Raw genomic sequence first — 120061 nt, 5'->3', positions numbered from 1 at the left:
TCTTCAGATCCTCTGGTACTCGTTCCGAGAGTACTCAGCTGAATCAATACTGCTCAAAGCTTTCTCATGTTCCCCCTCACATCAGTGCTACTGTTGGGAGTCCGGGGCAGACCATTTTAGGTGTTTTCTAGATGATTATTTAAATCATAAAAGCCACCACTTCTTCTTTGATAATTGCAATGCTAAATCACCCTTGACCTACAGGCCTCCCGCATCACACACATTCACATCCAAAACTGTGAGTTGTTAACCTGCATACTGAGCCGGTGTGTGAGCAGACAGAGAAATCCTAATAGCCACAGCAGGGGCTCTTCTCTCTCCGGTAGTCATGGTGATTGAACACATTTCTCCACACATCAAGAGAGGCGGCCTGTCTGTGCTGCACCACACAGGCCTTTATTAGGCCCAGACCCTTGGACTGGAAGGAAGGAAGCACCAAGTGGAGGATCACACCCATTTCATTGTGACTCTACAATTTTATGACAGTCAGGAGGCCGTCCACCACAAATTAGTTCTTTTTCGGGAAGACTCTCTGCTCTTGTCTCGGTTAAACCGATAAAATGGCACGCTCAAATCTCAACAAAGCGGCACATCATCTGATTATTGTGCGGATTTGAAGGCTAATTTGCATAACTGGTGGGAATGATGCTCTCAGAAGTATAGCACCTAGATTTATTCAGTATTCAGTCTAATTTCTAACATCCATACGAGAGCAACAGCCTTGGCTTGATTTCCTTTAAGCTTCTAATCTCTTTTTCCTCTTAATTTAGCTGCAGCTTCAATCACAGCTCTTTCACAAATCTAACCGCGTGGGAGTTTATGTGTGTGACTGCTATCATGTGAAAACCTTATAATTCCATAGTCTGTGAAAGTCATATATTCATTTTAATTCAAGGGTCATGCGGTTGTCAATGGGATTTAAGATTTTGGCACCACTTACTGATAAGGCAACCCTAGCAACAATTCCATTAATTTTTTACTTTTAATTCAGTTATAAGCCGTTAATAAGGACGTACTTGGCTGGAGTTTATTTTTCAATGGACCCGCCTCTGAAACACTTCATAGGATCCATTTCACTGTGTGTGCTGTGTGCTCTGCGTGTGCGACCATTAAATTGGGTTTCATCCCTCTATAATTATTAACCACAAATGAACATTGATAACCTGAGACTTCAAGCCTCACTAGAAAGTGGAAGAAGTCACCACCCACTACCTTTTAAATGCTAAACAACACATAATGTTTAAATTAAAGAAGCCACAAGCATTTGTGCATGCTTTCATATTCTCTAAACAGATTCTGCATATGAAAATTGCACAGGCGATGGTTGTATGCAGGGAAATAGTTTGTGTGAGGAGAAAAAGAGGCAGAACACATAGGCCGACTGTTATCAATGAGCATCGCATGGATAAAGGAAGTCTTGGCCTGGATATCCGCTGGCTCCACCACAACCTGAAAAACATTGCCCCTTGCACCCAGAGGCTTATTGTCATTTTAGGATGAGTTCCAGGATTAATGGATTACTAACATTTGTGATGCATGTATTACCTAAAAAACAAAAACAAACAAGTCAACGGAAATGTTCACAACCTGGCAATACAGAAGTTGTTCTCGATTTAAAACTAATATAAAGCTTTAAATGGTAATTGGAAAATGGACTGTATTTATAAAGTGCTTTAACCAGTCTTTGAAACCCCTCAAAGCAGTTTCACATTCTACAAGTTATCATTCACACTTCATTCAAACACTGCTGGCCAGGAGATATATAGGCAAGGTCTCGAACCCACAACCTTCTGATCAAAAGACGGCCACACTACCCCACAGTCGCCCAAATCAAGACTATGTTACTGTTGAATTAATAAAACATTATTGTTCCTAAAATAAAAAACATTGCATTCATTGTATTCCATCCTATCTTAACTCAAAACACTACACCATAGCTTATGGTGGCCAATATTGTCTACTATAATGTTAGCAAACTAGATCTTGTTGTGTTTGATCATGTTGAGTCAGATCGCTTGTCTATGACTCCTTTCACAAGTGTTTACCCAACATTTAAGCATGTCGCCAATAAACATTTAAATATGTGTTTTCATCTATTTGAAAGCTCTTTACGTTTACATTCATATGTGTGTGATCCAGACTCTAGTCAGCCCTGGACTTAACACAAATGGAAAGTGTCCGATGTGCTACTGTTGATTACCATGACAACGTATTAAGCTGAGGCTTAAAACCATGGCTGTCCCATACTGTGCCTAGTAAGAGTGACATCTCCAACTGCTCCAGTAATGAGCTGTCTAACATGCTGTCATCCTCCACAGATGGAGCACATCCTGTACAGTAGGACACATTTCAGATAATTAGTCAGGCAGACATTTGAAAGGAATATTTTCACATTTTAGGAAATATGTGTATTACCTTTATTTCTTTTTAGAGTTAGACAAGGAGATTGAGAATATTGTCGAATAGGTGAGTGGTAACACTTTTCTCATCTCAAGGCCTTTGCCTTTGCACAGTCTTCAAAGAGTTCAGAGCAGTCATTGTAGTGTGTAATCCATCCTCTGGGTCTGAAAGACTGAGGCTAATGTAGAAATGCTTAAATCTGAAATCTCTGATATGTGCAGTATTGAGCTACTCCACCAGTTGCTAGAAGAAGTCTGATTGTATAGAAGTATATGAGAAAAAAGGATCCTACTTATTACATGATTTGGTACTTCACTACACATTCTCCCAATTAGTTTATGGTCTTATTAGCTTGTTTCAAGTGTGCTCAAATTCAAAATGATGTTCATTTAGTAAATGATGGTCCCATTTAGGGTAAACAGACTTTAAAGCGACATTATGCTCTATGGCGGGTTAATCTTTTTAATGACAATTGACAAGTCAATGCTGTATTGTGCACTCACGTAATACATTTAATTTGTCACAACAAATAGAAGAAGAAAATCTATCGGCCTCTGTGTTCAAGGTTTCAGTGCATAATGAGTTTTTCGTAGAGAGTATGCAAAAATCTTAAGTCTCAGCAAAAAAGTAAATGAATGTAGTTTCCAAAATGTCAAACTATTCCTTTAATATTTAGCAGTCAAACCTTTATCTGCAAGCTAGAGTTACGTGCACATGGCCACCATTAAAGGCCCAGTGCTTTGTAATTTGGAAATCCAGATATCAATTGTTTTTCTGAAACAGAACACTGGGGTGTATTATCAATACCAATCACAAACAAATCGTTTTTTGTTAGTTTTTCTTTGTCCTCAAACGTAAGTAGCTATAAAATCAGGGTAATCATGAGACACACACAGGTTCTGTTTACTTGATGGGTCAGAACATCTTCACATAGCTGTTATTTGGTAACTGTTCTCATGCAGCTAATTGCCACCACAGTGTAAGCACCTTATCTCACATCATCAACAGTATGGCACAATCCCCGGCAACCCCGGACCACCTCCACTAACCCGCGTACAACTCTGCCATCATGGATGCCTCCTGTCGGGTTTCATTCTTGCTCGATGCCAGGAACAAATTCTGCGTCTCAATTAATCACTGAGTTTCTAATGGAATGCTTCCCTTCAGGATGAGGCCCATCACAGAGGGGGCTGCCGTCAGTGCTGTCTGTGAAGCTGCTCTGATTGCCTTAATACACACCCAGCTTTGGAGTCACTGCAGATGTCTGCTAATTGTGGTGATTATGGTGAACGGAGGGGGGTAGGAATATGTAATGAATTTCCCATTGCTTTCAAGCCTCACATCCTTTGGTTATGTGCATCTGCTACACAAGCGGAGCATCCGCAGGGTTTGGAGACGGACAAAAGTGAAATGGGGGATTGGGCATGGGCTTTTGGACGGGCAGCTATTCTAGCGGCAAGTGCAGCCAGATTGGGACCATTTATTCTTTTACTTTCATTGCTGCTACAATGCTGGTTTTAATTCCTCTGCACTTCTGCTCTATGCTCTTGTTCCGTCACCTCTTTTCTCCTCTTCTATACAAATCTATGAGTGGGTGGACGACTCTAACAACCTTAAGCACCGTTCCCAAGGGCCAAAATGAGATCCAGTTTACACTTAACAAGTCAAATTGAGCCTATTTAGTCTAAATAGCCCAGAATAGCAGATGTGTATAGGGATGCTGAAAACCATTGAATTACAGGGGGAAACGCTAGCCTAACTCTGACCTGAGGTAACAGAAACTGTCTAAGGATAGAGGGTGTCGTATTGTCATACTGATATTCTGAACAATCTGTGCTGTTGTATTTGCTGTAAAGTGTCTCTACTGTAGGCTATTTTTATTATATGTACAGCACTTTGGCTCGACCAAAAATCGTTTATAAATGTGTTATATAAATAAAACTGGATTTGATTTGATTTGAAAAACGTTTTTCCCATTGCCTTAAAACACTTTTTTTTTGTTCAATTTTCTCTAAAACATCGGATTAAATATAACAATCTGTGTGTTTTTTGGGGGTTTAGAATGTTCTGCTTTTGGTTACCTCCGGTTACAGTCTTTATGATAAACTATGCTGACCAGCTGCTGGCTATAGCATTACATTTAATGAGAGAGTACATTTTCTTATCTTACTCTCAGCAAGAGATCAAATAAACATGTATCCAAAAATGTGAAATAACTACCTTAAGGATTTCAATTTAGATTATGAGTATGGAATATTAAATAAATACTGCACATAATGCCTTTAATAATTTTAAGCAGATTGTGAATTGGAGCGATGGATCCGAAAAGATGTTGAGCACCTTCCAGGAGCCGCTAAACATGTATCCCATTAGTATCCAATATAAAGCACTGCTACTCCTGACTCCAGAGGCAGAAATAAACAAAATATTAAATCTGTTACACATTCCTCGTGTCAGAAACACTGTTTCAATTTTTTTTTTTACCGGTTAAATAAAACTGGTGGTTGTGCATATTTAAAAGTCAAATGTAAATTGCTTGTGCAGCTTAACAACCTATTAAACTGAGAGGATTATACACGCAACCTGAATTTCTGCACATTTTTCTCTTCATGATTATCATGCCACTCTTGGACATGCTACTCTGGACGTTGAACCGTAACAAATCATATTCATACATTTAGCATATTAATGAAGTTAAATATCAGACACTTTCTCTCCTCTGTGCAAATGCAAACATGCCTGATTTATTGTGTGTGTGCTTTTGCAAGGCAAGAGTTAGCTAATTCCTTTGGGGCGAGTGCCCTTCCTGTCACACTGATCAAAGACTTTCTCTTGATATGAGCATAAACTGCTCCATGCCCCATCACCATCAATGTCTGTGCATGCGTGTAAGCTTGTGCGTGTGTGTTTGTGCGAGTGTATGTCTATGTGTGTGTGAGGTTGTGTGCATATCCATCCCCCATCACCAGAGGCTGTATTATGCATTGTTGTTGGCATGGCCTACATGCTCATCCAAGCATGTTCCAGTGTGGTACAGTACACACGTCTTCCCATCCCCACCGTACTCCCCTGTCCTGTCCGCAGGCCCGCTTCATTTACCTTTGCTCCTGAATTAATGCTAGTTAACTGTCACATTAACTCAGATCTGTTGGCCCGCTTTGTCAACAACATTATACTAGCCTCAGCGGGTGATAGCCAGGGTTATCTTTGCTTTGCTACACAGCACACGCATGAGCTGAGTTCGCCTCAATATATGTAGTCTACCTAAAGCTGCAACCATCCATAACATTATCGGAATAAAAAGCACAGTTGTGTAACATTTTAAAGCTACATGCTGCTTTGTATTTTCAGCAGAGAATGCAGGAAATGACCACAGTCATAAGAATAGAAATATGAATGCTTAAAAATATGTAGTGGTTAGTGTGCGACAAAAAAAGGACCTTTACAAAGTTTGTTGGTCAGTCGTGGCTTCAGTGCAGCTGTTTCATTCAGTGTTTCAATAGAGGCCAAACGCTGGGCGTGGACCCTCGATGAGTGCACGGCCTTGTATCTGTGTATGTCTTCACATGTACATGTGTGTGGAGCATATATTTGCCTTCCAGAAGCGAGTGTGTTAAATTCTCTTAGCATGTGTGACGAATCAAGTGGCTGGGAAAAGAGCGGCGCATTTCATGGCCTCTTTCGGCCTCTCACAAACTGAATTCTAAAGAGGCTATCGATCTGTCAAGGTCTCAATCCGAATGCCCCAATATCTAACTATCTTATCTCTATGGCTTTTCATGTCCTTCTTTGCATCTGCCGCTGTGTCTGTCTTTCTTCTTTTTTCCTTGCTCTTTTCTTTGAATAGATATCATGCAGAATGTGGCAGAGAGATGCAGCAAGAGTGTGAGACAGATAAAAAAGAGAGAGCATCCCCCACTCATACGTCTTTCATCCTAATCCGTAGTCTCTGTCCAAGAAAGGGCCTCCTTTTCACTTGTCTGCCCTAAAGCCTCTTATATGTGACCCCTCTGTGTCTCCCGCAGGCCTCTCTCCCACGGCCAGGAACAACACGCACATAGACACACACATCTGTGCATTTTTGTTTCAAAGTAATAAACCAAGTAAAGTTACATGTGTTTGGTTTATATTGAAACGACGCAATGTTGCCACAAAAAAACAAGCAGTGGTCAGAATGCATTTGCTCCAAACACCATTACCCAAGCTGTCCAAAGTCACCATTTGCCAAACTGACAGAGCCTCTTATGTTTTGCCCGAAGGTGAAGACAAATTTAGCGCCAGGCTGACTAACACAGCTGCTGGGAGAGCGTGTTTCTCGTTAAAGGAACTGACCTCAATAAAGATGGACGTTTGGCAGTGCGTTATGTAACTGACTGAGGATGATCCTGAGGCTGTGTGAATGTGTGTGTTGGTTTTTTGTGCCCCAATGCTTTCATGTTAGGGCCAGATTATGTGTGCATCTGCTCGCATGTGTGTGTAAGGGGAGTATAACGAGGCATACATATGAATGTATGAGCGTATCATGGCTGGTTAGGGATGTAGAAGAGTTTCTGGGGTTGAGAAATACATATTTTCCTTGCACCCTTTGCTTAATTTAAAAAAGCTGCAACTACCTTCTCAACAATTCTTTATAAATAATACTAAACAGTATACATTAAGTACAAACGAAATATCTAACGAAGCCAATGTAAAGATTAGAATTAAATAAAAAATTACCAAGAACATGGGAAAAGTCCCAGCCATACTCTTAGTGGAAGTTATAGGATCATATGGGCCTGCAAGATACTTAACATTTTAAATAAAAGGAACAAATGCAAATTAAATCAAAACATGTTGCAACTCATGTTCACGGTAGGTCGTAAGTCTGATTGATTATAGTATAGGGATGGTTTTCGGCTACATGTCTTATCCAAGTGAAATAGATTTGTTACGCCCTGTGGCCAACACATCCTTTATCAAATATTATCTTCACGGCCTTAGATGTTCTCTTCTGTCTCTTTCTGACGCCACAGGCATCTGCAAAAACTGGTGCCACATACAAACATGTTTTAATTTGGTAACCCAGTTGTAAACAACACTGACTGACCTTATTGCGCACAACCTTAACTTAAACGTGAGGATAGACAGAACCAAATTCTACAAAAACAATTTGCCGTAGAGCACTCACAACAACGGGAGGGGGGACAAAACCCTTTGCTTAAATATTTATCCACAATCCATCATGTTAAAGTAAGAGCTTGTTGAGTGCGAGTGTAAGACTGTGACCTGATCCTGTGACCCGTGGCAGAGCAGCGACCACCACAATGTGCAACATGCAAAATCAGTGATATATTAAGTTAATACCTGCTGACCAATAAATCAACATTTATATAATAGATGTGTTTTTACTTTTCTTCTTCGGCTTCTGCAGCCGTAGCACAGCCCACCAACGAGGCGCACGCGCTGTTTTCCCTTGCAGCAAAAGGAAACATGAGTCAGGACAGGGTTAATGAATGTCACAGAGCAGTGACAACATATGTGGTGACACTCCTCATCCTCTCAGCATGGTACAATCTCCGCAGTTAGGGTATCATTCTGAGAGAAAAAAAAACATCCTTCATAACCATGCTTCAGAACATCTTAAAACAAATTCATAAAAAATTCAAAAGGATGTACATTTGAAATGCAGATTTGGAAAATGATTTAGATTCTTAAAATGCCTTCTAACACCAGTCCTGGTCACAAATGCAGTCCCAAATCACAGTAACTCTAACGGCCCGTACACACTACAGGCGTCAAAAAAGGCTTCCAACGCTTCGCCCATTCATTTGAATGGGGTGACGTAGGATATTTTCAAAATTCGCCGAACTGCATTGTGGGTAGCATGGCAAGGCGTTGCAAGCCTCGCGAGCGTCTATCGGCGTCAAAAGTTCAACAATGTTCAACTTTTGAGGCTCGAGGCTAACCCTTGATGTAAAGAATGGAACCCCCTGCTCTCCCAGAAAAAAAAAGCCAAACTACTGTCCTCATAGCAAGAACCTTTTCTGACCCCATATAAATTTAACACAGTCCCTTATAGCTATACTGTTAGCTATAGGGTTGAAAGAAACAACAAAGCTGTGGTCTTGGTGGCATGTGCAATATAGCTCAACTGGAAGCTGCTTTATTCTGGAAAGATGCATACATACTGTACATATATACTAGTGCCACAATAAACATAGAAACCACACTTCCTATGGAGTTACAGTAACCCCTCAGAAGTGGTCGTACAGTAAACATATCACGCTGTACTCAGCCCTATAGAGAGGCTCTCTGTCTGCACTGCAGTGAGAGGTTTGATGCTGGCTTGCACTCTGCCTGGTGTGACCCCACCCCTGGTAAATACAGGGTTGGAGGTTTCCTCCGTGGATAAAAATACACTTGCCTCTCAGCAGAGGGGGAAGAAAAGTCAGACTTTTCTCTCCTGTGGCAATTGTGCACAAGTAACTAAAAGACTTCTACACACAAGTACCTTTTTTGTTGTAGATTTTCAGAGTTGTGACAAATCAGGGAATTAAAAAAGTTGACTGAGTGTCACAAATTACATTTTGTAGAGGTGAGCAGAAATGCTGGTGATTGTCTGTGATAGGATTTTTAAAGGTTGGTTCAACTTTGTCTTGTGCTTTTTTCTGTTATGTTTTGACTTCTTCCTGCTTTTGTCTTTTGTCCTTCATGAGCTCCCTTACTTACAAGCTGTGACGTCATCATTATGTAAACATGTTTCATGCTTGCAGAGGCATGTAACTGACACAAGTACGGTCTCTGACCACCTTTTTACAGAAAGTTTGTCAAGACTCACCAACAGCGTCTATCTCAAATGTGCACTAAGGGCTTCCTGTTTGGAGAAAATAGTTTTCTACTGGTTGAACTGAACAGGAAAAGGGATTCTGAGTTACTTCCTTGTTTGAACTAGAAACAAACTCTATTCAAACTCCATTGACTCCAGACCGGTGAGTAATGCATCAAGTGTATGATTCATAAGAGCCATTTTGATCCTGGTGGTTCTGTTAAATGTCACTTGCGGTGCTTATAAAAACAAATAAATTACTTTTCTGTTGACATTTAGTCAGAACAACATCCCAACATGTTGTGATCATAATTGCATACGTTCTGAAGTTTGTTGATTTGATCTCTTTACAGAAACAAGAACGTCAATGAAATCTCCTCAGAAACTCAAGTTTTTGAAGAAAATAATACGAATATATTGAAAAATAACATGAGATCCTGTCAGCTTCTGTCATAGAATGAAGATATTGCAGCACGTCATACCTGAAAATGAGTCACGTGGAACAAGAAAGTCAGGGTACAGGACTGAGAGACGTCTTCGACATAGTGATCAAAGCACCGCCGAATCGACTGCTAAGTCTGACATTCCAGTTGGGTGAGTCTCCGCAAGATCATATCATACATTCCCTATGTCTGATCGTTCTCCAGAAAGAGGAGCGGGCCCTGAACAAACTCCAGATGCTGAAAAACAACTTCCTTGCTCAACTTCTGGCTGAAAAGTGGCAGATGAGTGCAGGCAAATTAGAAGATTTTGCCACTCGTTGTGGTCATTCGCAAGAGTTTACAGGAGAATCTTTGGCACTGTTGGCTCGTATTTTCAAGGTTTTATCAGAACAGAGGCTTTGTGATACAAGTCTGAGAAATCTGGCGTATAAGAGAGCCCTTTCAAGTGACAATCAGGAAACAAGCAACTGTGAGTACCTGGAGTACGACAAGTTTAGGGAGGAAGCTAAAGTTGTCTGTGGGCCTCAGTTTGCAGAGTGGTTGAGCTCTTCGAAGAAACCGATGTCTGACCAGGATCCCCATGGCCCCCCGGATAAAGAAAGTACAACTTTAAAAGTAGACCTGTCTCAAGATCAGTGCGAGAGAGCTTACAGTCTGCCTAGTCCACTGCAGGCGACCTCTTCAATGCCCTCATATCCCACTCATCTGGAGATAAGTTTACCCCCAACAGCCTCATACAACAGCGTTACCCCAGAAACATCAGGTGCTTCCGAAATAAACACCCCTGCCCTCGTTGTTGGTGAATCTCAAACCTCTCAGCCTGAATCCAGTGAACCTCCGATGTTTGGTGCGAAGAAACCCTTAAAGATGGAGGGAGCCGCAGAGGGCGGTGAGTTGGACAGTCTTATCACTCGCAAAGAGACTCTTCACCAAACCTCCAAACCAACCACTGAACCAACCTTTGCATTACCCACCGCAACCAGTCATTCCAAGATGCCTGCTCCAAAGGAAGTGCATGAAAGTGAAGGTGCAGAGTTGGAGGAAGAGCCAATTTTTTACGCTTTTGTTATCTTCCACGCAGCTGAAGATGCAGATGTGGCTGAAAGCATGAAGGAAAGGCTGGAAGAGGTCATTCATATTGAGGGTGCAACTTTTTCTGAGGGCTTTGCTGTTCCAGGGAGGAGCACTCTGAGGAGTGTGGAAGATGCTATCAACAACTCGGCCTACATTGTTCTGCTGCTTACCCGCAACTTTGACCGCATGCAAATGATGGAGGCAGACTCTGCTCTTGTTAACTCCATATATAAGACACACAAATATGGCACAGTTATTCCTCTCCTGCCAAGGGAGAACAGCCTGCCTAAAGATAGCTTCCCTATGGTTTTGAAGACAATAAATACACTCGACGAGAATAGGAACTTTGAAAGGAAAGTACGAAGGGTATTTTCTCCAACGCAAATTAAAAAACAGAGGGCAATCTGGAATACAGAGCAGAAAGTGAAAATGCAGATGCAGAGACAGGAGACTCTGAAGAATTTAAATAGGTACCAAAAGCAATTAATTCGTGAGTGTACAAAAGCAGAGCTGCTGCAGAAAGATAACCTGAGGCTTTTATTGGAACAGCAACTTCACCTCGGCACCAGAGGGCCACCAGAACAGCCACACATCCACATTAATAACGCTAAGTACATAATGATTGGTAATGACTCTCGAATGAACGTTGGTTCGGATGGACATGCAGACACAGATGATTCAATTAACAGAGATGAAGACTGCTCCTAATATTAAGATGTGTTAATGCCAGGGTCTAAATGTCACTGTGTGCCGTGCTGTGTACATGTGAAACAGGTCAAAGTCTCCACTCAATTTGAATCCTGGTTTTCTAATAATCTTTGGAGGAAAGAGACGTTTTCTGGGGTCAATATATTTTGAGAAACTGAGAAAACCTATGGTCTGAACCCTAACATATCAGAGCTGTAAAATGTAAACCTGTTGGTGAAAGACAATTCTATTCAGTGACATCTTAATGATTTCAGGAGAGCTGTAAAGAGATCAGATCATGAATAAAGCATCAGAGGAATATTTAGCAGAGGACTGCCATCTACTGACCGAAATGTGATGTACAATTCCTGATCCCAGCAGCTGTATGATCCTACTGAAGACACCAGGGAGCAGCGTTGTCCTGCGCTCTCTGTTGCCCTTCACAAGATCTCTGAAGTGCAGGGTCAACCAAATGCATCACTGTTTTGATATCTGAAAGCTAAAACAGATTCAATAAAATCTTAAATTTTAATATTTTCCAACATGTGTTTTTTTTTACGTGTATGTGCATATTTTAATCATTGTGTAAGGTACAGTTTTATATTATATTAACTGTAAAACTAAAACGTTTTTGGTGATCCGATCAAGTTGTAAAAACTTTAAACGATAATTATGATAATTTCTATCCTTTAACCTCGAAGTTTATTTAGATTTTTTTTAATTCTTCCGAATAAATTTACTAGTTAAGAAATATTTTTCCATTTCATGAGTTTAATTAAAAAAAATTGTTTTTAAAGAGACACACTTTTTTCCAACGATAGGGGCATCCTATTTGTTTGCTTATGTCAGCAGGCTTGCTATTGTTATTCAGTTTGAACACATATCTAAGTGCAGGACTTTTCAGCTTGCGCATATTGCCCTTACACAGGATTGACTCTGAGTGGGGTTGATTTTTTTTTTCTCCTGCCCATATCTGTGCATTGCACTGACATATTTAAAAAATATAAAAAACTGATCTTGCCTGTTTCATTTTTGTAACCCCTCTAAATCTAAATATTGTAACTTTGCACTGTACTGAAGCAAAAACAAGAACACGAAACGTTGACGGTTTGCAGAGACCCATGAGGTGGAATATGAACTTAAAACTCCCACTGAAGTGTCTAAATTCTTACCGAATACAAATTATGTGTCTACCAGAAATATTTGTTTTCAAAATCACCATTTGTTCCCATTTCTTGACATCTTCAGGATCTTAACATAATCTGTGTATACCAATCAGCAATATTACAATTATAAGTCCCTAGCTTTGGTTCACATTTAGTTGCAGAAAATCAAAAAATTTAAATATCATGATAAAAGATCAATTACCAAATAAATAGGTCAAATTCGTTGTTTATGACATTTCAAACAACAGAAAACAAAAATAGTTGACTGATATGCAAATTGTGTAGTGCGCCTTGTAGTATTAACCATACATTTAAAAGTGTATAAATAAGTATTTCAGATGTAATATAAAATAAAGAACACACAGCATCCTAAATGTAAATTATGTGTCTGCAAATCAGCCAATCGTTTTTAACTGGAGGGTAACATTTTGTAAATACTTAAAAAGGTTGTTCCTTTCTTTTTAAAACAATATCTGGGAATTAGCATAGAGGGAATTATTCATACAATCCCATGCTGGATGCTGCTCCAGTCCCCTCGGTTTGTGTTAACATGGTGGTGACTTCTGACTGTCAGGACGGAGTAGACTGGGTGGGTGGATCGCGCATGCGCAGTGAGCTCTATCCTCCTATCAGTGCCGCAGGAAAAGCGCAGAGAAGACGCCGCGGAAAAAGATAGGAAGGAGGGAGAGGGGAAAACAGTTAGAAAAGAGAATAAATAACAACATGGAGACAAACAGCGTGGTTAGTTCCTGTGTGAAACTGTCCGCTGGTGTTGGGCTGTAGCTCTCCTCCTTTGACGCACAGCTGCTCCGTTATGTCGGACAATCTGAGGAGAAAAACGTCAGGGAATAGGGGAAATCTTCAGAAATCCTGCTGCTAAACTGCGCCGTGCTGTCTAAACATCTTCTAAACTGGGGATGGTGCTGCTGTAAACCAGGAGCACCCCAAAACTCGTCGTGATCTCCAACCCAGGCCACGCTCAAAGTTTTTTTTTCTTCCATTTTTGTCAGCTGAAGGGGACATTTTGCTGCATTGAATTCCTCTGGACGGGATGTCATCCGCAGTCAGGACGAATTCCTCTGGCTGACTGATCCTACAGTGTAGCAGGGCTCCAGAGAGAGAGAAGATGGGAGATGCGACAGATGACAGAGGGATGAGGAGGACCTTCATCGTCCCTGCCATCAAGAGCTTCGATCACTACGACTTCACCAGGGCCAAGATCTCCTGCAGCCTGACGTGGCTGGTGGCCAAGGCGTTCGGCTCGGGTAGGTGGCGCCTCTTAATCGTTGTCATCTCGGGATTAAATGAGTGGAACACATTGTGGAGATAATCATCTATATGTGTTATAATGTGGACTGATGTCGTGTTGGACCAGGGGGAATATTTAGTATACAGCAGCTTGTAATCAGACACTCACTGTCAGACAAACCCAATTACACTTCTTGATGTTTCCTCCTTGTTATTATAAATAGAAACACTTGCCATATCTGTATATCCTGTGAAATAGCAGCAATTGAAGAAAATGGTCACTAAAAAAAGAATAATAATACATTTTATTTGGAGGAGCCTTTCATAACACCCAAGGACAATTCATAACATATTTAAAAACAAGGTGTCCTCTTTATCCTTGTAGTGACATACTTCAAACTTAAGTAAAAGTATTTTAGGCCTTTTACATGCATTTCTGCATTTTTCTTTCCATGTATCTACCTGGGGGTGAGAGGTCATATCACTGCTCATGTCACAGTGACATTGATCTAACCTGTTGCTTGAATTATGCTAAGTATCCCCACCATAAGTGAGAGTAAAGCTATTATATAACACTCTTACTAAAGAGATGTACTGTTTGATGATCTGTGTCGTAGCTTCACTCAAAGATGTCTTACAATTTAATTAATTTTAAGGAAAGCAAGTTTCCAAACAAAAGGCACAAACATCCATTCACTACTATAATTTGCAGCCGGAAAAAAACATTACCTTATGACATATGAAAGAAATGGTGAATGGTGTTCAGAAATACAAATACACATTATGTCAACTGGTGTAAATGCTTTGTCATTCTACAGACAGATTAAACCGACTGGCTCTGGGTGTATATCTAATGGCTTCAGGAATAAAAACAAACTTGTTTTTTTTACTTGCAGCTAAATCGTAATCAAGATGTTGATGAATGCTTTTTTAGAACCCTCAGTGATGCATTAGATATGTTTATTTTTACTAACCAACAGTCCAAAACTCAGACATTTGGTTTACTATCACATTCGACGAAAAGCAACAAGAGAATCAGGAGATGGGAATAATCATATGTTCTACAAACTTTTCTAAAGTGGTTTATCTTGTGCATTTTGCCACATCAGAATATAGTCAATAATCTTCATCACATGTTCCTAATGTTGTATCTCAAATGTTGTGGCTGGCTAAACATTTAAAACTCAAATCTTCACTATTGAGAAGCTCAAATAAGGACATTTTCTGTATTTTGGCTTGGAAAATTAATTGATTATCATCTTAATGGATTTTTTAAAAGGTTGCCAAACAGTTAAGTGTGGGTGAACCAATTGAGTAATTGTTTCATCTCTACTAAAGTCCCTTGTCTGCACAGTATAATAGCCAGTTATATGGATATGTGTGTCAGTAACTATTCTTCATATATGTATCCGATCTCTGGTTTGTATCTGTCCTCAGTGTACTTTAGCGGTCTGTCCTCATAAAGACTCCAGCCTGCTCTCAGCCCAGAGGTTTATTCCTGCTAATGAATGCTTTAAACAGCTGCTCCTCCATGTACAGCCCTGTGAGTCTCTAAGTGGCCACCACACGGACAGACAAACCTAGAAACCACACAGACAAACCTAGAAAGAGAGAGATCAAAAGACAGACCGCTGAATCACACCCATTGATCCAACAGTGAGCGCCAAATAGAGCTGCACATGACTCACAGAGAGCATGACATGTTGGAGGGACATACAGGACAGCAACATGATGTAGTTCAACAAGACCTGCAAACTGCTGCCGCCTTTTATTCTCATCCCAGTAGTGACACAGTTTCAGCTCCCAGAACTGTGGCCCAATTCATAACCAGTCCTCACGGCCTTGTTTGGCCTAGTTTGGACAGATGAGCGATGATTTGAATTTGGTGGAGCTCGGATGTAACAACTTTCAGAGAGATGGATTGTATAAGCCCAGTTGTACTTACCACAGATGCACAGTGTGCAGTAGGAAATACTAATATGGAACCTTATATATCAAAATGGTTTACAGTAGAAGGGCAGAGAAGACACTATATAAAAACAAGCAACACAGTTAAATGTACAACCCCAGAGTAAAAGGTTTGGAATCAAAAGAAGGACAAAGAAAACAGATGGCTTTTAAGATGCTTTGTAAAGATGTAGTCTGATAGTGGTGAGTGCTTGGTGTGTAATGAATGTCAAAGCTTTACTGACTCCACATTTTTGTCTTGATGTGTCTTATGCTGGCATCAGAATCAAAGGGCTTCTCAGATTTTAACAACGGTGCTTAATGGCTGGCCTCATGTAATCAAGTCATGTTAAAGTTCACACCAAACATGTTTTAAAACTACTCTGCTTTAAGTTTTGTGTGCCAGATTTTCCATAACAATTAAAATGTAGGTGTTCAACACTGTTAGAATTACATCTACTCGCTTTCTCTTATCGAATCAAATCTAAAATCTATGAATATGCAATATTCAGTTCAGAAGTTAAACTAAAGGACAAAAGATGCCTCTAAGCCAGAGGTCTTCAACTAAAATTCAACGAGGTCCAGTTAGAGAAAATCTCCCCATGCAAAGGTCCGGAACATCAAAATGTCTAAGTTGCTTCATGAATTAGTGTGATATATATTGAAGTGACCTGTAGCTTTATCAACGTCTGTATGTAATCAACAACTGACTGCCAATCAAATAAAGAAAGTACAATTAAAAAAACAACAATATTTATTGTCAATTAACATTACTTAAATACTGTGGATATGTGTAATGTTTAAATATTGAAGTTAAAAGTATCAATCTGGTACACTTTGAGAGCAACATTGAGAGATCTATGGATACATCTCTCAACACCCATATGAAACAGAACTGTAGCATATTTTCCTTTTTGGATATTTTACAAATCACTCCCCTTTTAAACTCTATTCTTGTTATTTTTAACAGCTTTTTTGTTGCTGTCATATAGTATTTTATACCTGTTTTTCATTTAGTCTCATTAATAACTATATTGATCATATCAAGGTGTGCCTTAACCTCACTGAGCTGAGGTTATTTGAGCCTCTCAGGAGAGAGCTCTCTTCCACCTGGTTGTAGAAAAGCTCTTTAAATTCGTTAGCATAGCTAGCTAACCAGATGCTAATAACAACAGATCGCCACTGTGCTTACAACTAAAGACACAGCCACGCAAAAACTGCTGTATGTGTACGGCTCCTTATGGGAGCTCTGCGTATGGGTATTGCAATATTTTAAGGGCTGGAGCGGCGTTCCCATAGACATATAAAGAGTAGACGCCGCATCGACCGCTGCTGCCTATTGGCGCTGACGAGCCGTGGGGCCGCCATCTTGGACCGGTCACCCGCTCCACTCAGTGTAATCTGTCTGGCAGGCGCAATGAAGTGTCAGCGCATTTTATAAATCATAACTCGCTGAATACAAAACTGATTTTCACGGGGGGGGGGGGGTTCTGCAAACGTCATATATGTAGGCATGATACCGGACACATGATTCGGCGTATTTTAATATTCATAGTAGGCTTAACAGCAATAGAATATTCTGGTATTTGATAGCCTATGTTATGTATGATAGGTATTTTGCAAAAGACACACGATATATAATATATACACACACACACATAAAAAAACACTAATGGTCTATATATGATAGAGAAGCATATTGTGTAGGCCTATACTCAGCTATTTTAATAAGTTGAAAAATGAAGAAACAATAATACATTATACATAGACAGAAGTTATATATCAGTAAAAATGAATATCTATGTCATAAAAAATGAAAATGTACTTCTACATCTATATAAAAAATGTAAATGTTCAAGTTAAACACAAGAACATGACACCACCCCGCCCAAACCATATTTACACAAAGTTGCTCATGACACCCGAATGCCCCGTGCATGCGGCTCCTCCAAAGCATGACTGAGAACCTCTCTCATATCTTTGTCTTTGGGAAACCATCAAAATAAAAACGGGAGATTTGAGAGTCAACACAAAAACATTTTAAGAAGGAGGTCAAGCTTATTTTCTTCCTTCTCCTTCCTAGATAGATTAGATTAGATTTTAGATTTAGATTAGGACCCTTTGTGTTTCAGGTGACAAAGACTTCGTCAGGTAATATGCAATGGGAGCCTTCCAATGTCCGTGTAGGCCAACCACCATGAACACAAGAGCCTCAGTAGCAGCATCGGTCTCATTGTTTCCATCACCCATGTCTACAAAAGCAGACATTGACTGGTTATGTGGATTATATTGCACATGTTTTCTGATGGCCATGTCATCCAACATGAGTGAAACACATCCATATTTAGCCTGGTCGTCCTGGCATCTTCTCTCCAGCATATCCAGCATCATCTTGTTCAGGTCAGGCTTGCCATCCACCGAACACAGCCACCTGTAAAAAAATTGAGAAGTAGCTATTTAACGTACTTGCAACCGTAATTTCCAAAAATGAAATTGAACAACATTAAGACTACCTTTTTGTTGTAGTCTCTCTGAGGTATTTGTATGCCTTTGGACCATGTAGATGGAGTGTGAGGGCACATTCTCTGTGGTCCTTTGAGTACTCATGGCCCTGCTTTGCCTTCAAGTCTATTTGAAGATCTGAAATTGTATGAGAAAAAATTAATAAGTCCCCTTCATATAATAACAAAGGAGTTTAATAAAGAGTGTAAGAGTAAGATGTACATGAATTTCAAAGTGCTAATTTCATCTTACCTGAGTAGAAATCAAGCCTCTTTGAGTTCTTCATTAATGAGGTTCTTTTCCCTCAAATCCCCCAAAAGAGTCCTCACTGTGGTCTCTGCCCTCTTTTCTCTAGCCATGGCATTCTTCCTCTCTCGCTCTCCACTCTCCACTCTTGCTAAAGCTTCATTGAGTCTGGCCTTAAGAGCAGTAGGAGAAGCAGGCAAGACATAGCTATGATCCTAGTAGAAAGAGGGATGAACATGGTTTGAGTGATGTTTCACTTCACACACATCACTTTGACACAACTAGAGTATGGCCCACATTCTTTCTTATAGTCATCACCTGTCAAAGCCACTGCCAGCATCGTGTGTGTGTGTGTGTGTGTGTGTGTGTGTGTGTGTGTGTGTGTGTGTGTGTGTGTGTGTGTGTGTGTGTGTGTGTGTGTGTGTGTGTGTGTGTGTGTGTGTGCCAGGAATGCATGTTCAACATGTCTTCAATTGTGTGTGTGTGTGTGTTTATTTGTGAGTGTGTTTAATATGAGTGGCAGCAAACAAGAGAGATTTTACTTTGTCTAGGACCATTATGATATGATGTTGAAAATAGAAATACTCACATCATTAGGCTGAGGTTGTGAGTGTGAGGTTGAAGCTTCTGGGTCGTCCTGAGGGGCCACAGACAGGCTCTCTTCAGCTTTTCTGGAAGTAGACGTAGTCCTGCCCTTTTCTGGCTAAAATGAAAAAGCAGAATATCGCAGAATATCACACACACACACACACACACACACACACACACACACACACACACACACACACACACACACACACACACACACACACACACACACACGAAGATGGAGGGAATAACACCATCTCTGAGTCGGACAATCTGTCCTGTCCTGTCAAACTCGTCCTGCTTAAAATGCTCACTGCAAATCACGGATGACTCGCTTGCAGTGAACCCTTCCCTCCTCAAAGCAACTTCCCACTTCTTTCTCATATCTTTGTCTTTGGGAAACCTTCAAAATAAAAACGGGAGATTTGAGAGTCAACACAACAACATTTTAAGAAGGAGGTCAAGTTTATTTTCTTCCTTCTTCTTCCTAGATAGATTAGATTAGATTTTACTGTATTCATCCCACAACGGGGACATTCACTTGTTACAGCAGCGATTTATAAAGTCTCAGTTGGCCATGAACATAATGTTTGCTGGCTACGATTTCGCTGGCGGACATCAATACAGTACAATAATATTCTATTTACAAAATACCACCAATTATAATGTTGAATCTTACTTGTGAAAAGTAATCCCCCGACCCCTGTTCGCAATCGTCCGCCGATTTGCACAGCAATATGCTGCACAGTGCTCAGGCATCTTGAAACCTCTGCTGTCTATGGGTAGAATGTCTGTAGGATGACCGGTCCAAGATGGCGGCCGTATTTCTTGCGCCCCAGCAGCCAATGCGGCGTCTACTCTTTATATGTCTATGGGCGTTCCGGTGCTCAGCACTCCTTTCAGACGAGACATATACCACGTGAAGACACGTTACGCTCGTGTTGTGTTCATGAACCTGTCCGTGGCCAGGAAAAACAGGTACTCGCTTGTTTAATTATTTTTGCGGTCTAGATTTCTTCTTCTTTTTTGAAGTTGTCCGTCTGTCGGACTGACTCCCTCCCCCCCACCCCCAAAACGAAAACTCTTCGGTTCTCCACGAATTACACAAGTCACCCAAATCAGCGTTAAAAAAGCGGGAGGCGCCGAAAAATCCCCTATTAATGTATTGATTATAGCTCCGGGTCCGTATATGTCGGCGTCTGGGTCCGCATCCGGACCGCCTGTTGCCGACCCCTGCTCTAAGCCATTCTCTGTTTGTTTATGTGTGTGTGTGTGTGTGTGTGTGTGTGTGTGTGTGTGTGTGTGTGTGTGTGTGTGTGTGTGTGTGTGTGTGTGTGTGTGTGTGTGTGTGTGTGTGTGTGTGTGTGTGTGTGTGTGTGTGTGTGTTGGAGGTTTAACGTTGTATATTGTATCACGACTGGCCTCCAAACAATCACATGTTAAAGGTCCCATGACATGCTTTTCTGGTTATTACCCGTCCCCTTGTGTGTTATGTAGCTTTTTATGCATGTAAACGGTCTGCAGAGTCACAAACCCTCAAAGTACACCCTGTAGCGAGTAAAACTCTAACAGAAAATACCTGTCTGTGTGGCGACGTAACCATGCCCAAATGGACCCCTAGTTTCCACCGGGTCCGTCTGCGGCGCGTTGCGGCTGCGCCGCGGCGTCCACAAGGATCGCGGCCACTCTAGTCAATGGGTGCTATTCCACCAGACGCGCCGCGTTACGGCTCAGAAGCGTCCCAGAAGCGTCTCGCCGCTGGGCTCCGCTCGAAATAGGATTGAAGTCTATTTTTCAATGCGACGCAGCCGTAAGGTAATGTCAGGCAGGAAGTGGAACAGTGACAGCATCCGGCCCACCCCACAAATAAACTAATTTGCAGACCTCCCTTCACATCACTACATCGTCTCCACAACGACACGCACAATGGACGACGAAGTTTTTATATTGGAAGTGGAAAAACACTTGATTTTATATGACACAACAAATCTTTTTTACAAGGACAACACCAGCGTTCTCCTTCGGTTTACAGGCACTGTGTGTAAATTATATAGAATAATTATGATGATGAATGCATTTTTTTTACCACTAAAATACAGCAACCCATCTTTGATTCATGTTGTTTTTAACTGGATTATTACAATTATTATGAATTATGTCTGTAGTCTACAACACAACCAAATAGGAAATAACAACAATAAACACGTTTTAAACAGACAAAAAAATAAACCATTTAACTACGTAGCCTACTGACTTTCTTGTAGAAGGCAAGGCAAGGCAAGGCAAGTTTATTTATATAGCACTTTTCGACGCAGGGTAATTCAAAGTGCTTTACAAAAAAGAAATGAAAGACATTAAGCATTAAAAAAGAAAAGCTAATAAAATAAACATTAAGGAAAAATACATGGATAAAAGTTACAGTGCAGTCTAGTTCAATTAGAAAAAGTACATGGATAAAAGTTACAGTGCAGTTTAAGATATGAAAAGTTCAATTAAAAGCAGCGACAAAAAGAAAAGTCTTCAGCCTGGATTTAAAAGTAGTAAGAGTTGCAGCGGACCTGCAGGTTTCTGGGAGTTTGTTCCAGATATTTGGAGCATAATAACTGAACGCTGCTTTACCATGTTTAGTTCTGACTCTGGGGACAGAAAGCTGACCAGTCCCTGAAGGCCTGAGAGATCTGGATGGTTCATAGTTTAGAAGTACAAATGTCCAGGAAATATGCCCAAATCAACAAGAACTGCGAGCCGGCATGCACGACGCTCCGCTTCCGTAATGCTCGGTAGGGTATGACCAGGGCCGTATCCAGGATTTCCTAAATACCGTCCAAATATGTTAGGGGGGTTCTGGGGATACCCCCCGAGATTTTGGGGATTTTCATGATCTAGTTAGGTGCTTTTTAAGTCCTGTGGAGGGTCACACATTGCATAATATATTGATTTCAAACCATGTCAGTGGGCTGACAATGTCAACATAAATTATTTTTGAAAGTGTAATACATAAGAAATTAAGAATCAGTTGATTGTTACTATTAATGATCTGCACATGCAGAAGAGGCTAAAATGATCACAACACATTGTCAACATTCATTTTCCATGTCTCTCTCCTTTCCATAACCTGCAGCCTCTCTTCCATCTTCTTTAGTCTCTCTGTCTTCTTCCTGTTCATTACTCTCTCTGTCCTCTACTCTTTCTCTTTGTTCAATCTCTCCCTCGTTGTTCACTTTTTGCTCCTCCTCACTTGTCGCTCCTGCCAGTGAATTAAAAGCAATTCAGCTATTTAGTTCATTTCACTTGTTTGTTTGCATTCTTTTTTTTTTTAAATCTGTTTTGTTTGATTCTCAAAAGAGAACAAAGATGTAGGCAAATTGTGTTTTATACAATTGTATGTTATTATGACATCATAACTGCAATATATGTATGTTGTTTTACAATTATTCCTATTGTCTATATTGTAAATGAAGACTATTGTTATAGATGTATAGATGGATAGATGGATAGATGGGGTTATTAAGCCTACATTATTTGTGTGTGACTGTACCTGCAGTTCCTCCCTGACTTCCATCACTTTCTCTCTCTCTCTTTCTCTCTGCCTGTCCTGTCTCTTCCTTACCAAAGCTGAGCTTCGACTGACGTAGTATTTTCATTATATCTGAGTCAGAGCAAAATCCAACGAAAATCTCGGGCTGGTTTCGGGGTGGGTTTCGCTGTGTCTCACTGTCTCGCCGAACCCACGCAGCAACCAGGAAATCACACCAGTAACCCAGCTCACACTGTCCGCTCCTCGCAGCAGCGAGCCTCGCAACGTCCCGCCAACACGGCACCCAGACCCCACGCAGCATTCTCATCTGTTTGTCATTACTGGTGTCATTTTCTGGTTGCTAACGCCATTGTAACACATAATCACTGATGTTCCGCTGTAACGGTGGTGGACTCATTTAGGACAGAGAGTGAATACACATACTATACAGAGATGCTGTATGAGAACAATGTGAGTTTGGAAAATTGCACAATTTAAATCTATTCTAGTAGACCTCAACAATGGAATTATGATCAGTAGAAATGGCCATGACATGGGACCTTTAAGTGGGTAAAGACAAACTTCCCCATTGATGTGTGAAAACAGCTTTTTCAGGCTTTAAGAATCAATCCATGAACAGCTCTTATCTTTTTTATTTTGGGACTAAGCTCACTCACTTTCTGGCATTTGTTTACCTCAGCCTTGGTTTAATATAAAGGCACTCAACAGCAATATGTGGTACCATTTGTAGTTTTAACCCAATCTGAATGGTGAGTTTACACCAAATGGTTATATCAATCAATCAATCAATGTTTATTTATATAGCCCAATATCTCAAATGTTACATTTGTCTCAGTGGTCTTCACAGTGTGTACAGAATATCAGTATGACAATACGACACCCTCTGTCCTTAGACCCTCACATCGTACAAGGAAAAACTTCCTTATATCACATAACCAGCTGCAGCAAAGACGCAGCGATGATTTTATCTGGACTCGTCTGTGTTACTCAGATCTCAGCAGTGATGTAACCAGCGCCACAGGTCACCAACACTAGCCTTTCATTCGCTCTTTCAGAAGAGGCCATTAGATGACTGAATGTGCAATTGTCCATCAGTATAACATAACACAACTAAAACAAAACATGAGGAACAAAGAGAGTATTCCCTCTCCTGCCATGGTGGAAAGAATACTGGTTTTCCTCTACAGCTATAGAGGGAAGGATTATTAAAATTAAATCAAATAGTGATTGGCTTAAATGTAAAAATGCATACTAGACCTTTAGGTTTTGATCATCTAACAGCTGTGCAGTGACTTTCATGACTTTGCTTCAAATTACGTCTACTAACTAAGACAGTAGGAAAATAAATAAACATTATCACGATAGTAGTACAATTCTATGAGAGATAGTTTGTAACCGTTAGCATCCAACGTAGCTCAGATAGCAGAAAGCGTTTGTTCAACCTCAACGCTCTTATATAGGTGTTTTGACTGCAGTTGTAAAAGCCGACTGTACGCTCGCTACCTGCCCAGCACCAAGTGACAGAGAGGCTTGTATACCAGCTTATTGGTCAGTAAAGTGGATCATTAGCAGCTAAATTGCAAGATAGTTCAATCAGTTGTTGCTAGAGATCAAAAAAGGAGCTTTAAGGAGAGTTCATTTTGGACAAACATTCATTGGTTGATAAGAATAACTGCTCCAAATGAATGATAATGTTGATCTGTAACTGCTGGTTGTGTTATTGTGAACAGTTGAACAAGTTAGCCATATTAGTTTAAACTCTGATCATTTGTCAGTGTTAAGATCACAGCTCTTTCCGCTGCAGCCGCATCACCAAATAATCTGTTACGGCAGCAAGAATTTTGTGTCATCAGGTTCATCTTGTGATAACAAATTGTAAAAAGTGGGATATCAGCACTATTTCACATGGACATCGAGCAAAAACAATGGCCCAACAACACATAAGACAAAGCTAATTAACTCAAATCCAATCTCTGTAGAAACTTAAGAAATTGTTACAGAGTAGCAACCCATATCGCTGACTGAATCTGGTTGGAGCAGAGATAAACAGTGTTGCCCGTGATGTTGTGCTGAGCTGTGATCCCAAGGGTCTCCAGTCTTCTCCGTGCCTGGACTTCCTGTGGCAGCTACTTCCTGTCTATTTCCTCTTTGATGGCCAACACAAAGGAGAGGGTTTTTACTTGACGAGGCAGATTTGTATTGAACTCGAGAACAACTTGCTATGTGTGCCATTGCTGTTCTATTTAGTCATTTTAAAGGATTTGATTAACCTTGAAGCTTTAATGTAGTTTGATTGATCAAGTGTTAACTGCCATTATCTGAAAAAAGCTTGTGTCTTTGGGAGAGGGATTTCCCTCCATAGAGTGTACTGTAACTTACCATTTCTAACAACAGAAACATAATTACTTCTTGGCACATTGTATTCTCAGAAGCTTCTTTAAGTACAGATCCATTAATCAGCTTTATAGACAATCTGACAAAAGTTGGATTGATTTAATATTTGTGAATAGACACAGGAGGGCTTGTTATGAAGTACTGTAGACGTTGATGTGGTTAAACATCTGCCTGTTGCTTTAAATATCTCTTTCATCAAACAGCGCTGGGACGTGGTAGGACTCTGACCACAGCCGTTGGAAAACTGCCATAGTTTGATCACAAGCTTAATGGATTTTAAGCTTTAAATATTTAATTTTATGAGGTTGTTTTGTCGAGCTTTTTTTTCACCTCTAAAGTGTTGTTATTTTGGAGAATTGAAGAGCGTAAAGCTATACCTCTAAGATGGATTCCTTCATTCCTTTGTTTCCTTCAGGGTGATTCACAGAAAGGCAGAAAGGAAATGACCCCACACACCAGGAGTACACACTCATACTGAAGCACGCACTGCCGTAAAAGTGTGTCACCACACACACAAACACACAAACACATACAAATTCCTATACAATGGTATTATCTAATAATAGATACAATTCATATGTAATTTAATGACAGACTGGTGACTAGGATAGTACTACTCTGAGTCACGGCATGTGGTTGACAACAACACATAAAGACAGAGAGTGTGTGTGTGTGTGTGTGTGTGTGTGTGTGTGTGTGTGTGTGTGTGTGTGTGTGTGTGTGTGTGTGTGTGTGTGTGTGTGTGTGTGTGTGTGTGTGTGTGTGTGTGTGTGTGTGTGTGTGTGTGTGTGTGTGTGTGTGTGTGTGTGTGTGTGTTCTTCAAATCAGACTTACTGGATGAGGTTACAGGATTAGAAGGTACTCCATGCTTTGTAACATACACTACCACACACACACACACACACACACACACACACACACACGCACACACACACACACACACACACACACTGTGTGATGATGGTGAAATCTCTCCGTGGAAACTGTCTCACCTCTAACTGAACTCATTTCGCTCTAAAATATACTTTTCTTTTACTTCTTTTTCATGGTCAGGAGGTTTTGTGGTGCAAACCATGTTTTCGGTGTGTTTGTGTGTGATTATTTGTGTGCAAAAAGCTGGGTGCGACCATGAAGGCGAGGCTCTGAGCTACAGTGTGAGGGAGCTATAGCAACAACAACAGAGACAGTCAAATATAGAAAGAATAGTAGCTTTTTTATCGCCTCCATGCATTCATTGTTGGCTTCTCTGGATGCTGTCTGAGCAACAATGGAGCTGGAGAAAAGAAGAGGCTTAATGGAAATACAATCAGCTTTATAAGGGATGCACTATATGGTACAATTCACAATTTAGTGTTTTAAAAAAGAAGAAGTTCATAACCAGTAGTTAATGGTCATCTGAAGTGAAGATAATGTAGTTATTATTCCACTGTACCTAACCAAATCGAATTGACATAGCAACTGTTTACACCACAAAAACAAAGAACAGTTTAAACTCTTCAAATGTTCATTTATTTATGTACTACAACAAAACACGTATATTGTAAATTGCAATCCTGCTGTCATTTTCTATTGGAGTGTTTAGCTGCGGTTGTTAAGTCATTAAAAGGCAATATAACTCAGATTTACTGCCAAAGTGTATCAACTTAAATTCTATTATTGGAATAGTACCTAACAATATGACTTATCCCATCGGATGATCATTTATCATTCGAGTCGTATTGTAAATCTAACCCTCTCTGTTTCTCTTCTCTCCGCTCAGACGCAGTCCCAGAGGACCTGGTGGAGCCTCTCTACAGGGACCAGTACAAGCAGGAGCACCTGAAGCCTCCGGTGGCCTGCCTGCTGCAGTCCGCTGAGCTCTACTGCCGGGCGGGGAGCCTGATCCTCCGCAGTGATGCTGTCAAGCCGTTACTGGGACACAACGCTGTCATCCAGGCCCTGGCTCAGAAAGGCCTGTACGTCACTGACCAGGACCGCCTGGTCACAGAGAGAGACCTGACCAGCACGCCCATACACATGGTGAGAGGTAGCTCAGTACAAGACTGAAAACATCCACATTGTTCTGAGGGTTTTACATTTTACAGTACAGTCTAATTTAGTTTTTTTCCCTTTTTTTCTTATTGTTCACACTTAAACATGCATATATGTTAGTAACCGTGGTGATAAGATGGGATCCCTGCATTTACATCTCCATCTGTTCTTCTGTAAATTCACACATAGGCTCACACACACAAGAATATGAACCTGGGCTACAGCTAAGGATTTATTTTCCTTAATTGTCTATAAAATCGTGAAAAATATATGAAACAGAGAAAAAAAAGCAGATGTACTATAAAAACAGTGAATGTTACTGTGTGTTTTGCTGTGTCTTCTTTCATGGGGAGTGAGTAAGTTATATGATAGTGTGTTTGCATGCACGGCTACATGTGTCCGACTGTTTGACTGTCCTCTAAGATCTGTCCCGTTTGGGGAAAACAACCGCTAATGACGGGTTTCCTATAGCAACCCATTACTCACTGTTTAGACAGTTCCTGGCAAACGTCCCTCAGAGATACTCTGGTAGTATGGTGTCAATACTGTGTGCAGCAATGAATGGACGGACATAAAAGGACTGCAACATGCTATTATTTAAATTATTGATTTTAAAATGGATTCTTTTTTTGAATATCAGAGTGGATTTGTTTGCAGGAGATAAAGACAATGGCCAAAGTAATGCACACATATTGCTAATTTGGTCAAAACGGGTCCAAAACACAAAGATGTTAAGTTTAAATGAAATATCCTCTCATCGGGGAGGCTTTCAGAGCACCTTTCTGAGCATTTTCGCCTGATAAATGAATCCAGATATTATCATGACGTTGATAGATTTGTGTTGATTGCCTAATTAGCTCGTTGTTTTGGGTCTAAAATATAAAATTGCCACTATTTACTGAACATGATTACAGTGAAATAGATTTGTTATGTTGTTTGAGTCTGGCTGCAGATCCATACCCACTGCTAGCACACACATGGCTGGAGTCCGGGTACTTCTGCTGACAGCAAAAGGTGTCTGCATTGCAGTGCACCCTCTCTCCCCCCCCCCCTTCTGCGCTCACTCTGTCTGTCTTACTATTTCTTTCCTCCACTCTCTGTTTGCCACCTTCCTCTCTCCATATCCCTCTTCTTCTCATTGTCTTATTCTCCTCTCCTAGCCCCTACCTCTGTCTCCTTCAAACTCTTATCTCTGTGAATTAGATTACATTTTATAATCTCTAATAGAAGATTACAAATATGTCACCGTTTCTCTCTCTGATGTAGCCAGTATTTCATTTGCCCTCTGCTTGTGTTCTCTTATTACAGCTTGAGAGGATGATTTAAAGTCAAGAGTGCATTTTTATGTGTACGGTTGATTGTGCTCACTACACCACTCATCCATTGAGGTTGTCATGAAGGTGGGGATGATGGATGCCGATTAAAAGCAGCACTTAATGTCCTTTCTCACCTTTCAATTTGCATTCGTCTCTCTTTGTCTCACTGTGCAGGGCCGGTGATTTAGAGTTTTAGTGACAGTTTTAAGAAGACAAATGGAGCCTGTAGCCAGTCGACTATTGACCTTCATTTGTGTAACACAGCCTGGCAATTTAGTTCATCTACTCGTCCTTATTGTGGCTCTGTGCCCTTCTGAAATAATCTGATTGGTTCGGCAAGGTGGAGGGACTGCCTCTGTGTGTATTTGTGGACTCAGCAGGATAATTACGATAATTCATAGCGTGATCGTGAAAGGCTTTTCATTTTGGGTTATGGTATATCTTTGGAGAAAAATGATGACCTCATGGTTTTCCAAATACTGTGCAACAGAATAATAACTCAGTAAGAGAGGAAAGGGAGGAGGAGTGTGGCAGTCTGTCAGAGGGTGAATGGATATACAGAGAGAAGGAGGAAAAATATGGAGTTTAGCAGCGGCCAATTGGCTGCAATTCAGGAGGAAGCAGGAAAGTAGAGCAAGAGAGGAGTGGAAATCTACAGTAGGATGAATGGAAAGGGGGACATAGGGAACAGCTTTGGAAAGGCAAGAAGGAAAGACAGAGAGAAGAAGGAAGGTATTTCCTTTTTGGCAGACGAGGCCTCATGCGTGTGCCAGAGAAACAGTGGAAAAGGCCCAGTGTTAATATGGCCATCTGGAATATGGGGGCGAGAAAAGGGAGACGACTAGGAGAGGACGAGAAGAGAAGGAGGAAAGGAAAGCAGGGAGGGTTTGAGGAAAGGAGGAAGACGTGATGTGCAGTACTGCAGCACAGTGGAGGGTGGGGTCTCACATTGAGGCAATGCACGTCTGGTGCACAAATGAGAGCCCCCACACACAACACACACCTCCAAAGAGCTGTCAGACCTCCTGCAGTGTGCTCAACACCTGTGTGTCTTTTTCTAGTTGTACTTTCCTGTTCCTCACCGACCTTTTTATAATTTCACACACCATGCCCTCTGAGGGTTGAAATGCAAAGACAAGAGGGTGGCGGAGGAGAGGGAGCCGTAGCGGTAATTACATTTTCCTGCAGAGGGGCGTGTACCCTCGACTAAAAGCCTCCTGCTCAATAGCGCTGAGAGATTTGGAGTGTGTAATGCCTGTGTGTGAGAAATATAGCAAGAGTGGACGTTAGATCTAGTGGCAAACACTACACACTAACATCTCAATAGAGACAGACATGTCGGTGTTAAGTTGTAAAATAAAAACTCTTGCGGTGCTCAGATTTGTCTGAGTGTGTACCTGCGCTGAACAGACACTTTGTGGAGAGAGAGGTTACTTTGATTATCTGTTTGCTCAGCTGTGTTGTGCTAGCCTATAGATGCCTTTGATCAAGGACCACACACACACACACACACACACACACACACACACACACACAAAGCGATACACCAGCAGTGAGGATGAATGCTGATGCACTGCAGCTCTTTACCACTCTTTATGACCAGTATCTCCCATTTCCACAGCCTTATAAGGGGCGTCTGTCACTGTGAGGGGTTTAGATTTGCCTCAGGACACACACACACACACACACACACACACACACACACACACACACACACACACACACACACACACACACACACACACACACACACACACACACACACACCAAAGGTCTTTCTGAAGTGATAATAGACAGCACATGGCTTTTAAATCTATGTTATAGTGTCAACAGTCGCCTTTTTTCCTTTGGATATGCGAGCAGAGGCCCCACATACTCAGTCTGTCTCCTTCTCTGTCTCCTTCACACACCCATATGTACACATGCACATGCACTTTAGTTCTCCATGCATTGTCCTATTAGAAGCAGTGAGAAAACAGTGACGCAGACAAACATACACAACACGGTGACGAACAATAACCTGGTAAAACTAAAACAATCTTACACATTAATAATGGTAACAATAAGACATTATTTTGTACCTAGGGATTGTATGAAAATGAATTGGAACTGTCGGGGGCTGAACACGATGTTTCACTTTTAACAGTGTTTTTGTTTTTTAATCTCTGCATGAAATGTAAAAAATTACAAGTTGTGGTTTGTCCTTACCATTTAAATGACTGTGGCTTCCTCCCCCAATGCTCTGAGAACTCACACCTTAATAAGCTTCTTAACAATATTAAAGATGTAGTGCGGTTTATGCAAATTAATTCAGAAAACCTTCAATCACAGCAAAAGCTCAGTGTGATCATGAAAATGGAGTTTTCTGGATCTGCAGCTCCAGTGTAAGCTGCTTGGGCCTCTCTCTCTCTCCCTCTCCTTCTATCTGTCTGTCTGTCTCACCCTCTGTCTGCCTCTCTCTCTCTCTCTCTCTCTCTGTCTCTGTCCGTCTGTCCATCTGTCAGCCACACTGTACCCTCGGAGGAGAATGCATGCAATGTCAACAATCTGCCAATATCCTGAAGATGCAGGAACAAACTGTGTGCAGACTGTTTCTTAGACAGCCTGCGATCCAAACAATCATGTTTACCCATTTAACACGCTACAACTGAAGCATTCAATACAACAAACTGTTTGTCCACCAGCATGTACCGTTATACACGTCAGCACTGTTTCAGCGTCTACAAACAACTGTAGTTTACAATAACATTATTTAGCTATTATTCCTTTGGTAAAATCCACTAGATTTAATGATGAAGAACATCAGATGACACATAAGTCCAGTTTCTCATTTTTCTCCACACTTATTTCCATAAGAAGTCTGTAAGAAGTTTGTGTCTTCCAGCCATATTTCCTCGGTACACACTGTCTGTGTGGACGGGCAGATGTAGAGCACCAGCAGCAGTCCAGAGTACATCTGGATCTGTTGCTGGTTTCTTTGGGAACAACGTGGTCACTCTGGCTGTTACAGGAGGCTCTGTGGTTAGGAATAGTCGCCAGTACGGGAGAAATCTCACTGCTTGTTTGTGTGTGTTGGTATGAGTCACCTGGAGCTCCTAACATTAGGTGTTTGTTTATTAATCACACACACACACACACACACACACACACACACACACACACACACACACACACACACACACACACACACACACACACACACACACACACACACACACACACACACACACACACAGAGAGACAGAGTGTAGATGTTTTTGAGCTGACCCGGTGGTATGACAGGAAAGGGAAGGAGAGGTCTGTTGGTCTGGCCGGTCTGGAATGGGATCAGAAAGGCTAGCAGAATGTCAAGCTTTGTGTGCTGTAGGTGTTGAGGGCTGGTAGGCCATTAGGTAATTTGTGCGCTATAAAAGTAGTGCTATGTACAGACGGTTAGGAGTGGGATTCAGACGGGTTGGACTCTGTTGGGCCTGAGAGCTTACCTCACCTAAAATGAAGAAAACATGAGAAAATGAAGAAAGACCTACAGTACACCGATTTGAGAAGCTCACATGAAAAATACATTGTTATCATATGATCCAGATATTTTTGCACTCATTTGCTGTTAACCTAGTGTTTGAATTGTCTTCTTATTATAATATCTTAATCATGCAATCACAATGACGAATAGCAGAATTAAATGTATGTTCAGATGACAACATGGCATCAAACTTGTTCTACAACAGAACGTGTGTGTGTAAAACGTTTTAGTCTCCCACGGAAACATACAGAGCCCCTAAAGGGACATGGGGAAAAAAGAATCGCCTTTTGGACAGATAGTTTCAGCAACTTTGATTCTCTAAAGATAAACTTCAAAGGATCCCATTTAGCTGAAATCTCAGGAACTTCCTGATGTCCACAAAGCTGCCTCAGTTAAAATCCCAAGACAAGAGTTTGGAGGTTTGAAGCATTATAGATTTGTAGGAGTTGTAGGACTGATAATAATGTAGGGCAAACAAACGGAGGAAGGAAAGACAATTTGATTAAAATTGAAATCCATTGAGATTTTGTATTTGTTACTGGCTCTGGGGGTCTTTGGTTTTAAGATTCTGAAGCGCATTGTCCCATGTTTTGAGTACATTTGTATTCCTGTACACAGAATATCCCATCATATTTCCCAACTCTAATCCTTTCCCCTTTTCCAACAGTGCGCCATGAATTTGATTTCACAAGAAATTACTTCATGATTAATAGTTGCTCAGTCATTTATTTTTAGAGCCCCTACTTGAAAGTTGTAATGTTGCAGCATCACGACACTACATTTGAGTTTATTTTTTCCTTGGCCTCTGTAAGTGGATTCCTTACACACAATGTCTGGTTGGAAACACTCCAGGAAAGGGAGGTGGAGTGTAAATGTTGGATTGTTACAAAATGAGGAGATGTGACATTTATTAAATGTGTGTTGTAAAATTCTAATTGTTGTCCTTTAGATGCTCTTTTGGATGGTTTTTGCAGCTGTATGCAAAAGGTTAAATCCTTCTTCTTTTTTTTTAAGAGAACAAAACTGATGATCTTTTATTTAATGAAAGGTTTTAGGCAACTCAAAAATAGAAAGTGTTGCTCCATAGTCAAAGTCATGCACAGATATTCACAATATGGAAACATAAGGTTTGGCCTTTAAGTTTGATGCTTTCGAAAATAATTGTACATTAATCCTTGCAATGTCCTTATGTCTTTACAGAGTTCCCACCTGGCCCTCATTGATACCCTGATGATGGCGTACACTGTGGAGATGGTGAGTGTGGAGAGGGTGATGTCGTGCATCAACAGGTACTCCTCCGCCGACCCCTCACACGGTGACGGACACATTCAGGAGCTGCCGTATGACACAGAGGATGCTATCGCCACCTGGATCAACAAGGTACACACTCACCGAGGATCATGTTGTGTGCTCATAAAACCACAAGGACATGTGCTTTCTTATTTCAGAGGGAAACAACTGTACACGTTCTTAAGCCTTTTAAAATATGACACACAGTTCTTTGTTTGACTCCGGATAAGGAAGACACGAACGGTGCTGGAAAGTGTGTCAGCGCTGGTTCAAAATCCCATCTTTGCAAGGGAACTAGATGAAAAACTAACAACAAGTAATCCTGCCAGAGAGATTAGAAGAAGATAACTGACTAAACCGAACTCCTGTGGTTTGCTAAAGCAGGATATAGAGGTTAAAGTCAGACCTGGACTGAGCTGTAAAGCTTTAAGAGGGCCTTAGTTAAGTCTCATTGATTGCATTTTTACTTTACTTCATCATTTTACAGATTGTTTAGTCACTTCAAATTGCTTTCACTGATTTTGCTTTTCACCGTTTTTCTCCAAAAATGATGTTGACTAAATTCTACTTTGTGTAAAATAATGAAATATGCACCAGCATGACATGAATGAATCAATTAAATGTACAATAGTCATAGTGCGTGCTGTTCTCTTTTCCAGTCCACAGACACACAGGCAAGATTCATCTACAGACACACACATAAAAAAAAACAAAAAGAAAACACATGGGCGATTGTCTCTCTGTTCAGCACTGAAACGTAGCACGCCATGGTTCGAATAATACAAAATATGTGTACTGCAAGCCAAAATGTTACATCACTGTTTGTTCAGAACCATTGAAGACAGTAAAGCAGTTATCGTAAAAAGGGGACTTTCAAATCTTTTTAGTTTTTTCTACTTTGGACTTGAGTATCAGGTTACAGTGATATTTAGCATTGGTGGCTAATAGGCAGGTTTGGTGGTGAAATGTTTTTCTTTGATGTGTGGAGCCTCTTGTTCTCATGTTCAAGTTTCCCCTCTCTCCACCACAGACTCGCCCATTCAGTCTCTCAGTGTCTGACATGTGACCCTGATCTCTGCCCTCCTGTCTGTCTGTCTGCCTGTCTCTATCTTTCTCCAGGTGACTGAATACTTAAGGGACATACTTGTTGAAGAGCAAAAGCTGAGAGACGTTTCCATTCAGGAGTCAAACTCAACAACCAACAAAGTAAGAACACATACTTACACAAACCGTTACTGAAATAACATTGTGTTTTAGGGAAATTCCCCAAAGATTATTTAGCCTAGTATAAAGACTCCAAACAAAGGAAACAGCTAGCTAGCCGAAATCATCAGCTTCTCTAAAGCTCACAAATTAACACTTATTATCTGCTTTGTTTAATTTGCACAATAATCTAAATGTAATGTCCTCTAATCATTAGAGGACATTGGAAGTCACTGCTGCCAAATGTTGTTGTTGGGTTGTAAGTGTGCAAATACAACACAGAAAATACAGCATGATCATTTGTGAGCTATGTTTTTTTTCATCAATTTTGGTAATTTCATGCTTTTGTGGAATGAGAAAGGAAATGAGGGGAAAGAGAGTACTGTAGATACATGACATGCAGCCTGCAGAGAAATGAACCAGAGACTTCCTTCTCAGGGCAGTGGTCCCATGTGGTATGCGCCCTAATCCCTCGGCTATAGAATATGAGTCTTCTAATTTATCCCTCAGCAAGAGAGCTCCATCCATCCATCCATCTTCTCCCGCTTATCCGTGGTCGGGTCGCGGGGGTAGCAGTTCCAGCAGAGAGCCCCAAACTTTCTTTTCCCTGGCGACATCAACCAGCTCTGACTGGGGGATCCCAAGGCGCTCCCAGGCCAGCGAAGAGATATAATCCCTCCACCTGGTCCTAGGTCTACCCCTTGGTCTCTTCCCAGCTGGAAGTGCCTGGAACACCTCCCTAGGGAGGCGCCCAGGTGGCATCCTAACTAGGTGCCCGAACCACCTCAACTGGCTTCTTTCGACGCGAAGGAGGAGCGGCTCAACTCCGAGTCCCTCCCTGATGACCGAACTTCTCACCTTATCTCTAAGGGAGACACCAGCCACCCGGCGGAGGAAACCCATCTCGGCCGCTTGTATCCGCGATCTCGTTCTTTCGGTCATGACCCATCCTTCATGACCATAGGTGAGGGTAGGAACGAAAATGGCCCGGTAGACAGAGAGCTTTGCCTTCTGGCTCAGCTCCCTTTTCGTCACAACGGTGCGGTAAAGCGACTGCAGTACCGCTCCCGCTGCTCCGATTCTCCGGCCCATCTCACGCTCCATTGTTCCCTCACTCGAGAACAAGACCCTGAGATACTTGAACTCCTTCACTTGGGGTAAGGACTCATTCCCTACTTGGAGTGGACAGTCCATCGGTTTCCTGCTGAGAACCATGGCCTCAGATTTGGAGGTGCTGATCCTCATCCCAGCCGCTTCACACTCGGTTGCGAACCGATCCAGTGAGTGCTGAAGGTCGCAGACCGATGAAGCCATCAGAACCACATCATCTGCAAAAAGCAGTGGTGCAATCCTTAGTCCACCGAACTGCAGACCCCCCCCCCCCACGACTACGCCTCGAAATCCGAGCCATGTATATTACAAACAGGATTGGTGACAAAGCGCAGCCCTGGCGGAGGCCAACCCTCACCGGAAATGGGTCCGACTTACTGCCGAGGACCTGGACACAGCTCTCGCTTTGGGAGTACAGAGATTGGATGGCCCTGAGTAGAGACCCCCTCACCCCATACTCCCGCAGCACCTCCCACAGTAACTCCCTGGGAACCCGGTCATACGCCTTCTCCAAGTCTACAAAACACATGTAGACCGGATAAGCGTACTCCCAGGCCCCCTCCAGGATCCTTGCGAGAGTAAAAAGCTGATCCGTCGTTCCACGACCAGGACGGAATCCGCATTGTTCCTCCTCAATCTGAGGTTCGACAATCGGCCTGACCCTCCTTTCGAGTACCTTGGAGTAAACTTTCCCGGGGAGGCTGAGTAGTGTGATGCCTCTGTAATTGGCACACACCCTCTGATCCCCCTTTTTGAAAAGGGGGACCACCACCCCGGTCTGCCACTCCTTCGGTACCGTTTCCGACTTCCACGCAATGTTGATGAGACGTGTCAACCATGACAGTCCCTCAACACCCAGAGCCTTCAGCATTTCCGGGCGGATCTCATCCACCCCCGGGGCTTTGCCACTGTGGAGTTGTTTAACGACCTCAGTGACCTCCCCCCGGGAGATTGGTGTTGATCCCCCGTCATACTCCAGCTCTGCCTCTAACATAGAGGGCGGAGTTGTCGGGTTCAGGAGTTCCTCAAAGTGTTCCTTCCAACGCCCCAACACTCCATCAGTTGAGGTCAACAACGTCCCATCCTTACTGTACACAGCTTGGATGGTTCCCTGCTTCCCCCTCCTGAGGTGTCGGACAGTTTTCCAGAACAACTTTGGTGCCGCCCGAAAGTCCTTCTCCATGTCTTCTCCAAACTTCTCCCACACCCGCTGCTTTGCCTCGGCCACGGATGAGGCTGCTGCCCTTCGGGCCTGTAGGTACCTTGCCACTGCCTCGGGAGTCACCCGGGATAACAAATCCCTGAAGGCCTCCTTCTTCAGTCGGACGGCTTCCCTGACCACCGGTGTCCACCAGGAGGTTCGAGGGTTACCGCCCCTTGAGGCACCTAGGACCTTGAGACCACAGCTCCCCACCGCGGCTTCGGCAATAGAGGCATTGAACACCGACCACTCTGGTTCAATGTCCCCATCCTCCACAGGAATGCCCGAAAAGCTCCGCCGGAGGTGTGAGTTGAAGGCCTCCTGAACTTGGGCCTTGAAGGCCTCCTGAACTTGGGCCTCCTCCAGACGTTCCCAGTTCACCCAGCAAGAGAGCTAACAAGTATATTTCCCCAAGCAACACCTTCAGAAACAGCAATACAAACATAAACATGACTTGTAATCATTAATGTCTGCATCTTATTTGATGTATTGTCTGATTCTTAAACTTGCCTTTTCTCAAGTTGATAGGAGACTTACAGTAAATCACCCGTCTGTTGATATTAGATTTTGATTGTTTCCTATTTTACTTATAGACAGTAGCACAGGTTTAAGTCCACACACACACATCCAGCGCAGCACACAGAGCTCTGCAAGTCAGAGGAACAGATGAGCTCAGTCTCAGACCAGCTGCAGAGAAGTGTTGGCAAGAGTCGCTGCTAGAGGAGACAAATAAATATGAAACAGAGTGAGAAGAAAAGTGAGGAGGGAAAATCAGAGAGAGGGGAACGGGAAAAATGACAGCAGAGGGGGAGACATGGAGAGAGACAATTAGGAACTCTGCCAGCTGTAGCGAAAGAGAGTCAGTGACAGACAGAGGCAGTGTTGTCACCCTGCAGGCTTCAGAGTTATGTAAGGTCCATGTGACACAACGAGGCTGCTGGGACAAACACACAGCGGCCAGCTACTGTCCTCTTCCTCTCACTTACCCATAAGGCCACAGCACAGTGCCTTATGAGGTCGTGACCCCCGCCTCGGGCCTGTGCTCAACAGCAGTGACAAAGGGGTGAACAAGTGGAAATATACATATTATCTCACTGCGAGCATGTGTACGCAACAAAAAATAGAACTGTGGCAAATTGAAATGCGTTGGTAAACTTCCTGCCATTCAATATCAAGTTAAAGTGATACACATGCCATGCTAGCTACTGAAGGCGGTCCTTACTGTAGATGCAGGGGTGCTTTCGGCCCAATGTTAATGCTAGCATGGCATACAAATGGTAAAATGCTGATTTTTCAATAAAATGTTTACTTTCTTAGTTTAATATGTTAGCATGTTAACGCTTTCTAAGTGTGTGAAAGTAATGAGATCGCTTATGTTATAAAAAAGTATCCTGCCGGAGACTTTAGATTTAATTACATAGCAATTCATCCAACTGTTGTTGAGACATACTCAAATAAACAAATGTCAACCTCATGCTGACGCTAGAGGAAATGTCAGGATACCAAAAGTCAGTAGAATTCATCCTCTGAGCACCAAGAGTCTTCGGGCTGGACCTGATTTGTGGATTGCTTGACAGACTGACATTGCTAGAGCCACACGGGAAGCTGAAAAATCCCACGTTATCGTAGACAAAACTGTTTAAATACTACAGATTGTAATATGCTCACATGCTGTCCCCTTGAATTAGTTATCTCTTTAAAGAGCTGCAAGGTATCACGAGTGGCTACATTAGATTTAAAGGAGCTTTTATCTGCAGTGGGAGTTCCTTGGCAGATTTTCTTCCACTCATTGTTTTCTTTGAGGCGTATAGTAAGTGTGATCCCTGCCTGCAAGTGTTTGGCCTGTGAGCTGATAATACACATACATTGTGTATGCTAGACTCACATATACACTCTCTCTGGCTTTGTGAAAGGCAACCAGTTACAACAAGGGAAGAAGAAGGTATTTTAAAAGTGTGAGGAAACGCTGTACACTCAGTGTCAGTCAGCTGCTTTCTTACTGCACGCTCCATCACACAGCATTACCAGCCTCAACAGAAGTCCATTCACTGACGAGAAGATTCTTTCACACACACATATGCCTTTAAATACACACACACTCATGGATGAGCACAAGACACTACACAGATCTGATCTTGTCTATTCTGGGACTGTGTGAAAAGTCTTGGTCTTGTGACTAAGTGCAGCATTTGTGGGTGGATTCTGTGTGAATATAAGCTTGTGGTTTGTATTACTTTTCATAAATTAGATTATTTTTGGTACCATTTGTCAACTGGTTATTAGTTTCCAATATATGATACACCTTCCCTGGGATTTTAATAACAACAAGATAAATATCTTATCGTCTTGGAATAATTGCTATGAAATGACCAGATGTTCCCCCTGACATTTACAATAGCAAGTTTGTATTAGCTAATTAGCATACTAGCAAGTTAAAACTAACAACTATTGTGTTGTAGAGCCTTATTGGAGAGAAATGTAACCAAAGGTCAACAATCACTGTGTTTACAGTTACCATACCATTAGCTATAGAAACAGTGAATGGACTCCCTGTAGAGGGAAGGCTGAGTTCTGTGTTTTGGATGAGACTATGCCCATTGCATTAGCTTCTTATACTGTAAGATGATGCAAGGGCTATGCTTTTTAGTTAAATGCCTTCATCTCTAAAAAATCATTGGTTGAAAATACAAAGACTGTTTTAGGAAAGAACCCTTTGAGTCAGACTCAAGCCTCGAGCCTTTGGGAGACAAAGTTACTTGTGTATTCTCATATGTAATAAGTTTATGAGAAATTCCTTAAAATGTAAAGCAGTCTTTACTAGAGTAAAGAGAGGGGTTGTCCCACCGTCTCAGCTGTATAGTAGCAAACATTTTGTTGTTGTCACCCTAACACCTCTCCCACTCTCTCCTGTTGTCGTCCAATCATCATCCACCATCAAGTCTCCTAGCAAATGGTACTGGAGATTAGTACCTGTAAGTCCATCCATTCTGAAGAGCTCTTCTTCACCAACCTCCACCATCTACCTCTCCTCTGTCTAATCCAAAACCTGCAAGGATACACCCCTTCACATTGTCCCCTCCAAATCTCTCAATGCATGTGGCCCTGAGCCCCATCATGCATTGCTCTGATACCTCCCACATTACCCCACCCGGCCCCCTGTCTTCACATGCCTATGAATCTGATTGAATGATATAATAACCATTTTAAACTTAGCCCTATGGTCAGAAACTTCACCTGGAAGAGCAGTCCTGTAGCATGATCATTTGAATACTGGGAATGAACCAATGTCTCTTGTGTTAACACATTTTAAAAACTAATGCTAGTACCCCGGAATTGTTAGCTACCATTTTTCCTTTTTTTTAATGTAGCATTTATATTGTTTGTGTTAGGCATTAAAAGCACATTTTGTTAAGGATGTAATACCAGTTCATATAAACCAAATCTAATTCAAATGACATCATTTTGTTATTAAGAGCTTGATGTACGAACACAGACAGAGCCGCTGTCAGACAGTGAAGGCTGCTGCAATGAAAGCTTCCATCGAATCTCTTGTCAAACGCAAACTCGACGCCACTCTTGTGATTTAATTGGTAAACGCTCATTATTAAACTTTAGATCCCACGTTAATGTATAATGTGGACAACAATTGAATTGTTGGATTGTGTTCCTTTTCTCCTTCTAAAAAAACCTAACCACTCCTCAGAATCAATCAAAGGGAGCAAAATAGTGCTGAGGTGTTATAATTGCATTTTTTCTATCCATTTTTATTAAAGATGACAAAGTAAATCCAGATGTTTATTATTTGCATGATGAATTTAATCTGTAATATTTGAGTTTAGCCTGAAGCCCACCCTATGCTTGAAATTAACACCTACTACATGATTGAGTTGTCTGTGCACCGGTGCATGCAGATGGAGGTGTGTCTGCAGATGTTTGCACCAACAATCAGAGAGCCAGCTGTACGTTTACATCCCGATGACACATATAGGTGATGTCTTTCTGCCGTTGCCATGGTTTCAGGCTCGCTACAGGCGGGAGCAGGCGCAGCAGATGAGTGCTCCGTCACTCCCCCTGGTGGAGAACCTGCTGAAGGACAACACAGACGGCTGTGCCCTGACCGCCCTGCTGCACTTCTACTGCCCACAGGCCATCAGACTGGAAGGTGGGAACAACTCCTAAATATGTTACTACGCCTTTTTTATTGTGATATTCCCCAAAAGTAAACAGACTGGTCTATAGTTGGTCCAAATATACAATAAGAAATCATAAAGAAATAGCATTGAATGAGCTAACCACAATGACTTTCAGTCTCAATTTGAACTCACAAAGGATGCTCTTCTCTGCTCTGACTTCATACATCTGAATAAAGGGCTTCAAACAAAGAGTATATTTATCATCAGTGTGACTCATTTTCTGAGGGCTTTTGCCTTTTGAATACGTAAGAAAGTCAATTCAATAAAAACAAATAATGGTAGTGTAGCAGCCTTTTCAGGAAATGTTTTGACTTTCTATAGATACATTTAATGATATAAATGGAGGGTATTGTTAAGCGTGTTGACCTAAGAAAGACACTGAGAAGAAGAGAGGACTGAGGACAGACATGGAAAACAAAGCTGTGTTTCCTCTTAAGTTGCCTGCGCCCTCATTTATATAAATGCCCTGGGTTGGGTTGCGTTTGGTCACGAGGGGTGTGTGACGGAGGACCGTTAGAGGAGTAGCTAGCTAGCTATTTCAAAGATAAACAACTCTCGTGCCGGCACTCTGAGACTCTCGGGACTGAATGTGGTTCACGGGGCGCTCATACACATGTGGACCAGATGTGGAAGCTAGTTAATTTGTGCTTAATTTACTCTAAGAATAGTAAAGAAGTACAGAATGACATAATTTCCAGAGAAATCAGCTGCTGTAATGTTTGGTTGTCTGTTTCCTCTTTGTTAACATTATACACATGCATGGGCCGTCCTCACAGTAACGTCAGGGGATAAAGATCCTGATGATTCATCGAGAGGGAGTTTGAAAACTTGAGTCATAACTGTTTGAAGGATTGTGAGCGATTCAAATCAGCCCCTGCTGCTAATACTAGTGGGAAAGGCAGTCTCACTTTAAATGTAAACTATGCCTTATCTTTTCCTTGTCTTCCTGCCTGGCCCTTGCCATCACCCCTCCCTCGTGTGTGTTTGTGTCTGACCCCTCCCCTGGCGGAGCAGATATCTGCCTCAAGGAGACTATGTCTTTGGCTGACAGTCTGTACAACCTCCAGCTGGTGCAGGAGTTCTGCAGGAACAACCTCAACCACTGCTGCCACTTCAGCCTGGAGGACATGCTCTATGCACATGCATCCATAAAGGTAAGACCGGAGTTCAAATATATAAAAAGAGTTGTATGGGAAGGATGTGGGAAAAAGTTATTTTATAATGTTGAGTCAGTTGAAGAAAGAAGGAAAATAAAAGTGTTTTGGGGAATAAGGAGGAATAGGGGGGGGGGGGGGGATTACAAGTAGGCAAAAATGAGTCATGCAAAGAAAAGTTGAATAAAGAAAGTGAGCAGACTCGGTTGGGCTTATTGCTGTGTGGATGTCTGAACCGGGAGAAATCCTTTTGCTACAGTGAATATTGCTCTGCAGGCACATTAGAATGAATATGACAGGCTGTGTGTGTGTGTGTGTGTGTGTGTGTGTGTGTGTGTGTGTGTGTGTGTGTGTGTGTGTGTGTGTGTGTGTGTGTGTGTGTGTGTGTGTGTGTGTGTGTGTGTGTGTGTGTGTGTGTGTGTGTGTGTGTGTGTGTGTGTGTGTGTGTGTGTGTGTGTGTGTGTGTGTGTGTGTGTGTGTGTGTGTGTGTGTGTGTGTGTGTGTGTGTGTGTGTGTGTGTGTGTGTGTGTGTGTGTGTGTTTCTCTAGTACATACGCTGCAAGCCAAATTACCCCCCTCAGACAGAGGACAGATTCTGCTCAGAGGAGATTCACAGTCCTGACCCGTCTCCAACTGCCTCCCTTGTTCTCTCCCCCTCTGTTTTTATCAGACAACAAAATCTGTGATCCTCAGAGATCACAAAAGTGTATTTCTCTTACTCAGTCCTCAGGCTGACATCTCCCAATGTTACACACATTAGTTTCTAAATTAATAAAATACTGACTATACCACTTTAGAAGCATCTCTGTGCCGTCGGGACGTTGGAAGGAGCAGAGCCAGTGTGGGTAAATAGTATGCGGGGAGCGTGGGTAGAACAATTTGAATTCAAGTCAAGGTCCGAGCTGACTGGGACTTTCCATTCTTCAAAACACAGTTTTCACACTTGTGCTCTGCTTTCTCTGTATTTCCCCTTCCTTCTCATTCACTACATTGTTTATATTTAGTTTGTGGTGTTACAATTGAAAAAGTAGGAAAAGGAGGGAAGAGAGGGATACAAATGGTTGTGAAGAGCAGCAAAGAGACTGGCACCCTGCCCACGCACTGCATCTTAACCAGGCTGTGTGTGCATGTCCATGTTTTTAATATGAAAAACAGAAGTGATGTTGTTTTAACCATTAGGCAGTTCTCTCTGGTGCCCGAATACAGAGACCCAATCTTTTTTTCTCTTTATATTCCTTCTAGAAATTAAATAAGCAGATCTTATACGTCTACCAAAATGTTTCCTACATAGGAAATAGTCTTTATAGGGATCTAGAGACGTTCTGTTTATAACATGCATTCATCATAGATTCGGGTTACTCACTCGCTGCTCTGTGCATATGTGACATATTTAAACTAAACCCCAGATGGTGTTTTTGGCCGTTTTCATGAACCGTATGTTTTTGACATTAAACCACTCAATGAAACATGTACTGTACTAATTTAACTAAACACACCCACACCTGAGCCTGTTACCAAGCAACAGTTTGCAGGCCATGACCTCCTTGAGCTGTCAAAAAGCTGTATGATACTACGATTGTTGCACTGAGAGAAGGAGTGTGACAGATGTGCTAATAGAATGATTAAATAACCACATATACGACCATATATGACTGCAGCATTAACCACAAAGGTGTGTGTGTGTGTGTGTGTGTGTGTGTGTGTGTGTGTGTTTTGCAGAGTAACTACCTGGTGTTTATGGCTGAGCTTTTCTGGTGGTTTGAAGTGGTAAAACCCTCATTTGTACAGCCCAGAGTCTTCGATCCAAACGGTACTGTGCAAGTTAATGATCAAATCAGCATGCTTTGTTAACAGCAATGATTATGACAGTTATGCATGCTAAACGATTAATAATAATGAACTCAAGGCTGCAGAAAAATTGAGATTTGCTGTCGTATGTTTCTCTCTGCAGCCTGTGAGCCTGTGTCCTCCTGTAGAAATATGGCTCCTGTGTCCAGTCCTGTCCAACAGAGCTATGCAGACAGACCTGACAGCCCAGAGAACATCCCTTCACAGGGTAACATATCTCATATCTAAAGGGGAATGGCAAAACTATTTCTTATGTGATCATGTGGGAATAGATGTCACAATGGTATATAGCGTGGATTTGTCCACACTGCTCTTTTTAACACAACTTTCTGAAAAAACAGTTTTATCTTCACTTCAATGAGGCCATCCATACAAACTTGTGTTAAAAGAAGACATAGTTTAGAAGACACTTTATTTTATTTTTTTTAATTATTTTTTGTATTGTCTATATCATTTGTATCTGTATATTTGTATTGTGAGGGCAAAAAGTTGGTCACAAAAAAAAGAAGAAGACATAGTTGGTATTTTAGCAGGAACATGCATTACTTCAGAACAGTGGAAGAATGTGTTGTTGTGTTTTTTAAATCAGAGGCCCCCTAGTGGCTGATTTATAGACATGCACTAGCTCGGATGCTACGTTTGAGCCTTACACTTTTCTTTACATTATTAATCTTCATTCTCCCTGAAGCTAAAGCACTCCACTGCAGCATTTGTTGTTCTCTTGTGAAATAATGGATTTCACACATCCAGTAAGAAGCCCCTCTGTGTCTGTAACAGGTATAATGAAGAGGTCTACCTCCATGTCCTACGTGGATGGCTGTGTTGGGACATGGCCCAAAGAACATCGGTTAGTACTCAAACTCCAGCTAGAGCAGATGAAATGAAATGAGATACAAATGTGAAAAGGTCTGTTGTTTCCTTGTTAAACTTATTAATACGCTTATTAAACTCACAACACATTTCCTTCCTCCACCAGCTCCTCCTCTCGGGGAATCTCCTTTGAGATTCCTCTGGACGGAGAAACCACTCTGCCGTCCGGCGGCATGACCCGCTCTGCCAGCAGTGACGGCCTGGGGTTCAAAGTTCACTATGCATCTCGAGGGAGCGTGAAACGCCACCTCTCCCTCATGCCTGTTGATGTAAATGGACAGAGCAGACACATACCAGAGGAGGATGATGAGTTCACTTCCCAGAAATCCCTGGGGCGGAGCAACACGTTCTCCATCAAGAACCAAAGCAGGTACAGCAAAGGGAGGATGTTTCCTATCCTGTATTTAAGGTGTTATCCATGCAAGCACGTGCTGCACCAGCAAGAGGCTATACATTAGCTGCCTGTTCACTCTAAGATGCTTTTTGGTGCTGCTCCTCAACTTTTAATAGTTTCATGTGCATGTAAACTTTATAGTATAGATAAGCACAGAATAATGAAGCTTAACACAACTTTTAGATTTAAGTTGTTCTTAAAAGTTCAAAACATTTGAAAATACTATGCTATGTTATTGTTTTTTTAGAACACAACACATTAACACTCCTACTGTAAATACCCATATACATTTGTTTTCAGCAAAAATGTGTTTGGGGTTAACTCACTCTTAAAGGGCTTAACTTAAAAAGTGTGTATTTTTTTTAACGAATGTTCAAACTGCACGGAGAGTCATAAAGATAAGAAGAACACCCAGCTGTTTATCACTCTGGGTAACTAGAACAATTAGTCATCGTGTTTCACTGTTATCCAAGAGTTAACTTACCCAAACCTGTCTCCAGGTGCTCCAATGGAGTCTTCCCTGAAAGCAACCATAGCCACAACAATCACCATGGCAACCACAGTGGCCACATCAGCCCATCCTCCCCCCCGAGCATCGAGGAGGCGCTGAAGATTATCCACGACACGGAGAGGCCTCACGCCTGCCTCGGGTCGGGGGACGGAGACGATGGCTTCTTCCTCCATGGTGCGGAGCCGTCAGACCCTCCGGGGGCTCACGGTCCAGGAGATGATCTGGGACCAGCTAAGGCTCGGCCAAACGACCACGACCCCAACTCCCTGTCCACCGATGAAGTGGACACGGGCATCCACGTGAGGACAGAGGACATCCAGAGCTTGGATGAGGACTCCTCCTCTCTGAGAGACTACTCAGATATTGACCAAGACTGTGAGGCCATGACCCGGTCCTGTCCGCTGCCTGACCAGCCGGAGAGGGAGAGGGAGAGGAGCCGGCCCGGAGGAGGGGAGGGGGTTGGTCAGACTAACCCTGAAGGTGGGAGGGGGGACGGTGGGGACAGCCCCTGTCCCAGTACAACACCCACCATCCACAGATCCCACACACTGAGCCCCGCCTCGTCCTGCGGAGGCTCTGGGGCCATGGTCCGCATGACGAGCTTTGCAGAGCAGAAGTTCAGGAAGCTGGAGGGAAGGAGCAGCGGAGGAACAACCCCAGAGAGTTCAGACCTCAATGTGCCGTACACACACCCACCAAAAAGCCTTTCTGCTCAGGTTAGTGTCCTTTGGTGTTGCTCAATCCCTCTTTCATAAAAACTCTACTTTTGTTGCAGGGGCAGAAATGCAATTTGTAGTGAGATGTGTTTTTCTTTTCACTTTTTTCTAGATATCTACACCTCCTTTGCCAATCACATCTCCCTCTCCAGCAACGCCTCCCCCCAGAGACCCCTCCCACCTGATAGCCACAGAGATGATTCAGCTGAGGATGAAGCTGGAGGAGAAACGTAGAGCCATTGAAGCCCAGAAGCAGAAGGTAAACAGATACAGGGAAAGGTGGGATAACAGTAGTAACGCTAAACATGAATGATCATATTATTATGCTCTTTCCCAGGTGGAAGCAGCGTTCACCCGCCATCGCCAGAAGATGGGCAGAACAGCCTTTTTGAATGTAGTAAGAAGAAAAGGGATCACTGCCCCCCTCAGCCCCAGCTCAGCGGCAGCAGAAGCCCCTTCCCCAGAGCCACTATCAGCCTCAAAGGAAACCAGGCAGGGCAGCATGGAGGGGGCGGAGAGATGCAAGCCAGATGGAGCAGCGCCTAGATCCCCCTGTGAGGATGGAGCAGGTGAGTAACCACAGGAAGTATGCTCTCATAAATGTAGTCAAATGCTTTCAGCTCAAATGAACTGAATCATTATTTGGTGATACAGGAATGTCTCCAGGAGAAATCGACCTTACGGAATACACGCGCTCCATCGATAGGCTGAACACGTCGCTGGGCTTCCTGCAGACAGAGATGCAGCGTCTGGCCCAGCAGCAGGAGAGGATCATGTCCATGAGAGAGCAACAGCAGCAATCCTGGGTCATCCCTCCTCCTGCTCCATCTCCACACAGGTATCACTTTGGCTAAATCTACTGTTTTCTTTTTTTACATAATTCTAAACTCATATATGACCGGGTGTGTTTTCTTCCCCCGCAGGCAGCTCCGTGAGTTGCGCAGCAGCAGTGTTACAGGCCGGGGGTCAGGTCGAGGCTCGGTTGGGTCTTTGTCCCCCATCCTCTCTTCTTCAGGCTCTCCCCACGCTCCCAACCGTTCCCCTGCTGGCCTAAAGCGGCGGCCGGCCTCCTTCCACGCCAGGACACCTCGGACTCCACGGCCAAACGATCTGAAGGTCACGCCCTTCAGTCGAATGCTCAACACCCAGACCTCAGTGGACAGCCTACCCAGACTGAGGCGTTTCAACTCCAGCCAGAACCAGAACAGCTCGTTTGCTTACCTGGGCCACGATGAGGGGCCTCCTAAAAATAGGGACCAAGAGGCAAGGGACAACAACGAAAGCACTAAGGACAAAGAAGAGGATGTGGAGAGGAAGAGTGCTGGCACTCCTCAAGCTACTAATATTGAAGCAGCCAAAGAGAGGGAATATGAGGGGGAAAGAAAGACTCTTTTGAAGCCATCAGGCTCCTCAGAGGTGGTGAAGGAGCCTCCATCTGACCTGAGACCAGCAGGAAGAGCTCCCCTCGGTCAGGAGATGGCGGGAGAGGGAGAGGCAGGAGCAGACATGTATGGAGAAGACCAAAAGATATGCTGTGGATTCTTTTTTAAGGTGAGCTGGAGCTACATAATTATATTTAAGAGGATAATTGTTATAGTTTTATGATAATGGTTGGAAACTGGATGTGGCAGAATTGGACGCAGGTTTAGCCTTAATAGCTTTAACCAAAACTAAACTAACATTACTTGATGTGGTTGCTGTTCTCACATTGTGATACCTGTATGCTGCCTTTTAGTGATTTTTTTTGTGTGGAAATGTTGTTTAAAAATATATATAAATGTTGCCCGAAATGTCAGTGTTTATAAACAGGGCTCCCCAGTTTTGGACTGATATGTCGGCTTGATTTCTTTGTTGAAATTGGTTCCCTCTTAGCTAACCTGCCAGCCTAAATCCTTCCAGACGTGTCAGCATCAGAGCAGCAACGTTTCACTTATATGAACTGATAATCACAGTTAATAAGCCTCAGTCCGTACAGCCTCGTGGGACAGGAAGAATCTCTTACTATGTGAGCTGGGAACATGTGCAGCGCTGTGCCTGTTGAGCCATGTGCTGATCAAAGACACACATGAGTGAATCTAGGCCACACAACGCAGCAATGACAGATGCATGGTAGACCATTAGAGCTATGATTACAGAGCAATGTCAAAGCATTGTTACTTACATTACTGCCACATTAAATACCAAATACTGCCCTAACTCCAATAAATACACAGTATAGTGCTAGTGTCATGATAATTGTCATGAAGGCTATAATGTTGCAGTGTAAATATGTCTATGTACAATCTGACATGTGTATTTTTTTCATCACCCATTAAACACCAGGATGATGTGAAAGGGGAAGAAGACATGGCAGCAAAGAAAGCAGCTCTGCTGGAGAAGAGGCTGAGGAGGGAGAAGGAGACTCAGGAGAAGAAGCAGGAGCAGGAGCTGGACCAGGAGCAGAAGAGGGAAGCTGCACGGTTTGTCACACTTTCTTACTCCTCATATACTAGCCAATGCTAACAGTGTCCCATGATCTATAGCATGAATACCGACAACATTTATCTTAAACTTGAGTGTGGAGTCATACAAGGATTCATCATCCTGGTCTCCTCCCGCAGGTTGAAAGCAGAGGAGGACCAGCTGAAGAAGGATGACGATAAGGCGAGGAAGGAATACATCAAATATGAATACTTGAGGAGGAAGCAACTCAAGCTGATGGAGGACATGGACGACGTCATCAAGCCCCGAACAGGAAGTCTCAAGAAGAAGCCGAGACCCAAGTCCATCCACAGGGACGTCGTGGAGTCTGCCCCCCCCGTGAGAGCGACAGGTGAATACCGTAAACACATCTCATATAAACACACACGTATCTCTGGGTGACAGCCACTGACCTGTGCTTGTGTTGCAGGGGTGCGTCCTCGAGGATTCTCAGTATCAAGTGTTTCTTTGGCATCTCTCAATCTGGCTGACAATGACAAGGATCTGCCAAATAACAAAAAGAATAACAGGTAAGGCCCATTCTCTGCCTGGAGCACAGATGTAACTCTGTGACTTTATATAACTCTTTATAACCCTGTGAAGTGTTTTCCTGCACAGTGTGCTGCTTTGCACACTTTTAACATTGTGGTGGGTTGGATCTGGTCTTTAACATTATGTTCAAAGGGTTTAACTAAATATCACCTAATTTCTGCACAATATCACACTTTTATGTATTTTTATAAAGACTATAAAAAACGTTTTCAGGATTACTTTTATATTTCATTTAAACCTTTCCAAAGCTAAACTTCACAACGCACACCGTATATTCCCCTTTGTGTCACACCCTAATACCGTATACTTTACAATAGATTCATTTCATGGGGTTATGTTGTTTTCCTTCTTCTTAAGTCTTGACTTTTATGAGGCTTACTTTCTCGATTCTCTTCCCTTTCTTATTTTCTCTGTTTGCATGCGTCCCTCAGAGGCAAAAAAGTATCCCATATCCCGTTCTTTCTAAACTCTCCCAAAGAAAGAAAGGGAAGGTTAGTAGTGTGTACTCGATGTGGCTCCATATAGACCAATCTCCACATAACTTCCGCCTGCATTTCATGAGACATTCCTTCAACACAGACATTAGAGGGGCAGTCTCGAGAGAGAAATAATTTGACATATTCCATTTCTGCAGTATTTTCTTCTGCATTAAGGTTCATGGGACTCGTGTGGCTCCACTGTTTCCGCTTCAGTTCTCCTGCTCCTTATCCTTTCTGCCTTTTGCAGTATTGCTCTCAGGCAGTTGTTTGCTCTCTTCTCTATGTTGGCTTCTCTGCACTTCTCCACTGTGTTTGCCGTTTCCTCCACGAGAACTCGAGCTCATCCCACACAGTAGCCGTAAAGACAGCACTGAGATTTGCTTTGCTTGGCTGAACATGCCTCTCTGTCCCTTTGCTGCACAGCTTCCTCTGAGTATGAACAGTATGATGTAATGCAAGACAACAGACAGGGTTTGAAAAATGGTGTCACAGTGTCTGACCTTGTTTTACACCATCTCTTTCTGTCTGTTTGTGTTTAATGTGTGTGTGTGTGCATGTCTGTTTGTGCAATTTTTCGCCGGATTGTTCCATTCCTGCTTTTTTGCATCACCCTCTACGTGTTGACTGTGTTTTTTTTGGTGGTTTTTTTTACGTCTGCGTGTCATTTTTTTGTACGTGATTATCTACAGGCCGGACACTGCAGAAGGCTTTTCTTCTTGTCCTTCGACTATTAGTCGTAACGGAGAGAAGGATTGGGAAGATGACTCCACCACCTCTTCCAATCCCTCCAACAATGAGTACACAGGTAGAAGACATACCTGTACACCATTTTCTAACATGAACACAATTGCTCTAAATGTCAAACCATCTAAATGTGCATTCGTCTCACAGGACCCAAACTATACAAGGAGCCGAGTGCCAAGTCTAACAAGCACATCATCCAGAATGCCCTGGCTCACTGCTGCCTGGCTGGCAAGGTCAACGAAGGGCAGAAGAACAAGATTCTTGATGTATGTTTTTATTATATGTAAATATTTCTCTGTCTGCATAACATATTCTGCACTAAACACCATATTTTTCTGTGTTTTTTGCAGGAAATGGAGAAATCTGAAGCCAATAACTTCCTGGTGTTGTTCCGTGACGCGGGTTGCCAGTTCAGGTCTGTGTACGCCTACTGCCCCGAGACGGAGGAGATCACCAAACTGGCCGGCATCGGGCCGAGGAGCATCACGACCAAGATGATCGAGGGCCTATACAAGTACAACTCAGACAGGAAGCAGTTCAGTCAGATCCCAGCCAAAACCATGTCCGCCAGTGTGGACGCCATCACTATCGCCAACCATCTGTGGCAAACCAAGAAGCAGGGGACGCCCAAAAAACTACACACTAAGTAGCGCCAGATGGCCGGGCAATATTTGGACAAGCTTCTCTGGAATTTGTGGATTTAGCTTTTTCATTAAAAGGACTCACAATCCCACTGTCACAAATCACAACTGGAATGTAGAACACGAGTGGGCCTCACAGACGTTGTTGTTACAGAGTTGGTTATTATGCTCTGGACTACCTTTATGGGGCACAAGTGTACTCGTCAGCATGTGTATTGATGTTCCCATGTGCCAAAAAAAGAGAAGAAAATCATAGGCGGACCAATGCCTTACCTAGTTGAACCACTGAAGCACTGAATGTCACGCCTCAGAAAGAGGCAGTTTGGTTTCTATAAGTTGTCTGGCCTTATGCTTGTTTTGTATCAAATGGATGCGATGTGAGTGTTGTTGTCATTTGTCAGCACCTGTTTAAAGAGGTTGTGTGTACTCGGTTGTGTGTAGGTCTGGGATCAGATGATGCCCCCCTCAAAAGGGTGGTCTGCCTGATCTGTGATCAGATAGAGGAGGCGTTTTTGATGAGAGTTTCGCTGCTATTAAGGCGCGTTTTTTTCTTTTTTTTACATGTGACTGAAAATCATATAAACAGCTAAAACTTGTGTATGTGTGTGTACAGTGAAGTGCCAAGACGAGTGTGAAAAAAACCTCAGTTGGTGATTGCAATGACTTTCCAAAAGAGTATTGAGTACATGGAGTACCATGAAACAATTCTGGAAAGCACTTGCAATATACTCTTAATTTATTTCATTTTAAAAGCGACTTAGATTTTATTCAGAGAAACATAATTTACAGTACACATAAAAGGTAAATTAGTTTGTATATGATGGAAGATCCATTCAAAACTCCACTTGCAGCTTTTCAGTAGCTTTTTTAATGTATCACGTGTGTGTGTCCATGTGTTGTCGTTTGTGGCCTTTAATTGTGCTACAAATGCAAAAAGTGTGATCACTCACTGTTATCAATAATAGGACTATCATTAGTAGTAGAATAGACTGAATTCACACTCTGTGTCAGCAGTCTGTGCAATTTAAGAGTTATTTAAATAAACACCATTTGACCATGTTGCAGTTGGAACTAACAAATACTGAAAAATACACTTTATTGTGGACATTGATGTAATTATTAGATCATGATTACCCTTAAAGTAGTCCACAATTGTAAATAAATGAATTCACCTATGATAGCACTTCAGACCCTGTCCACTGTCGTTGAGGCGCTTTTGCTTCAGGACCTTCATGCTTGTTGCTTCACTTTTATTACTGTTGCTTTTTTAAATCACAGGTTACTTCAATATGTGTTGACACTGTACATATATATATTTTGGCATATAGAAATATTTTTTGTAATGACATTGACGTGTTGGAGGTTTGTACTAATGAACCAGTACAGTTGTTGAAGGATGCGAGTTCAAAGCAAAGGCATGGTGTATATAAAGTCTAAACGACTCTTTATTGTGGTATTGTATGCAAATCCATTAAGTATACTAAGAAAAACATAGTATTTTTTTCCAACTCTGAATTCATTTTTTCTTGCAATTTACAAAATATGCTCAAATGTTCATGGATTTTCATTGTTTTTCTATTACTTTGAGCTTAATTAAAATGCCAGCTATCAACAGTAACCCTTGGTGTCTTATTTATTAACTACAAGTCTTGCCGAACAACTTGCTCTCTAATTCCATGTGCCTTCGTTTAAATTGTTCTTCTTTCTTAAACCAGTGAACAGAAAAGCAACACCAATCTAATGGAGCTGCCACGCCTTCCAGATACATTTTTTTAAATTATTATAAGATTTTTTTTTTCTTCCATTTGATAGACTTGGTCCAAATCAATGCAGTATTGAACAGGCTGCTACATTAGCAGATAGCAGTTAGAACTGGCAGCCTCACATAATGTCTATGTGGGTTCGATTCCCGAGCCCTGTGGAAAATAGCAAAAGCAAAAACTGCACCACTGTTTGCTTGTTTAAGAAAGAAAAACATTTGAAGCAAAGGTACACATACTTATCCAACACAACAGTTCTCTACCACTTGTTCTTTACTATGCAAAGAAGTGAGTAAATAACAAAGGTTATTATCATACACCTGCAAACCTTCTTGTTTGGGCTGCACAATCACAGGGCATCACAGGCCAAGACAATTAACAAACATTTGCTCTACAACACATGCTTTATAATAATAATAATAATAATACATTTTATTTTTAGGCGCCTTTCATGACACCCAAGGACACCGTACGTTTAAAAAAAAAAAAAAAAGCTACACTACAGTGAGTAAGCAGATTTGAACAGGTGGGTTTTTAATTGGGATTTGAATAAGGTGATTGTGTCTGACTGTCGGATGTGCGGGGGGAGGGAGTTCCAGAGTCTGGGAGCAGTGCAGCTAAAAGCCCGAGCACCCATGGTGACGAGGCGTGGGGTGGGGACGGTCAGCAGACCAGCAGAGGAGGAGCGGAGGGAGCGAGAGGGGGTGTACTCCTGAAGAAGGTCAGCCAGATAGGGAGGGGCCAGGTTATGTAGGGATTTGTAAGTGGGCAGTAGGTTTATCTTCATTATCATCATAGCCATTATCTGTAGTAGTGAAGCTTTTTTACAGAAGATTTACTGTGTCAGATATTGCATACTATACATGTTAGCCTGTCTGCACTTTATCAGCCATATCCTCACTATTCTTTTAGATAAATAAATCAGCGGTACCCATATAAAATCAGCCGATAAAAGCTTCTGTCAGATACATTGGCATCCTCCTCAGCTGATAATTAACAACTGCACACAGAAATGCCTGAACTGTTTTGGGAAATACTACTAGTTATAATACAACACTTGGTCAAAGAAATATGATTTTGCATAATTTGTGTAAAATATTTAGTAACTCCACTGTAATAAAGTGAAGGACCAACATCTCTTCACATATTAATGGTCTGTTGGTTTTATTACATGAACAAGTTATGAAATAAATATGTTTGCATAATTTTGGTAAATATGTATTTAGTAGAATACTCAATTATTAACTATTGTGTGTAGTGCTACCAAAATCTTGCCCAAGCCCGCAGTGGTTAGACCTTCGACCACCTTCGCCGTGATTCTCCCAGGCCCTATGCCAGCCAGCCCCCTTTCTAGGGACTGTCCCTTTACGTCCATTTACCCCTAAGCCACAGCTGCCCTAGAAAGGGACAATTTGGCGTTGGGCTGTTAGAGTAGCATATCCATGATATACTGCATAAGATTATTTAGGGATCAGTGACAGTGAGTACCAGAGGTGGAATAAGTACTTTAATAAAAGTACAAACCAAGAACAAACAACGAACTACCGCAGTGACTTTTAAAAGTAAATGTCCTGTTATACAAGTAAACGTTGAAAAATATTAGCATCAAAATATACTACCAAAAATAAAAATACTCATCATGCAGAGTGGCCCAATTCAGAATAATGTATTATTGATGCATTAAAGTGTGGTGAAGGTGGAGCATGTTAAGTTCAGTTTTAATGACTTTGTATGGTGCAGGCAGGGTAGCTACTAATTGTGTAACAAAAGTCTTATTTAAGTGTTGTTTACATTTCACATGATTAATCCAAATTTGCCAAGTAACTAGAGCTACTAATGTAGTGGAGTAGGCTACACTATTTACTTCTGAATTGTAGTGACATTGACATATTCATGTATGGTACAACAAATTACAGTGCTTGAGTAAATGTACTAAATTACTTTACACCACTGGTTATGTATTGAATTAGTTTCGATTATGTTGTATTCCCGAGGGGAGAGAGTGTGTCAGGCTGTGGGAGGCGGTGTTCTGCAGACGGCAGCAGCAGCAGCAGGGCTGGGCAGAGAGAGAGAGAGAGACCCAGCACGGAGGAGACACCGCCAGACAAGGAGGAGGGACAGCCGGGCAACACAGACAGCAGTAAAAATACCGAGCGGTACTCTCGGTGACAGCGTCTGTCAACATCACGGAAACACCCGGGGCACTGTTTTTCCATCCCATGCATTGTTAGAAACAGGTGAGCATTAAGCGCAGCGGGTTGTGTTGTTCTCGGCTGTCAGTGCGCACCGCCCTGCTAACTAGCCGAGGATGCCTCTCTCTCCTCGGCCTGCCTAGCTCCTCTGCTCCCCTCTAACTACCAGCTAAATTAGCCTGCTTTATGTGAGCTCTGACGGCAACTAGCTGTTTTTGGTTTCGCTATAATCCGGTGGGTTAACTCAGAGGTTATGTAGCGCTAACAAGTAGCCTAAGCTTCTTATCATGTTTGACTTGAGGCTTAGAGCCCCAGTGTTATTAGCTAACCATCCCTCATGCTAGCTTAGCAGCACTGCAGTGTTTTGCTCTTTGATTACTAGTAAACTAGGCAAAATGGCTTTCTTTTAAGTGTTGATGTTTTATTTTTTTATATATTGATGAATTAGAGGATACTTCCTGTCTTGAAAAAATATGATAAGATAATTATATCCTCTGTAAACAACGAGTTAAGCTCAGTTACATACAGCTGTTTCTGTCTTGTTTGACCAACATCTGTTGACTTTGTAACATTTTATGGGCAGAATATCAGGTGAATCAGGGTGAATGTGACTAATATATGGCAGACTGTCCTCATTATGACATGATTATCTGATAACAGAAAAGCTGGACTCTTAATAACATAAATTGTACTGTATTATAAAGTTGTATGATGCTGTCATAAATTGTAAAATCAAATACTGAAGAACATTAACATATCCTCTAGTCTAAGCAGAGGCTTCAGTCCATCTGGACAACACTAATTTACTTGGTGGCCTAAAGATAGAGTTAATATGCATACATGTGTTTGTGTAGAAAATCAAAACAGACTCCTGTCAGGTTGTTAAACTCTTCTGAGGAGAGGTAATGTCAGATTTGTGACTTTGCATATTAGGTTCATACAGTACATTGAGTTTATTTTATTTTATTTAATAATGATTAAATGTAAAATGCAAAGCGAGGCACTTTAAATCTCCGATGCATACAGTTAGAATCCACACATATTTATTGTGTATTTACACATAAACACATATTTATAATTATTTAGTATCTTTCCAGTCTAATCATCTGGTTGCCATTAAACAACTCCACTAAAACACCTGCATTGTAGATGCTGTCTTCAATATGGCTAAAATCATTAGCACAGTATCAATAAGGATATTTTCTTATATTGACGTTTGTCTAGATGCGGCATAATAACTTAAGAGGAATCAAACTGATGTTAACTGTAAAGCATTGAACTGTGTCATACATGTATGCATTACTTTAAGACATGTTCAAATGTACTGTACAAACTGTTGTGTTCTCGTTTTCTTTTGCTGTGTGTGTGTGTGTGTGTGGTTTTACCTTACGAGTATTTTTGCTTTATTGCCCTTGTCATTGGTAGTCGTCACCATGACAGCGGAGGAAACCATAAATGTGAAGGAGGTGGAGATCATCAAGGCGATCCTGGACTTTCTCCACTCCAGGAAGTTACACATCAGCATGCTGGCTCTGGAGAAGGAGAGTGGCGTCATCAACGGGCTCTACTCAGACGACATGCTCTTCCTCAGGTAGAAGAACTCAACATCTACACCAAGCCGTCTGGATACATGAACTCCAAAAAAGCTGCCTACTATGAAGCAGAAACAACAGGCAACTGTTCCAGTCATAAAGTTTAGTGTATCTGATAGAGTCCTCTACATTAGGATAATGTAACACTGCTCAGCTGCTGTGGTCGTGAGTGTTCTCCTGAAAGTCAGCCAACAGTGTGTTGCCTGAAACTCTACTAATCTTTGAGTATTAAATACGTCTTGGTTTTTCACCTTCTAGTGTGAAGTATTGATTAATAGTGTGTCTCACCTTGACATGGATCCTTTTATTAGGAACATACCAGAGCTATCAGGGTGTCAGAGATTCTAAAAATGCATTGCTCTTCAATTTTAAATTATATAAATCATTTAAGTTACAATTTTGTGGGACACAATAATACAAGGACCTAATTTCCCTTATTTCCTGTTTATTAAAAATAAACTTTTTTTAAATGTATTTCCAGGCAATTGGTGCTTGACGGCCAGTGGGATGAGGTCTTGCAGTTCATTCAGCCTTTGGAGGGCATGGATAAGTTTGACAAAAAAAGGTGCGTTCACTGTGTGAGTCACTTTCAGTATGTTCATGTATCCTTTGTTGATTTTGAGATGGACTACAGAAGCAAAGCTAGACACAAACAGCATCAACTCAATGTCAACTGTCATGTCTGCAGGTTTCGTTACATCATCCTCAAGCAGAAGTTTCTGGAGGCTCTGTGTGTGAATAACGCCATGTCTGCAGAAGATGAGCCTCAGCATGTAAGTCACTAAACTTCACCAGTTATCAGTATTAAATGATAAAGTAACAACACAGCCTTGTATTTCCATCTTGTTAAATAGCAGTTGTTACAGCGCTGCTTTGTCTTCCCACTGAGTCTGGTTGTCATGGCAGGCTCAATCTCAAAGACAAGAAGAGAAGCAAGCAGTGTTGCTCAGGATATGTCGTTTAACTGCAGCTCTGCAAGTCATCTGAACAAATCTCACCTTCTTTGAGAGAGAGGAGAAGGTTTTGTGTTTGTGTAACCTCAGCAGTGGCTGCATTTGCATGCAAGGAGTGACGTGTCTATTGGCCTCACTGCAGTGGAGGATTTATCAGGATTAAGCTGTTTATGTGCGCTTCTGATACTGTGATCGACTGTCTGTGTTAGAATAACCCTTTTAACAGAACATTTCCCATAGTACAGTTCACCTGTGATGTTCCACCCACAGATACAACTTGTTTTTTTTAACCAACTCAACTCATATTGCTAGGCTAGTTTAAAGATGCACATACATCAAAATTGTGTTACTGAATAATGCTCAACATTTATTTTTCATGTTGTTCAGAGAGAAGCTTCTACTCAGTCCTTTGTAACAACCTGAAATGCCTTTTGTGTTTTGTTTAGTTGGAGTTCACCATGCAGGAAGCAGTGAAGTGCCTCCACGCCCTGGAAGAGTTCTGTCCCACTAAAGATGACTACAGCAAACTGTGTCTGCTCCTCACACTGCCCCGCCTCACAAACCATGCTGAGTTCAAGGCAAGAATTATGAAACTGGATCAACAGAAATATTACATTAGTAAAGAATAGAGTATGCTATATATATATGTGTGTGTGTGTGTATATATATATATATATATATATAAATGTTCTTGTTTGTTTTTTGCAATTTGCTGAGACTCGAAGCTAGAGCTTCAACTATTTTCATTCTCAATTAATCTGCCAATTATTTTCTCACTTAATCAATCAATTGTTTTGAAAATTGTAAAAAGGTAAATCACAGTTCTCATTCATAACACTCCGTTCGATGTCTCACTATGGGATGCGCCTCATCGCGGAGCAAACAGAAGCATCAATCTCATTACGCCAATCCTGATTGGCTGCTGATCTTGACGTCAACGTCAGGGAATCACCCCCTATAAGTAGCTTGCGCCACGACGCATGCGTCATTCAAACACCTCTTCTCGCTTCAGAGCACATCTCTATAGTAGCCAGACAAGCTTAACGGTCCACAGACTGAACTCAAATATAACCATTTCGGTCGACGGGCGCTCGCCGGCTACTCGCCGGCTACTCGCCGGCTACTCGCCGGCTACTCCTTCTGCTTTGCAGGAAGACGGTAATACTAACGCCAGTTAGTATTGAAATCGACCTCGCCCTTCTCTTCCCCGGAAAGTAAGGTAGGTCTGATTTTTTCAAGATAGCAACACACCTGTTGCTAGCTAGCTTCCCCTTACTACCGGTAGCGAGGACGCTTTTCTTTTGAAGAAGAATTTAGGATTAGAAGTATATTGACACACCAGTCAATATTCTTTGAGAACAAAGGACCCACACCGTCCCTTTTTCTCCGGATTAAGGACGGGTTGGTAACACTTTTCTCTCAACGACGTACCTGTTACGAGCGGGTCCTCTCCACGCCACGAGGCGAACAGGATGGATGCCTCTCCCCCTCACACCAGAGGAGTCAGGGACTCGGAGGCTCGGTCATGCGGCTGCGGGTTGAAGATAGCAGGCACAGACTCACACCAGGTCTGCTCGTCCTGCCTCGGGCTGGAACACGGCCGGGAGGCTATCGACAACCCCGCCTCGTGCGGGCATTGTGCCCGTTTCACCCGAAAGAGCCTCCACCGACAGCTAGCACACCAAGCTAGCTTGTTGGAACAGGACTCCCTCATGTCCACTGATTCGCCGTTTGGCAATCAAGACACGGGGGCGTCCGCCGATACTGATGAGACTGAGCCCCTCACTGTGTCGGTCTGGGGCTCACTAACAGCGGCAGCTGCGGAACCGGGATCCCACGCCGTGTCAGGCCGGGACCCGGTGGCAGCAAGAGACGCAGGAACGGAGCCCCACGCCTCACCAGGCGGGAGCTCCCGGCGAGACCTCACCATGGTCTCGCCCGCGGAGGATGTCCTGGAATTAGACTACATGGGGGACGAAGAGGACACCTCTGAGTCCCTCCTGTCTGATTCGGATGAGCAAGAAGAAGATATCTTCATGTCATCGGCTCAAGCCGGGAGCGATGGCTGCTCTCCCGGGCGATAGCACACCAGCTTCGCCCTGTCTGAGCATGGACCTGCAGGCCGCGTGTCAGTGCACTGCGTCCAGGCTAGACATCCCGTGGCCCGAAATGGCCAAGGAGACCGCCAGGTCCCGTTACGAGGGGAAACATTCTCCCCAAGCAACGAGGACAAGGAGGCAACTCCTCCCGGTCTTCCCGGAGATGTTGGATGAGGTGTCGGTCTCGTGGAGGGACCGACCCTTTAGCAACAAGGCCCCAATCCAGGGTGCCTCCTCCCTAGACTGCGACGGTATGGAGAGGCTCCGCCTGCTCCGCATACCGCCGATGGAACTGCTGGTGGCAGCCCACCTCCTACCGAGGATGGGCCCGTCACCAAGCAGGAACCCCACGCTGCCAGCGAAGGTGGACCGTTTCCAGTCGACCATGACTGAACGGTCCTACAGAGCCGCAGCGTTGTCCGCCAGGGCTCTGAACGTTTCCTCACTGCTAACCGCATACCAAGCGGAGCTCTGTGAGGATATGTCGAGTAATCCTGGACCGGCCGTTCTGGAAGAGTTGGCCGCGGTCACAGACATTTGTCTCCGTGTCCAACGCTGCGCCGTCCAGGCCACGGGCAAAACAATGGGGATCATGGTGGTGCAGGAAAGAGCTAGATGGCTCAACCTCACCAACCTCCCAGACCGGGAAAAGGAGGATGTGCTTGACATGCCCATCGTTCCCGAGGGGATTTTCGGCTCCGCTCTTGCCTCCATGTGGAGGCAAGAGGTGGAGGACGAGGCCCTCCACCTCTGCCTCCCTCGAAGGGCCCAGCCGCTGCCTTCGCAGCCCTTCGTCCAAGCTGTCCCGAACCCTGCTCGGTTAAAAATACCGAAAACGCAGAGGTCGCAGTCCGCCCCGAGTCCCCAGCCCAGGCAGGGGACGAGGGCGAGCTGGCCTAGAAAATCTCCGGTTCCGGCTGCAGCGCAGGCGCAGCCAACCCAGAATTTCGGCCAGCAGTCGAGGAAGAAGAAGCGAGCGGCGTGACAGCCCCTCCTTCTCCCCTCTGTGACAGAGCTGGAAGTCTACGGTTCCCCAGCTCTAAATGTGTTCCGCCGCCTCGAGAGATGCCTCAACACCATCCTCAAGTCTGCATAAACACATGTCACACACTTATTGATTGCATGCGCAGTGCCGGCTGGGGCTGTAAGGGCACCACCGTCACGCGCATGCGCTGTGTCGGTGGGGATTGTCGAAATGGGGCACCACAGTGCTCAGACACTGGAGGGCCCCATAACACAACAAATAGAGACTCAGAGGGGAAGAGACGTGACATCGCAGCTGCCTCTAAGGAGCATACAGCGGGAGATGCTCACGACATCTGCTTGGGTTTCTCAAGACAGTTACACGGAGCTACAGACTCCAAGTCACCGTCACCCCCCCTCGCTTCTCGGGCTATCTGTATTCACAAGCCCGGAGAGAGTCAACCCATATTCCCATATTCATATTCTAGAAAGGAGGGTTTTATCTATAATGCCCGCCGAGCAGAGTCAGATTACGCAGACAAATTTCCTCGTAAAGCACCTGCTCAACATGGGTCTCATAATAAAACTAAACCCCGCGCGCCACGGGGTGCGGAGAGTATTGGTTATTATGAAATGTGTAGTGGCACTACGCCACTGGCCGCACCCGACTTTTCTAGTACGGGGCGCGCCTATGGGTGCTGTCCTTTCACGGAAGGTGGTCACCACGGACGCATGTCAGACAGGCTGATAGGGTATTTACGAAGGTCGCCCGGTGAGGGGTCCCTAGAGCAGAGACCTCCAGCGGGCGCACGTAAATCACCCGGAGCTTTTAGCGGTGTTCCCCACCCTAAAACGCTTTCTGCCTTCTCTCAGAGGACACCATGTCCTCGTGAGGACGGACAACATGACCACAGTATCGTGTATGAACCGCCAAGGGAGGTTGCGTTGTCTCCAGTCACACACACTGGCACACAAACTGATCCCTTGGAGCGGCAGACGTCTCCTCTCTCTGAGAGCGACGCATGTACCAGGAGTGATGTACCTCGGGACAGAACTACTGTCCGGAGGTGCACAACTCTATTCAGACTGGACTCCACATCCAAGGATCGTGAGTCCGCTGTGGGTGCGTTACGGCAGAGCCGCGTTAAATCTGTTCACATAAAGAGAAAATGCTCAATGACAGCTGTTCTCTTTAATGCACGATTTAAACGCACCGTTAGGCGTGGACGCACTCGTACACGATTGACCTCCAGGTCTTCTGTACGCGTTCCCACCCCTGGCTCTGATACCCCCAACTCTGGCCAGAGTGAAGGAGCAACGCCACACACTTATCCTGATGGCTCCTTCCTAGCCCGCGACGTACGGGCTGGCGGAGATATATCAGCTGTTGTGCGGGCAGCTATGGCAGCGCCCACTACGCAGGGAATACAGTGGGACTCCCTCAGAAGGTGATAAACACTATTCAGAGTGCGAGAGCTTCCTCCACCAGGTCTCTTTATGACTGTAAGTGGAGGGTGTTTGAGGAGTGGTGCCTTCAAGAAGGACACATCTCTTTTCAATGTCCTGTCGGGGTGATTTTATCATTTCTACAGGACTTGATCGATAAACAGAGAGCTTTCTCCACGATCAAGGTGTACCTGGCTGCTATTGCTGCATGCCATGTGGGCTTTGAGGATAAGACGGCTAGCCAACATCCTTTTGTCTGCCGTTTTATGAAGGGAGCTCGCAGGCTCCTCCCTGTCTCCAGGTCGCTGGTGCCCTTATGGGACCTGGCAGTGGTTTTAAATGGGCTCAGAATTACCCCATTTGAACCCCTGGAAGGAGCTGACATGAAACATTTGTCACTCAAGACAGTGTTGTTACTGGCCCTGGCATCCGCCAAGCGGGTCAGTGATATTCATGCGCTGTCTGTACATCCCTCATGCACTCAGTTCGCCCCAGGGCAAACGAGAGTGTTGTTGAAGCCCAACCCTGCCTTTACACCAAAGGTGGTTGGTTCGTGTACCCCAATTGACATTGAGGCATTTCCTCCGCCGCTGGTTTCCTCCGGGGAGCAGCAGCAGGATCTGTTGTGTCCAGTCCGGGCTTTGCACACATATATGGACAGATCAAAAGAGCTTCGTCTTAATGACCATCTCTTTGTGTCCTGGGCTAACCCTCACAAGGGCAAGCCTGTTACTAAGCAACGGCTCTCCCACTGGATTGTGGAGGCAATTGCTTTGGCCTATACGAGTCAGAATCTGCAAGCACCTTCGGGTCTGCGGGCTCACTCGACTCGGGGCCTGGCTACATCCTGGGCTTTGTTCAAGGGTGTTTCCATCCAAGACATCTGTGCAGCGGCGAGCTGGTCCTCGCCGCTCACTTTTGTCCGCTTTTACAGGCTAGACGTCTCCGCTCCAAGCGTGGCCCGAGCAGTGCTGGGCACCTTGTTGAGTCGGGACTCTACCTGTTAAGTTCTGGTTGGTTGGTGATTTTCGAGATAAGCTCGTCTGGCAATACGGGAGCTACAATTTCCCATAGTGAGACATCGAACGGAGTGTTATGAATGAGAACTATAGGTTACTTACGTAACCGCAGGACTCCGAGTAACATGAAGTGAGATGTCTCACCAGACGGCCCTCCTTGCTATGGTGAAGCGAGAAGAGGTGCTTATTTTGAATGACGCATGCGTCGTGGCGCAAGCTACTTATAGGGGGTGATTCCCTGACGTTGATGTCAAGATCACCAGCCAATCAGGATTGGCGTAATGAGATTGATGCTTCTGTTTGCTCCGCGATGAGGCGCATCCCATAGTGAGACATCTCACTTCATGTTACTCTGAGACCTGGGGTTATGTAAGTAACCTATAGTTTCTTATCATAGGTTTTCAGTTTAATATGATACAAAAACTGAGAAAAGCCGGACATCACCATATATATCAAATATCATATTAATAAGTATTTTCTGCCATTTCTGTATAATATTAACTAAGGATTTATATTATTAGGATATTTGGCTCTAGCAGTATTTCTTTTTATTTTCTTGTGCATTTATCTTCAAGTTTAATTGAATTCGCTTACAAACAATACAGTGTTTTGTTCATATTTGTACTTCCATGTGTTAATTCGTATTTCTCTGCTGACATTCTGCAGGAATGGAACCCGAGCACGGCCAGGGTTCAGTGTTTCGAGGAGGCCTGCAACATGGTGGCTGACTTCATCCCTGCAGACAGGAAGCTGAGTGAGGCTGGATTCAAGGCCAGCAAGGACCGACTGTTCCAGCTGCTGCTAAAGGGAGTCCTCTATGAGTGCTGCGTGGAGTTCTGCCAGGTCTGAACCAGTGAAACCAAACTAGTCAACAGATGGGTTTGTGTAAAGTTTACAGACGATTAAACCTACATGTTGTTGTATCTTATCTCCAGAGCAAGGCGACGGGTGAGGAGATCATGGAGGGTGAGGTGCTGGTGGGGGTGGACATGCTCTGCGGTAACGGCTGTGACGACCTGGACCTGTCCCTGCTCTCGTGGATGCAGAACCTGTCCCACACTGTCTTCTCCTGCGCTTTCGAACAGAAGCAGCTCAACATCCACGTGGACCGCCTGGTCAAGCCCACTAAGACGGGCTACTCTGACCTGCTCACCCCTCTCATCAGCAAACTGTCCCCTTACCCCTCCTCCCCCATGCGCCGCCCGCAGTCTGCCGACACCTACATGTCCCGCTCGTTGAACCCAGCGCTGGACGGGCTGTCCTACGGGCTGTCCGGCCAGGATAAGAGAGCGAGCGGGGGGGAGGCAGCGCCGGGGAAAGGAGTCTCTCCCATGTCGCACTCATTCGCCAACTTCCACTACCCTGGAGCAGGGGGGCAGAGCCGGAGTCTCATGATGGAGAGCTCCGACTGCCACAGCATCTTCGAGGAGTCACCTGAAACGTAGGAGGGCCACATTTTTGTCCGTTTCTAGTTTAATGCAATACCTCTGATTTCTCAATTCAGAGATGATCAATTGCCTTTAAGCCAAGGACCTAATGGATAAATAATTTACCAGGGACCCCCTAATAGCTTTCCCTTTGAATGACTTGATGTATGCAATTGTAATGTATATATAAGCTAAGTTGTGTAAAAAAATTAAACAAGAAAATGTTTTGGAATGGTATTGAACATGTTTTTAAAATATTTGAACCATCTCAACAGGGAATACACATTAAAACAATGCATCTTGATCAACTCAATCAGCTGCAAGTAAGAAAATAGTATAGTCAAATATGAAGAAATTGGCTAAATTGAAGTGCATTTCAGAAGTTGCCCATAAAAAAACAAGGGAAGTGTGAAGTGAAGACTTGACTCTTGAGTTCTAGATTAAATAAAAAGTAGATTCTGGTTACTGTTTTTAATAATATATAATTCAGGAGAATGTGATCTATGAACTATTATAGGTATACACATTTAAATAATAATGAAAGCTCTTGTGAAAAACAAACTAAACAAAATAAATACATCATAAAAAATTATCCCCCTTGCAGAGCTTCATTGAATCTGTTGCTCTGGTGTGTTTCCTCTGCAGGTCACGGACAGACACACCTGTTGATAAGATGATGGGTTCAGATGGAGCTCAGAGTCTGCGTCCTGCCTCAGCGCCGGGCGAGGACGCACCGTCAGCCGACTCTGAGGACAGGAACGAGGTACACTTCTGATATTTAACTCATTCGATGTTTTAAATGTGTACTGAACAAGTGTTTTCCTTTTGTTTCTAATGTCCCTATTGTTCTCCCTGATGGGTGTTGCCTACACTGAAGACCTATATACAGATGTTTTGGGGCAATCGCTGGGCAACACGGACTTTCAACTCCCTCCAAAGATTTTCTATGGGGTTGAGATCTGGAGACTGGCTAGGCCACTCCAGGACCTTGAAATGCTTCTTACGAAGCCACTCCTTCGTTGCCCGGGCGGTGTGTTTGGGATCATTGTCATGCTGAAAGACCCAGCCACGTTTCATCTTCAATGCCCTTGCTGATGGAAGGAGGTTGTCACTCAAAATCTCACGATACATGGCCCCATTCATTCTTTCCTTTACACGGATCAGTCGTCTTGGTCCCTTTGCAGAAAAACAGCCCCAAAGCATGATGTTTCCACCCCCATGTTTCACAGTAGGTATGGTGTTCTTTGGATGCAACTCAGCATTCTTTCTCCTCCAAACACGTCTAGTTGAGTTTTTACCAAAAAGTTATATTTTGGTTTCATCTGACCATATGACATTCTCCCAATCCTCTTCTGGATCATCTAAATGCTCTCTAGCAAACTTCAGACGGGCCTGGACATGTAATGGCTTAAGCAGGGGGATACGTCTGGCACTGCAGGATTTGAGTCCCTGGCGGCGTGGTGTGTTACTGATGGTAGCCTTTGTTACTTTGGTCCCAGCTCTCTGCAGGTCATTGACTAGGTCCCCCCGTGTGGTTCTGGGATTTTTGCTCACCGTTCTTCTGATCATTTTGACCCCACGGGGTGAGATCTTGCGTGGAGCCCCAGATCGAGGGAGATTATCAGTGGTCTTGTATGTCTTCCATTTTCTAATAATTGCTCCCACAGTTGATTTCTTCACACCAAGCTGCTTACCTATTGCAGATTCAGTCTTCCCAGCCTGGTGCAGGTCTACAATTTTGTTTCTGGTGTCCTTTGACAGCTCTTTGGTCTTGGCCATAGTGGAGTTTGGAGTGTGACTGTTTGAGGTTGTGGACAGGTGTCTTTTATACTGATAACAAGTTCAAACAAGTGCCATTAATACAGTTAACGAGTGGAGGACAGAGGAGGCTCTTAAAGAAGAAGTTACAGGTCTGTGAGAGCCAGAAATCTTGTTTGTTTGTAGGTGAACCAATACTTATTTTACCGAGGAATTTACCAATTAATTCATTAAAAATCCTACAATGTGATTTCCTGGATTCTTTCCCCCCATTCTGTCTCTCATAGTTGAAGTGTACCTTGGATGAAAATTACAGGCCTCACTCATCTTTTTAAGTGGGAGAACTTGCACAATTGGTCTCTGACTAAATACTTTTTTGTCCCACTGTATAGAGCAGTTTTGATGAATGATGTTCAGTTTGTTGTGTCTGAGTCATCCTCCTCCTGCGTGGCACTGTCATTGCTGCTTAAAGCAATGCTGCATTATAGCTCTGTTGTCCTCTGCCTCTTCATTTGCACTCTAAACCTTTGTGCATGTAGAAAAAAGGTTTGTGTATGCTGTATACAGACACATGGCAACAACAGTTACTCTTTCTTTGTAGCTTTTGTAGCTGATTATTCACGATGTATCCTCCTTATCTGAGTCATAACTCAAATCTGAACACACAGACATGACACACACATTCTTAGATTCAGTGTGACTTCCAAATGTCCATAAATCAGCTTTCCAATGTTAAAAGAAGGCCTCTAGTAGTTTTGGATTCTCCAGCCAGTAACAAAGGAGATGAGCAGAGCAGAAACGGGGGGAAATAAAATGTGGTTCTATGAGTCATTGCTCCCCTCATGTTGCCTGTAAACACGGTGTTAACTCAGTACCCGTCTCTGTGTGATCCTCCTCTGCAGCTCAGTGTGAAGCTAGTGCCTCTCCGTCACCCTAGAGCAGGGGTGGGGAACCTTTTTCCTCTCAAGGGCCATTTAAATGTTTTCAACATCCTCCGAGGGCCGTACAAATTATTGACCTCTGCTTAAAAAGACTAAAATCACAGCCCATTTATTTCTTCTTTCTTTCATGCTGTGCAAAGAAAAAGCAACCCCTTATCCAGATATTTTACCATGGCTCACGTATGCATGCACGTGCACGGTTGTGGCATGACCACCAAAACAGAAAGATGTGCAAATGTATTTAGTTTCCTATCCATGTGGACATGATTTAAGTGGGGGGGGGGACCTAACCTCCTCCCGGGAAGATTGTTTTTTAAATATTGAAGTTAAAAGCATCAATCTGATGCACTTTGAGAGCAACATTAAGAGATCTATGGATAATCTCTCAACACCCATATGAAACAGAACTGTAAGCATATTTACTTTTTCTTTATGAATATTTGACAAATCACTCCCCTTTCAAACTGTATTCTTGTTTATTAATAACAACTTTTTTTTACTGTCATATAGTATTTTATACCTGTTTACTTTATTCTCTTATTTTTTTATAACTATAATGATCATATAAAGATGTGCCTTTACCACACTGGTTGTAGAACAAGCTTCTTATATTCGTTAGCATAGCTAGCTAACCAGATGCTAATAACAACAAAGTTATTGACTGTATGATCAGTATGACAGATGAACAGATCGCCACTGGGCTTTCAACTAAAGACACAGCCACGCAAAAACTGCGGCATGTGTACGGCTCTTTATCTGAAGTGCCGAGCCACGTTCTGGTGCTCTCCGTCAGAACTACACCCCTGTCAGACGAGACATATACCACGTGATGACATGTTAGGCTCGTGTTGTGTTCACGGACCCTGACCGTGGCCAGGAAAAACAGGCACTCGCTTGTTTAATTTTTTTGCGGTCTAGATTTCTAGATTTCTTTTCTTTTTTGCGTGTGTTTATAAATTACCTCGAGGGCCGTACCAAATTGTCTCGCGGGCCGTATACGGGCCGGAGGTTCCCCACCCCTGCCCTAGAGACACAAAGAGGCCGTGAACAGAGTCTCTGTCTCCTCCCCTCTCTTTCTTGTTTTACTCTCTGCCCTCAATCCTGGGCACTGTGCCAGTGTCTCCCCCCTCACAAACATACAGTAGAACTGTTCCCATCAGATTGTGAGGACAGGAAGCAGAGGACAGAGAGGGGAAGTGACCTGTCCTCTGCTCTCAGTCTCACCCTCCTCCCCCCTCTAATACCTGAACTGACAGAAGAAACGTTAGAGCACAATGCTGCCTTTGAATAGAGTTAACAGCAGCTGGCAGTGGGTATGGTGGGGGGATATTACTCTTTGTGTGTGCTAAGTTTTCTGCACGTGTCTGTGTGAATTTTAACATGCTAGTGTTCATATTTTCTACTGAGCCCTTTACCTGTTTGTTTTCATATTCAGAGCAAATCAGCTATTTAGATAAAATTGCCTAAAATAGACATATATTGCCAGGTAGTTGTTCATGTACAAGGATATTTGCATTGCCGTATTGGTGCATATCTTAAATAGAAAAACACATACAAAAAATAAATAAAAATATATATGAATTTGATATTACAAAAAACGTAAAACATTTCTGATCTTGATAGAATAAAATTACAAGAAAAAAAGAATTCTATAAAAATATGCTAAATATTCCTGACTTTAAATGGAAGAGCTGTGCAGTTTTGAGGAGTGAAAGTGTTGTGCAAAGGTATAGTTTAAAAGGAATATGCACTGTACAGATACACAATATACAGTCCCAAAGATGTGTTAATGTAAAGAGAAGGATGTGAAGACCTTTGTGTAACGTGTGAAAAACCAACTTGAGTTTGGGATTTCTAATGACCCCATGTTCAACCCTCAGCTTCGTGACTCGACGGAGAAGTACGAGGAGTACTACAGGCAGCGCCTCCGTGTGCAGCAGCACCTGGAGCAGAAGCAGCAGCAGAGGCAGCTCTACCAGCAGATGCTGCTGGAGGGAGGTGTCCAGCAGGAGCCCCCGCCCAGCGACATGCAGCACAGCCTCACGGAGAAGTTCCTCAACAGGTACACACACACAGAAACCTGAAATGCTCCTCTGTCAGACAGGAAGTGTTCAACTGTATGTATAGACACCTGTCATGTCATATGGCAAACCTCTATGAAAAGCAGTCTGTCACATTCGAGTCATTCTGGTGCAGCTTTTGTGTTTCAAGCTCGCTAATTATGTGTGGTGTTCAATATGTTGGTACAATAGAGCAGCAGCTGTCAGACATGGAGAAATGGACACAATAAGGCCCTGTGGGGTTTCCTAGTACGACACACATCCCCCATAATGCCTTCAGTTCACAGTACACCATCTGCCCCAGGAAGGACTCATGGGACCACTGCACCTTGTTTGTTAATTGTACACAATATCATTCTCAGAAATAGCACATGTACCTTGGCAACTTAAGCATGTTCCTAAACTATGGAAAGAGGATGCTTAGTTTAGAGTCTGTGACAAAAATGACATGTTATTTCTGCTGTGTCAGCAAGACAAAAGCTCTTTGATTTGTCCCCTGAGAGTTCCTCCTGTCCTCCCTCTCCCTGTAGCCTCTGCATTATTCACAAGGCTAGCTGTGAATAATTACATCATTACTTCAGTTTTCTTTTGTCCTCCGCCCTTTCAGTTTCAAACTAGAATTAGTCGGTCAACAGCAGTGTGTTGACTGAAAAGTAGAATTTGAAGTGGCTTTTTCTTTCTTTCTAAATGGCACGTAATAGGGCTTTATGAAATAGTTTGAAGGGTCATCTCTTCATAAATAAAGTTGACATTTACATTTTAATTCACCATTCTCAAGTTGCACAGCTTTTTTCTATCTTTTTATTCTTTTAAGTGTGATCCAAACATTTCCAATGTCTCCAGAGCACAGTCCAAAAGTCAACATCTATTGAAAAAACAGGAAGATGTTATAATTTCTTACATTCACATGGTGTGTGTGTGTGTGTGTGTGTGTGTGTGTGTGTGTGTGTGTGTGTGTGTGTGTGTGTGTGTGTGTGTGTGTGTGTGTGTGTGTGTGTGTGTGTGTGTGTGTGTGTGTGTGTGTGTGTGTGTGTGTGTGTGTGTGTGTGTGTGTGTGTGTGTGTGTGTGTGTGTGTGTGTGTGTGTGTGTGTGTGTGTGTGTGTGTGTGTGTGTGTGTGTGTGTGTGTGTGTGTGTGTGTGTGTGTGTGTGTGGCCTAGCATTACTATACTTGTGGGGACCTAAATCTGTTTACACGGTCACGTGTGGGGACTGGCTTCCCTTATGGGGACAAATTGGAGGTCCCCATGAGGGGAATCATTAATTTTAGGGTGAAGACTTGGTTAGGTTAAGGGTTAGGTTTAGGCATGTGTTGGTTATGGTTAAGATTAGGATAAGTCTCCAGGAAATGCATGTAAGTCAATGTAATGTTCCCTGAAGTGATGTATACATGGTGTGTGTGTGTGTTCGTTCCTCAGGTCCATCCAGAAGCTGGAGGAGCTCAATGTGGGGATGGATGATCTGGGAGAGGAGGTGAAGTCTCTGGCTCAGCAGTGTAATGGCAACGGGAACACCCCCGCCTCTGAGGAAAATAACAACCCTCCATCTGTGAGCCCGGAGCAAACCAAAGAGGGAGGGGTGCTCAGCAGCACCCCTCAGCGCACCGTGGGGGGGCGCCCGGTCCCGCCTCCAAATGAGTCCCCTGTCGTCTCCCAGAGGTACTTTGGATAGGATTTATTTTAGTTTTTATACCAGAGTTGTTTTCAGTGTTAACATGTATGTATTTTTGTGCTTTTGCAGTGAGCCTAAACTGAAAGAAAGTCAACTAGATGACTCTCCAGGCTCCTTATCCCGAAGTAAAGAGGTAGATATGCCCTTTTTATTATTCATATCTTTATTTTGAACACACCTTTTCTCTCAGGTTAGCTGTTAATATTGTCTCTGAAACTTTTTTCTCGCACTCTCTGAACTTGTCTGGTCAGATTTGAAAGTGGAGTAGATTCCTTGTTGGTTCGTCACAGTCCAAGCTCATGCTGCATCTAATTAGGCAGAGTAAACAATGCTTATATCATAATGTGGCATCATGCTATTATAGATGTCATAGTGTCAGGATGATCAAAGTAGTTGACACTTCTAATTACATGTAATCTGGGTCCTCATGTGTTTTAATATGTGGGTGTGTTTGCAGGGCGACAAGACTAAAAGCCTGTTTGTTCCGGTTCATTCTCTGGAAGACACTCAGGCCATTCGAGCCGTCGCCTTCCACCCGTCTGGGTCGCTCTACGCTGTGGGATCCAACTCCAAAACACTACGCGTCTGTGCTTACCCAGACACCTTAGACACAAGGTAACACAGAGCTCAAGCCACTTGTTCTCCTCATCAAGAGTAACCTGTCACATATGTATTTATGGTTGATTGTATGAAGCATCACAACAAAGTGCACTGGCCATGATATCGTGTTGTGATCTTTGCATCCTGCATCCAAAACTGTGTAGAATATAGTTGATGATATTTTGAATCATAGCCAAGTTTTTCTTCTAAATATTATGACACCTTGTCTGTATAACATTTACATGATATGGTATCCATCCTGTGATGGTAAACATGTATTCAACATGGTTCCTGAAATGTTTGGAGATACTGTTTTTACAACATTTTGAAATGATTTAGAAAATGTTCCTGAATAATATGCACCGGCAGAGAATTCAACCTGTCCATGGATCTGCAGACCACTGTTCTCTGTATCATAAATGTGTTTTCCTTTAGTTAGTAAGAAGCTTTTTGATAATCTTCTCATCTATGTTGGTTAAAACGTAGAGGCTTAAAGTTCATACCATATACTGTGTTGGAAAAATTGACCACATGTTGACTACATTTTTAGCATCTTCCTGTCTTTCCCTGCCTCCTCTTCCCTTGTCCTCTCCTCAGTGGTTCCAGTCCCCCGAAGCAGCCGGTGGTGCGCTTCAAGAGGAACAAACACCACAAAGGCTCCATCTACTGCGTGGCCTGGAGCCACTGTGGGCAGCTGCTGGCCACCGGCTCCAATGACAAATATGTCAAAGTCCTCCCTTTCAATGCGGAGACGTGCAACGCCACAGGTACAGACAGTGGATACTTGGGGGCGGGGCCTATTGGCACCTCAGAACCAATCTCATGTGTGTTTATGTCTCTCTGTGGCCAGGCCCAGACCTGGAGTTCAGCATGCACGACGGCACCATCCGAGACCTGGCCTTCATGGAGGGTCCGGAGAGTGGAGGAGCCATCTTGATCAGCGCCGGAGCTGGAGACTGTAACATCTACACCACCGACTGTCAGAGGGGCCAGGGTCTGCACGCGCTCAGCGGACACACAGGTACACCATCCATCTGAACTGAAAACATGAAGGGGTCAGGGAGAGAGTGTGTGCGACCGGTGTGTGATGTGTCGTTTTTGTGTTGCTGTTCAGGTCACATTCTGTCTCTGTACACGTGGGGGGGCTGGATGATTGCCTCGGGCTCTCAGGACAAGACGGTGCGTTTCTGGGACCTCAGGGTGCCCAGCTGTGTGCGAGTGGTGGGGACTGCTTGCCTCGGCTCAGGTAAGGCCTGCGTGTTTTTTGACAAATAACTCCATCAATACTTTTAAAAGTTTGAGCCATGTGCCAGAAGAAGAACCACTTCCACAATAGTTGCTGATGCTCTGCAAAGAAATAATGATTAGTTATTTAATGATGACAATGACTCTTAGTGGGGATGGGACAATGACAGATTTAATCGTGGATAGATGGATAAATATGATTCTGGGGATTATCATCGTGATTAAAGCTGTCTAGCCTGATTTAAAAAATACAGGAATAATTATAGAACAGACTCTCAAAATGTTCCTTTTCTATGTTTGTTAAACAAAATGTAACGAAAAGTGATTCCAGTCGTGCTATTTTAAAAGACGTAAGGGTATTTTGATGATTATCTGGGTAATATCAAGAATCGCAATTATTTTGGCATTGTTTCCTGTATTGTCCAGTCTTTGTCAGACCTGATAGATTTGAGTGGTTATCATGTCCAGGTTTTTACATCCACACCCTTTTTTTCCGCACAGGAAGTCCTGTTGCCTCGGTAGCAGTCGATCCTAGTGGCCGTCTCCTAGCAACAGGACAGGAAGACAGTGCATGCATGCTGTATGACATCAGAGGAGGACGGACCGTACAGGTGTATCGGCCGCACTCCAGCGACGTGAGATCCGTCCGGTTTTCCCCCGGAGCGCACTACCTGCTCACCGGCTCCTACGACATGAAGGTCATCGTCAGCAACCTCCAAGGTATGTCCCATCTACCCACAAAGTATTTATTTATTTATACTGCTTTAATTGTGTTCCCTAACTACTGCAAGAGGATGCTTAGTTTAGAGTCTGTGACCAAAATGACATACATACTGCTTTAAGTTGTCTTTTTATGTAGGCTATCCTATTTTATACTCTGACCAAAGGGTCATGCATGTGTTTGAAAGTCATGTATTTTTGGGCATCTTTAATTATTATATTATATATTGTTTCAAAAGTTTTCTGTTTATTGTGCGTTTGTATATCATTGAAAATTGAATATCTTTGGAATTTGAAAACATTTCAATATAAAGTACAGTATGCGATGAAAAAATGAGATAAATATTGTAAAGTCATAGTATAGTACATCAGTTAAAAAAGTCATTGTGAAGTGTGACATAAAACAATTATTTTAAAAAGTAATTGTGAAGTTTGTCATAAAAAAGTCATTGTATAATAAAAAGTTATTAAGTTATTATAAGTGATATTTAATAAAACTGTGTGTTTCTAGGCGACCTGACCAAGCCGCTGCCTCAGACGGTGGTGGGAGAGCACGGAGACAAAGTGATCCAGTGTCGATGGCACACAGAGGACCTGTCCTTCCTCTCATCCTCTGCTGACCGCACTGTTACACTTTGGACACACAACCCGTAACACACACACACACACACAAACACGCAAAATGACACAAAACCAGTTATAATCTAAAAGACACGCGTCCCCCCTATAACACTGCTTCTCTTGCACTCCCAACAGTCACTCCCTTTCAACACACTCCCAGCTTGAACAACACACACACACACACACGAATGGGCCTTTCACTTCTGTCTGTAGGAAACCAAAATGGATTCTGGCCTGCGGCACATAAAAGCACACATCTTGCATGTGTTTTTTTTTTAACATCACACATCTCATGCTTCACACCCACTGTCACATCAGCAGGATGATCATTCATTATTTTCAGCGTCATTTCACCTACATCTCACTCCCTACACACACCAGTTTGTTGCTGCATGTCCTTTTCACTGAGGAGTTGTTGAGGTTAGACAGAACAGAGTGCTTTGTTCATGATGGTGCCTTCCTTGAGTTCTCAATTTCCATAACAAAATCGTTATAAAAAAAACGAACAAAGATAATATGGTCATTTTTAAAGATCAACATTTGTTGAGTTATCTCGAGAAGTCGTACATTCCTTCTTCTTTTGCGTATCATCTTTCTTACAGCTGCTGTATTGCTGCTATTGTTTGAGGAAGCGAGTTGAATTTATTGTGGAAAATGTATTTTATTGTCCGAAGTGAGCTTTCCCTCTGCGGAATCTGTGGAAGTGATTCTGTTCCCGGTGGGATGTGCTGATGTCTCGTTACTGTATACTCTGCATTGCTACAACTCAAATGTGTAAAATAGCTTGTGCATTTGTTTTACATTTAAATCAGTGTTCTTGCTCTGAAGCTGTTAGTGTGTTGCGATGGCTTGCTTGCAGTGGAAGATCAATATTATGTCAGCGTCAAAGGGAAATACTAAGTGTGATTTGTGGTTGAGAGTCCTAGCATTCAGGTTGGGAATCTTCAGTAAGCTTTGGTTAGTCTCCTGTAACACTTTAACGACAGTAGGGGGCAGTCTTTGCACGTACTGAGGCTCTAACCATATGCACAATGAAATCTGAAAGGAAGCACGGGTGTTTTGATATTTATTTAGAACCAGTATTTGGGGCATATGCATTGTACTATTCTTTTGTTTTTTACATGCGCACTTTTGTCTTTTAACATTGTCTTCTAGTACTGATTTACTTACAAAGATGCATATTTTATTTTGATGTATTGTATATATTGTTTTAACAAATAAGGCCAAACTAACTACGTACATAGATTTATTTATTTCAGTTGACTTTATGTATGTACAGTTATTGTTTTTGAAATGCTAGTGGCTGTTGTGTTTAGCCTTTCTAATTCTTGTTTTTAAAAAGTGACTTAAATGAATTCAAGCTAACTCAAGTCTGACTGCTGGTACGTTCAATAAAGTGTCTTTTACACAAGCTGGATCTTCTGTGTTAAGTGGAAATAAACAGTTCATTAAAAGAAAAGTCAAAACAAGATGCCTACATGGAAGAGGCTTTATTCCTCTGGCCAAGTACAAACAAACAAAGGGCTGTACAGGGGTTAAATTCATTATTTTATCATACAGTTTGCTTAAAAATACTATTTTATTATTCTGACCGTGGTAACTTTTAGGCCCCCATTTAACAAAAACAAAATACATGGAAAGAGTCAGCTCCTCCCTGACTCAGACACCACTTTGAGAAAACCACATTTTTCCATAGTGGTAGGACGGCAGTCATAACAATCATAAAAGTACAATAAATACAGACACAACTGTAGAAGTGTATTTAAAAATACACAGGGTGAAATGAAATTTGTACAAAAGGATAAAAAAACAACACTTGTGTCCCTGATGCTACGGAGAGTGCGAAACAAGTCCTTGTTAAATTGAGATTTCTTTACATACTTTGTACTAAATAGAATTCTGACAGTGCTTTGTTTTGTCCAAAAGGACTGAACACAAGGCTTTCTTGTGAGGGACCACCTGCTGGTCTTTCATAATGCTGTGGACCCCCCCCCGTAGTGCTGAGTTTAGGAGTTGGTGCTCGGCCTGGCTGTAGTGTTCGCTGCAGACGGGAGGGCGACTCGCTGCTCGTCCATCCGTTTGGCCTGAGAGCGCATGATGAGGCTGAAGAAGTCCTCGTCAGGTACCGTCGGACCTCTGATTGGAGGAGGGGGAGCGGCACAGCGCTGGTCATCCAAACGGGACCCCTGGTAGCACGGAAAAGAGCGTTTTGGAAGCACATTATAACTTATTTTGTATTCAATGTAAAGTAAAAACAAAACTAGCTCTATATTTGGTCAGATCAGGTACCTGGCACTTGACGAGCATATTGAAGAAGTCGTCGTCAGGCTCGGCGTTGTCGGCATTGGCCATCAGGTGGCTGAGCACCGCCTGGTTGCTGTTGTGATGGAGCCTGAGGCCGGGCAGGCTCCCCCCCGCTGCTGACGGCCCCTCTAACCGCCGGCCCTGTGCGCCTGAGACGTTGGCGGACTCTGATACAGCTGCAGAGTGGGAGAGACATTTTGAAATGACAATAGATAAAAAAGGAGACGCATTTCGGCAATCGGATGATTTTTAAGTCAAAAGGCAAGAATCTGCAGGTTTGATACGTGTTACAGAGGAGTTACTAATGGACATACTGTGATACTGTAAGTCAGTCGCTATATCTTGCAATTCTTAAAACGTAACACACCAAAAATCTGAGCAAAATGTTGAATCCGAACAGTGGGATCTGCATTTGCATTTATCGCCATAACACTGATTACCCCATAAAAATATACTTTTATAAGGCTTGTGTATTTACAAATTAAATAAAGTATTGACGGAGTAAACTACTTATTAAAAAATGATAATACATAACCAACAGAAGACACTCTTGATGTTTTCTTACACCATTACTATTGAGTGTGGAACTGTGGATGCATGGACTCACATTTCCTGATGACTGTGGGAGGCGACTCTGGGCCGCTGCTTAGCGATAACCGGCTGCCCTTATCCTGGATTGAACAGCGTTGGTCATCCATGCGGTTGCTCTGGAAACGGCTCAGCAGGTCGAAGAAGCCCTCGTCTCCCAGCATGTCAGGACTGAGTCTCTGATGGCGCACAGAAACAGGAACATGAAACACAGCTGAAGGGAACCGGCCGTCTGATGACAGCTGTGGGATACTGACTGAGATCTAGGCATGTGTGTAGTTATCAGCTGAGTACGCCCTGTGCTCTGTACCTTCTGTGGCCCCTGTGCGGGGGTCTGGCTGCTGTCCAGGGTGTTGCTGGTGTCCTGCAGGACCTTACTGGAGCCACCAGACTTGAACTTCTTCCCACGCAGACGGCTGACGAAGAACAGCTTGGAGGAGCCCTTCGTCATGGAGGGTTTGGACTGTTTGGTCAGGATGTCACTGTTCCACTTCTGTCCCTTCAACACACAGGAATGGATTGTTACCACAATGCAGGGGGGGATTTGGGGTAAGAAAATAGACTTAGAGAATATCCAATAGATCCTTTATCATCTCCAATAGGCTTGAAGATGATAAAGGATCCAATCACCTGGTCAAAACTTGATATATACCTTGTTTTAGTGGCAAAGCATGAATAGGACAGAGAATCAAATGAGCACCCTGTGTGTGTGTGTGTGTGTGTGTGTGTGTGTGTGTGTGTGTGTGTGTGTGTGTGTGTGTGTGTGTGTGTGTGTGTGTGTGTGTGTGTGTGTGTGTGTGTGTGTGTGTGTGTGTGTGTGTGTGTGTGTGTGTGTGTGTGTGTGTGTGTGTGTGTGTGTGTGTCATGTAACAGGAGAGGAGTTCTTACATTCATCTTGTCTGGAGTGAGTTTCATCAGCTCCAGGTTCTCCATGCTGTGTCTTCTGCCCATCCTGGGTCTCGCTCCTAAAACACACAACAATTACAACACTATAAAACAGTAGTGAGTGACACAATCTCATTGTTAAAAGAAAACATAACATATATCTCACCATGCAGGCTGTAGTCTATCTCCTTGTTCTCTGAGATAGTGGAGTTATTCGTGCTGTAACTCAGACCCAGAACCATCTGGAGATCAGACACGTTCATACGAGCCGTCAGCTCCCCCGTCCTGTCTCCAGTCTAAAAAGACAACAAACACACACATGGGGAATGTTACTGCTGAAGGATTCTTACCTGATTTGTTAAGAATCTAAAGTAAAAGTCTAAGCTAAGATTAAGGATATTTTACGCTGCTTTCATTAACATTGCGTACCTCTTTGCAGATCTCCAGGTGTTTCTCAGCAAAGTGCATAGCTTGGTCATGGTTCCCCAGTGCAGTGTAAGCATTTCCCAGACTCCAGCAAGCACGGCCCTCCCCAATCCTACATCCAAAAAACACGTTTAAATACACGTACGGGTTAAGCGAATGTGGCCATATAGTTTTGAGGGGAATTATTGCATTAGTAAATGTGTGTGTACCTGTCATTGAGGTCCTGGGCTATGATGAGGTGTTTGAGGTGGTAGTCTATGGCTCTCTCATAATCCTGGAGAAGTGTGTAGGTGTTGCCCAGACTGTAGCAGGCCTGCGCCTCCACTGCTCGATCCTTCAGCTGCCTCGCCAGCTGCAGTGTCCTCCTGACAAACACACACACACGAGCTGGTTCAAAATGCTGCTGACAGGCCCTGTCCACACGGAGACGAAAACGAAAACGAACCGAGGTCGATATCAAAAAAGTCTTCCGTCCACACGAAATCGGCACACGAAACGTGTCTGTCCACACGAGACCGCTCGACCCTCTAGAGACACTGTAGTACATATGCCGGGCCTATGGCGCTGTATTTCCGCCACAAAATACACCAAAAGCAGCGATTAAGACCCTGAGCATGGTTGCCTTTCTGGTTATTCTCCGCGGTGGATTTAGCGGAGAACTACATTTTAGCAACATGTAGTTCTCCATGTCCACTTGTTGCTGATGGTTGTGGTACAGGAGCTGTAGATGTTGCACTAACATCTGTAGCATGGTCAGTAGCGTCTGGAGCAAGCCCCCAGGAAGTGCGCCGGACTCAGATGAAAATATTCGTGCTGGCCAAACGGCGGTACTACACTTCAGTTTGGTTGCCAGGCCCGGAAACACTTTTTCCCATTGACTTACATGGGGAAAGAGTGGTCTGTAAATCGTTGGATCATTTTTTTTTAACTAAATAAACTACCCAGTATGAACACTATAGCCCTTATTAAAAACATTCGTTCCTCAAGTTGTAAAAATGTGCTAATAACGTTATTCTGAGAGTTATTTCCCTCTGCATTATGAAAGCGCATCTAACCCACAGGACCGCGCCGCCCGGCACGTTCATGTTACGTGTCCCGACCAATCGGAGAACACTGTGCTCACAGGAAGGGTGGGGGCTGGAGCTATTGGAGCTACACCGAGCCGTTAAAGGCAGAGAGTGAAATTCAGTGAATACAATACACGTAGTTTACAGAGATGCTGTTTGAGAAACCAATGTGAGTTGCGTTTATCTTTACCCATGGATGCACAATAAGAACGGACCCATATCGTCTTACTGCCATCCCACGGAGCTGTAATAATGGATATATTGCACATGTTTGCTGTAATTCATTATCATACTACATGGGCTGTATGATTAAATCTTGTACCGTAAATGTTGTATTAAATAAAGTTAATATTACTTATTATTAAGTATATATATATATATACAGTGCAATAATTCTTTCATGCTAAATGAAGGTCTGTTGCTTGGATATCACTAGATCCTGTTACAGTATAATATAAGTACATAACGATTGATGTGCACATTAGCATAATGACTAGCTAGCCGCTAGCTGCTAACTGCCGCCCCGTTAATATCAAATCCATCATAATAACAAATCATTACCATGCTGTCATGAACGTGCGGTGCTGTTACGTGTACGCAAATTGACGTGCTTGATGTGAACGAGCATTTTGGTTTAAGTTGTGCATGTGCTATGAGCAAAAAAAAACAGTTTAAAATGAGTGATTAGTAAAATACGCATAAATAAATAGAAAGAATGCTAACTAGGTAACATAAGATAAGAATAAACAAGTTTAAATGATTTGTTATTGGTTGTGATCATATTCTAAAGATGTTTGCATTATTGAAAAGTATACAGCTGAGTGTTGAGAGCTGTATCCATAAATTCATGTTGTGCTCAAAGTGCACCAGATTGATGCTTTTAACTTCGACATTTAAAAAAAACGGGGGTGCCGCCTAGAGTATGTGGGGTCCCCCCTGGAGGAGGTGAGGTCCACCCCCAAATAAAGCAGGTTCAAATAATTAAATTGAATACATGTTATTTGAGTAAACACTGAAAACAAGCCCCACAGACCCAAACAGCACACAAAGGTTAAAGGTAAGCATATAATAATGTTAAAATGTGCTAAATATATACACTGCAACAAACAAAAAGTAGAGGAGTAAAAGTAGCCCCCGACTTGTATTATTTTGTGAAAGTAGCCCTCACCCTAAAAAAGGTTGGTGACCCCTGCTTTATGGTGTAACACACTTCGCAAGGTGGTCTTTCAACAGAGACCTGTCACCCCACACCCCACACCCTACACCCCACACCCCACATCTTGTTTGTAGAATGTAGAAAGAGAGGGAAATGTTAAGTGGAGTGTTTGTTCAGTGAACCCTTCTGGTTCAACCAAGACTACTGTAGTTTCAACCAAGAAATCTATTCAGCCAACATATGTAAAGGATCTTGTCTGTCGAGTAAAGTATAAAAACATGTATGCATGCATGGCTTGTTATACAGAACATTTAAATAAATAAATTAAATAATGTGAATATGTAGGCTGTGGCTTACTTGTAATGTTCAGCTGCCACTTCAAATTCTCCCAAAAAGATGTAGGCGTTCCCCAGGTTGCAGTACGCCCGTCTCTCTGCAGAGCGGTCGCCAAACTCCTTAGCTATGCGCAACCGCTGTTAAGAGAAAGAGAACAGAAGAGCCACAGAAATATCATTATTATATCTATTAGAATAACTTTCATTGCAGGAGTAGGTTTGCTTTTCAATGTAGTGTAAAGACTGTGCCAATATGCTTTGATAGCAAAGTGGTTTTAGTGTTATGCCCCACCTGTTCGTGAGAAGCAACCGCTTGGCGAAAGCTTCCCAACAAGTAGTACGTGTTGCCAAGGTTACCATAGGTTCGACCCTGAGCAGCGCGATCCCCAAGCTCCTTCACTATAGCCAAGTTTGCCCTGAAAATACACAAACCGTCGGATGCAATATGAATGGATAAAAGCAGAAAGACATTGTAGCATTCCAACATCACCACACTGTACAGTCACTTACTCGTAATACTCGGCGGCCTTCCCCAGGGCCTCCATCACCTCCTCTGGGAAGTCTCCCGGCTCCGCTCCACTCCAACAGATACTTTTGCCTTTGGCATGGTAAACATTCCCAAAGTTATACAGAGCTCGCGCCTGACCCACCTAAAACAAATGAAGGGAAAACATGTCAGCGTGGAAGGTGTGGTCTGAACGCCCGATACACTACGGAACATTTCACTGCAGATAGATCATCTCTTATTGGCTTAAAGGTCCCCTATTATAACAACATATTATAGGTCTCAGATATATACAAAACATGTCTCTGAAGTGTTTGGCTCGAAACAGCAAACGGCACATTTTCAGACAGGTTTTTATAAATTAATCAGGACAAAAAAAGAGTTTTTTTTATTGAAACTTTCCGAATCTCTTAACACAAAGGGGTATTTTTATTTATTTTTTAAAGTGCATTTTGCATAATAGGTGACCTTTAGCATTCAAACATCACCTGCTGACCCACCTTATCATTGATGTCTCTGGCTATGTCCAAGTGCCTCTGACAGCAAACCACAGCCTCGTCAAACCGCCCCAACACTTTCAATGTGTTACCAAGGTTTCCGCTGGCTTTGGCTTCTCCAAGCAGGTCACCAATGGTCCTATTCAACACAAATCATGTTAGTGATAGAACATATCGTGATGAGCTGCTGTGGGGTTCTTGTGAGCGTCTAACCTGGTCAGGGTGAGGTCATGCCGGTGGAACTCCAGGGCCTTGGCGTGATCATGCAGGTGGAAGTAGGCATTGCCCAGCTGGCTGTAGATGGCGCTGAGTACCTGCAGGTCCTCTGTGCCCACCTGGATGGCCGCTTCGAAAAAGGAGACCCCTGCCCTGTAGTCGCCCACCTTACAGAGCCGCTCACCCTCCAACGCTAGCTCCAGACAGGACACCTCCATCCTACAGCAGAGAGGAGCAGAGTCAGTCTGGCTACTATCCGAGCAGCACTGAAGAATCCAAAGACAATGATAAAGGCCCAATAATGAAGAGCTTGTTGGAAAGTAGATCTTCTCTGGCGGAACTCTACAGCCAAGTGAATGAACTCCACTTGCCAGCAGGGAACAGAGCGAAAAAAACAAGCTTTTATCTACTTCCTTCCAACTACCGAGAACAATGGCTCGGCCTGGAGTCTGTTTGTTACCGTTTGGTAGATCTCACATTCTTTGACAGCCAGTGAAACTAAGAGCAGGTAGGATTGTGAAAGCATTGATGTTCACCATTTTCCTATTATTAGCTTTTGTTCTCAATTAGAAATAGTTTGAAGCTTTGGTTGTTAATTAAATTAAAAAACCTTTGCTAACATATTTCCTAAAACAAGTCTGTCCAACTACCTGCGTGCACTCCGTCTCTGCACTCTCCTGAATCTTCAAAAAGCTGTGACTACTAACAGTTGTCATGTTCATTATTTCCACTTATTATATGTTTATTCCCATAAAGGTAATTATGGGTTGTGGCTGTAGAGGGGATGGATTGTCAGTGTTGCCAACTTGGGATCTTTCTCTCTTGTTTAGTGACTTTTGTAGTTAGTGCTACTAACTACTACTACAACTACTTTTCCAGGTTGTAGTTACAACATCAATATAAAGAAAGAAGGGTTGGACAGAGGAGACCACTTAAACAGCTAGGCTTAGTGAGTAACAAATGAGGTTAGGCACAGATGAAAGAGACTTGTGACAATTGTTTGGGACTTATCTATTTTTAGATCAGGAGGCGTATGAGAACAAAGCAAAACATTTTAGTCTGCCGACTTTAGTTTTTCAGGAAACTGTATTGTTGGGAAGTGATAGGCTCCAAAGTCAAGTTCTCCCTTTATTGAGCCAAAACCAACCTAAAGACACAATCTAACCGTGGATTTGTCATGTGAAGCAATATCTATGGTGTGCTATTAAAATAAAACCCCAAACAAAGCAGCTTGTTTCATCATTCAGGCTATAATTGGTGAACAAAGCCAAACATGGCGTTATGAAAAGTCAAGTTAACAACATAAGTTTCAAACACTAAAATACTAGCCTACCTGCTGGCTTTTCGGGTCCTACGACAACAACAACAACAGCGCATGCAGCTTGTGATAGGCATCTACTGAAGTCTCCAAAAGAAAAACTTTAAGATTGCAGCTCCTTCTTTTTGTGTGAAGCATAAAGAGAGCAAAACAACTTGTTCTCTGGACTCAAAGAGGTCGCCAAGATTCAGCTTGACGCTCATTTAAGTCTTTAAAAAAGTCATCCGACATCATAGAGCTATTTTAGCATCACTCACGCATTGGAACACTTTCAAGGAAACGCTTGTGATGCCGTCAGAGTATTTACCTTCAATGCATGGCAGCATGGAAACTGCTCCATCGGCATTTTCTCAGCTAATCTGCTTGTCTGTAAAGCGCTCTCTGCTGAGCGGGTCACCTGAGATAACGGCTGTAGTGCGTACCCGGCAGATTATGTCGCTGGTGAGTGCTAAGTAGATTTATTAGACGTGTCAGGTGCAGGAAGACTCTGTAGGGAAGTTTAATGGAATCAAGTAATTATCCATAACAATCCAGAGTAGTTTCCATTGGGAAAACATATCCTCCCACCAAGCAGACGCCTACTCTATCCAAATAAATTGAACACACGTGTGGTGAAAAACAAAGCAAGCAAAGATGAATTTTTCAAGGCCTATTAAATATTGAAGCATGCAGGAGCAGGACACACCTGCTGCAGAGCTCTTTACCTGAGTATATAGGGACAGCTGGCTCACGCCTGTTTGGGGAAACTGGCCTGCCCTTAGTCAACAATCCCACGGAAAGCTCTGTGACATTACAGTACCTTCCAACTCTATCATTTGGGCTGCAATTCTTTTTTTCATAATACGCACAAGGTCATCCTAAACAAGGTCAAACATAAATAACTACCGTATCTGTAACCTGACACATCTTATGTAACACGGGTTAAAATAATGACAATTATAAAAGATATTGTTCTTCTCTAATTACATCTAATCATTTAACTCACAGTCCCTTCTAAAACGAACAAGGGAAAGCAAAATGTAAAGAAAAAAGAGACAGGAAATCTACTCTACAACCATACTTTAGTTGAGAGGCGAGAGTCTCCTACCTGTAGCGGACATGAAAGGACTGCTCCTCAGATCCCATGCTAACCACTGAGCCACTGGTATCCATTGATGTGCATAATATGAGGGGAAATCCCAGTTTTGTCACGGGAAAAAAATGGTTTTGTTTAAAACCAAGAGCCACCAAAATAAAATAAAAAGTCTTTGGTTGAATAGGATTAGGAAAACCAGACAAAAGGTCACGGAATACGTTCAGGTCTGAGCGTCCCTCTGCTGAGTGTGGACAGGGGGAGGAGACCCCTCTGAGTGTCAGAGTCCTGAGCGCCAGTCCATTCGGCTGCGTTCGTCTACTGTGTGTCACTGCACCTCAGCGGCCCTCTGTGAAGAGAACACAAGATGCTGTATGTGAAGCCTCTTTCTGGCCATACGGTGCCATGGCAACGCCAACCAAACAGCAGCGTGCACAAGCAGGACAGGCAGAAAGTGAGGGAGCACGGCGGGAATGAAAGGATGGGGGTCAACACCCGGCAAGCTGTGACTCAATTCATCCAGGCTTGGAGACGTGTGTGTTCTAAAGTTGCTGAGAAAGCAATGAACTCCACAGAACGTAATCTATGCAGGCAGAGATGGCAGAAACATATGATCTGAGTGTGTCAATGCAATCAAGAGGGAGAAAAGAAAAGCAACCTGCTTGATTCATCAAGAAAATGGTGATTCAATTCAAATTGAAGCTCGGAAAAATGAGAAAACAGAAGATCCGACTGTGCGTACGCAAATTCCACCAGAGGAAAAGACAGTGATAAGCAAGCTCCATGGATAAGATAGACCCAAGCAAAGACCAGAGCTAATCATTACCTAATTTCTCCATGAGGTCATATTAGCCACACCCATTTGTCCCCCACATTTAACCCATCATCCCCCCACACACACAAGGGAAAATGGGGCAGACCAGTTTGAGCAAACTGGGGTAATTCTTTATGCTAATAACAGTTCAAACACAACAAAGACATGACACAAATAGCAGTGTGTTTATTTGAAAACCTTCCAGAGACTGTTAAAACACATGGCACCGGCACATGGCATTGCATTTGATAGTTTTGGCTCTGTATATGAAGGTTCAAGGTTCTTTATTTAGTCATACGATATGTGACCAGTCACTACTGTGCTCTTTTTCTAGCAACTCAACGTGTCCCGCACACATAGGTAACTTCATACATTACTAAATTGCCTTATTGTAATATTACTTCAAAGTAAAAAATGTACTGTGACTAATCCAGGCCTAGTCCTACTGACTGTACATAAAAGGAGGCCGGTGTTAATAAAGTACTTTTGATTAGGACCTTTGATCTGAAACATGCTTAAAATCAGCACTGAGCTCATACTGCAAGAAGAGAAACCTCTTAAAAACAGATGGCAAACAAAACAGAAACAAAAACTGTTTTGACAAATTGCAGAACTTAATCATGCCTTGTTGATGTCAGAATCTCTTGTTGTTCTGGTAAATTCCTCTTCATGAAAAGGCTCCACACAGTGTGAGTGGCGGTGGTAATTCAACACTAAAGCTAGAACTGAGGGGAAGATACATAGATAAGCCTTGTTTGTGAAGAACAAACAGCTGTGAATATCAGAGTAGTGTTGTGGCTGCTGAGTGCTGATATTGCAAGAGGAGGCTTGTATCTTACCAATGCATTAACTAAACAAAACAGCCTCTGGCAATTCATAGCACATATATATGGAACTGTCTGACATTAAAAAGCTGTGTGAATGTGAAAAGTTATAATACAAACTATGCTTTGTTAGTGTGTGCACTACATGTTCCTAGACATTATTATAATCACCTATTGATGTGTGCCAGTGTTCGTGCAGCCTTTTCCGCTATTGTATGCCAACTGGGTGTGTTTTAAAGAGACCTGCCAAACTACAGTTAAAGTAAGCATGAACAAGCGTGTAACAGGAAGGAAAAGGGCCATGACTAAAAGGAACATCAAAGGACACAAGAGGTTGTTTTGTAATGACAGCTTCACGCGGGTAATCATCTGACTCTTGAGTCCCAAAGAGGACATGATTTCATCTTAAATACACACAGCAGATGTATTGTGCTTACAGGCCATTGATGCACCAAAAGGACTCCTGACACATACAGCCCAATCTAAATATGGAAACACCTTTCAGCATGACACCATGAGCCAGCACCAAAACAATGAAACAGCAACATAAGTACTGGGATACTGACCGGTAAGTCTTCCACACAGGAACAGGAAATCTGGGAAGCCTGCAAGGAAAAGTGTTGTGACCATGAATAACTGTACACCTGTTGCAGAACAAAGTATATTGAGAGTATTTTGCCTACATGATTATGGACACTATGATACATTGAAATCACACTAAATAAGTGGAGATTTACACCCTCAGTTTCCAGTTTATGGGATACATGAACATGGTATACATAATAACTCAATGAGGGAAGGCTAAATATTAGAAACCCAACTCACAATAAGGCAAACATATGTCAACAGACTCTCAAACTACAGCCTCCAAAATAACCATCCATTTTTAAATCAACACCTTTGTTTTTCAACCAAAAAAAGATTCCTCGCAGGGCTGTTGCATTCGTTTTAGTTACGTTTACATTATAAAATGGCAACTGATTGTACATATGCCAAATACTAATACTGGGTGAAGTGTGTATTTTTGTAAAAAGTGTGCATTACTAAACTGGCATAAGATGTAATAGGTTAATGTGACATGACATATGAATGAACGTGGACAAAACTATGCAACACAAATGCAGTTTAGCAGTAAGTATGTATACTATTTAGCTATATACATCAGGTTTAAAATACAACATATGTTTATGATTCTTATAGATATAATCTGGCAGCGAATAAAGAGTAACATTATTGCTTATCCGAATTCCGTTATGATTATTTTTACAGGACAAATAACTGTCAGTATGAGCTTCTACAGACGTTACTCGTCAATAAGAGGGTTTGAAGGGAGGATTGTGATAAAACACGATCTTGATGCACTATATTTTTGTCTTAAATTTAACATCAACTCAAAGACTCAACATTGGGCAGTGAATTCACCCCTCTTTAGTTACACTATCACATCCAGCTAGAGATTAGCAAGCTAGCATGTTAGCTGCTCAACTTACGTTAGACGATCCAGTTCGAACAATGGTGAATTATCCTCTTCTTTTCTTTACTTTCTCACAAGAATAAAAACATAAGGTCGATTTTTTTTAAACGCAGACGTCTGTTATTTACTGTCAAACTGTACTATAGTTAGCCTTACACTACATTGTCATTTAACTTTTGTAAAACTTCGATTTAACTTCGGGCGAGAAAGAAGAAAAACCTTGTGGCTGTACTGTTTTCGCCGAGTAGCCAATCAGTGGGCGACATTCAAAGATAGCCACGCCCTGAACAACTGTCATTGGACCAATAGATTTGAATAGAAAAGAGGTGACGTATTTTCATTATTTGGCTGTCAGTACTAGACAAACAAACTTTATCATGTATGACTTTTAGACACACTTTTGCTCAGTGTAAGCACAAAGGGACACCTGGCCGCTGTCAGGGTGTAGTCAGACACACTAAAAGACTCTCAATAAGTGTCTTAATACATGGTTGTATTGACTTACTAACGCTAACTAACATCAGTTAGTCTTTTTGGTGGTTTCATTATCGTCTCCTAGCAACCACACTGTACGCCTGTACGCTGCCAGCCGGGCTCCAGACGCTCAGCGCTGCCATGCAGACTTCATTATTAATGATGCCACAGACACTAAACCTTTCAAGAAAGCATATGTCAAGAAAGAAAGACTCAGAAACACTGCAGCTAGTTGTAGGATGATGTCAGGGGAAGGAGCAGCGGCTGTGGACCGGATCACTGTTGAGAACCAGTTTAAAGGCGGAGTAAGTTACCACATCAACGTAATGTTAGACTGTAAAGTTAGCAAATAGCAGAACGGGAGCGGAAATGTGTACTTGCTTTTTGACTGTTCAGTGTTAATGTGTAGCCTATTTGTTGTAATGCCGCACTCAACATGGTGGAACAATTACTGAGTAAATGTACTCAAGTAAGCTACTGCAGCGTTAGTAGTCTATTTTAAAGTAGCCTGCAATGCAATTTAATTGAGCTTTTTTATTTTTTGCTCATTGAAACTTATATCATACTTCAAGGGTGGAGGTAATCTTCTCTCCACTACTGTAGTTACTTTGCAAATTAAAATTAATTACAAAAACTGTACTAAACAAATTATTATTCTTAATAGTTAGAATAAAAAGAGCGTGAACTAACTTACTTGTAAGATTTTGAATCTATGAGTTTTATCTGTGGTTAACAGATTTGCACTTCTTTCATCACTCATAACAACTAATTACATTCACTCGAGAAGCTACAATAGGGTACTTACAGTACAGTTTGGATTACTCATACTGCACTTGAATAGGTCTTCTGCTACTTAATGTACAGTATATACTATTACAAAATAAATACAAATATGAAATAATGTGCATTTTAATTTATTACATTTATCTGACATATAGTTATTATACTGTACATACAAATATTACAATACATATTGATATGTATTACTATTTTAGAATATGGATACAAAAGAAATACCGGTAACTGCAGCAAAATGCACAAGAGGTACTTTTACTTTTGGTAAATGCTGATAACACTTTTAACTATTATTTAAAATATAGGACTTTTTCTAGAAATGGAGTATTTTTGTATTTTGGAATTTATTTTAAGTAGTTGACTAACATTTCTTATACTGCTGTTTCACACACACTTTTAACCATAAACATCATTCCCACAAACACTGTACTGTACAAGTCACGCAAACATTTGACCACACAATGCAAAGTGTGTTAAATATTTGACGGATTAGCACATTTTGATCCAATGTTGTCACTTAACAAGTTGCGTTGCTAAGTGATGAAAACAGGTGCTCCATCCTCCTTCCTTGACACAGGTGAAAACAGTGTCCATGGAGGGAGAGGAATCAGATGAGGATGTTCAGGGAGAGGACCTGCCCACTGTTCTCTGGGAGAGGTGCATTCAGCAGAGCATCTTTGTTGACCTCAGTGAGGATGAAAGTCTCCACCTCAGTGATTTGGAGAGTTCTTTAGCCTTACATCTGTCCGAGGCAGAGTCTGCAGCCTCAGAGTCCAGCATTCATCTCAGCGGTGAGTCCTGGAGTCACCTCTATTTATTATTTTTGTTTTTTGGTTGGATGTTAATCTGTCTGTTTTCATTTATCCTGAACTATACATCAATATACTTTCTGAAAAACTCTATAAACTTTTAGCAAAGTTTGCATTAATAAAATAGTCGTTCTCTCAGATTCAGAACAGGTTCCTAATATATATATATTGTAATGACAAATTATTCACATTTAGAGCTTTCATTAAAACGTGAAATGTTATATGTCCACAAAGTGAATGCAATGGCTTAAAGGAATCCATGCAACCCTCTATTTTGGTATTTATGTAGTTGTTGTTCTTTAACTTACAGGGAGCACAGAGCTGTCACCCTTGGACGTAACCTCCTCAGAGTCCAGTTCTGTCAGCAGTCAGAGTAAGAGGGTTGTAGAGAGCAAGACCAAGAGCAGCATATTGCATGTGTCTGCCCAAAGACCGAACACCGTGCAAGACGAGCAGCCATTAAAGCGTGAAGAACCAGGACAAGATACCAGTGACGAGGATCAGGATGACTTACCTTATGATGGTGACCTCGGAAGCCTCTATTTCAACCAAACGGCTACCTCTGAGGTTGATATGAGCTCTGACAGAAGAGATACATTTAATTCAAGTCCTGACGTTCCTGGTGTGCTTGAATGTAATAGAACGGATCGAGAGGAAATCATCGAAGGCTTGGCTTCTCTTGGTCATAACTCTGAGAAACAAGAAACTTTGTCGCAAGTGGATGCCAATACTGAACGGGAAAACCGTTTGGATGCTTCCAAGTCATTTAAGGTTGCCCCCGCATGTCCTTGTCCTTCAGATATGAGCCAGCTGTTGCTGCAACATTTCTCCCAGGAGGAGTTATTGCGGTCAGTTAGGCTGATCGAGGCGGAGACCCTGCCAGAGGTGTCTCTGCTGGAGAGCGTGGAAGACACTTTGTTTAGCTGGCGTCCAACACATAACAGCACAGTAATTAAGAGTAACCACTCAGAGAGCCCTAATTGTAGCTCCAAGACCAATCAGAGCTTCTGTTCGGACATGAGGAATGAGAAGACTGCATCCAAAAATTCAAGTTTAGAGGAAAAAGCAGAAAGTGAAATTGATAATGTCCCCTCTGCTGCTTCTGACAGTATAATATCTTGCTCTCCAAGTATAAACTCAGAACAGGGCAGTGGGGATACAAGCGATGTAGATCTAGAGAATCAGGAAAAGGATGAAGAGGATGATCTGGTTCAGAGAGGCCCACTTGTGCGCACCAGGTCCTTCAGCGACATCAAGTATGGCCAAGGCAAGGTCCATTACCCACTCCCTGACTTCTCCAAGGTCGCCTCAAAGGTAAAAATCCCCAAAGCTCAGAGTGGACCTGTTCCTCAGAGTCCCAGCACCTTGCACAGAGCCCAATCCTCTCCAGGGATGTTAGATTTGATCAACAGAGTCATGGAAGATTCAATCCAGCCATCTGAGAAGCCCTATGTCTTCAAAGACGAGGACAAACAGACTGCTCCAGCACTGGTGCATCACCTGCAGGTAGAAACATTCAGGATGTAGTCGGCCTTTGGTGAAGTTTGCTTGTATTCTCTCAAAAATGTGCGCACAAATAATTCTGTTCACATTCCTTGGGATTAACATTTGAATATTTCCATATGTCTTTAGGCTGAATATGACAAACTACTTACCAAGTATGCTGAAGCAGAGAACCTTATAGATCAAATGAGAATAGGAACCAATGTAAGTACAAAGTTGGTGCATTTTTTGACTGACCCATATCATGCAAGAAATCATTTACAGTTTCAGTAACCTTACGTTTATGGATCTCTTTAACAGGTGCCGCCCTCCTCGGAGGTGATGCTTTATTTAGAGTGTGAAGATGATCATCAGGGAAACTTAGTTGAGGGAAGCCATGTTGGATCTTCGCCTCCTCGCCTTCCCACGTCAGGTATGTCTCAGTGTCGACATCTGATATTATGACAGGACAGCATTATGCAGTGGAGCGTGCAGCTGGTTTCCATAGTGATACATGAGGTCAGATGACACTTTTCTAGTTGCACAGACCTCTTTACTTTGCTGATGGAGCACTTCAATAAAGTGGAAAACAATGGTTGTTAACTAATCAATTTAACACCTAACTGAAATATATCTATGTCACATTTTTAAATCACAACTCGTAGCTGTATGATTCATGTTTAATTTGTATTTATTTTTGATAGTTTACCAAAATTAACAAATTCGAGCACACTGATTAAATATTAGCTTATGTTCTCCATCATTTACACCGATGAGGTAAATACAGAATAAAACATTTATAAAAGAAGCGAGTCCCCTCATCTGTAATCTAAAGATTAGATGTTATAACGGAAGGTGTAGGGTTATATGTATTGTCCCAGAGGGGAACATTGTTTTCGACCCAGTGCTTCTGTTGCTCTTCCTAAAAATAAAAAACATCTGGCAACATAACAAGTTGACATTGACAGCAATGCTTAAACAATAACCTGTGAGTGCAAAATGTACAGTATATATTAATATGCTGTTTGTTTTGCCAAGTCCTTGGGATTCATGAAAGGCACAAAATAAATCAAATGTATTGTTATTATTATTATTCAGTGTGTTTCAATCTATCCTTGCTTTGAATTAAGAACATGTTGGTGAGAAAGGAGAAACCACCCCCCAGAGCAACACCACAGTGGTGACCGCCGCTTCCTCCAGCCAGCCTGAGGAGGGTCCCAGTGACGGGGAAATAATGACTGCAGAGCTGACAGACATCATCAGCCAGTTCATGCAGAATGTACGTTTGAAGATGAGTCAGGATATTACTAAATTGCCATAAAATGCACTCAACCATTTATCAAAATTCTTCTATTTAGGTGGAAGAATTCAAATTGAGTGTGAGCAACATGTCAATGAGCACGGCAGAACAGCAAATGGTTAGTATTGTTCCTTCACAGATTTCTATATGTGAAGTACAGAATGTGGTGATGAATAAAATATAACTCGTGTCCATTGTCAGATGTTGAGGAGCATGATGGAGGCTCAGGACCAACTGGAGAGGAAATACATCAGTAGGAAGGAAGAGCACCGGGCTCTGGAGATGCAAAGCTACATGGGCCTGTTTCGGAACGCCGGCACATTTGACCCAAACAGGTTGAAACCACACAACCATCGCACCGCCGTGATAGTGTCAGTATCATGTGTTTGCATCCATTCACGAAATGTGTATGTGTGTGTTAAAACATGTGCAGGTTGGTGGAGGGAGACATTTTCAGGATAGGCATGCACCTTGAGGACATAAAGGAGATGATAGATAAAAACGTGTGTGAGCAGATATCTCCACCCCACTCGTCCTCCACTCCCACACACATGAAGGAGATGCTGCATGTGAAGCCCACTCCTCTCTGCATGCCCACACCCTCACCTCCACCATCCCTGCATGAGGTAACCAACTCACAGCCACACTCACTGACCTTGGAATCTCAGTCCAAATACTTCAATAATTATTAGACGGATCATTTTTGGCGTTGTTTGAAATGTCTCGCCACCAAGCTTGGTGATGTTCCACCTGCTCTGACAGATAAACAGACACATTTATTTGTATTATTGATATGTGAAATGATAGATTTGAAATGCAAAGGTTGGATAGGTTCTGACTATTTAAAAACAAAAATATGAATGTTAAAAGGAATTGGAAATAGTGGCATTTAACAATATATACAGCTCTACAATAGATGTGTAAAATATGTTAAAAAAAGAAGAATCATTGACACTTTTCTAAATTATTCTAACTGCAAATTGTGTGACTGTGTCATGTGCACGTTTTTCTACCGAGGTGTATAAGACGGAGGAAGAGGAAGAAAAAGAGGAGGAAGTGGAGGAGGCCAGTGAAGTCCATGAAGATGATGTGTTACAACAAAGCAGTGAACTCATAACAACGGACATTTTACTGAAAAATAACAGCTACTCCCATTCAAGGTACTTGTTAACATTTTTGAAACAATCGAAAAAGATATGAATAATGTAGTGTGCCGAAAAACCCTCGTTTAGGATGCTATATAAAATATCCCACTGTGCATGTTTCACCGTTAGAATGGTTCCTTGCTATTGATGTTTTGAGAGGTTCTTGCATCTGTGTGTGTGCTCAATAATAACAGGCACGTTCTCAGCCTTCCTGTGGGCAGATAGTGTTTCAGGTGCAGTGTTGGTGTTAGGTTCCACACAGTGTGTATGTCTCTGTGTGCAGGTTCTCCTCTCTGTCCTGCAGGAGCTCACTGGGCTCTCTGGAGGGACTAGGAGGACAGACAGCTGAAGAAGCGAGAGGCTCTGTCTTGTCAGAGGCGTTGGATCACAGTAACATCTTAGCATACTTGAGTGAAAGTAGCTCATCTTCAAGACTGAGGCATTGGACACCCCACGGGTAAGTGTACCTGACAATGTAGAAGTAGAAGAGCTAACTGTTACCCCTTGCATGGCTAATACAAGTAATCCATCTTGTAATTGCTTTAATGTGTAAGTGAGCTAACTTCACATGTATTTAAACTTTTAAACAACAAAACCCTCAAACTCCCCTCTCCCTGCTCCACAGACTCACTACATATCTCACTTGTTGTTGTTGTTGTTGTTGTTGTTGTTGCAGTAGTAGCACCCCGGATAGTGTCCTGAACCAGGCAGGTGAATGTGATCTGGGCGAGAGTGCTAGTCTGGCTGTGGAGATCTCCTCTTCCTTCGATGCACCCAGACCCTCAGATAGCCTCAGTCCCTCAGAGCCGCCCCTCAACACCTCTTCTGTATCACAGGTCAGTCACAGGATGTTTAAGTGACGTGGAGGATGCACTGGCGTCTTTGTTTTGACTGATGTGTGGTTTTTTCTGGGATGCAGAGGATTGTGAGTCCAGAGACAGACAGTGGATTTGGGAGCTCATACTTAAATCAATCCACCTCCGGACCATTTCAGCAGAATCTGCTCCCAGAAAGGTACACATCCAAGTATTTATTCAAATGATCCACAGGCATTAAGTCCATACCAATAACAGTTTGATCCTCCCCTCTACAGTGTGCAGTCCCAGAATGATGGTTTAAGTAGCTCAGCCAGTGAGGGCTCCTGCTCCAACGTGCAGACAGCCATTCACCCTGTCCCCCAGCGGTGGGCCAGCCCCCACCCCTCTGTGCAGACACAGCCCTGTGGCGCAGCAGTGGAGCACTGGGTGGAGAGCACCACCAAGGAGCCTTCAGTCAGGCTGCAAGGTGAGCAAATCTGCCTGAAGGAAGAAGATCTGCTTTTATTTGATCTGGTCAATAAAGACATGATTAACTCTTTTCCACCACGGACCGAACAGAGTTTGAAAGCAGCCTCTCTGCCCAGCTCCGTCACCAAGTGTCTGAACCAGCACTGAGCATCACCATGGATACGGAGGAGAGAGGCAGCCCGCTGGACTCGTGCTCCTGCAACAGGTCAGTATGTTAAAAGAGACAAAAATGTGTTAAAACACACAATAAAGAAAATATCATAGTACAAATCTGATACAAGTCTTAATCTTCACACTGCCTGTTTCATAGTGGACGTCTGCACATCTCTGTGTGTTTTCATGTGCTTAGCGAGGCTATCCTGGCCTTGCAGTCAGAGGTATCCCGGCTGAAGAAAGAACTGAACGAGGGCTTGGTCCAGCTGCCTCATCTGGCACAGAAGATGGACTATCTCACCTCCAAATACAGGCAGGGGCACAAATCCAAAACCAGACCCCGGACCCACCACAGACCAGCATGCAACAGGTGAGGAGCGGGTCCTTCGATTGGAACAGAATAATGGGCAATGTTAGGGTGTGTTGATGTAACATTTAGTTGTATTTTACCTTCAATATTTATTGGATAACAATCAGATAACCACAAATAAAAAGCTTCCATGAGATAAACAGATACTGCACAATAGATGCAATTCCAGAATATTCCTTTTAGACAGTTGATGAGACATGGTGATCCTTTTTATTCTTACCTGTGTTGTGTGAAGGCCACAGAGTAACACACAAACTGTGTGCGATCTCAGTTCCAGTGAGGCGAGGACAGAGGACTGGATCTCTTCAGACATGCAACCAAGCAAGAGCAAAGGTACTCTTCTACCAGTTCACACTAATAAGCAAATTGGAGCAAACCACTCCATGTCTGTAATCATGTGCTCTTCAGGTACAGACAGTGGTGACACATCTGGCTCGGAGATGATGTTACAGCTGCAGAGCTCACCTGTAGAGGGCAGGAGAGGCAGCAGCAGTGTGCGATCTGCACCTGAGAGTCAATATAAGCTACATGAGGCGCTGCAATCCAACAGAGGTCAGGGCCACACGTGTTTTGACAGTTCAGGACATCATTACTTTGCTTCTGAATTTCATTTGATGTACACAGAAAGGATAATGAATCTAATATTGTGTCCGTCAGGGTCAGAGGGAAAGGACTCTCGTCTGACCAGCTCCCCTTTAAAAGGAGGCAAGCAGAGAACACAAAGTAAGTTATTTTATGACCTTATGATTATAACGTCAACAGTTTGTTGTCATCAATCAATCAATCAATCAATGTTTATTTATATAGCCCAATATCACAAATGTTACATTTGTCTCAGTGGTCTTCACAGTGTGTACAGAATATCAGTATGACAATACGACACCCTCTGTCCTTAGACCCTCACACCGTACAAGGAAAAACTTCCAAAGAAAAGAAAAAAATTGTCATTGTGATTATTAACTGAAACAGTATGTGTTGTCTTAAATATGACAGATTTAAATTGTATTTTTCCAAAATAAACTAATTGGCATATACTAAAAAGCACAATAACAACAGTGTCCAACAGGGCAGAGATAAAACACAATCCCCAACTTCAAATAAAAAATCATACATTATGCAGTATTGAGTTTGCTGGGAATACATACCGCAGTGCTTTTCATGTCTCTGCTGTTAGCTGCCATCATGGAGAGTTTTTACTCCAAGGGGAGGACGTCTCTTTTCTCCTCTCTTCAGAAGCCTCTTCTCCAGGTCAGCTACGGCTCCTGCTGCAGCCTGCCTGCAAGGTGAGCAAGTGACACAAACACAACTCTAACTGCAAGCAGACATATATTTATCAGAGGTTTCCCACACAAACATATTCAATGATATCATTCTCTTGCATTCTGTCCTCAAACTCAGCTATAAAGTGAGGGAGCCTCCGCTGCACGTCCACAGAAAGCGCTCCACCCAGTCAGACACCGCCCTCCTGCCCAGTGATGTGTACTTCCAGAGGACCCCGTCCCCAGCAGCAGTGTCCTCAAAGACTATCAGCAAGACAGGCAGACGCAGAGGGAGCAAGGTGAGCCATCCCACCTCTACACATGCATGGCTGCTGACTATTCTGTCACACATCCTGCTGTCAGTATCCAGGAACATCTGCTGTGTTCCTCGACAAGAAAAGCAAACAATTGGTCATTGTTGTGAGTTTTAGTCCATGCTCAGCTCATGGAAACCTGTTTTTAGGAGGAAGAAATGAGCAGGACTCTGGACCAGGCTATAGAGGTGGCCCGCAGCATGAAGAGGACCACCGACCGCCTGGCCAAGAGGCTGTCAGCTGACCTAGCAGAGGCTCATCTCCACAGTAAACTGCACAAGCAGCCACGAGGGGGCAGGAAGCATCGCCACAACAAGAAGAGTTCAGATCAGTTTACTCTGTAATCATCCATCTGTACTGTGTGTCTTTGTGGACAATTCATTGTTGGATAATAAGTTATTTAAAGAAGTGTTTGTGTTAAGTTATTGTTTTTTTTACATGATTGTATGTTTGTTTATTTATAATTTAATTGGAAGTCTGAAATCAAACTGCAAAAATAAAAATGTAAACCTTTGTAAAGTGCACTTTTATTTATGAATTGCATTTTATGTACATATTTGCATTGTTATTACATGCCTTAATGCCACTTAATTATTTTTAAGGAAAAGCATCCAGCATCTCATTTATTTTCACACCGGAAAAAAACCAATGTCCAACACAAGATGACTGATATGATGCACATGTGACCTCTAGTAAGGGCCCAGCAGAAGAAGCAATAAACATAAACCCTGTTTTTTTATAATCCGTCTTTTTTTCAGTTCTATTTCACCTGCTTCTGAACTCTTAGATATCCAGTCCAGTCAAGCTGCCAAAGGATTAGGACATCTATTTAAATCAAATTAAAACCAGGTCAGATCTTACATTTCAGGAAAATCCCTCTCTGTCGTTATTTCAGATGAGTGTCCTTATAGCTGCTATGCTGATGTGACACCTTAATGCGCTGGCCTGTGGGTGCTGCTGACACAGTGTCTGCTTACTGAGTGTCTGTCGGAGGGCTTTGTCGTCTCACAGCCTGCTGGTGCCGGGCTGACTTCACTTTTTGTTTGCGGGTTTCCCTGTTGTTCTGAGGGGGGTATCAGGGAAAAGACGTGTCCAAACAACATTCCTGACCTGCTCTGTCTGATTGTTTAAAGTCCAGGTGATATTCTCAGTGTTCACTAACCTGAAGGCCACCAGCAGGGCAGAGTAGTCACAGTGAGGGAAGTGTGACCAGGGCAGTCTGACACAAATACACAGCAGGAAGTGTAGCACCAGGTCACTGTCTGGATCAAGGATTTTAGTGCGGTTTATCTCATGTTGAATGTGTAATAATAACCCATTTTTAATATACACAAAAGCTGCAAAGATTTTTATTTTTAAGTTGATTAAATGAATCGCCTATTTTGATGGTGTGCGTGCGTGCGTGTCCATTTGGTTATGGGCCTATGGTATGGGCACGTCACTGTACCCAGGAAGAAGCAAATGGAAAAAGAGAAATCTCCAACGAGGCGTTCTGGGGCAGACAGGTATTTTCTGTGTCGCTACTCGCTACAGGGTGTACTTTGAGGGTTTGTGACTCTGCAGACCGTTTACATGCATAAAAACCTTCATAACACACAAGGGGACGGGCAATAACCGGAAAAGAATGACATGGGACCTTTAAAGGAAACGCTGTGTAGTATTATAGTAATTTCCAAATGACTTTTAATACAAATAATGATTGTTATTTGCCTTTGTGAAACCTGACTGCACGCCACATAAAACTTTCGGTTAGCCTTTTCACCTCATATCATGTTTGCAAATTGCGTGTGTGGTGCATGTTTGTGTTTGTGCGAAGCAAAGCATGTGCCCCTTACAGTAAATGAGACAACAAAGATAGTTTTTCCCCACAAAGAAATAAACATGATTAAAAAAGAAAGGTGCAGGAAAGACACAGAAAACGATTGGATAACTCCTTTCGTTGTGATTATCAGACAACAACATTTTTAACAGCTGACAAAATAAGACAATTGAATAAAGGAAATGCTGATCAATTTCTCAACATTTTTGGAAAGTGTGTGCGATGCAGTATTTGAGTCATTTCTAAATGATCAGCAGCACTGCAATGAGTGTGCATGTGTGTTTGTGTGAGGCAAAGCATGTGCCCCTTACAGTAAATGAGACAACAAAGATCGTTTTCCCCACAAAGAAATACATATGATTTTTTTTTTTAAAGGTGTGGGAAAGACACAGACACTGATTGGATAACTCCTTTCTCTGAGATGATCAAACAACAAAAGTGTTCTTTACTTATATCTTTATGATATTCACTCCAATTGAAGGGTCAAAGGACTTGAATAACGAGGTTTACTTAGAAAACTGTACAAAGAAGATACTGGTCATCTGCCCTGCTACCTCCTAGAAAGTTGCTCAGGATACTTATTTTGTCTTTAGAGGATTTTAACAGCTGATTTTCTTTGTCTGCTTTGGTAGGGATTCAACATTTGTATTCAAAGTGGGCCTTTGGAGTGCTGTCCCGGTTTTGTAAACATGTTTTGGGGATGAGAAACAGTCCTCAGTGTTGGGGTTGGGGAAAAATAGGACCCAAATGCAGATTGAGGAGGGAAGCGGGTTTCAAAATGAAACAAAAGGCGAGCTTTATTTCCAAAAGCTGAAAAACACGAATCCATGAACAGGTACTGTAGCACGAGGTAGCATCCAAACAAAAGGTGACTGTGGCCAAGATGAAGGGAGACATGAAAGACAAACAATGAACCAACACCGAACACAGGAAGAGACAAGACTAAATACAGGGAGGGGTAATCACGAGACGAGAAACAGCCGGGCAACACAAACAGCCGGGCAACACAAGGGCAACAGGTGAACACAATCAGACACACCAGGGAAACTAACGACAGGAAGGAAGACAAGACACAGGGAGAACAGAATTGCAAAACAAAACCATGACAAGACAGACCAAACTAAAACCGTGACGTAAAACTAAGATCGTGACACTGAGCACACCTCCTTTTTCTATTTGTACTGTATCAATGTGCAGAAGGAAGCCTGCACCTGAGGCTCTTGGTCATGACAATGCGAGATATAAACATTAATGGTGTCCTCTTTGATGTAAGCTAAAGCTCAGGAGAGCCTCTAGTCCATGAGTAGACACACGCATCCTTCTGCACAGAGCTAGGGTAGAAAATAAATGTTCCTCAATTACACAACTCAATAAAAGGTCTGTTAATTATCTTGACTAAACACGTAATGATTCGAGATCAAGAAAATCTGAATTTTTTTATATTGTCCTAATGATAAGATAAAACAATGATTTGCTCCATTGACCATGAATTGAATTACGTCGTAACATAATACAAAACAATGAAAGATCTGACACTTTTTGTTCTGTGAACTCTTTTAAAGCGTCATTATCTAATTTCCATGGAGTTGAATATGAGCAGCTCCTTCCTTTTGGCCTTATGCACAAAAGATTTTATCTAGGCTCCTTGGATCCTGCCTACCATCTTCATAACACACCTGACGCCCGCTGGGGAGAAGAAAAGCTATAACCTCACCTCATCTCAACTGTGTCACCTTAACTGGAACCGTTTGAACACTGAACTGTGGATACATTCACGTTATAACAGTACGGTAGCTCTAGTAAAATGTAATATATTAAATTAGTTGTCCAAATGCATGATGTATGTGGTTACATGATCCAGCTTGTTTCTGCTGGTTTGATTTGTTTGCAAGTGTTGTGGTGAAAGAAACTATTGATTTGAGTTGATTGAAAGATGAATTATCTATGTCATGTGCTTCAGTTGCAAATGCTTTACCTTATTGACACCGGCAGACACACTGTATTGATTTTTTCAGTTAACAAAGTGTGGTTCTTCGATTTGAGTTGACAAATTGATGACTAAATTATGACTAACTTGTAGAGAGGTGTCATCTACCACAAGATATCATGGATCTACCCCGGTAGATAATGTATTGTTTGAATGAAACCTTAAACAGGCCATGAAACTTCCTGAAAAAGAGGTCACTAATATCAAGTTTTGTTTTTGTTTAATAACTCATATTTCTTAGCTGGGAGGTTAGGGTAGTTTTCATTGATTGTTGACTACAATCAGGAATCAATTTGCACCATTTGTGCTTTTTAGAGACACAGTTGTTAAAACAAAGGATCTGCAAGACAGTTTTTCCTCTACATCCTCACCTAACAAAGATCAGCGGTCTACTCCGGCTCCGATAAGCCACCGAACAGCCCCGTGGGGAGGAGTTACAGCCTTTGGGCTCTTTGGTATTTGCTGAAACAATAAAGTACCTGTCGTTTCATCTGAGAAAGGGAGGGAGGGAGAACAAAAAAAAAAGAAGTCAAATTTAAGCCAGAGCTTGTTCCCTAAAGTCATTTTGAGAAACAGCATCACACATCTCGCCTCAAGGCAGTGGCTCAGCAGAGAAGAGTCATGGGAACGCCAACATTAAAAATGCTGAAACTTTTGCTTTTATTGACCTTCACAGAGGTAAGAAATTATACTTTTCTCATTTCACACTCATTTCCTCTTAAATGTTTTAACCATGACTACAAATAACAATTTCAGTGTCATTGGGTCAAATCTTATATTTTATACATCCAGTTAATAATCGTGTGCAGAGGGAGGATTTTTGAGTTATATGAACACAGGGTCTTTTGAGTGTCACTGCTTTCAACAAGTGCATGTGGCATGCCCAACCTTAGCTCAATAGACAAATTCATTCGGACCTGAAAGAAATACCTGCGCCGACCGGTCCTGCAATCTGTGTTGAGTGAAGGTAATGTGCAGCCTGCTGCCTCTCATGCGCCGAGAATATGATACAGGCATTATATCCCGAGGCATTATATCCTGAGGCATAATTTGCCTGTGAGATACCAACAGCTACCCCTTGGAATAATGCTCTTGTTTTGTAGAATAATGTGCTTTCTTCTGATTTGGATCATGTTATTTCCTTGTTTCATTCATTAACCTGCCATGTTTGATCATTTCAGATCTGTGCTGCACAAAACGGTAAATAGTCCTCTTTTGCATTTTCCTTAACGTTATGATGATTCAAAACTCCCAAAAAATGTAAGCACCTTATTTGAAATCTATCACTTAGAATTATGAACCCCTAAAATGTATTCATTTCCATAAACAAAGGTTACCTTTTCTGAATCAACCAAGTATGTGTATTTCATGAGCATCTGGGATTTGTTTTACTCACAATATAAAATAAGTCTTTTTAAATGTATCCCATCATAGTTTCCTTCTCTATCTCCCTCAGACATCACTCTGTCCGTGTTTACGGTCACATCTAAGAGTATGACAGTGCAGTGGAGCAGCTACACTGGAGCCAGCTCCTACAAGATCACAGCGACACCAAAAAACACACCTGGACAACCCGTCTTCGCTCACTTCAGTGGCAACGTCGTGACGGGCTCCGTCATCTCCCTGTCACCGAACACAATGTACACCATGCAGCTCGAAGCCATGGACAATGCTCTCAATGTCCTGAGCAGCGCAGACACAGAGGATACCACAGGTCAGTAGCGACTGCAGGGAGAGGTGAAGTAGGACAATGACTTTAGATTTAGATCTTTACTATCCATAAAGAAAGCCTTCATTTATTTTACATTTCTAAATTAGTGACAGGAGTCCTGAGTCTTAACTTTCTTAATGCATCATACTTTAAGACCCAAAATCATAAATGAATCAAAAGAAAACTAGTTGTTACTTAAATTACCGTACATTGGACATCACCTTTGGAAGCTTTTATGGACATTTCTAGAAGTTGTATTGTCCAAACTATTCATCAACAAGGTAAAAATGGTAAGTTGCAGCTCTAATTTTAAAATATCTTCTTATCTATTGCATATACAGTCTAAACTTGTATCCATATCTTTAAAATAAATACGCATTAACATTTTTTAAATGTCTTTCTTAAATGTGGTGCAGAAGACAATAAATGTTTAAGAACTCAGGAATAGTACAAATACTTAAAAATTGTACCTCATAGTAGTTAATGTATTTAAATACATTTCACCACTGCGTTTATAATATATGTTTTTATATGTAAGAAAATGTGACTAACAACCATGTTATAATGCTGTGTAAACATGTTTACATCTATTATTTGTCCTGCAGCTCCTGAAGTGCCCAGCATCGAGCAGGCCTACTCTAAAAACAGCGACAGCATCACTGTTGAATTCACAGAGGTTTCCGGGGCAACCAGCTACATCCTGAGGGCGCAGACTGAGAGCGGCGATTACTTCTCTGAGATGGTGGTGGTCAGCTCACCCGGCACCGTGGTGAAGCTCAAGCCCTACACAGACTACAGGCTGAGTGTCATGTCCGTCAACTCAGGGGGGCGGAGCCAGCCCTCGTACCCCATCGAGGCCAGGACAGGTAGGCTACGCAGAAAAAGCCAAAAACACTTCAACTAAGAATTTTAAATAGTGACAGAAGATTGAAAACCTGCTAATGTATCACATATTAAGACTTTCACCAAAAGATAGTATCTTTGTGTGAAACTAACATTTAATAATGATATATTTCACCTACTTTTACATGTTGTAAGCTTTACCCCTGATGGTAATCGGTGTACGAAGGTTGAAACCTATCTGTTGTTCCTGTAGGACAATAGTTTGTTTGCTCACTCCGCCGGTCATAACAGCGTGTCATTTCACTGTCTATTGTCACAGTGTCTGCTCTTTGCAGCCAAAGCAGGAGGGTGGAAACTGTATCCATGCTTTTATAATATACTATTATCATAATAGGAAAATCAAAACCATGAGAACTGGGTTGTCTCCCTTCCCTGAAGGAGTAATGTAACATTATCAAGGGGGTGTTGTTTCCATTTCACAACACTTACAAAACAATTGTCAGGGGACTAAAAGGTTTTCGCAATTTTCTTTTATCGAACTTCAAGAACTACATTATGCACTACTATTATGCATAGCGATGCATTGGTTCATAGAGATAAGCAGTAGGTGGCAGCGTAAATAAAAGATTGCCAATGAAATATAAAAGTTTTGCTTGGTTCGAGTATTAATATGACCGTGCTACATCTCTTTTCATTACACCAACTTTTTTACTTAAGCCAAACATAACACTTTTTGCATATTTTCAAGATCCTTTAGAATTTAAACGTTTCCACTTGGATTTGTTATGAACAAATTGAAAATGTGCACGGACAGGTGGATGAAAATGAAGTGTATTTTTGTCAATGTACATTTCTTCTCATCACTTTCTCCCTCTCCCTGTGTGTAGTGGTAATGGCGCCCCAGCTGAACACCACCTCTCCTAACAACGCTTCCATTGTTGTGACTTGGCCCCCGGTGGAGAATGCTGTCCTCTACATGCTCTGCATCATTCAGGAGGGCTCCAGCTCCCGGGTCAAACTGAACACCACTGACACCACGGTCAACTTTAATGACCTTGCAGCAGGGACCACCTACTGTATCAAGGGCACAGCATGGGACTCAGAGGGTCGAGCTGGAGACGACCTCACTGTCTGCCAGATCACACGTAAGCTTGATAAGAACATACGTAGAGCATGAATGTATCAGATCCTGTTGCTCATGTCCGTCTGGTTTCACCGACAGGTCCTCCCAGCCCAGATGTGAAGTTGGTCCAGGTGTCTCCGGGACGGTCGATTGAGATCGCTTTGTACTGGGTGTTAGTGCAGGGTGCTGAAAACTACTTGGTCTGGACTTCTAATGGTCAACACTGTAATTCAACAGCCGATGGTTACTGTTCTATCGTACCAGTGGAGTGTGGCCAGAACCACTCTGTCTCTGTCACAGCCTTTAACAAAGCTGGTCCCAGCAGCCCCTCGCAACCAGCAGACTACATAACATGTGAGTATATCACACACAACCACATAAAAAACGTACTTGTCTAGCACATCAATGCTTTTTGCTGAAAAACGACTCATGTCTGTAGTGTCTTTACGAAGCTACAGCCAGCAGCTTAGCCTAAAGGAAACCGCTAGCTTCTGAAACAAAAAGAAAACACATTCTGACTACCAATACCTCTGAAACTCACAGGTTGTCAAAAAAATGATGTACAGACATACATACATCATGTTGTTTAATAGTTACTAAAATGGGGCAAGCCCGTAGCAGCTGCCAATGTTTAAATCTGACCTGTGACTCGTATATGGCCATTTGCCCTCTCTCTTGCCCCACATAAAAAGACTTAAAAACTCTTGAAAAAGCATTAGTTACAAAAGTGCTTCCCTGTCTCCAGTCTTTATTCTGGGCCGAGCTAATCTTCTCTATCTTCATATTTATCGTAAGAAATCATTGCCCTTTGAATCAAACTTTTGTCAAGAGAAAACAATTTCCCAAAATGTCAAACTATTCCTTTACCAATTCATGTCCATTCTCTATCTCTTTTTCTGACAGATCCGTGCCCCCCAGAGAACATCCGGGTGGAGGAGCCCGAAGCAGGCAACTGCTCGGTGGTGTGGGATAGTGTGCCAATGGTGGAGTACTACATGGCTTTCATAAAGAGCGATGACGGCACTGAGATGTCGTGTAACACCACTGAAACCACCTGCCAGTTTTCCTGCATGTGTGGCTACACCTACCTGACCTCCGTCTTCCCCTACAACAAGGGCGGGTCGAGCCCTTTCGCAGACGTCAGCAACTACACCACCAGTACGACCAGAAGCACCCACATGTAGCACCACCACAAATACATGTTTTTTGTTATCAAGTCGGAGGGCCATACTAATGGATTTATATAATTTAGCTCATTAACTTCACATAGTTATTAGTTTCCATTACAACAAAAAATCTCCCAAAGAATACGATACACAGAAATGTAACCTGTTGCTACTCAACAGCACCCTTTAAGAAACCCCCAAATCTAGATTATCCATTGTAACACACACCTGATTTGGTTTGGTTTTTTGGATTTTATTTTCTTAGCTCATGAATGCAAGGGTTTTTGGCAGCTGACTCTTAAGTCTCAGATAACGGATCTTCACGGAGTCCTCCAGCATGTTCTGAAAAATCTTCCTTTTCCACAGCAAACATTTTCACACGTTATGATGAAAAGAACAGGTGGAAATATTTGAAATATAGCTAGCACCTTGGGGCGAGCAGATTGTCTACTGTAGCCAATCGACTGATGGATAAGTACCTCATACAATCACGCATGAAACCATTTGAACAATCCCTTTAAGCACACTAGCATGGCTTTGACGTTCCTGATATGACAAGTAAATTGCTATAGAGACTATAAAAGATACATTTGAGAAAAAGCAGTGTGAAGATGATAAACTACCTAGGTTTCACACAGGGACAAAAACAATGCCTGAGTAGAAGGTGAAAAACATTTGTATTATCATCTGAAATCAGGTATATGTTACTTTGTAAGTGTTGATTAATGTTCTCATCTCTTTTTGAATGTCTTCTCCCCATCTCTCCCCAGTTCCTTGTTGCCCACAGGGTGTTACCATACAGCTAGTTTCTACAGAGACCCTGGAGATCAATTGGTTGCCGGTTAAAGGGGCCGAGCTGTACCAGACCATGGCGGCACAGACTAATGATGTCATCCACTGTAACGACACAGCTCCAGTGTGTGCGCTGTCAGATTTGAAGTGCGACACAGCTTATTCTGTGACCGTCACACCTTGCAGCGAGTTACGAGGATGCAACCACACCTGCACACCACACACACAAAACACAGGTATTAAAGGGGCTATTAAGAGTGACATCCCACTTCCTAAAATACACATGCTCACATGAGAGGGAACCCAGGGAAGTCTTTGAAATGGGCTAAACAAACCTCAACTATAAGCTAAGTCATAACACAGTGGTGCTAGTTTGAAATTTGGGGAAGATATACTTTTTGCTTTCTTGTCATAACTATATGAGAAGATTGATTCTACTTTCATTTCTTTCAAGCCACTATTCTTTTTTCTCAAAGGTACATCAGTACAAAAAACGTAAATCGCCCTTTCTTAAATGGTGTACCTAAAGTTGAGGAAGATTCAGGTACATCTTATACCCAGAAGAAGTATAATTGATTCCTTAAATGCTGTATCTAGCTCTCCTGATACACCCATAGTGGTATCAATCATCTCATATGACTCTTTGGAATTAAGTGTTATCATATTCCCCAAAATGTCAATGTTTCTTTAACAAAATATCTCACTCACTTCTTTTTTTAATATGAAAACAGCTCCGTGTGCTCCAGAGATCCTGAATATGACTCAGAGCAACAACTCCACATACAGAATCCACATCACAATGCCTAACACCCCAAACACAAATTACACCATTAAAGCCACCGGACGCTTTGCCACACACACCTGCCAGACCACAAACTCGTCCTGTGAGCTCACACAGCTGCCCTGTGGTTCGTCATATGACGTCATTGCAGTGGCCATCACAACTGTGGGGAGAAGTCTTCCTGGATTCAGTAAAACCTTGGAAACAGGTAGGATTTGTTATAATATTGTAGTAGCCTGACCATTTAAAAAATGTTTGACGATTTAAGTTATCATAAAAAAGAAAGAAAACAAATCCACAAAGGCAAAAGATATGAAAACATTTAATGGGCAGGTCAGAATTTAGAGTTACATTCTGATCCTGCTGGTAATCATAAGCTAGGCTAAAATAGGCTTCTTATAATAATAATAATAATAATAATAATAATAATAATAATAAGAGATCAAAAAGGTATTGTTTGCTAGTCGCTAGTTTGTGTAACAGACCTAAAAATAAATACAAAAATAAATGTAATTATATTAAGTTACAGTCACTAATAAATAATGTAACAGTATCTTCACTCAGGTCTTGATTATTGCTATATTATTTACTCCCCAAGGTCCTTGCTGCCCCACATATGTAAATGTGACCCAGGTGACTCAGGCTATGACAAACGTGACCTGGTCACCGGGCAGCGGCGCTCGCTCCTACGTCACCTCCCTGACGTCCCCACGAGGACACGCCAAGTGCCACACTCTGGACACCCACTGCCTGATGGGATGCATCACCTGTGGCACCGACTACAGTGTTCACTTGGAAGCCATCAGCAGCACAGGACACAAGTCAGAGTGCAAATATTATGGATTCTCATCAGGTAAGGGCAAATAGACACATGTACACACACGCAACTTTAAAGGGGACCTATCATGCAAAATGCACTTTTTTATGTCTTGTATACATATGTGTCCCCGGTGTGTCAGGGAACTCACAAAGTGTCAGAAAACAAAACCCTCTCTCCTTTCCTGCGTACCCAAATCTCTAAAAACAGGGGTACAACGGAGCTGATCCAGATTTGCGTCGTGGACCCACGGCACTAGCAGAAAGTTGCCATCAGAAACAATGCCTGACGTGTTTTGGACGTAATATGGTCTTTGTTTACATTAGCAAGCATCGCTAACACTCAGAGTTACCGCTGGAGAGAGCACATGTGTAAAAAAGCAGGAAATAAAAAAAAGAACTCACCTTGTGGTAAACCCGCAAGAGAAAAAGCATTTGAGCTCCATACTGTTTCAGAAATAATCCTTGATGTGGTTTGTAACATGATGGCGTTTAATCACGGCAGAATTGACCGGTATCTGCCGGTAGAATTCTGAGCAGGCATTAGCTCCGCCTCCTCTTCTTTTTCTTTTCAAGCTAAGGACCCCAAACCTGCAGTTCTCAAACAGGGCTTAAACAGAGGGATACGAGGGATGTCTAAAATGCATGATGTTTGGTATTTTGAGCAAAACACATCATAGACATGTTTTTATATACTTTTATACATCCAAGACCCATAATATATGCCTAAAAATAGCATAATAGGAGACCTTTAAATACTTTTTGGTAGCAATGTAGTCAACGGTACAAAACCAGTATGTGTTTGACATGAACAACTTCATTCCTCATAACTCAATCGTGCAGGTGCCTGTTGTCCGACAAGTCTGAAGCTCTATCGCATGCGAAGCTACTCCCTGCGGGTGTCCTGGCGCTCTCTGGGCCCTCAGACTCACAACCACACAGTAGACCTTTACGGGACGGGAGCCAACTACACCTGTACCGCGGCTGCCGGCAGCAAACACTGCGATATCGAGGAGAGAACGTGTGGGGACGTCTACAAAGTAGTGGCGGCACCAGTGGGACAGGACGGGATCAAAGTCAGCTTCTGTCAACCGAGGACATACTCCAGTGAGTCATGAAGTGCATGCAGCATGTACAAGATGTATAAATCACCTATTTATTCATATCATTTGTTACAAGTTTCATTAATGCGTTAATGTTTATTATATTCTCAGTTCCCTGCTCAGGAAATAATGCTGGCATGCGTAAGTATCCTATAAGCTTCACTTTTAGTTTGCAGAAGTGAAAGGAATAGATTACCATTCTGTTATCTGCATCTTGATAAGAGTCAGATAAGATATGAGAGTTGCATTGACATTATGATCTAGAAAGGGGGGGGGGGGGGGATGGGAATATTCTCATTCATCGAAATGTCAATCTATTAATTTCACCTTTGATTAATTTGTCTGAAAACTGCTAATGCACTGAAACTGTATCTCTCTCCTTCTAAAGTGATTTCTCGCGGAAAACGAAGTGTGGATTAATTGCGGTAAGTGTACGGTTACTGATCTCCCTCCGGGTAAGAACAATATGTCTTCAGACGTTTGGAGTTATGTATCGACATGAGACAAACAACTTCCCCTATATGTGAAGTGTTTTTCTAGATTGTGAAAATGTGTGAAAGAATTTGATGAAAGCTGCTTTCACAGAACGCATCCATGGTGCTACTTTACAGTTTCAGGGTATCCAGTGACAGCATCTCGAGCATCTTTAAATTGACTGTGCCTATAGTGTGCTGGTATAACATTAGGCGTGTTTAAGTAGAAGATATAGCATATATACAAGCACAGGTGAGACTGATCTCTATCCGTCTTTTCCTTCTGGGACTTTTGGGATGTATGCGAGTCCATAGAACATGGGATGAATGACCAAGGTAAATGAAGATGGAGAAATGCTGCAGGAGCGTCACACGAGCATCATATTGTGATAATAGATAAGATGAGGGATATTTGATAACCCCTGACTCAGTATGACTAAGCTGTATTCTACTTTTAGCATTTAACGTTTCACAAAGAATGTTTTTTTTTGCACAACACATCCACTTATCGAGTGTGATGAATAAGTACGGAAGCTATGATGAAATATTAGCAGTTAGGCCTCGACGATGGAGTATATTAAATATTTCAATATTTTTTTTATCAAAAACCTTGATTTTGATATTGCAAAGATATTGTAAGGTTGACTTTTGGTGCTGTCATTAAATATGTTCAGGTATGTGGATATAATGACTTAGAAAACAAATAATAAATATTAGAAATGACAGTAATTTACTGAAATGCAGCCTTTAAAACCAGGATACAACACATATTACACTTTAATGATATCCAAAATATCTAGTTCTTTACCTAGATCTATATAATATTGATTTATTGCACAGCCCTACTGGCAATAACCACCTTTTCCACCAAGTCCAGGTTGATCTGTTCTCTCTCTCTTATCTTTCTAGCCCTTCGGTGAACACCCCCCACCCCGTTACCATCAATACTCAGCACAGACAGAAGACTGTTTACACCAACAACAACTGTTGAGACCCAATCCACCCCGATGGAATTTCACTCTTGTGAAAGAATATCCTGATTTTTTGTTACTGCTATTTGGAAAAAATGCCTTATAGAGAACGTTAAACTGTTGAAAACAATCAAATATATGAAAGATGGGTTTAAAATAGATAACTTTGGAAGTGTATCCAATGATTCTGAAAAATATTCTCCATATTGTTACTTTTTAATAATAGCCATGATTTTTATTTTCATGTTTTAATCAATGCAGTTGCCCTGTCATAATGAATCTTGATGTAAGCTTAACAGTAAATGTTAAAAAAGCTATTTCAATAGAAGCTTAACAGTGAACCTCCCACGAAAATGTAACACGACAAAGGTCATTCAAACACTAAATGAATTTGGAACAAAAACCTAGGACTTCTCCAAAGTAGAGGGCCTCCACACGGCGCCGTACGACATGTCTGTGGGCTTTGGAGCAGGAGAGGGCCAGTTGAAAGTGGGGCAGCAGGTATCCATCTCGATAGCCCGGAGTCATGCATGCCATGTGGAAGATACGTCTGATGCGATTGCTGGAGATGGATTCAGTGTTGCTTCCGTTATCCTTGGATTTGTTTTCTCTCCGTTGACAGACGAAAATAATAAAGTTTTTCCATTACAACACTGTGTGCTGTCAATCATCTAGTGTCCGTTTTCTTTATGAAGTAAAATATGTTTTGTTCAGGTGCGAGGGGGTTGGATACAGGAGCTATATTAAGTCCCTTAAGATAATCAAGAAACTTCCTGAAGTAGGTCTGAATCATTCAGGGGAAATGTTATGGAAGACCGGATGGACTCACTTTCACTGGAAAGTTGTGTGACTGAACCGTCTCTGATTGAACTTATTGCACAAGCATTGCAAGGTTGGATGACGACGACGACGATATAAGTAAAAGACTAAATGTCAATAGGCTGCTTATTATTAACTTCTTTAAAACACTAATGAATGATTTGTTTGCATAAATCACGTTAACTCTCAGGCTTTGAAGTTGAGTTGCACATATTCAAATAAACACACTTCTTTCATAACAGATCTGCTTTTATGAGGCCTACTCATAGAGGGTAGAGTATAATTTATACCTTTTGGGGTAAAAACGTGCATCAAATCTTATTATTTCTTGTGCAGAAACGTTATGTTTGCCATTTAACCAATGTAAAGTGGTTTCTTGTGAGTTATGTAACCATTAAATTAATAGAAAGAAAAATCAGTGTACTACAATTCTTTTATCACTGTTTTATCAAATAAAACATGTATACGCATAAGCATATACATTACCCAGAGACAGTATGGACAAATAACTGTGGGGAAATTGACAGATGGTTAGTTTATTCTAAACATTGTTAAAATCATATTTAACATATCACTATTTTACAATTCATAATCAATAAAAAAACTACTGATATCTTATTGCAGCAGCAGATTTAACCTTTGTTATATGAAATGTGTAAAACTCACATTTTTGAATATTTCCGTGACTTGTCTAGTAACGATGAATGTCTATTTATGTCTTGATCAAAGCGGGGGACTTCATAATAAACCAAATGTCCGTGCCATTATCACGAATAAAGAGAAAACCATCTGATGAACAGTTAAAGAATAAAACTGTGCCTTAAATGTTCAGTGTGTATCAGGTCTCTCTTTCCACTGTTGATCTGCTGTAAAAGTTTGCTTCATACTGTAACTTTTAACAGATAAATCATTACGGCATTTAGGATTATAGATCAGGCAATGGTTTACTGCTTTCCAGTCTTTATCAAGCCAATGTGAAATTACTGATCTTCCTCAGCTGTGTTTTGGCACTGCTTTTATTGCTGACCATAATCTTGTTGTTGTGGTCTTGATTTTATTCTAGGGAAGTTTTTCCAGTAGGGATAATTTATACACTTCACAATATCCAGAACTGTATAGCTTTATTTATTTATGTATGCTTCGAATAAACTACCAACCCAAACAAGCTGGAATGCAATAAATCCCAGCAGTGGACAATTACTTGGCTCTATTCACAAAACGTGCAGGTGTCCAAGAAAGTGTATTTCCCGTAAGGTGCAGACACCGAGGTGGATACATTTCTCTGTGACCATGTTCATGTTCACAATCTGATGTAATGCGCTGAATATAAGAGATCAGACAGCATTCTTCAACAAGCTATCAAAATGATGTACGTAAAACAATAAGTAGAATAGAATGAGCTTAAAATTGGGATTCTATACATATTATGAACAGGATATCCCTGTATCCACATATTGAAGCTGCTAATAAAGGTATGAGTCAATAATGGTTTGTAGTTTCACTACACTTTGTAAGAAAGATTATCTTTGTAAAACATATTTAATTAATTCCTCATTTAAAGCAATCAATCTCTATTCATTTATACATATTTATTGAAAAGTAAAACGTCAGAAATTAAATTAAGATAATTTACATTATCCCAAGCTGTTAGAGTATTTGAGTCTCATTCACATATTGTATATCAGAGGAGAGAGAGAACCAGCCAAATCCAAATGCAAATGATGGACAAAATAAAATGAAATAGCTTCTATGGTTTGTATTTATTTTGTCTTAATGTACGCTAATAAAATACACTTGAATTCCAGCTCTTTTGAATTGAGCAAATTGTGCTATTAATCCTGTTTTACAGCAAAGACTGTCAATCAGGATTATGGGGAAATTAAGAATCATCTAGAAAGACAAGAGGCATTCTTATTGTCATGTAACACTCATGGCTTTATCTTTAGGTAACAGCCTAAGGATGTGTCTCTTTGCAACAATACAATGCAGTATAAAATGAATTATAAAATGTTGTTTTACGAACATACTGTATATTTGAAACAAAGTAATTTCACAGTGATGACGAACTGTGTAAGTGTCTGGTTCCACTATTCATGGAGTGAGAAATATAAGTGTTATATTACAAGTAGACGAGAAGTGAGGTTTTCACATAATTCCACACAATGGGTGAAACTGGAGCTTCATTTGTGATCCGTCTAAAGATTATGACATGATATGAAACGTGCTGAAGGTTTCACTAACATGTGTCCCAGAAATCAATCTTATGTTAAGACTTTATAATCCTTATTGGAATCTTTGAATCTCAACGAAACAAACCTAGTTATGTACCAATGTTTCATTTTGAATTCATTCCAAAAACAATAAACCAAGATATTAACACAATAATAACTACATATTTGTTAACTTGGCAACCAGTCCAAAAAAGTAGGTTCTTATTAAAAAATGGACGACATTAAACATTTCCGAGAAGAATTACATAAATCCCGGATTTAAAAGGGGAGACTATGACTCCTATGTCATACAAAGGGGGTCGTATTACTTCCTGTTCTTTATACTAAAAGCAAATTAGTTTGGATATTTAGAGAATAAAAAATCACTTGTCATGTTTGGTGCTTATTTTCACCTTCTAAGCGATGTTGGTCAGACAAAGTCTCCAGAGTTACCAAAATAAGATATTCCAGGAAGATGGAGGAAATAGGGGGGTGGGGGGTTTCAAAGAATCCTAATCTACAGTACACCGAACATTGTTTCCTTCTCATGATGACAGGGGGCCTAAAGGCATTCACCTGTCCTCATTTAGGCTGTCCTGATTGGTTCCCATAAAGTTGATCTCCGACTCTCAGCCGTTAAATATTGCAGATGAGCTGCAGTGTAAAGAACCCACATATGGATGTACAGTAACGCACTGAAACTCTGACAATCACAATGGATATGATGTGGATATTTTATTCAGTCATCCTTTTGTCTGTCATACAGGTAATTATGCTTTTCATTGCATATACATATGTTTCGCTTTAATTTCATCCTTGTTTTTTCATATTTTAATGTCCAATGTTTTCATTTTCCTTAGACACAACATGTTTTGGCTACAGGTGAGTGTTCTGTTTTGCTGATAGTATTGATGTGAGCAGAGGCCCTGACAGATTACATTTTTTTTGTTCATCACCGAGATGGCACGATAGTTCGAGATATTGATAAGAATGTTCCTATTCAATAGCTTTATCATTTAAATATCAACACAGTGAATCTTCATATAGTCATCTATTCTTCTGTTATATTGAATAAGGTATAACTTATTCTAACTGGAGCTTTGATCAAAACCATCTTAGAAATTAATCAAACATATTTAATTCACCCAAATCCTCATTTCATTCAATTATTTACAAAACATGTCTCTATACACACACCATACCCGAAAAGGAGCAGGGAGAAGAAAATAATCTGATATTACCTGCCCCTTTCGCAAAATATATATAATAAATATATACAAACCCTATTGTAAATAATTGAAGATATTAACTAAACTGATCAATTAAAGCCAATATAATGTGATTAAGTGTTTCACGTCCAACATACAAACACTGCTGCTAACTGAAAAGCTTGAGGTGGATTGTATGGACAAAGGATTTGATGAATTGAAAATAAAAGCAGCTGCTGCTCACCACTAGAGGGCCACTGCTTTATATGTAAAAGAGTCTGACATCCCGTTTACCACTCACTCCTACCGTAAATGTGTTCATTAGTGCCACAACTTCTTAAACATGTTTCTTAAGGGTAAGGGTATGGAAAAAGATCTGTGCCTGAATTCTGAGCAAGCAGTGGGACGTTTTTAGCACAGAAAATATTTATCACAACCAAATATATTATATAGGTTATTCACAAAATGATATAATTAACTCACAATAGTCCATGGTTTGATATTCCTGCAAATACAAAAAACAACACTATAGTTAAATAAAGTAAAATTCACGGATTCAATTAACTTTATTTTACCCTTTCATCTCAAAAGGCAATGAAAATGATATTCCTAGACAGATATTATTCCTTTTCTTTCTTTGTTCAGGATGTAGTATAGAGTCAGTGACTTCTCCTTCAGCTTCAACACTGAATGTGATATGGAGCAGCTACAGTGGAGCTACGGTATATTTTCTGGACCTGAGGGTTGTGAACTCCACCAGCATCGCCCCAATGGTGGTGATGCAGTATGCACCCAGCACAAAGAGGCTGATTCAGGGTTTGAAACCCGGACATGACTATAAAGTCACACTGAAGGTCTTCCAATACACCAATGTGGTGTGCACACACTTCAAAACCACTAAGACAGGTAAAGAAAACACTTAAAAAAGTTACCATATAAATGAAACTGAAAAGCAACTTTGTTAAATAATGTTGATGTCTTTATCTTTCATTCCCACAGTGCCTGCCACTTCTCAGATCACCTTTTCACAAGCTATTTCCAGTACATCTATAAAGTTCCAGTGGTCTAGCATGGTTGGGGCAGACAGCTACATCTTGTTTGTGACAGAGTTGTTTATTAATCCCCCAAAACAATACAACGAGACCTTCACAGGCCTTGTTGGACAAATGGACAGCCTAACTCCTTCTACAACGTACAACTGTTACGTCTACTCATTAAACAGCGCCGGAAGAGGGGCCAAAAGTCATACTAGGACAATCGCAACGTGTAAGTGCAAATGAAATGCTAGTTTTGTTGTTTTTCAGAGGGTTTCATTTTTGTAATGCGGATCAGAATCAAGGTTCCTTAAAAAAAAAAAAAGTCTAAATAACGTGTTATGTTTGAGCAAATCCTTTACAGTTGGGATGTATGACATGACGGAGGATAAGAAAATGCATAAGATTAAACTTGTATTTTCTCCTGGTAGTGGTACAGCCACCAATAGGAGTGTCCATACATACGACGGGGAAGAGCACAGCTCGAGTGACGTGGAACACTGTTAGTAAAGTCTTGCTTTATCAAGTGGCCGTGAGTGACAACGACAAGCACAACGATCAGCCGGTCATCAGAAACACCACAACAACCACCATGGACATCAGTGATCTGGAGCCCTGTTCCAGATACACAGTGGGAGTATCTTCACTCAACGGCTTCTTGGTTCCTGGGGAGCCCTCTGCTGTTACATACAACACCTCTAGTGAGTATCTTAGCAGCAGAATGGATGCACTTGCCCTTTTTGTTTTGTGTAGACCGACTACAACCTCACTTATGTATAAATGGGTAATTCTCAACTTCCTCTGATGTTATTCAATCCCATTCATCTCAACTCAAGTTAGTATTAAATGCAGACAAATCCAAACTCAGGATATTCTCAAATGGCAAAAAGTTAACTTCTATTCTCCCTAAGAGTTGTACTGTTCAAGGAACTGACATTGAAAGAGTCACACATATCTAGGTTTTATTATTGATCAGAATGTATCTTCACACACTGAATGTTGTTTCAAAGCTAAAGATAAAATAAAGTTTATTTTACAGAAACAAATCCTGTTTCTCCTTTCAGACAAGGAAACATTTGATCATTTGATTTACCGGTTTTGGATGATAGTGATCTGCTTTATATGAATGCCTCTGACTAGTGCCTAAAGAGTTTGGATACTGTGTACCATTGTGCATTACCTTTTGTTACTGGATATGGATATCGTGTACACCACTGCACTTTGTATGCTGCTGCTAATTGGCCATCTTTGTCTGCACGCAGACTTTCCTATTGGTCGGGTTATATATATAAATCTCTGTTTGGCTGGTTCTCTCCAGTCTATATGCTAAATACAGCTCTCGAATTTATTCAGATGCTGGTTCCTAAATTGAGAACAGAGCTGGGTAAAAAAGCTTTTAAATATGCTGCCCCTTATGCATGGAATAATATACAGAAGGAGCTGAAACTGTCAGATTGTATCACTATGGGGGAATTCAAGTCCATCTTAAAGGACAGAGAACAAGAATCTATTGGTCGATGTGATTGCTCGTATATCCTATAATTGAAGTCGTTTTAAATTGTGCCAGTTTTTACTGATTTGTAATAGTTTCTTTTATTTGCATATTGACTGGTTAATGTGCCATTTAATTTGTGCTTTACGACCACTGTATTCGTCTGCCTGTATTGTCTGTGTTTTATCTGTTGTAACTGTGTTCATGCTGCCCTTCTTGGCCAGGTCGCTCTTGAAAAAGAGATTTTAATCTCAATGAGTCTTTACCTGGTTAAATAAAGGATATATAATCTAATTCTTCCCTTTCCAAAATCTGAGTTTGACCATTAATGAAGATAACAAATCTGAAATGTACCAGATTATAAGTATTTTCTATACGTCTATGTTATATGGACTATACAAGAACAAATAATAATTGTGTTGACTAAAAAGTAACCTTGTGACCTTAATTAACCCAGTTCGACCTCTTATGAAGGAACACAAAACAAGATATACGTTTTTGGTCTAGTGAATCTTAAAACCAGCATTACATTTCACGCAGGCAGAATCGTTCCTATAAAACAATGTTCTGAAAAAAATGTTTCCTCAGCTATTAACCCGGTGACGACAGTCTCAGCTGAGTACAGCTGCACGAGCGGCTTGGTGACAGTAACTTGGGATTTGGTATTCGGGGCCAACTTGTACAGGGCAACGGCCACTGATGGCACTGGTGCAGCCCTTAACTGCACATCGGCCTCCACAAGCTGCCATATCACCATGCTCAAATGTGGTGAGGAGTACCAGGTCCATGTAACAGCCATCTCAGACGACTGTGAGAGCATCTCCAACGTCCATTCCCTGTTCGAGACAGGTAGGCCTGCTCTACCTGCTCTACCCTAGGTCTGTACTTTCCTTGTGAATGTATGTATTGTCCCCCCCCTTTCATTGTGCCTCATCACATGTCTGTATATGTGTCCTACATATCCACACCTTCTCATTCTACCTCTCAGTGTCACACACACTCACAGTTCAGGACACATTCAAAGCTCTTCATCACAACATTTCCCCATAACTTCATCCTCTAGGGAAGCTGATTAGGTTCCTCCCATTGTCTCCTTTAGGATTTTCTCAAGCTGAGGGGTGAAACACACACTCTCTTTTGCCACCAAGACCAGCTATCCAACACCAGTCGGTCAAGTGTCTTTAGAGTCTATTTAGTCAAGGACTTATCTCAAAGGTCAGCTCTCACGTCAGTCTGAGTGAAAAGGTAAAGGAGACAAACCATAGTCCACCTAGGGCAGGGGTCTGCAACCTTTTTGACCAAAAGAGCCATTTTGCTCCTTTTTCCAAAGAAAAATGTTGTCTGGAGCCGCAAAACATATTTCATAGTTTTTTATTGTTATATCAGACAAAAACTACAGTTTTTTTGCATTTATTAGGCTATTTATTACATGATATAAAACTGTTAACCTCTAATAAGAAACAAAGAACTCTTATAAGGAGAATTAAAAATAATATACAGGCCTACTTTAAAATAAATTAAACACTTGGGGAGTCCTCTGCACATTTGAAGGGAAAAAAAATATTATTAAAATGGGCCCACTTTGAAATAAATAAAACATATAGCTGCACCCTAAAAAGAGTTAAAGGTAGGGTAGGTAAGAATGGAGAAACCAGCTCGAGTGCGCTAGAATTTGAAAATACACAACCGTAAAAAATATGCCTCTTCCTTCAGACTTTCTTACAGAGTCCCTCCTCCAACACACACATGAACGCGCACATGACCAATGAGGGCACGAGATAAGTTTGTGCACAGGTGGAAGGCTGACAGGCAGGTAGGCCATCCAGTTACTTTAGCCGGGCCGGCTCAGATGATTGGTCGTGCTTTTTACAGCGCTACGGCTTCCACAGATTAATTTGTGTATGTATTTATTGTCAAAGCATTTAATATATTCATTGCTATCGGGACGTTAAGAGCATTCCATGGAATATAACAAAAAGTGTTTTCTGAAATAAATTACATACCCCATTGAATTATGACTGAAGATCGTCAGCTGGCTTCCTCTCCCTTCTTGTTCCTCGATACGTAAAGGCTGCACCACCGTTGACAACTTCTCTCTACATATCAAACATACCGGTAAACCAGCATCGTTTGCTGTGAAAGCAGATAACTCTGTCCACACAGAATTAAATCTTATGTTCCTCCGGTACTTTTCTTTGATTTATCCATAGTTCGCTCATCGAGCCAGGGGTCAGGTTATTCGCCTCCAAGAAAAGGCGCTCGCGCGGGACCGTAGCAGGCTGTGACGCATATTTTAGTTGACCTAATTAAAACCGTTTTGTTTTTTATTTATGTGTCAAAGTATCACCTCAAAATACAAGATACGAAACATTTTCAACCATGCAACAAAATATAAATAGTCCTACAAATACTTTTATTTTATTTCCTTCTTATTTTTGTCTAAACTCAAGGGAGCCAGAGCAGAGGGCTTAAAGGGCCGCATGCGGCCCGTGGGCCGCGGGTTGCCGA

At 42.2% G+C, this 120061-nt stretch overlaps 6 protein-coding genes and 1 long non-coding RNA gene across 12 annotated transcripts; 5 read left to right on the top strand and 2 right to left on the bottom strand.

Moving 5' to 3' along the window:
* Nucleotides 1-9124: 9124 nt before the first annotated feature.
* On the top strand, nucleotides 9125-11941 carry ticam1 (TIR domain containing adaptor molecule 1). Of its 2 annotated transcripts, none has more exons than XM_034105254.2 (2): nucleotides 9125-9368; nucleotides 9650-11941. In XM_034105254.2, the coding sequence occupies exon 2, from the start codon at nucleotides 9694-9696 to the stop codon at nucleotides 11428-11430; it is 1737 nt and encodes a 578-aa protein (XP_033961145.1). In that variant the 5' UTR covers nucleotides 9125-9368; nucleotides 9650-9693; the 3' UTR covers nucleotides 11431-11941. The 2 variants fall into 2 exon arrangements, with proteins under 2 accessions (XP_033961145.1, XP_033961144.1); XM_034105253.2 differs by having other exon boundaries at nucleotides 9559-11941.
* Nucleotides 11942-13084: 1143 nt separating this feature from the next.
* Nucleotides 13085-52889, top strand: camsap2b (calmodulin regulated spectrin-associated protein family, member 2b). 2 transcript variants are annotated; one of them, XM_034104296.2, is made up of 22 exons: nucleotides 13085-13840; nucleotides 26798-27057; nucleotides 33106-33285; nucleotides 34315-34401; nucleotides 40730-40871; nucleotides 41917-42056; nucleotides 43776-43866; nucleotides 44008-44112; nucleotides 44682-44751; nucleotides 44881-45144; nucleotides 45669-46395; nucleotides 46508-46654; nucleotides 46733-46964; nucleotides 47050-47233; nucleotides 47319-47946; nucleotides 48718-48854; nucleotides 48996-49207; nucleotides 49286-49385; nucleotides 49839-49898; nucleotides 50576-50691; nucleotides 50778-50896; nucleotides 50981-52889. In XM_034104296.2, exons 1-22 carry the CDS (start codon nucleotides 13702-13704, stop codon nucleotides 51278-51280), a joined length of 4440 nt encoding a protein of 1479 aa, XP_033960187.1. In that variant the 5' UTR covers nucleotides 13085-13701; the 3' UTR covers nucleotides 51281-52889. The 2 variants fall into 2 exon arrangements, with proteins under 2 accessions (XP_033960187.1, XP_033960188.1); XM_034104297.2 differs by lacking the exon at nucleotides 49839-49898 and having other exon boundaries at nucleotides 13087-13840.
* On the bottom strand, nucleotides 17106-19261 carry LOC139435535 (uncharacterized). Of its 2 annotated transcripts, none has more exons than XR_011644780.1 (4): nucleotides 19108-19261; nucleotides 18525-18733; nucleotides 18284-18410; nucleotides 17106-17175 (listed from the first exon to the last, which is right to left on the bottom strand). It is a non-coding gene; the product is annotated as an uncharacterized lncRNA (long non-coding RNA). The 2 variants fall into 2 exon arrangements; XR_011644779.1 differs by lacking the exon at nucleotides 17106-17175 and adding an exon at nucleotides 17573-18201.
* A 2172-nt stretch (nucleotides 52890-55061) lies between the features above and the next one.
* wdr47a (WD repeat domain 47a) lies at nucleotides 55062-75748 on the top strand. The gene is made up of 17 exons (XM_034103846.1): nucleotides 55062-55268; nucleotides 56649-56814; nucleotides 57297-57380; nucleotides 57504-57588; nucleotides 58215-58346; nucleotides 63962-64138; nucleotides 64231-64736; nucleotides 65368-65485; nucleotides 69302-69483; nucleotides 70899-71138; nucleotides 71221-71284; nucleotides 71609-71766; nucleotides 72349-72518; nucleotides 72602-72772; nucleotides 72866-72997; nucleotides 73498-73716; nucleotides 74228-75748. The coding sequence occupies exons 2-17, from the start codon at nucleotides 56657-56659 to the stop codon at nucleotides 74368-74370; spliced, it is 2739 nt and encodes a 912-aa protein (XP_033959737.1). The 5' UTR covers nucleotides 55062-55268; nucleotides 56649-56656; the 3' UTR covers nucleotides 74371-75748.
* Nucleotides 75749-75811: 63 nt separating this feature from the next.
* Nucleotides 75812-88055, bottom strand: gpsm2 (G protein signaling modulator 2). 3 transcript variants are annotated; one of them, XM_034103849.1, is made up of 15 exons: nucleotides 87835-88055; nucleotides 86911-86949; nucleotides 82314-82535; nucleotides 82104-82239; nucleotides 81609-81748; nucleotides 81391-81514; nucleotides 81121-81236; nucleotides 78750-78905; nucleotides 78544-78652; nucleotides 78281-78410; nucleotides 78118-78194; nucleotides 77540-77728; nucleotides 77249-77408; nucleotides 76627-76817; nucleotides 75812-76523 (listed from the first exon to the last, which is right to left on the bottom strand). In XM_034103849.1, the coding sequence occupies exons 3-15, from the start codon at nucleotides 82532-82534 to the stop codon at nucleotides 76344-76346; spliced, it is 1929 nt and encodes a 642-aa protein (XP_033959740.1). In that variant the 5' UTR covers nucleotide 82535; nucleotides 86911-86949; nucleotides 87835-88055; the 3' UTR covers nucleotides 75812-76343. The 3 variants fall into 3 exon arrangements, with proteins under 3 accessions (XP_033959740.1, XP_033959741.1, XP_033959738.1); XM_034103850.2 differs by lacking the exons at nucleotides 86911-86949; nucleotides 87835-88055 and adding an exon at nucleotides 84722-85040; XM_034103847.2 differs by lacking the exons at nucleotides 86911-86949; nucleotides 87835-88055 and adding an exon at nucleotides 84722-84885 and having other exon boundaries at nucleotides 77540-77722.
* On the top strand, nucleotides 85992-97674 carry LOC117461863 (microtubule organization protein AKNA-like). Its single transcript, XM_034103845.1, has 22 exons — nucleotides 85992-86912; nucleotides 89665-89878; nucleotides 90207-91402; nucleotides 91529-91603; nucleotides 91700-91811; nucleotides 92509-92657; nucleotides 92737-92796; nucleotides 92880-93013; nucleotides 93112-93304; nucleotides 93696-93838; nucleotides 94107-94280; nucleotides 94500-94659; nucleotides 94743-94837; nucleotides 94917-95107; nucleotides 95200-95314; nucleotides 95459-95632; nucleotides 95868-95965; nucleotides 96041-96184; nucleotides 96290-96355; nucleotides 96807-96915; nucleotides 97031-97190; nucleotides 97355-97674. The coding sequence occupies exons 2-22, from the start codon at nucleotides 89680-89682 to the stop codon at nucleotides 97547-97549; spliced, it is 3942 nt and encodes a 1313-aa protein (XP_033959736.1). The 5' UTR covers nucleotides 85992-86912; nucleotides 89665-89679; the 3' UTR covers nucleotides 97550-97674.
* A 3947-nt stretch (nucleotides 97675-101621) lies between these two features.
* Nucleotides 101622-111409, top strand: fndc7a (fibronectin type III domain containing 7a). The gene is made up of 14 exons (XM_034105394.1): nucleotides 101622-101689; nucleotides 102193-102211; nucleotides 102468-102725; nucleotides 103328-103588; nucleotides 104453-104710; nucleotides 104788-105042; nucleotides 105592-105846; nucleotides 106625-106882; nucleotides 107378-107635; nucleotides 108026-108280; nucleotides 109087-109350; nucleotides 109458-109487; nucleotides 109735-109771; nucleotides 110729-111409. The coding sequence occupies exons 1-13, from the start codon at nucleotides 101633-101635 to the stop codon at nucleotides 109764-109766; spliced, it is 2460 nt and encodes an 819-aa protein (XP_033961285.1). The 5' UTR covers nucleotides 101622-101632; the 3' UTR covers nucleotides 109767-109771; nucleotides 110729-111409.
* Nucleotides 111410-120061: the final 8652 nt, after the last annotated feature.

The sequence above is a fragment of the Pseudochaenichthys georgianus genome, chromosome 17 (genome assembly GCF_902827115.2).
Source record: "Pseudochaenichthys georgianus chromosome 17, fPseGeo1.2, whole genome shotgun sequence".
Lineage (NCBI taxonomy): Eukaryota > Metazoa > Chordata > Actinopteri > Perciformes > Channichthyidae > Pseudochaenichthys > Pseudochaenichthys georgianus.
This window is presented reverse-complemented; position numbering and strand designations above follow the sequence as displayed.

Excerpts from the sequence above, each read along its gene's own strand:
- gpsm2 (XM_034103850.2), bottom strand. The coding sequence starts at position 84,786 with ATGGATACCAGTGGCTCAGTGGTTAGCATGGGATCTGAGGAGCAGTCC. Across the intron at positions 78,653-78,749 it reads GCCCAGGACCTCAATGACAG|GATTGGGGAGGGCCGTGCTT; the intron begins GTACACACACAT and ends TTTTGGATGTAG. Across the intron at positions 78,195-78,280 it reads GATAGACTACAGCCTGCATG|GAGCGAGACCCAGGATGGGC; the intron begins GTGAGATATATG and ends TGTGTGTTTTAG.
- ticam1 (XM_034105254.2), top strand. The coding sequence starts at position 9,694 with ATGAGTCACGTGGAACAAGAAAGTCAGGGTACAGGACTGAGAGACGTC.
- LOC117461863 (XM_034103845.1), top strand. The coding sequence starts at position 89,680 with ATGGAGGGAGAGGAATCAGATGAGGATGTTCAGGGAGAGGACCTGCCC. Across the intron at positions 94,660-94,742 it reads ACACCTCTTCTGTATCACAG|AGGATTGTGAGTCCAGAGAC; the intron begins GTCAGTCACAGG and ends TCTGGGATGCAG. Across the intron at positions 97,191-97,354 it reads GCAGACGCAGAGGGAGCAAG|GAGGAAGAAATGAGCAGGAC; the intron begins GTGAGCCATCCC and ends ACCTGTTTTTAG.
- fndc7a (XM_034105394.1), top strand. The coding sequence starts at position 101,633 with ATGGGAACGCCAACATTAAAAATGCTGAAACTTTTGCTTTTATTGACC. Across the intron at positions 105,043-105,591 it reads ACCAGCAGACTACATAACAT|ATCCGTGCCCCCCAGAGAAC; the intron begins GTGAGTATATCA and ends TTTTTCTGACAG. Across the intron at positions 108,281-109,086 it reads ATATTATGGATTCTCATCAG|GTGCCTGTTGTCCGACAAGT; the intron begins GTAAGGGCAAAT and ends TCAATCGTGCAG.
- camsap2b (XM_034104296.2), top strand. The coding sequence starts at position 13,702 with ATGGGAGATGCGACAGATGACAGAGGGATGAGGAGGACCTTCATCGTC. Across the intron at positions 45,145-45,668 it reads TCCATCAAGAACCAAAGCAG|GTGCTCCAATGGAGTCTTCC; the intron begins GTACAGCAAAGG and ends ACCTGTCTCCAG. Across the intron at positions 46,396-46,507 it reads CAAAAAGCCTTTCTGCTCAG|ATATCTACACCTCCTTTGCC; the intron begins GTTAGTGTCCTT and ends ACTTTTTTCTAG.
- wdr47a (XM_034103846.1), top strand. The coding sequence starts at position 56,657 with ATGACAGCGGAGGAAACCATAAATGTGAAGGAGGTGGAGATCATCAAG. Across the intron at positions 71,139-71,220 it reads TCCCCTGTCGTCTCCCAGAG|TGAGCCTAAACTGAAAGAAA; the intron begins GTACTTTGGATA and ends GTGCTTTTGCAG. Across the intron at positions 72,998-73,497 it reads GACTGCTTGCCTCGGCTCAG|GAAGTCCTGTTGCCTCGGTA; the intron begins GTAAGGCCTGCG and ends TTTTCCGCACAG.